Genomic DNA, 124,108 nt, shown 5'->3' with positions numbered 1-124,108 from the left:
CACTTTGCGATATCTCCTATAATTATAAGTAGATATGGATATGAGCAAGATTGAGGAGTTTATTATGAACAGCTGACAATACATACCGACGTAGTTTTTCAGTTGCTATCTAGACACAGTTTCATAAACTTGGTGATAATCTAAAATTTTCTGCTACTTTAAGGTTTATTTTCTTGCATAGTTATACGTTTTTCTTGATACGAGTTTTTTCTATATTGCGTAAAATTGATCAAATTTCATAACGGCACAGGTTTTAAAAAATAACAAGATTTCTTTTTTTACTTTAAGATTTTTTAGCGCATTCGTGACAAAATGCCATAAAATGAGTTGGGGTAACATGCCAGTGGCATTTTGCCCCGAAATCGAAAAAAATAATTTTATAATAAATTCATGGCTATATAAGTACGTGTTTTATTTACGATATACTCGTATATGTATATGTTTGTTTACGCGTGGTTGAATTTAATGCAACTTATGACTCACGTGTTTACATACAATCAAACGATACGCTACTATATGCATGAGTTTATTACAAAGGAGAAGAAAAGTAATAGTGAATGAAAATTATATGTGTTATATTGTAATAGTATTCAATTACGAGTTATTTTTTGTATTTATATAAAATTAAGTTCTTTTTTAGTAAGTGGCATATTACCCCTTCATGTGGGAAATATGCTACTTTCAACTCGTACTAATTTATTGTTATAAATAAATAAATAAATAAATATTTAGCCATATGTTATTGTACATACAATACATAAAAGCAATGTTTATTAAAGTTTCATTAAATTTATTTATGCACATTTTAGATCGATTTTTTCCTTAACTGTGGCGTATTCCCCCGACTCACCTTATACAAAATTTTGCGTGCAAGGAACGTAGCTCTAGTAAGAAGGCCTTAGACTAATGAACCGTTCAAATTATGATAGTCATAATAATAGACCAGGCACTAGCTAGAAATCAACAGTTTTTGCAAATAATCCCTTTATAATGATCAGCTCAAACAGTCGTGATGTGCAATTAGAACTAATTTCATTTTTGTAGCACAAAGTCAAATTGTCATTCCTCGTTATTGGGATCGGCGTGCCAGAACGGATCGTCAAGTTCAAAGTAAAACGTCGCACATAAGTAGATGTAAATCTCAATCTCACAGTCAGCTAGACGATCATTATTCACGATCGCTAACGTTAATCACCAGATGCAACGTTCACTCGTAATTGGTTAATCGGAAAAGAAGGAAACGATGCATAAGCTAAAATAAGCCTATCCGTGGTCGGCGAAGACGTGGCAAAGCGGCAAAGAAGCTGAAATTGCAGCGCAGCGAGTCCCTGGATGCCGGCATCAGCCGCTGTTTCTGTATCTCTCTCGCGCGCCAATTGCTCGAGGACGCGAACGACCGGTCTACCCATTTGCCTACATTGCCGCTAAAGGAATGCCGGCGAAAGCGGGCAGAGCCGATATCGTGCGCGGCTCAGCGTGATTGCTCCTGGTGCGATTTGCCGAGTTCAAGCCAAACGAGCTTGTCCATTAGGAAAGCTTTGTCCGGTAGCCGCGCCGCAAGTTCGCGCGGTACTATAGCGGCCGAGTGGCGTGGCTAATCGATCGAGCTTTCAAGATCCATTCGCACGTGGACGGAAAAACGACAATTGGGGAAAAGCAAGAAGGAAAGTGGACACGCACCGGACATTCGTTCGTCGATTGATAATTGCAGAGCGCGAACAAGTGCGTATCCGCAGGGAAATACGAGGGTAGGCGGGGGGCCCGGCTGCGCGACCACCGGGTGCGCGCCATGTTGCAGCCACCTGGTCTCTCTTCTGCGCTCGGATAATCGCTCGGTTTATCGCCTGGCCACCTTCCGGACGAGACTGGCCGTCGGCGCAGTGCGGGAGCGATGCACGGGAGCGCAACACGGGAGCGCGACACGGGAGCGCGACACGGGAGCGCGACACGGGAGCGCTCGTGCTCGTTGCCCCTGTCTTTTGTCCCTGTCTTTCGGCCGTCCGCTCGCGCCTTTGTGGCTTTAATTTTATTCCAAGCTTACTTCTTTCAAAGAAGCACTTCGGCGCTTCCGCTCGGATAGCCTCGGTCGAGGGACTGACGCATCGCTATGCCAGTGGGGAGTACGCATTGTTGGATCAGCTGATCGGCAGTACGGACTGCAGGCGGCAACGTGACGCTACGACGAGTGCGTCAAGAAGCATCTGTCACGCAGCCTGGAGTCGCGTGGGAGGCCGTGAAAACTCCATCTATTTATAGAGGAAAGCGAGCTCTCAAAGCGAGACGCTGCTCCATTTCGTGCGTGTGAACATCCTCGAGCGGCATTGGTCTGGCTTGCGTACGATTGCAATGAATTTGACTGGCGATCGAATCGACGGACGACAGCTTCGACTTCACCGACAAGGGATTGCAGAGCACGTCTTGCCAAAGACAAGCCGCACAGCTCGACCTTTCTCAAGCTCTCGCCTGAACGCAGACCGGCTCGGAAGTCCATCGCGTTCTTCGAGACGCCTGTTCCTCGTCGAGCTTCCCGTGATACGGGCGCGCTCGGGCGAGCAAGCGACTGTCGATCGCAACGAGCTCCTCTCGTTGAGTCATTTGGCCGTGAGTCATTCGCTTCGCGAGCGCCCGATAAGACATTGGCCTTCGTCGGAGCCGACGATCGTGCACGAAAATTCTCGTACACGCGGTAACGCGCGTGAAAACAGATGCACCGGTACGTCGGCTTGTCGAGGCGGCGCGCGACGCTCCGCCGACGATCCGGCTAGCCCCAGGCGCGTCGAGTTTCCCGAGCGACACAGCCGTCCGCGCTTGCTACGTGGCAACTTTTCGCGCTCGATACGTAGGACTGCGCCAACGTTAATGCCGACAGCAGTGGCATCCGATGTGCTTCCATCCGCTTCTCTCCGCAAGAATAAAAACACAAATAAAGTTGGAAACTCCATGCGCCCGTGGCGCTGCTTTTATTCCGCACGTTTTACCGTGCCCGTAAAACCCGTTGGCAATCGCTTCATATTGAAATAGACTTAGCCAGCGCGTGCGGGGATGTTCGATTTTTCCTACGAGCGAAGGAGCGAGCGCAACGTCTGCGTGAGATTCCAATTGACGCGCGAACGTTATCGAGGAGCGCACTCTTCTTCGATTGCCGCGGAATTGTTTGCCGAAGTCCGACCGAGATGGCACGCGACAAAGTCACGGCCGAGGATCGAATATTGGAACGATCGCCGTGCACCTACATAGATTTAATTAACGAGCGGCCGCAAACGCGCGCCGCGCGCTCGCGTGGGCCGCCTATAAATCCGCGCTTGCGTGATAAGTTTATGTTACACATATCGATAGCATTTAATTAACGACCGCCAATCATCCCCCTATCGGTGCACGCGAAAACACGCTAAATCGCCCGCTAATGTTTATTCGAGTGATTGATTGTCTCTCCCCGGCTGTCGTATGCATAAAAAAATCTTCTTTTTTTTGTCTCTTTTGCAAAAGAGCCTCGACGCGAATTACAATTCCAAATGAGCTCGCGCGCGAATCCTTTTTGCGCGCGGAGCATTAATGCTCGCGCTCATTGACTCGCTTACCGATACGTTATTTTGAGCTTATCGCGCGCCGCCGATTTATTGACATCCGTAAGACCAATCGAATTGAAAAGCGTATCTTGAAGCATATTGGGCTCGACACGATCGAGGAAAGGCGACAAGTAACTTTGTCATTGCCGAGTTTTCTTCCGGGAACATTCCGAAGGACATCGTGCGATTTCAAGATCGTTCAGTTGCTTTTAGCGTTGCTCCGGTAAGTAGCAGCTTCCCTTGGCGGGCTTTTCAACGACGGATAATTATTGATTTGTCGTAGAAAACTTCTCGTAGAAAGCGTCTCCGGGAACCCCATTTCGCAGCTACGCTCCCAACGCGTTGCAAAGCGAATCTCAGCGAGACTTCAATTTTCAAGCGGTCCGTCTCGCACAAAGCTCGACGGTCCGGCAACTAACGTTTACAAGCTTGTAAAGCGCGCTCGTTAGCGATCCGCCGCTTCGCGAGAAAAACATAATCGGCCGTCGTAAAGAAAGATCGCCGAGAGTCGCGAGAGAGAAGGCGAGCTGGTAAACGCGAAAATGCGAGTCGGCGAGAGAAGACAGGCGAGCTAAACGTCGGCCGCAACCTGCGTACGCGTGTCCGTGGCGGCCTTCGGCCAACGGCTCTCGCCGTTGACGCCGCGGCGCTCGACCGTCTTCGACGCGTTGGAAAACTGGTTTCCCCACTGCGCACGCGGCCGAGGAGAGAGCAGCCGGCGTCCGCGACGCGCCCGGACGAGCCCGCGTCGAGGAGCTCCCAGCGACGGGGCCCGGTAGGTGCATCGCTGTGCGGCGCCGCGCCGCTGCGCGCGAAAGGGCAACAGCCGCTGGCCTGCGCCGAGGTCATTTCTCCGCGGGGGTGGCGGCGCGCGCGTCCCTCGGCGCCGAGCTAGACGTGCTCGCAGACGTTAGCCGCGCACGACCGCCGCGCAGGACCAGCCTCCTCCTCCTCCCGCCCTCTTGCGCAGCTCGTTCGCTCCGCTGGACTTTTCCTGAGCGAGCTCTGCCCTTGCCGGCGACTCTGCACCGTCGGCTTCGCAACGAACGAACGAACGAACGAACGACCACAATCTTTGCCGTCTGCTTCATTTGGAGACAATGATTATTCTCTTCTCCGGCGCCTCGTGCCGCTGCTGATCAGAGGCTGGCTAACGAAGACGGACTAGCCCGGCAACGATAAGGCGAGTGCACCGTCCAAGGAAAGTGGCGATAAACGAGATCGACCGAGGCAATATTCTCAGCTGAGAATAGCGTTGGACGACGACTCATTCTCGAGATTCATATTTTATCATGCTCGATGTCGATGTCGCCGGCTTTTTTATCGAAACATTTATGTGCTTTACCTGACGCTAATAATGCCATGTACTTATTTCTTAATGATAAAATACAACGAAACTTACTCGTGAACATCCTAATATGAGACTTGCGATCATAATAGTCAGTAACGTGACTGACACGTGTTATCAACATTAAAAAAATGTCTCCGGCTAAATTGGCTTTAAATTTCAGCCAGCAAAAATAATGCCATATGACGAGCGTGTTGCACGGCTTTATCGTTGCACAGCAATCTGGCCGCATTAATGACTCTTTTCGCGCCTGCATTAATGCTAATAAAAGCTCATTGACACTCTTATTCGGAGATGGATTCGAATAATGGATAACTAATTGACCACAAATCACCTATTAATTGTCCGAACTGTATTTTCAAGGAATCCGATAAATTTGGGTAAAGCATCGTTTTAGTAGGAGCAATTTATTCTATAAATATTCTAATCGGCAAATCGGCAATAAATATAAGTAAAGCAGAGATTTAGTTCAAAGTAAAATCATCAATTTATTTTATTCTATAAATACTTTAATCGGCACTCGACAAATTTAGATACGAAATTTCCAAAGTTTCAAAACAGGAAATATTATATAGGCTGCAAGATATTTCTGGGTTCATTAGGATCGACGTTCAGCTGTAATTTGATTCGAAATGCGTGCAATTGAGCGTATAGAGAGAGCACTCGCGCGACAACAAATGAAAAAAATAGCAGCCGCCGAGAGAATTTTAGACTTGTATCGTGTAAAGCTTAAATATCCCAATTTGATAAGGCCGAGTTACCGGTTGGTCAACCTTTCATTATCGTCACGCTTGTGTTCGTAATGATGTTTGCCTGTTCCCTAATCGTCTCTCTCTCTCTCTCTCTCTCTCTCTCTCCATCTCTCCGTCGCACTGGCAAAAAGTGGCGCGGTTCTATAAATAAACGCTTCGATAAGGAGTCAGCGGTAGTGCGCATTGTGCCCAGTGCGCGGAGGCTCCGAGGCGACAATTTGCGAGTTAAACAACTGAAGCGGTCGAAACAATGGCTTTTTAGCGCTGCACCGACTGACCACTGCATCGGAGGGGAGGGGGGGCGACATTTGCTCGTCGTTCGCGCACTCACCTCCAGTCGGCGTTGCCGCCGACGCCGCTGAATTATACCCATTATGCGTGTGTGTAAAAGCTGCCATTTGCGCCGACGATCAGTGCATTCATGGAAACAGTGTAAGATCAAAGAGCCCCTATCACAGCTCGACACGTTGGATGACGGGACGAGGTTGCGCCGAACAAAACATCGACCGGAGTCCTCTTTATATTGTTGCCTTCCCAGGTTCGCGAAAGCCACGAGTGCCATATCCAACCCCCTTTTCCAGCAATATAAGTCAATACTAATTGACAACGATGAATAATGAACAGGAGAACGAATGTGCGCTGTCAGAAATGGCAAGTCCGAGGCTAAAGTTGTTCACGCGAAGGGACAATCGGCTTAGAAATGTAAAGCCGCATCAGAGGAAAGCCCAAGAGAAGGAGAAACAAGAAGAAGGAAACCAGCCGCAGCGACAGAGCCTTGGAAGAAAGCGAATCGATAACGGAACAAGCGCCAGCAGCTAAGGACAGTTCCGGCTTGTCGGCAGACTTTAGCCTGCGGGCTACGCCGTCGTCGTCGCGGCTCTTCTTCGTCCGTATTGTACCTTCAACCGTTACTGCCGATTCTCCTCGTAACCGCGTTTTTTTTTCTTCCTTCAGTGCTATACGAGTACACTGCCTCGCTGGTTCTCCTGTGCTCAAACCGCGCTGATTTTTCATAAACGTTCGATCGAACGGATGCTTGTTCGTACAGTCCGAATATGCTTTTAAAACACATTTAAAAAAATAATTTATCAATTTGTTGTCGGCTTCAAGAAAGGCAGTTGAATCATTTGACAGCTTTAACTCGGTGACGATCTATTGAGTAGCGATAATATAAGGTGTCAAAGCCAATGAAATTGAAATAACGAGCCACAAATTTTCCATTTCAAGAAGCAACCGCGACAGTTTGATTTTTTATGCATACGCAGACGTTATATTTGTGCATTTAAATAAAGAACAAAGCTGTCGAGCTTCGCTTTTATTTTGTACGCAATAACAAACTATTTTCAACTAAAAATCCGATTAAAATAAGTTACAAATGCCAGAGTGAGTCAGGATGGTCGTGACGTCACGAATAAGTATACGTAATGCATTACACAGCAAGTGAATCTTTCTAAAGCCTCTCAATATTTCGATGAGTCACTTTCGTAACGTAAAAAAGAACGAGTTCACGATAAATATTGTGCATCGATAAGCCGAATCAGAGCTTGAAAATCTTGGTCGGCGCTGCACGTATACATATTACGTTAGCTAAAAAAAGAAAAAAAGGCCACTGACTCATGAAAAGCGCTGCATCGAGCCAAAAGAGCGCTCGAGGCTTGTGGCATTTGCGCGAGCAGCCAACTTTGGAGCGTCACGAATTTTCGCGGGGACCTCCCCCCCCCCCCTTCTTCCTTCTTTGTCGCTCTCGCAGATTCAACAGATGGAAAGTAAATCGAAAGAGATCGAGCGAGAGAGGAAAAAAACGCGCGGCTGTGATATCTCGTGATTCATTTGCTGAGCGCCCTTAGCGACGTGTACAGCCAACGTAAAAGAGCGAGGAACAGGCTTTGTCCTCGCCGTCATCTTTCAAGGTCGGTTTTTCTCCTTCTCTTTCTATTCCTCGGCGGCGAGGAGACGCATACGCACAGCCATTCGCGCTAACGAGGCGTAGGTGGCGCCAGCTGACAAACGTTGCCCGGCTCGGGCTCGCAGTCTCACACGTGCTGTGCTGCTGCTGCTGCCAGCCGGAAGTTACGAATCGCGGCTCACGACGGAAACCCGCCTCCCTACCAGCAGATTCCTCTGTTATCGAGCTATCCCATTACTCTGCCTTATCGGCCGTTCCATTTGAAAACATTTAAACAACGACACTGGCAGTTCTTAGAGGTCCAAGCTTACGATTAACATTCAAATGTATTAGAAAACATAGGTAATCTAAGACAAAAAGCATGCGGTGTATCTAGACAGTTGCACATTATCAGCTGATAGACAGTTTTCAACAATAGTACGATGATCCAGAATGATTTTAACAGTACACAACATATCGATGTAATGTGTCGAAATCTAAGATGAATGTATAACGGAACTGCTGATTTCTATGGTGACAATGATGTGATGATGAATCAGACATGATTGATGTAACGCTAAGAGTATCATGTAATATAAAAACTGTGTTGGAAGCGCATAACACCTAAGTGATATGTATATAAAATTGGTTAAAGTAACATGCGGTTTGATATCTACCTAAAGGTAGTTTTATGCCACGAAAGGTCACCCAGATGATCAAGTACTTTTAACAATTTTCATTGATGTTATATGCCAAAATGTTATTATTTTTAAGACGGCGTTGTAAACAAAAACTTGATGAACGATATTTTTATAGTTGGACTCATATTGAACTCATGGGCAATACGTGAAACAAATTTGATTGGTTGATTGAAAAGAATGTTTCTTATTTTGCTAATCGCACAATATCGATAAAATATATATATAATTTTGATGACATTTTGAACTTTAGATGTATATATATTGCGCAAAAAATGTGAAAGATTTTCACGGAAAGCACTGTGGCCTGGAGAGACCAGTGCAACTTAAAGAAAAGAACTCGAAGCAAGGGGCAATATTTTCGTTTTGTAAATGTCAATTAAATAGAAAAATAAGAAAACGAAAGGGAAACAGTACAGTCCGTACACGAAAGAAAATAAGAACGAGAAAATCGCGTCATCGAGTTTTCGCAAAGCCACCATTGAGAGAAAAGAATTTAGTGATGCTGATTTTAGTAGAGTTCGTTGTGGCGGACGTCTATAAATGTGAGAGTCCGCATGGGCAATAGAATGTAATCCGGCGCTTACCTTTCTTGATGAGTAAGCTAGTGACCCTCCGTAGCGCCTCGCGTGTAGTGGAGGTGGAGGTGTGCTTACTTTGGCCGAAGTACTTGTTGGGCGTGATGTTGGTCGGTAAGGTGAGTGGTTTCCTCTGCTCGGCAGCACCGGGTAGCCTCGCTTCGTACGCGCTGTTCAGCCGTTCGAGATGCTCGATCGACGCCGGTCGTGGCTGATTGGACTTGTTACGCGTCGGATACCAGCCGCGATTCGGACCACCGGCCAGTCGTAACAGCTCCGTCCCGATTATTGCCTGCTCTAGTCCTGGATTATTTCTTCGGTATCTGCAATCGCGTGGATCGACAGTTAAAAACTTGTCGCTACAATCAAACAAACATCTTTAGAAACTCAAGCAATTTCAGATTTTCAAAATAATATCCTAATCATCCACTATAAAATTATTAAATTGTTACGTTTTTCGAAATAGTTGTTAAGTTCCTTGTACGAAAACTCGATTTCTAAAAGCAATTAACAACTGGAAAACTGGAATAAGAAACCTACCCAGTAGTGGCGGTCGCAGGCGCGTACCATCCAGGCTGTCTACGAGGCTGCGTAGGATTACCGCTGGCGTGCTGTGGTGTTCTTGGGATATCGCTACCTCGCGCGAATACCGGCGTCTCCGGCAGCGAGCAGCTGGTTTGCATTCCCGAGGCTTGAGCGGCAACTGTTCCACTTCCACTACCGCCGCCTCCACTGCCGCCCGAGGAGCAAGCCTCCGTTGACGGCGAGTGTCGTTTCGAGAAAGGCCGACGATGCGACGGTCCAGGCAAGTCCGTCGGCAATGTTCTTCGTTCTACTGGTACCTGCAATTTTCATTTTGACGCAATAAGCGATAAGAATTGATGATTATTTTCTTGTTCATAGAAAACGCTCGGCTACTTTTAGCTTTCGCCTCACCTCGCGTCTATTGGCCATGCCCGGAGCCATCTTGCGTCGTCGTGCATAGGCTGCGTCCATGGATCTCGTATTAAGGGAGCCAGTATGATGATCCCTCGACGAGTCGAGGCTGATACCTCGATGTGGTGGTACGCGTGGTCTATAATCGACCGAGCGATTTCCGTGGCCTTGCTTTGTCTTGACCGATATATTGCCTGTCGCGGTACCGTTGCAACCTGAACCGCCAACGTCAGAACTCTCTTCGTCAGCCTCTTCCACTGGTGATGGCGGTAATGGTGGGAATTCGAGTACCTCCACGCTCACCTGGAACGAACATGATGATGAATATCTCAATGGAAATTCAATTCAAGAAGTAATAACTATGAATTGAAAAATGTATACCTGGAAGTCTGGATTCTTAGAGTCCTCGAGAATAGCGTCGATCACATTCTCGATCTGTTTCGTATCGTTTTTATGATTCTCAAGATCTCCGGCCCTTCTTCTGCCAGATGAGTAAACATCGCCACCGTTTAACCTTCTCCGGTCGAACTCAACGTCGGTAACATTCTTACTGACCGCGTCAGTAACGTCGACTACATGTGGTGGCGGTGGCGGTGGTTGCTGGGGTTTTCTTCCAACTTGCCTGTTGTCGTATTGACCAGGCTCAAGGTGTCTGCGCTCACAACTATCACTGTCGAAGCTATTCCGCTTGGAACTGCCGTTGCGCCACCGTTTAGTGCTGTCGCTGTCAAAGGTAACGCTGCTGTTCTTTACGCTCTCGATCTCCTTGATGGCGTCGCTGACTTTTTCCAGTTGACGTCGGTTCTCATTGAGTGCCTTTTTTACAATCTCGCCCTCGATCAGCAGATTAACGGGAATCTTCGACTCGAAGCGGGGATGCGGTTGAGGATGGTACTGTTCATTGTTGACCGAACGTCTCGAGGGAATGTCGTCTTTAGCATCTACAGTTTTTGATACGTCTAGACTCTTAGAAGTGGTGATGGTGATGCCATTGCACTCTTTCGTTTTCTCGGCAAAGCTGGTGATCTTCACCGGCTCGCTATCGTCCGGACTATCCGGTAGTGGTCTATCCGCAAAACCGTTTTCAAGGCTGCTCGTTATCTTTTGCTCGGCAGCGGTTCCAGCAGCCTCCATGTGCTTGGAATTGCGCTTCTCATTTGGTTTACTGGACGAGTGCGTTATGGAAATGACGCTCACGAGATCTGGTTGAGAGGCAGCTTGGGCGTTAGCGAATTCCGACGGAAGTTCTTTCAAACCTTCCAGCTTCTTGTTTTCCTTGAGTAAGCTCTTGATGTTGTCGAAGGTGTTGGAAAATCTTCGCACCTCGGTCAATCTAGTCTCCTCCAGCTCATCGTCTAGACTTTTCGTGGGAGACTTTGGCAAGATTTTTCGTTCCTTTTTCCGACCTCGACGAATCACGTATGTTCCGCTCTTGCTCAAATCCTGAGGACGCAGGTTGTCCAAATCGTTTGTCGACGAATCCGAATAGGGCGAGATCAGATCGTCGTCAGTCGTGGAGACACGAGGATCTTGCCAGTCGTCAAAGTCGCGCAGTTTCGATGCCGAGCCAACACCTTATGACAGTGAAAAAACAATTAGTCAAACGTAGGAATTGGCGTTAGTCGAAAGAAGTGAAAATGGAGATACTCACTGGAAACGTCACTGCTCTTTCGCCTCCTCCTGCCAACAACCTTCGTACTACCGGGCACGTAGATGTCTTCCTCGAGGGATACCTCCCAGGCGATGCTGTGTCTCTTGCTGAGTGCCGGAGGCGGCGGAAGCAATTCCTCCAAGGAGTCGTCTGAAAAGTGTTCTTCCTCGGACTGCGTTCGGAAATCCGTCGAGTTTCTCGTGGAGAAATCGGAATTCCTCGTGGAGTATATCTCGGAATATCTCTCCTCGCGATCAGAAGTCTGCGCGGAGAACCTTTCGCTGGAGTCAGCATGGGGAAGATTGAAGGAGACAAAGTCGAGGTTGCGTATGGAGAACGGATCCACCGAGGGCACACTGCTCACGTGATCGTTGGAGCTGGCGCTGGCCATGGCTATCGAGAAATCCGAGTGGAAGCGCTCGTTCGACATGGAATTGGCCCGCGAGAAGTCGGAGCTGTCGCAGTTGGCCCGCATGGAGAAACGCTCGACGCTCACCGAGCTCGAGCGCGGCATCGACGATCTCTCGGATTCTGAGTTTCGCGAAAAGCGCCCCTCGCTCGAGTCCGAGTTGTTGCGACGTCTGCGGGCCGAGGCCGAGCGCTCGCTGCAACCTGCACTCATGGCCGTTCCACCGTTGTGGTTTCGACTTGACAACGATGCCGCGCGAGGTCCGTTGTGGTTCATCAGCAGTCGGTCCTCCACACTGTTAACAAGGAAGAAGGCAATCAGTCGCTACGTTCGACAGCGGATCGCGTCGTTGCAGTTGTAGCTTGCGCGTACCTGCTCGATTTGATGATTTCATTCTGCCTCGACGGCCTTCGCGAGCCCGGATGATGATAGTGATGATGATGGTGGCTGTTGTGAGCGACAGAGGCCGACCTCTTCTTGTCGGAGCTCGGCCGATTCGACCGCTGCTCGGCGTTGTCGTCGTCGTCGTCGTCGTCGTCCTCCTCCTCCTCCTCCTCTTCCTCCTCCTCCTCCTCTTCGTCTCCGTCGGCGTCCTCGTCGTCGACTTCGTCCTCTTCGTCGAGGCCGTCCTCGGACGACTGTCGCAGATCCTCAAGACCGTCCTCGGAGGAGTGTCGACGCTTGCTGCTGGCGTTGGAAGCGCTATCGACGGGCACGGCGCCACCGGGATTCGCGCGCGCTGGAACCCAGTTGAACGACACTTTGCCGTCGTAAGGCAGACTGGCGAACTTGCTCGGCGGACTCGGCGGCTCCGCCAGCCGGAACGGCTCCAGCTTGTTGCCGCCGTTCTCCCAGCCGTAGGGCCGTTGATGCCTCGTTTTAGGCTGCAATGCAAACAGACCGCTGATTATAGTCTGCGCCGAGACCATATCGCCGACGCGAAGGTTGATGCACTTTTGGAGTGCGAAATCCCAACGTATATATCGTTCGTGGTGGTCTTTGGCCTTTTGGCCAAGGCCAAGCGGGAACAGGGAAAAGCACTCAAGAAAGCGTCGTTTCGGCGAAGGGCATTTTTAGCAAGCAGCGCTCCAGTGGGTTCACGTGCCTCTGTATAGGTAAAGCGTAAGCTAATATCGGGTGGCAAGCCGCGAGCGAGCGTACACGGTCGGTATTAGTCTCGACGCGTCGTCGTCCGCCGTCAGAAACAGCAGCAGCGGCAGTAGTAGCCGAAGCTCTTGCGCCCTCTGTGTACATACGCTTAGCGCTCTCCCGGCACTTTGCGCGCGGCTATAGATTTTACCTCTCTACTATGCGCTACATATGTGTACGGCCAGACGCGCTCACGCGTCTGCAAATAACACACGAGGGCTACGCAATGCTGCTCTGACCCTGTTGTAGCGAGCAAGCGCCAGCGTGTAATATCCGATTCGAGTGACGAATCAGCGAGGTATTTGCCAAACTTTTTACTTATGCGATCACTTACCGTCTCGTAAACATAGTCTTTCTTTTCAACTAAAAATTCTTCTTTATCTAGGATTAGTGGTCTAGTAATTGTGGTCCGGTATTTCAAGACAGCCGATTCGAATGTCCGACCGAACCTCGTCTCATTCTACTGAATTGATGGACTCGCGGTGCTCGTCTACCTGTATTTATCGGATAAGGTGACGCGAGACGTGGCTATTTTACAGCAAGCGAGTGAAAGCGAAGTACCGAGGAGGGCACGGGAGTCGCGACCACGAGATTGCGGCTCACAGTTGAACAGGGTTCAGCGTCCGTCTCGAAACTCCGTTCGGAGAAACTATGTCGAAGCTGTAGGTGTGCGGTGAAAGCGAGTTAAAACTGACCAAAGTAGTCTGCGTGGTAACGGCAGCGTGTCCTTGACGTTTCAGGTCGTCCATGTTAATAGTCCAGGCCATGCCGCGTGCAGTTCGACGCTGGCCCGAATTCGGCTGTTCTCGTTGTTGCTGCTGCTGCTGCTGCTGCTGCTGATGGTGGTGGTGGTGGCCACTTCTCTTCGTCGAGTTTCCCGGAGAAACCCTGCAACAAAGGAAACAACGGGCTGAGCCAACGGTCCAAACACAACCACGGAGAAAAGCCAGCAGGGGAGCTCGATTCGAAAGCTCGCGGCTTTCGCTCTGCAAGCTACCTTAATAATTGCCGGGCTAATGAGTCACGCGGGGAGAGCCGGCGCTTAATCGCCTTTCGCTCCACCTTGTTTTCCTCGTTCAAAATCGACGCCAGCGCTTTTCCGCATTCAAGCTCGTCAACCTCCGTTTGCCGTGGTGCGGTAATTGTTGTCATTAGCCCCCCGGGGACGACGCTACGATCGCTATGCTCCGACATGCAGTCGCAAGCTGATTCTCGATCTTTCTGCGACTGCGACTTTTCAATCGGCCCGAATGAGAGATTTGATGAACATTTGAACAGTCGATCAACTGCCTGATCAAGGCTGATCGAGCTAGACGTATAATGTGCGCAGCGTCGACACGGATTATGCATTAGTTATGAGCACGACAATTTATGAATTTCCCAGCGGAGCGGGCGCGCGGCTGTGGACGCGCCCCGTCGCTTTCCGAACGACCGAGTGCGATTGGATTGGCAATTACGAGCGCGATGGGTAGCATGACGTAAGGTAAGACTCGCTATACGCGCAGATAGGGCCGCGATTCGTCGAAATACCGCTATGCGTGGGCAAAAGTTGATTTATCTCGACGGCGACGGGTTTCCCATTAGAAAATAAAACCCTGCGGCCATGGGAACTTGCACATCTCTCTCTCTCTCTCTCTCTCTCTCTCTCTCTCTCTCTCTCTCTCCTGGAACGCCGCTGGAATATTCAATATGTTCGCTGCACACTTTCATTCGATTACATGCCTGACAAACGCCCAAGGATTACGCCTCGATCTCTGCGTCTGCAGTTATTTTTACATGCCGTATCTATCCGTCGCGAAGGTGAAAAAGGAGAGCAGCGCAATTATCATTGAATCAAACTTGATTCATACGACGTAACGTTTACGAAAAAGTAATTATCAATTTAATGTGGTCGAGCAGCATTCTGCCTAGAACTAGATGCATGCCATGAGTGCACACATGCCAAAAGTATGCAAGGGCAGTTTGCAACGGCGACACAAGTCTAGTTTAGCGAGTTAACTTATCCGTGAAGGGCAGTGCATTCCCGTCCCTGCACAACGATCGTTTTGTGCTAAACCGTGCTTCGCAAGTGCTTACAATCACATTTTTCCGACGATTGAGCTTCCTGTCGAATCGATCGAACTGACCGTGTCAGCCCTAACAGCAGTCGACGATATGCTTGGAACCATACCGAATTTTTCGCCACTTATTCTCTCGTACTTTCACATTTTGTGCAAAGCAGAGATTCTAATAGAGGCCTTCCATATATGTACATACAACTTTGCCTTTCCTGTTTATTTGTTATATAGTCAGTCTTATCATCGGCTGGAATGAAAGTAAGCCACTCGGAAGCTTTTAGTGTGCAACGTGCAGGCTAAGTTGCGAGGCTGAATTAAGTGGATCTACTAATAAGCAAGTGGACACGTTTTTCCTTGAATTTACTATTTCGACGATATTAGGTCAGATAATCAGCCCACCACACTTACATAGATGTTTCCGGGCACGCAAATGCTAACCGGTGAGCCGCAGTGGTGAGGCTTTTTCGTTAGCGTTCTTATTCACCGCATTGTCTTATCATAGCCCTCCCATTAGCATTTAGATAGAAAGCTTATGGGAAAAACCGAAATAAAGCTCTCGTCGAAGGTCGAGGCGACTGGTTTGGCGTGCGCGTATGTATCGTAAGAAAAAATCTGAGCGTTGCCACAAGTCTCCCAAGGAGTCGGATGGCGAATAAATCTTAGGGCGTTATCGAGCCACCTCCGGACAATTGTTTTATCTGCGCTATCGCGCGATACTTTCCGCTCATAGAGGCGAAGAGCCTCGCCTCGCCTCAGTAGCAGCGGCAACGGCAGCGGCAGCGGCAGCGGCAGCGGAGTTTGATTGTTCGTAATCGAAGAATAGCCTCCTCTGGAATTGGCTACACCCCGGCGAGCGCAAATTACTTTCGACGAGAGGAATTCTCGGTGGATCTTCCTTTGAAGGGCGTCTCTTGTCGATATAAAAGCCCGCGTGCTGTCGCTCAAGCATTGCGCAATGATTGTGCGCGCTCGACGGGAAAATGGTTTTCAATGCAATTCATTAAAAGGCCTCGATACAGCTCGGTAGGCGAACGCGACCGTTAATTAAAAGCCTCGATATTGCTCCAGAGGGAAAATTTACTTTCTCGTTATAGGAGAAATTAGCGAATCCGCTGAAAAATCGCGAGACAGGCGGAAAGTGGAAGTTTTCGCGGCTGGTCTTTAATCATTTAATTAGATCAAACGAAACAGATTATCCGCCGACAAAAGCACTCCGAAGAGGCAGCAAGACTGTACAATTGGGCTACTCTCGGGCAAGTCCGAGTGAAGCGACGTGAAATTGAGCCCCGGCAAAGTTCTTTGAGGGATTGAAGACTGAAAGCCCCGGCTTGCCTCCGTTCCCTCTTTCGCGTCTCTCTAGCTCTCTACAGCGGCGGCGTGAAATTCGCCTAGCGTCCTCGGCAGAGCGATTTGCTGCAATTGCGCTTGTCGCCCTCGTTGCCCGTGGAATCTGGAATCTGGAATGTGGAATCTGGACGACCAACCGGCCGCGACCCTTTGCCTTTCCGCGCGTCAAGCTTGAAGAAGCGCCGGACTTACATGGGAAGTAAAGTGGAGATTATTCGTTCAGCCTCTTCTGGTGGCGGAGGGAATTCCTGTGCCGGAGCTGCCGCGGGATCCTGGGGCTCTGGGCAGTCCGGTACCGGGCGTAGTGCTACCAATGCCATCTTCGCTTTCCGGCCATTCATGCTCATGTATCCGTCGTCCTCGGATTGGTGTCCTGTAACGATCGGCAGCGGTCAACGGAGAGTGGAAGCGTCGAAAAGGCAGGTGAAGAGAGGCGCGGAGGACCCGGGCGGAGGGAGCGAGGGGCGTCGGAGAGGACGAAGGAAAAAGGGAAGGAAGAATGCTCTCGGTCCGCCTGTGTTTTGCTTGGCGGCCTGGCTAACGAGTGCGCAGCGCCCGCTATCTTTTATTCGTTCGCGCGCCCGGAAGAACGGAAGTTGTGCGCCTCCGTCGCCCCGGGCATTCGAGCGCGGCTCCGGGGACTCCGGCGAGGACGACGCGCGGGGCTTGCGCTACCTAAGGAGGGGCTCTCGTCGTCCGGCGTGAGGCCGATGCTCGGCTCGGTGCTGCTGCTGCAGTCGGTTGCCAGTCCGGCACTGCTGCTGACGCCACCTCCACCCCCGCTTCCGCCGCTGCCACCGCCGCCGCCGCCGCCACCGCCGCCACCGCCGCCACCGCCGCCTTCGCCGACGCAGCCGCCGACCTCGACCTCGTGCTCGTCGTATTCGGAGAGCACCTTGTCCAACAGCTCGATCGATCGCTGCACATCGTCACCTCTGCAAAACAACAAGCGCACCAACATTATCACGTTGGCTCTGCGTTTCGCTGATGTTTTTGTACGAAAGAGAGTTCCGTCAAAGACAAACTTTGGCCGACTCTGGCCTTAAGGGAATGCACTTCGTGCAACTTCGAGACCCTCCTCTTTCCCATTGGAAAGGAGCTCAATCAGATTTACTCGTGGCACGGAAAATTGCTTTTCCTCGAGGAAAATGCACTTGAGCCTACACGCTTCTTTTCTCTCCCTTCGACAACCTTTACTCCTCCTTTTAGCTATTTTATTTAATATCGATCTGTCCTCCACAGCTTTAATCGCATCGTTATTTGCTTCTTGCACTGCTCTCTCTCTCTCTCTCTCTCTCTCTCTCTCTCCCTCTCATTTGATCGTCCAAGTAAAACAAGACCATTCCTTAAATTTAGCTTCGATAAAAATCGCGCTCTCCTCTACTGCTTTCGTCCCATTCTATCCGATTATTATTGCCCTACAACAGAATATAACAGGATAAAATTGTCGGCGCCAATACAGCAACGAAGGCAAACGCGCACGCCGGCAGGTCTATCTCGTTATTGTTCTCTCGGCGAAGAAATGAGAAGTGTATCGCGAGCGGCGACAGTTGCACTCGCTCTACTGAGATGAATGCGTAATTGCGTGCGTTACAAGCCCCGAGGAGTCCATGACCGATTCCAATCGCAACGTCGCCCCTGCGACAAAGCTCGCTGCCACGATACACCACCTCGGGCTCGTTATTGTCGAGCGCAGCGAGATACTCGCGGGCGGCCTTTTGTTCAGACTGGCCGAGATCGGGCCTGACCCACATACCCCTACAACTAGCGTTTCTTGATTGATGAGACCGTACTTAACGAGATTGAACCCGACGTGATTGCCTTTGCACTCTTTCATAATGGTTTATTTAACGACTTATCGCGTGTGGCTACTCAGTACATTCATTGTCGTGCGAATATCCCTGGCCGGGCAAAGCTCACCACCGAAAGTTTTAATTGCGAGCTATTCTGCAATTTGTTGAGACAGCGCGCGGCGAAACTTGGCCAAAGTGCCAAACAATTCAAAGTGATGGCGAGCTGCGTATGCATTAAAGGTATTTACGAACTGCAGCAGCGCGGAAACTACCGAAGTCGTACTAGCGAAAGGGGCGGCGGCGGGCTCAGGCAAATTACGATTTTTACGAGGCCATCATTATGCTTTTACAGGCGACGGGCGCTACGGTACGAATAAATCCGCGACACGGAGCCGCGCGACGTCGCGAATGGCGAAATGGCGACGGACTGATAAGGCCAGAGGTCGTTTCGAACGACGCGAACGATCCTGAAAAGCGCGCGCAGCCGCAGCGGAGTGAAAATCGTGCACGTCTTAGCGAACGGCGTGGCGACACCTGCGCAGCGATTTGATTTGGCTCGAGTGCAAACAGTCCGGAATCGACGCGGGCGCTGCCGCCGAGGCAGCCGATCGACGCCGCTGTCACCACCTCCGAGAGGCGGTTTCGCGGTTGCCGCCAATCGCCGATCGGATTGCACGGCTGTCGTTCGTCGGATAGAGTTGCAGGCCGGCGTGCGATGGCATCGGTGGCAGAGCGAAATCGCCGGCACGCGCATCTCGTTTGATATCGGAAAGGCGATTAGGCGCTTCGACTAGTGCTCGGAGTGGGCAGCTAACGGGACAAGAGGGAACGAGAGTTCGTTAGCGGCTTTATCGGCCTCGGTTTTTGCTGTTCAGCGAAGCGGCGGCGCGACGTCGGACGTCAAAGTTGTCTTTAGCAGGGCCGGCAAGGAAGCGCGTGCCCGGAATCCGAGGGGCCGCGAGACCGTGGAGAGCGCTGAACGACGCGGCTTTTTCCGTTTGATTACGGATTAGTTCGGCCTTGGCGCTGACTCCTTGACGGTTTTCGGCCTGACCAGTCCGAATGGTGGTACGATCCGCTTTGAACGCCCGCCTCGAGAGCTCGCGCTCCTTATGCTTGGCAAGCAACGAACGAGGAGAGGTGCCGAGAGCCAAGCTTAGCGACGATCAGTCACGAGGATCGCTTCTCCTCTGCGTCCAAGCCAAAGATTAACGAGGACGAGTAGGTGCTCGGTGCTCGGTGCTCGGCGAGGTCTAATAGTCGCATCAATTACGCGCGGCAGACGAGCGATTCGTTAGGCACGGGTGTGCTCGTCGCGCGGCTGAGCGTTCAAGCTGGAATGGATGTGGGCCAGGCGTAAGCTGGATAAGCGGCGATGAGAGCGAGAGGGTGCCTCGCGACGCCGTACACACGCATCCCGGACGGATAATTCGATCGAGGTCGGCATTCGATCAGCGCCACAGCGCCACGGGGGCCTGGCTCGACGAGCTCGCTCGAAAGGACTAACTAGGGGCGCGCGAAGAGAGCGGCGCCAAGCGCCTCGAAACGACGAGGCCTCGCGGGAGCCAACGCCAAGGCCGAACGCACAATGGACGAAGGGAAGGCGGCGTCCGGGCGTCCGGGCGTCCGTCGCGCGCCGTCTGGCGCTGCAAGGCGGTGAAACTTTAAAAAGCTGCGGGGGCGAACACGAGCCGGTTTGTTTTCCCTAGCGCTGCCTCTGTTGCCACGCTCGGTGCGCGCGCAACGCTTACGAAGGAGTCCATCTTTTCATAATTGCTCGCGATAACCAGCGCGTGCTTTCCAAATCTATAACAGTATTTGTTCTGCAGTAGGGGGTCGAATGCGACGAGTTTCGCTGGGAACGTCGTTGATTGCAATCACGACGCGTAACGGCGATCGACTGATTAGCTCGCGGGTACTCGAAAGGGGCCGGCTCATCAAGAACAGAGCCGACGAGTCGGAAACGGGCATTCGTTAGCGTAGTCGCGTGCTCGTGAAAAAAGGCTCGGAATTGGTGCGCGCTACGCGCTCCCGCGTCCCGTAGGGAACGAGCAGCACAATTGTCGAAATTAAGGCTCGGATTTGCTCGACGACGGGAATTCAGCCGGCGCGCGCGCGACTAACCCGACAAAAACCGACAAAAACCGACTGTCGTTCCCCTTCGCCGGCTGACGCCTGCGAGCCGGCTGCTCGACGGTTTTTAATCGCGTTAGCAGTGTCGGTCATCTGACGCCGTGTAAACTTGGACGCCGATTGAAATTGGCCAGAGTTCGTCAGCCAGAATAAACTCCCCAATGGGCTGTCACGATTGGCAGACGTTGCTCGCTTCTCCGCCATCGTTAGTGCGACTTTCCGAACGGACGCCCGGAGGTCCGCGGAGTGTCGATTGCCTTGCTTGCGATCGATTGGCCAAACTCGGATGGCAGAGCCAACGATTTCCGAGCGCGGCGAGCGGACTGCAGCGTCGGCGTAAAGTTTCGGGGAGTGGGGCAATAATGGACCGATAGGAGCGAAGAAACGGGTGGAAGCGGCGACACGCAAAATAGTTGGCCGCGAGCAGGAGGGGGTGGAGCAGCTTTGCGCGTGTCAGTCCAGGGACGACAATGAATCGACGCGGCGCACGCGAGAACCCCAGCGCCGGAGGTCGACGGTTGCACCGTGCATATCGCGGCGCGAGCACACGAGCCGAGGGCAGCCAACAGGTAGTTAAGCGTCGCGCGAGAGAGATCAAAGCTTGCGGCGCCTGGCGGAGGAAAATAAGCAGGCAGGTTGGCCAATAATGGGTCAACTCGTTAGCGTAGTTGGACCGGCGCGCAGGGCAACGCGAGACTCTCCCCGCTCGGAAAGCATCTTTGACGTCCTCTCTCTTTCTCCCTCCCTTTATTTTCTCTCCTTTGCGCTTGCATCGGGGGATATCACGATCAAAGCCAGCCACACGCGACTGAAGCATCCTTTGGCTAAGAGGATTCGCTTTTTCTTCTTTGATCCGACGCGGTAGCTTCCGAGAATGAGCTCTCTTTCATCGCGTCGTCGACTTTGTAAGCAGGCCTGCCTCGGTAACAACCTGTGGAACAACGCGAAAAGCAATGAGCCACGGCGCAAGGGGATGGCCGAGAGCGCGCGGGCGGCGCCGGTGGTGCAAGCAGCGCGTATCGATTGGCGCCTGACCCTGTTTCGGGCAGCGAGCGCACGTACGCAGTTGGACGCAATAGCTGCACGGCCACGCGCCGTTATCGGCTTGCCGCTGGGCGCGCGCCGTGTCACCTCTCGCGTCACCCTCGTACCTAATATCCGACGAGGCGCACCGTCGGCGCAGCTCGCTCTCTGCTGCGCTGCGCGTGGCCCTTTTCGCGAAGCTGTTTTCGCCCCTGCCCACCTGATACGTGTTCGTTTGCGTCACCACTCGCGCCCCGTTTCCGCCCGATACGCGATATTTCGCGGATGAGCTCGCGTCAATCTCGCGGCAACTTCCTTTCGTCTGTTCCACCCTTCACCGCGGATGCGCTTGGCTCGCCGTTGCGCGTTAGTCGAGTAGTCAAAATGCCCAAAATGCCCAAAATGCCCAAAATGCCCAAAATGCCCAAAATGCCGGTTCGCTCGGGCGTCGCGACCGTCGACGACATTGATTCTCGACGACCCATTAATAACGTCGAACTATCGATAAAAGTGCTGCAAGCTAATAAAGCCCGACGGACTCAATATATCGGCGTTATTGCATTTTTCACTCGACACTCGATTGAACGTTGCCTCGTGGAATTTAAGGCGGGGTGACCCCGATTGCCGAGCTTTTAGCCGAAATCACGTCCAATTTCTGGAATTTCCATCGACGTAAACGCATTTGCGACTCTGGGATGAAAGGTTAATCGGGATTCATCGAGCCGCATATTTTAAATTTAACGAATTGTTCGTTGCCGAGTAACACCACGCGCCGAACGCATTCCCCAACTGTTCCCGACCGAAAATAGTCGAAATCGGATGGATTTACGTGCCGTCAGATTTTGTTTGAACAGGAAATTAAAGGACGATTAAATGGGGTGGCAATCGTGCGTGGCGATCGTGCGTGGCAACGGCATCGCGGCAACCGCGCAGCCGAGAGAGGCAACGGGCGCGCGCTGTCCCGCGAGGACCGGCCATTGTCCTGCGCACGCCGCAGGCGCGCCTCGCACGTCTACGGAAGTCGCGAGACACGCGCGGAGAGTCGTCGAACGCCACTCGCGTCACGCGCGATCTTCTCCTTTTTTTTTCCATTTCGCGCGCTCGTCGATTCCCCCGACGATCGAGGCACTGCGGATCGCGGTCGCACTCGCGAAATCGACTTTAGTCCGCCGGGACACGCGGGCCGCCTCGGACTCGGCGGCTTTTGGACGCTGGAAGCGCACCGGAGACTCGGGCGCGCGCGCGCTCGAGGAAAGTGCAAAAGCAACGAGGACTAGCGCGGAATGACAAATTAGACGTGCCGCATCGAAAGGTCCGACCGCGCGTACCCGTAGACGTGCTGCGCGCAGCGACACAAGCGCGGGCGGCCGCCAAAAACGAAGGCGAAGCCGGAAGGAAGGAAGCTCGCGTCGATACCGAATGATCGAACGAGCCTCCGCGGCGCTAGCGTAGCACCGAGCGGGCGCGCGCTGCATCGGGCAGTCGGGGCACGCGCCAGAGAGCTCTCGCCGATGCCAATCCGTTATGCAGGGCTCGCAGCGATAACGCTCGGGCTCTCGATTCAATCGCCCTGCCGCCTGCCTGTACTTGGCTCCTCGCTCGCCGACCGTTGCCACGGCCGCAATTCAGGACCGAGAAGCCCCGCTTGTACAATGGCTCGCTCCCGCGCTCTGCCCGGAGAGGAACCCTCGCGTGGTTCGCGTCTTCTGCCCGCGCGCATCGTCCACGCGTCCCTTTTCTTCCGGTTCGCTTCTCTCGTCACACCTCGATCGAGCGCAGCCCCTCGCGGTCTTTGGTCCTACGTACGCGAGCGACTCGCTTCTAGCGGGTATATCGACTGCATTCGTTCCCGCGGCGCCGTCCTGGTTGCCAACTCAAGCCCAAGTTAGCTCTCGAGCCGGTCCAGTAGCGCGGAGGGTGACGGCTGACGCTGGAGCGGAAAGCAAAATCAGCGATCAAATCACCGATTTCGCCCGTTTATTTGGCCAAGATTGCGCGGAGCTCGGCCATTTACAGGGTTCGATCCAGCGCGCCAGCCAGGGCCAGGGCACAATAGCGGCGCCGTGGCCGTCGCCGATCGGGATTACGGGGGACAATGCAATGGCGTCTCCGTCGACTTTCCGCTCGCACGCAATCTCCTCGCTTGCACATTTTTTGCGCGTCATCGAGTCACGTCGCCAGCTCCCATTTCGATCAGCTTTGGCGGCGAGTCCGTCAACGCAGGTCGATCGACGTCCGAGCTTCGATTGGTCCGGGCGACATTACGGCGAGCGACTATTCGCACAGTTGATTTTCGCGACGGGCTTCCGATCGCTGTGCCTAGGCTGCGTACGACACTGTCGATTATTCTCAATCAATTTTCCAGCTGGCGACACAGGAGTAACGTAGAAATGGTCGCTCGGATTGCCACTACAAAGGTCAATTTGGAATGGACTCACGCTTTGCTATTCGTTACGAAGTTCACCATACAGTTCGCGCTTCGTAGTCAGCACTCGAACGCTGATTGCTAATTGTTTGCCGGCTAGGAAATTCATTTGAAAATATTGCGCGCTGTTACTCGCAGTCTGCTTGCATACCGGATCTAGCTGAAACGTATGCAAACAACAATCGCGAACACTTTTGTTGGCACTGGTTATTTTAGTTTATCGCAGCGACGTCAAAGCTGTACAAAGTACGACAACATAACCCCTGCACTTCGCAGCGAACCGTTGATCTCTGACTCTGTTGGTCTGTGCCTCGGGCGCATACTCCTAGGTAAAGTGCCGACTATGCGCGACCGATCGTACGATCGTGCGTGGTTGACGTACAACGATAATTAAGAAAAGCTCGGAAGGGCATCGCATCGATCGAGCTGCGCTTTTTTATACGACCGACGGCCATTTAGACTTTCGAGTTGATTGAAACAAATGTCCATACGAATCGCGTGAAAGTGAGGAACGCTGCAGCTAGGGTTCGTCGCCACTCCGCGCGTCTAGTGGGCATGCGATTTGCAACCGAGACTCTTTAATCGCGTCTAACAGAGGTGAAATTGAAGAAGAAATCGAGCGAAACAAATGGCATAAAGAAAACTTGAGAGCAATGGGAGAGAGGAAAAAGGCTTGAGTAAATAACGGGTTCTTTCATTCCGCAAAGGCAATGCTGACGTGCAGGATAGTGGCGCGGCATCGATGCCTGCTTATTACGCGGGACAATGGCCCTGCAAACGCACTCGCGTGCGCGAGATACGTAAGGTGCCGAGGAACAATGCCAATTCCATTAGCCATTAGCGTGTGGACCGCGCGACAAAGAAACGTCGTTATAGCCCCGGCTACGCTAGCAATGACAATTCCAGCTTGACGGAGCTTATGCTGCTTGCTCTTCGCTCGTCGTACGCTCATCGCGCTCTCAGAGTGCACTTTTGCTCCACTCGTTTATTCACGAGTTTTGCATTATTTCGTTTTGCCTTGCTTTTCTGCGTTCCCGTGCAAAAAATAGCTTTGGCGCACTTCTCAAATATTCAGTCAAATAATGGCGGGCGCGTCGTTCAAACGGACGTGTCGGTTTTCAATAATTTTACTGGGACCGGAGAGCTCGGAGAGCTCGGAGACTCGGACGAGAGAATATTCGCTTCTACGAAATTAGTTGACGTGCAGTTTATGTTGATATTAAGCGGCGAGAATGTTTTTTTAATCACCGCAAAGCGTCGGGCGCAGCGAGAGCTTTTTCATTTTCATTCCCGAGGACACTGTTCACAAGGATGTCACAGTGTTTTTACAATCATCGTAACAGCGACCGAGTCGAAATGGCTTTTCCAGCTTTCTCGTGGAGAATCGTCTACGTCTCGATATGCAGATAATAGATATCAAAGTAGAACATTACAACACTGTGACATCGGTGTCAGCAAGCAGCGAGGCAAAGGTCGGCGGGATCGCAAAAAATGTAATCCGCCCGCGTTCGCCTGTGAAAAACTGGAGCGTCCGGCAGAAAGTCTCAGCGGTTGTTCAAGCGAAGTAAGTCATCGGCTCAGCTCCGCTCTGTCTCTCGCCTTCTCTTTGCATATTTTGCGCGTACGCCATCTAAACATGCGTACATGCGCGCCGGAGAGGAAAGAAAAGCACTTGGACAATTGTCGATTTTGGGCGTGGAGAGAGGCGCGCTCGGGCTTGCGCGATCGCCAAACTGATACGCCCGAAAAATTCGAGCGAGACGGCTATCCGAAAGCAACTTAAGGAGGTCGCTTGGCCGATTATCATTATTGAAAGGGAGTTAGAAAATACTATAAACAATGATTTTAAATGGTAACGATGCTCGATGCTAAAGTAACATCATATTAAATCATCGTTCGTTCCGCATTCGTCGCTCTCTTTGTTTCGTTCCCTTTTTCTTTGAAAGAAAAGGAGAACAACGCGGGAGAGGATTTTGGGGGGATGTTCGAGGGGAATGAAAGGCAAAAAAGCGACAATCCGCGGTTGGCCGTAAATTCGCGCGCTTCTAGCCAGACACGTTTTCTACTTGCGAGCCCTGAACTTCGGGTTACGAGACTTTCGACGGACTCCAAAGGGGACTCGCACACACATTCAAAGACATTTTCGCCGCAAAGTCGACTCTGCCAGCGAGCTATCTTGGCTGCCAATGGTCTTGGCCTGTTCTTTACGTCGATGGTGCACTGCTGAAAAATACGAAGCCCCCTCCTCGTCGGAGGAGTCCGAGATCAAAAGCTTCTATCGAATTCATTTGCGTCGCTGGACACAATTTCCCTTGGTTTTTAATGAAAAAGAGGAAAAAAGAAGAAAAGAAGAACGAGCGTGGCTGTCTGGTGAAAGGACTGGCGGAGATGAAAGTGGCTTTGTCACGTATCCCTTGATAAGTTGCTCGCGCGGACGCGATATTCTTTCTCGTATACCGTGAGATTTTAATTGCAGGCCAACGACACGCAGTGGAAATTACCATTTGAATGGGGGCTAGCAAAGAATACGCTGATTGTGAGATTAAAAATGTTGTAACGAGAGTGAGTCGAAAGGCCAAATTGTTCTTGTGTGAAGTCGGGCTAGATGCGGCAAAGTCGTAGAGATGGAGGAGGAAGTAAAATATGAGAGTGCGCCGCTGCGGAAAAATGGGACGGAAGAGCGAGGGCCGAGGCAAAGTAGGAGGAAATGAAACGGAGTATAACAAGTAAGTAATTTGAGTGTTGTTTACGAGTGGGAGCGTTGAACACGAACTGCCAGGCATTCGGCTTCTTTTCGTGAATTCCCAAGTAGTAGAGACGCTACTGCTGCCAGGCTTTCATCCAGTTTACAAAAGCCAAGCTTTCAGTAGGCTTTGCCGTACCGCCTCAATTCTACGAATGACACACTAAAAAGCTCCTCTCTGCTTCAGTTTCTCCACTCGACTTGACTCAAAGCTGAACTGCTATTTACCATGAAAAGCTCCGAAATCGCACTCCAATTATGCCGCTGACGAGTAGCGGCTCGTCAGTCAGTGGGTCGCTGACTGACCCATATGGTGAACCGATCGAATTGCCGCGAGGAACGCTTCGCCAGCATCGAACGAGCGATCGGGTTCTTCGGAATATTCGACAACCGCGTGACTGGCGCGTCACAGCTAAATCACGGAGCGCGACAGTGCATCTGAAAAGGAGGCCAGCAGAAGCAGAGACAGCGGCGGCGGCGGCGGCGGCGGCGGCGGCGGCGGCGGCGCTTATCGGCCACCTATATAACCTATATAACGCGGAGCGCCGCTTGCGCCAGCGGCACCAGTGTCGCCGACAAATCTCGCTGCACCGCTCGCAGCAGCTTTTGTCCTCCGTCGGGCGCGCGCGTCCCTTATCGCCGCGGCATTGTGCACCAGTGGCACGCAATCGCGGAGTCGCGCCCCGCCGCGCCGAGGGGCTTCCTTAATCGGCGATCGCTTCTGTTCTCTGTATTGCGCGCCGCATCTTTTCCGCTTCGACTGTCGCCTAACGAACGTCTTGCCTGCCTCGGATTACCATGCAGATTTCGACGATTGTTCACCGACGCGCCCTTGATCGATGCGCCTAGCCCGCTGTGCATTGGCGACGAGCGACGAGCGACGAGCTATACAGAGCTGCGTCGACGCGAACGGGACTTCCGCCTATCTCGAGACAAGAGCCGAGCAGCACGTTACGAATGCCGGGCGCGCGATTTCGATTAGATCGCTCGGGCTGCCGGGCCGGGAGCTACTCGCGCGGAAGGCACCGGCCGGAGGGCGGCGATCGGAAAGCGACGACGCGCGCGAATCGGTTTTCTGGAGCAGCGCAGCTCGGTGGCTAACGAATCGCTAAAGATCGCACAGCCAGCAGACCGAGTAGCGACCGTCAAGTGCGCGCCAAGAGCTGACCGGGTTATTTATGCTCGATCGCGCGGAATATTGGTCTTGTTGCGCTGACTAAAGGCCCTCCTCCGGGAGCGCAGGAGAGGAAGTGGCAATTGAGAAAGTGAGCAGGGACGGACGCCGGAGAGAAAAGAGAATTGCCGTTCCCGTGGACCGTTAGTGACGAGCGACGATTTCGAGCGACGATTTCGAGCGACGATTCCGAGCGAACTTCCGTCGCGTCCGAAGCCATTAGAATCGGATCGCCTTTCTCACTGCTCTCCCGGCCTTTTCTTTTTCACCTTTGACCGTTGCACATCGGATCCCTTGCTCGAGCTGCTTCGGCGCCAAACCTTTCAATCCATTCCCGAGTACAATTGCGCGCGCACGTCAGAAATAATCGCTCGCGGACGAGATAATCGGCGCGAACGCAGTTAGTTGGACGTGGACAAAGCTTGCGGTAAAATAGCGAAAAGGAAGGGCGAGTGCTTCGTCTCGCTCTTCTCTGCCGAGGCTTCCGAGGTGGCGCGAGAGTTTCGTTTGGCGAGACGCTATCCGGACACGTACCAATTTTTTTTGAGAGTCGGCTGCAGACGGGGCTAAAAAGGCGCGATGTCGGTCAAGAAACATCTCGAGTGGAAACAGCCGCTGCGCACAGCTGGCTAGAGAGAGGGAGACAGGCGAAGCGTTTACGACGTTGCAAAAGAGAAAGAATCAAAGCCTCCCTCGTCTCTCCGGCGAGCAGCTTGGCCTTCTCGACGACGACTCAACGGCGTCTGGCTCGAATCGAAGTGCACGCGCTAAGCTGGCTTAATGAACCGAGCCAAGATTGTTTCTTTTCGGTGCAATCGTTTCCGAGGGCAGACTCATCGAGTGTGTACACTGGCGAGCTGGTGATTCGCCGAGCTCGGCGTGCGGCCATGTGCTCTGTGTTTTCGCTGTGTTGTCGACCGGGACCGCTCGCTGACCGACGGAGCAGCCGCGCTGCGATAATGAAAACGAGAGAAAAGTGGAAAATTCTCGTGGCTTCGTTTCTAAGTTAGTGGATAATTTAGGTTTACGAGAGGGCGCTTTCGTGCAGCGGAATGAAATTGGACGGGCTCCAAATTGTCGAGAACGATGATTCTCCGGAACGACTTTCTTAAAAATTTCGTCAAGAGGCCGCTCCACTCGATTCTCAGGTGCTCAGGCGCTTTCCCGGCGTCGCCTTAGGCCTCGGCCATCGTAATTCCCATGACGCACTGCCAAAGGCCTCTCGTTTGCCCCTCGCTTGCCCCTCGCTTGCCCTTCTCTGCCAGCGTCCTCGTTTCATCTTAGGTGCTATAAAGTGCCGGCTGGACGAGCGAGATGAAGTGTGCGACATGCGCGACGGCAATTGCCTAGCCTCTAGTCTTGGCGTGGCGCTTAAAACGCGCTCAGAGGCGAACGCGTCAAAGCGAGAACGCATTACCCTCGCCATCCGCGGCCTAATTAGGTATCGCTGGGCGACGCGGCAGAGTTCCGGCCGGATCGAATGAGCGCCGCAGTTATGGCGCGAGCGATTTTTCGGTGCTCTCGTCCTCGCGAAGCAATATTTCTCCTCTGCCTCCGCTTATATTGCCGTCGAAGGATCCGTTTAAGCGCGTCTCGTTCGCCGACCAGACAGAGCTGGATTTCCAATCCGATGAAATAGACGTCCTACTTGCTTTTCACGGAGCGCTTACTCGATTCCCTCTTTCTCCGTCCGCGGCTGTATGAAACCGCGACTGAGACGACTTGTCTTCGGCAAAATAATACCGCGCCACAGCAACCAATACTACTTTCGTTAACAATGTTTCTCTTCTCGAGCGTTTCGATCACATTCCCCTCTCTCCGTGTGTGCGATTTGCCAAAAGAAAGAGACTCGACAGAGCGTACGGCACGCGCTAGTAAATTAAACTTGAGACCGTCGAAGAAAGGCAAAGCGCGAGCGCAGCAGCGATCAAAGCTTTTAATTAAAACTTTTCGGATCTGAAATGCATATTCAAAACTTATAATAGCCCGAGAAATTCATTTCTCCGAGAGGCAGAGCGAAAGAGTATTGATAGAGAGCGCCAACTCACTGCAGGATCGTTCGCTTAAATGGCCAGCGAGTGACTTGCAGCGAGTGTATATTGCCGAGCCTACGGAGAGAGAGAGATAAAGAAAAAGAGAGATGATAAAACAGGCGATGCAGCTGCAAGTTGCATCGACGTCGTCGTCGTGTCACTGTAGATGTGCCGAGTTCTCCGAGTAAACGGGAATGAGAATGCGGATCCTTTGCGCGCGACAATGCGAGTTTACGTGTGGCGCGTACGTAGCTTTCGCCGAAGCGATTGGTGGCGAAGTTGCCTCTCGAGGCTGCTCGAGCGCGCGTCGCGTGCGCGTCGGGCAGCGCGCGCTCCGTCAGCCGGGACACTCGTCGATCGATAATTGACGCTCTTCGCGAAACGTCGCATCGACGCGACGAGGCTGCGCACCGATCGATAAAAATAGTCGCAACGTTTGCCGCAACTGCCGTGGAGCAAAGGCCTGAGCCGACATACAAGGAACGACGACGATAATCATCCGGTTCGAAGTTTGCCTGAAACGCCGGCCAACGACATCGCCGCGTGCGGTACGCGGGCGAAAGCCGCTTCGAGGTGATCCCGCGGTAATTGGCGAACGGCGCTAGACTCCCGGATAATGTTGCCGCGTCGTCACCGTCGTGTCGCGTAGGAGGCGACGACGCGCAAGCTAAAACGGATTAGGCGGTGGAGCCGCGCCTCCCGTGGCAGCGAAAGTCGCGACCGCCGGAACTCTATTAAACTGCAGCCGAGCTAGCCGGCAGCAAGATTCGCGCTGCTGCGTAATTAAATCTCGCAGTTGGGATTATTCGTTGGGATAGCGATGGCGCGCCTGCCCTCGACCAAGTTCGCCGTCGGCTCGCCGCGCTCGGCTACTGCGCGCTGCTGCCCGTCGAGCTGCGCCGAGAGCGCGGCGAAAGGAGGCGCAGGGCACGCGCGCGCTGCCTGCCGCGACACTACTTCCAGCCTGCGTTGATAGTTGTTTAATTGAGTATTCAAGGCGTCTAGCTCGAGAGCAGCGCGCGCTGCTGCGGATTTATTAATCCAAGATTAGCAGCTCGAAACTTTGGCGATGCATTTAGCGCGGCTAATATTACGCCGAGAAACTTACTTGCCGAGCGCTCGAAGCTCAAGGCGGATTCGGTATGCAGATCAGCAGCTCGCGCGACTGCGATCGAGACTGTGCCGCGCGTTTGCGCGTCGCCGACTACTCGGCAGCAGGCTCCCACTCTCTTCTCGCTCATCGGCGATGATCGCGGGCTGCCCGCTTGGCTTGGCGTCGCGAGCAAAAGCAAAAGCAAAAGCTTCCGCGGAGGTCGCAACTGGTGTACGGAACTGAGGGGCGAAGCGACGGGGCGTTAAGCAGCGCTGCTTACTCGACTCATCGGTGATTTCTCAGATGCGAAATGTCTGGTTTACGGAAAGTCAGCCGCATCGCGGAGTTAACGGGGTTATTGAATTTCTGCATTGGACGGATGGGCTGCTCGGGGCAGTTGGTCGGACGGCGGCGCCGATATTCGATCGCGTTCGTGATTGTCGAGCCTCGTAAATCCATTGATAGAGCGCAAAAGCAGCAAAGAAGAGGAAAGGGAGGACAGTAGGCGGCACTGCGGCGGCACTGCAGGCGATTCGCGCGAGCGACACGCGAGCCAAGGAGACTCTGGGGCGAAGCCGAGAGCAGCGTAAAGGTCGACTGGTCGTGGCGGCTGGAGACGCGGTGGCGCTCGTCAAGGCCGCCTCAGCCAGCTGGCTGCTGCTCTCATTGTTCTCACTGCGCAGACCAAAACAACGATCGAGACTTAGCGAAGCTCCTCCGGCAAAGGGATTAACGAACTATCGAAGCCTAAGCACGCGCGCGATAAGTTGCAACGGCGCGGCTAGACGCCTGCCGACGGTATCGGCCGCGATCCGCAGTCTGCGAGGCTGCGCGCCTCGTCTCCTGAACCGTAAACACTCGCGGGCTGACGTAATCGGGTGCGCGCCCTATCCCCGGATATCAATACTGCGAGCTCGGGCAAATCGAATGTGACGCCAGAGCGAGAGATGCTCTCTGGAGAGGCCGCGGCGCGCTCTCGGCCTGTAACGACGCCGCAGCCCGCAAATCGCGAGGAAATTGAAGAGTCGCGCCGGCGCCGGGAATTCGCGCGTCGACGCTCGTCTGCCCGTCAGAGAAATGCAATTCCGCCGCTGCGCGATGCTCCCCACCGGGACGATCCACTTGCGCACGTCTCCCGTCGTTGCCTCAAAAATCCGCGAGAGCACTTCTATTCGAGACGATTTGCCAGCGACCAGCCGACAATCATTTCACGCCCCAACCTGCCCTTCGACGGCACTTCCTGTCTCCCGGCCCGACCACCACTCTCTTATTTGGCGAGGCTTCTGACTCACGCGCGACGGAAGCTGCAATCGAAAATGAGCGTCGTTAACACTTACCTGAAACAAACAAAAGACGGAAAGTTCGTACAGTCGAACGCGTAATACGCGTCTAAGAACGCGGACGAGCGAGTTGCGCCGTCGGTTGGCGCCTGGGCAAGGCGACTTTGAGTAATTGTCTCGCGAGGTTAATCTAGCGGTGTCGCTGACGTGACACAAGCGGCCGGTCTCTTCTTACCCGCAGGCGCCGTGTGGCGCGTCCAATTGTTTGCTCGGCGTGGTTTCACGGGCGATCGCGACTGCTCGCGCTCCGGCCTGCGTGTACGCGTTTGGACGTGCGTGCAGTTGCGCGGACTCGGCCGATGACTTCGCCGGGGGGAACGCGTTCGCAAATTGTTGTTATTACCCGTGACTCGTGACTCGCCAGATGCCGTGGGAAGAAGCACGGGTCAGTCGACGATCGATTGGCTAATATGTTGCGATCGCGCAGCCCGAACGAGATTCCGACGAGGAAAAAAAATCGAAAGCACGCGAGCGGGCGTAAGCTGTAGTCGCAGTGTCCTAGCTTCCGAGCTAGTCACTTGCACGAGCGTGTGGCGTGCGGAAAATCGCAGACTGGCGCGCTCGACGGTGCCAGTGGCGAGCGAGTTGAACGACACCGTCGGTTGCGCGGCGGCGCGAGTGCAGCGCGAATGGAACCCATCGCGCTCACGGAACATCTAACGCGACAACGAGCGATCGACGCGTGGACTAGCTAAGCCGTCGACGAAATTGACCTTGGACGCGACGAAAGCAGCGGGAATCGAGAGAGCCGCTCGACCAAACAGGCGTCGCCGGCCCAGTTGCTCTATCGGCTTATCCGTCTCCCTCGTAATTACGATTGCGACGCTCGGCCATCGCTAATGACAATGAAATCGCCGGCGCGCGCACAATGCCGAATGCTGATGCCAAGCTGCGGCACGGTAAACTAATTTGCCGTGCGTGACTGCATCGTTAAGCGAATTAGCGTGTATCCTGGCGCGCCAGGGCAAACGCGCCACTCGACCATGTACCCAGCGCTCCAACAATCGCGTTTCGGTGGCTTCTTCGCTCTCGCTCGCAAATTCGTGCTGCTTTGACTTTGAATTGTGCAGCACGGGGGACAATCCACGTGTCCGCGGATCGTCCCGCGCGGCGGTCGGCAACGGGGCGGCACGATGCGCCTGCCTATTGTCGGTCGACCCAGTCGATATACAGTCACATTTAATGCGGCGGTGTGGTGCGTATATCGGAGAGCAAACGCACTCTAACGGACACGACAGATCGCGCAGTCCAGAGGAGGTTCGGCCAATGTGTACTATTCGGTCGTTTGGATCGCGACCGCACTTACCGCGTGTGAACAGCGAGCCAGTGATTTTCGTCGCGCCTACGCGAACGTTCGCTCGTTCTTTCTGTCCCTACACATTTTTCCAAGTGGCGCGTCGCACCGCGGACGCGGAGGCGGGCCATTATTGTAGCGAGAGCGAGAGGCGAATTGGTGCCTCTCGCGCCTTCATTGGGAAAACGGGCGTGCGCGGCGCGCTATTCTTTTAGCTTTTAGTTTTCGCTTGAAAGAGAACCGAGGGGATTATTATCTCGCGGACACACAATAAGACAGGATCGAAATTTGTCGGCCGGCCGACGCGGTTTCGCTGCGCAAACAAAGCGATCGTGGGATGGCGTTCGAACGCCAACAAAAAGCCCGCGGGATCGAGCCTGCGAGTTGGCCTGGCAATTTCGCGTGACAAAAGCTCGGCTCTCTGCCCAGGCCCGATGAAAGAGGTCCAATGCAAATACGTATTTGCGCGAGGCACGCTGGCTTCCAGAAAGAGCGCGCGCGCAAGCGATTACGGGGCGCAACTTATTTGGTCCGTATCGCATCGCGCGTAAGCGCGCGATTCATCAGCATTAGAGCGCAGGAGGCGACGCCGTGCGCGAAAGGAAAGGGGAGAGAAAAGGATTGCACGGGCTCGTACTTTGTCGACGCGACTAAGTCACGCGCGATTCAGCGCACGTCGCGGTAACGGGCATTTTCCGCTCGTAAGCGCGCGACAACCGTAAATTTGCGTCGCCTACATTTCGGAGGCGGCCCGGCCCGCCCATCGATCATTAACGGCCGAAAGATAGCGGAAGCTCTTGGCGTCACGCGCGATATAACGTATACGAAGATGGCGCACTCGTCTTCCAAATGAACGTCAAAGTTGAGCCGCGCGCGAGTCACGCTTACGCCAGTTTCCTGCGTTTCCTGCGTTTCCTTTTTCCTTGTGTTCCCGCTGGCATTTGCCGGATAAGTCACTCGCTATATCGTCTCATAACTACTGCTCTCTGTCGAACTTGCCATCCTCGGCCGTCAGGCTTAACGACTCAACTTGCTTATCGCGAAGGATGGCGCATCGGAGAGTAAATTGACTCTGCCGGAGATAACGCCAGTTGCAGCCGGCACAATGAGATTTTGTTAGGGCGAATGAACGAAGAGCGGATGAATCTAGAGCGAGGGACGTCGATGCGCTAAACACGCTCGCATCGGTGATAAGTTGCACGGAGTGCGGAACGAAGGCGCGGCAAGGTGGGGGAGCCTTCCCAGAGCCGGCGAGGCGGGGGACGCGGCTACTCTGCATACTGTTGATGCACACGCGAGACGGCTGGCGCAGTTCGTCGACCCTAATCCAGCGCCGGCGTCGATTGGCTAAAAGCTCGAGCGAGCTGCGGCGAGAGTGCACTCCGCGAGCCACGGGCGAGCAGCATTACACCTTGATCGCGTGCTGCCTGGACGTTGGCCTTTAATCAGCTGGTCGGCTCGCGCTGCGCCTTCTCGGCCGTTTGATTTTCAGCTGCCTGCCGTTGGTCCGCCCGTTGATACGCGTAAATTTTGATCGCTCACTGACCGGTTCCCCCGGAGATGTCCGCGCGAATGCGAGGTGATCTTGCAACGAGATTGCTGATCTCTCTCCCTCTCTCGGCTGATTTCGAGCGCAATCAGGCCTTTATCGAATCATCCCGAGTCGACGGCTAAAAATGAACAATGATCGTAATGGAGCCGTCGCGATTCGCAAACGCACTGTGTCCGCTGCTTTCTCCGCTAGTCGCAAAGTTGGACTGGCCGTAGCACGCGCGCAACTGCAGCCGCGCTTATGGAAATGTTTGCCCGGCGTTAGTTAGCCGAATGCGGCAATCATCCGTGTCCCGAGCGACTGTCCTCGGCGATGTTAACGATCGAGCAACGAGCCTGATGTCGCCGCCACCGCCGCCGCCGCCGCCGCCGCCGCCGCTCAAAGCACGCTAACAAGCGAGTGGGCAGCTGGCTAGTTGCAGCATCGCCAGATTAATGAAGCGAGGCAGAACGCAAATGTAGCGGCAGCCCGAGAGTTTAAACTGGCGCGGGCAACTTTAATCCCGGAAGCTCGGCTGCTCTTTTGCGCGGTTTCTGTGGGCTCGCGGCTCAAGATGCAGCACCCAAAGAACAAGAACAGAGCAGAAGAGGATGAAAAAGAGCAACTACAAATTGACGTTTAACGGAGCGAAGCAGGTCGAGAGTTTTTATCTCTGGCAGATTTCCGCGGTCGCAGGCAGCACGACTTCACGCGGAGTTGCATCTCCAGCCATACGGACGTTTTACGCATTTCACGCGGCGTTGAGCGCATCCGCGCGCGCGTTCACTTTCGATACTTTTCACGGATGATATTTTCTGGAAGCAACTTGGCGAGACTCGTTCGTACCTGGTCCGTGTATATACGCGCGATCATTAGACAAGCGACGAGCGCTTTGGAAGACTCGGGCGCGAGAGAGAAGAGCGAGGCTGCGGTCGTGCGGTTGATGTGCCGATGCCAACTTTTTGAAAGCATCGTTACTTTTTTAATTCCATTGGGTACGCTCAATTTCGCGCTATCTGGCACATTTTTCAAGCGCGAAAGAATGGTTCGTAAATTGTGAAATTCCGTTAGAGATGTGAAAAGTAGACAAAAAGAGTCGCTACGGATACGAATAATAAAGTAATTATTGACGAGGTGATTAATGGGAATCCATAGCACTCCATCCATCCAGAGCACCGATCGATCCAATTAGTTAATAAATGATCCCAAGAGCTTACGGGAGAAAGAAGAATTGAAATGAACGCACTTGATTGGGGCCAATAGCCGCGAGCGACTGTTCGACAATGGCGCATCACGAGAGGCATCGATGGCTACTCGAACGTCCAGCTGCGTGGCGTCATCGCCACACTCGAATCTCGATTAAGGCAACGGCTCTCGCCGTGAGGGAGACGAAAGGAGACCGGAATAAGAATGCGTGGGCATGGTATACACGTACGTCTCTGGGTAAGAGTTGCGCGGCCGTAGGTGTGTTGGGTCACGGCTACGTGTCGGGCGGCGCGCGTCCGCTTTCTCAATAGAGAGCGCGCGAGAAGGAAAGGCCGATGAAATTGAGCGAGCGCGCGCGGCCGCTTGCTGTTTTACGACCGAGGGACGCCTCGCGTTATTGTTTCGAATCGCGGCGCGCGTCCGCGTTGCGAAATCCCGACGGTGGTATAGTGCTTGACGGTTTATTCTTTCGCAGCGATGCTGCCCCTCCGTCTTTCGCGGGAGAGGACAGCGTGAAAAGCGATCGCTCGAGTTCGAGTTCGCTTTCACTGACGACGTCCAATTCGAATCTGGGAGCGTTATTACGGCTGCATTCAATTACTGTTTATTTCCGATGGAGCCTCGGCGCAGCTCGCGTCGGTAAGTTGCGACAGTGCGCTCGGCTATTTACTCAATGGACTCAACTAATGTGTAGCCTGGTCGCGCTCTCAATGGACTTCGTACCGAAATGCCTCCTGAAATAATGGCTGTCACGTCGGGATGTCACGTCGTTCAGACTGACGCAGTGCTCTTTGCCAATACTACGACTGTCAAAGAAATGATTCACAAACGAGAGCCAATTTGTTCGACGAGCCGAACACGTTGTCAAGATAACGAGCTCGCAATTGAGTATCTCGAACAAGCGCGAGCTAAATCAATGAGTTGTCGAGTGTATATGCAGATAGGATTGTCAAAAGCGCAGCCGTATTGTTGAACTTGACGCAAGCGTTGAGTCGCGATGCGTATAATTATTTGAAGATATAGAGGGAGAAAGAGAGCGAGCAGAAAGGTGCCCTTTGTGCTCGATCGAAAGTTCATTGGAAGTGCCGCTCTCGAACTATAATTAAGTCTCAAGCTCGAGCGTGGGCGTTGCAAGGCGCGCACCCTCTCGCGCAAAATACAAGTTCGCGATGAAAACTCTGCCGTCGCGATTTCCAGTGGGCGTAATAGCCTCTTGATTTGACGCGCAGTTGTTTCTTGATTTTTTTGCGCTCGGCTAGATGGCAATTAGTGTCTCGCTTTCGGAACATCTTGATAGCATCTTCGCCTTCTTTTACCTGTGCGTAAGCAAGTGGGAACTTTTGCTGCGGGCGAGATCACGCGATCTAAAAAAATGATACAACGTCGCAGTAGAAACGAACAGCCAGTTACTTTCGGTCGCGTGATACGTTCAATTAGAGAGCAGATGAAATCTGTGTCAGCCGCTTATAATACGGCCACAGCCGTGGGACGTGGCTGTTTTCATAAATTAACCTCGTGACAGTAACTTGTTCGCGATGCTGCGAAATTTTACTTGGCGCTTGCGATTACGTATCGTAGGACGCGCAAGCGTCCCGAGGACTGAATCCGCTTTGCGACGTTCGCAGAGTAAAATTACCACGAGACGCGCGTAAGCGCTCACCTAATGCGAGAGTAATAACACTGAGTCTCGTAGGCGACGAACGAAAGACGCACGTTGCCGCGACCCTTCGGGCGTTATTCGCGTCACCAATTAATTAACCGCAGCGACCAGACTAAAAATGCGTGAAAAATGTTTTGTCGTCCCCATTAATCAGCCGTTGCGCGACAGCGTGGCGCGATATTTCATCCTCTGGAGAGAGAGAGAGAGAGAGGAGAAAATCGGCGCGACGTCTACATTATGCAGCGCCACGGCGACGCACTATTGAATGTTAAAGGCGCGCGAGATTTACGGCCCTGCGCTTGTGCCTCTCTCCTGCTAATAGTAGTAAGTATGGGCGACGCGCGCCCGGCGCTTGTAACGACGAATAGATTAAGGCTGCCGAAGCTTTTTACGATAACGGCAGTTCGCTCAGCGAGAAGTTTGTGCGAGCGAGCGAGCGAGCTCTCGCGCAGGCAGCTCGCGCTTACGGGTAACTCGCTGTTTGTTTCTACGGTGCACGCTGTTTGCGGAGCTTTCCGCCTTTTCGCTGCTTCCCGATCGATACACCGAGCTGCACGGACCGTTGTCGGCCGGAACAAGCGACACTCGTTCCAGCTTCATAACTGGGCTCGTCAACCGACGAAAAGCATCGAGCACGGCAAGAATTTATTTTCTACCACTATTTCTGTACTTTGTCAGCCGCGCCGTGGCGAGCTCGTTACTATGCTGCCGGATGAGAAAAATATAGGTTAATGACTCGCGTGTTCCATTTCAGCTGAGCAAGAAACAGTTTTTTTTTTCGATGGGCACTGCAGATTATCAAGTTCTGTCTCTCTCTCTCTCTTTCTTGAGGGAGAGAACTGAAAAAAAGTGCAGCAGCAGCGGCGCAGTTTTAATTACGAGCGCGTAGATATAATTCAGCGGGAGAAAATAAAAACACATAAGGTTGTTAATTGCGTTGGTTGCGTCGGGATGGGTCATGGCTCGGACGAGGCAGATGCGAGCGAGCAATTATGCGAGATGAGAAATACCAAAAATTAGGGCCAGCGTTGGAACATGAAAAAACAGTGCTTCGGGAGTGCGCGGACGAGTAAAAGCGAGCCATGACAATGTGCGACCTCGCGATCGGGCAGCTGCCATGCGCCCAATGAATCGCGTCTCTTTCGCGAGCTCCGAATTCCTCGTTATAAAACTACTAGGGGCACTGCTCCTCCCCGTGAAACGTACCGAGAGAAAGATAGAGGAAAGCAAAAGGGAGGAAGAGAGAGAGAGCAAAGCGTTTAATTTCGAAAGTTGACAGTAGAAAGTTTTGCCAAGTCCGCGAGAGTTGCTCCTATGGCTGCGGGTCGACCTGGACGCCCACGTCCTTCGGTTCTCGAGAGATTCTCAAAGGTCCTGACAAATACTTGAAAGCGCTTCGCTCGTCACGGCTCATCGCCATTTAAAGTAAATATGGAAATGTCAGATTCCCTTTCTCGTAAGCGTATTTCGCGCGTCAGTAAGAAATTGTTTGCAAGCTTGTCGCGAAAGCTCGACGCAACGTGACCGAACGCACAGGTAACACGAGAGAAAGAGGGCCGAGCTGGCGGTTAGAGCGCTAATAAAAATGGATGTAAGACGCCTAGATAATATTGAAGGCTCGGCAAAACCTGCAATAAATCCGACGTAACGAAGTCGTTACCACGAAAGAATTTAAACGATGTGGTTCGCGCGCAGGCGGCTGCTGCTTTAGATCGTAGCCGCGTGGCACAATGGCCGAACAACTCGCAGGGGCGCGGGCTTGCCAACCAAAATATCGAGCTCTGCAGCGAGTGTTGAGCGGAAAAACAACGTGCCGCCGGAGCTGAATTATGCACAAGCTAAACTTTCGCTGCGCGCTCGTGATTTTGCAGCTCTCGCGCGGCCGCCGGACGATCCAATTTTAGCCGATGTCAATTTTTACGACACGCCACTGCGCGCGAGGTGACTAACCAGCCGACCGTGTGCCGCGCGCCACACATGTTAATATGTGTGTGTGTGTGTGTGTGTGTGTGTGTGTGTGTGTGTGTGTGTGCACGAGCTTGTTCTGAAAATGAGTTTCCACGTCCAGATGCGCCAAGCCCGTGCCGCTTATCGCGTGACTTCTTTATTGCCACTCGAGTGGAAAGTAAAGCGAACAACGACCTGCAACGAAAATCCTTGAGTTTGGCGCGGCACATTAAAAATCAAACTCGTTAATCAAAACTGATGTATGTGACGCTCGGCAAGAGTTTAAAGCACTTTGCGACGGGAGCGCCGGCTTTTGAAAATTTGATAAGCATAGTTGGCGGCTGCACTTGACCAAACTCGCCTGAAAACTTTTGAATGTCCGCGGCGTAACGACGCAAGCTCCGTGGCGCTACGTTGTAACTCTAAACCGCGATCAATTTTTCAGAGCGTGACGCCGAGGCCATCAGCGCTACTCTCCGACAAGTGTTTCGGTATCGCTCAACAACTTGAAATTGCCACGGGTGGGGCAACATAAGGCGATAGCTCCCTAGCGAGACCAAGTCAAAATTGGCCATTTTGACGAATAATAGGAAACGCAGCGAGAATTACTTATGACACCGCGGCCGCTTAATTAAAAAGGAAATGAGACTTTTCAGCTTGCGCATCTGCCTTTTCGTGGAAACTGCACGAGAAGCGCGCGAAGAGAGACGCGACTCGATTATTTGCATTAGTTGCGACGAGGAGCTTAGCTACCTTAATACGGATTTAAAGCGTGTGCTTGCGACGCTGCTAGCGCTGGAATTTGAAGTTGCAAGGGCGTCGAGTGAAGCAGCCAATGCATCTTGGCCAAATGCATTCCTATTAAAATGCAAAGCCTCTCTCTCTCTCTCTTGTTATTTTCGCAACGTTGGCGACCGTCCATTTGTCATGAATATAAGCTTCAAATTTAGCCCTGCGAAAATCCAGATTTTTCGCAGCCTTTAAATATTTATCGAGCGATCTGCTCTAATATCTTGCCACACGGACTTGACAAAATAAAGACTATGACTTTACGATGGTCAGTCGCGGATGCCATTCAAAATATACGTCTCTCATAAAGAGACTATGAAATTCTTATGGTGCAAACGGTGCAGTAGATCGTAAATGTAGCTATTTGAACATCATACGCGCGTCTACTGGACTACGAAGGAACGACGTTCAATCTTCCGTGACGGAGAAAGCAAACGGCCGCGCTCTCAAACACGACGCGGTAACAATCCAAAGTGTCGTTCGACATTCTTAACGAAAGGCGTGCGGTCGCTGGCCCTGGCGAAATGAGGCCTGTAGTCCGAACCCGGCGATGCTCGTTTGGCAGCGACAAAGCGCGTCGGTCGCGCTTTCGCGATGCCTTGCAATTGCCGAAGAGCAATCGGGCTGCTCTCGTCCGCCCTGGCGAAGCCTCGCGCGCGGAGTCCCGTGATCCCGACTTCGATCGAGGAATCGAACGCCAGCCGTTTTTGCTCGGAATGGACGATAACGAGCGTCGCGCGCAACCCGCCGAGGCCAATTGTCGGCTGCCAGGCTGCTGCCGCGAGAGCTTTCGCGCTCTCGCCTAATGGGCCCCCGCTTGCTTCACCTGGGCAAATTAGACACGCGCGATGCCGCGCCGAAGCCCCGGCATTTCAGAAGCTAGTAATTTTAAATTCAATTTCGCGCGCGCTCAAAGTTCCGGCCTCGCGAGAGCAAGTTTTGAAGTCGGCACTTATTACAGCTCCCTTTGTGCCGGTGTAAATTGTTGATCTGCATCCGTGTGCTCTTAGGTGCTCGGCGTTCGATGCTGGCTAAGGCTCGGCATCGAAAAAAAAGCAAGCCCTTGGCTTCGATTTTCGCCATTTTTTCGTTGGACGCCTCGCTCTTCTCATGCAAATCGGAGATGAGAATTCAAACGTTTTTCTCTCTCTCGTCGGCAATTCCTTTTCCCGCTGTGCTGCCTTTAGCTGACAGAGCGATAGAGAGAGAGGTGGTGGGGAGGGGGGGGGGGGGGAGACACCGAGTTGCCGCCCTCCAATAACTAAGCAATGTCGCTCGGGAAACCGTCTGCAATTGGATTTTCGCGTATAATTTCCTCGTCGTTTCGTTTCCTTCTCTGCCTGCCTCTGTCGCTCTTGCTCGCACACCCGTACATCCAGGTACGACTGCGGAACGCTGCTACACATCTTTATCATAGACAGCGCGGACGTATATGTACCGGGAATGCGCGTCGAGTAACGTCGGAATCTCCATTTTACTAGCACTAGGGACAATCAGACGTGCCTTGCGCGTTCTCGCGTTATTTTTCATTTCTTGTCATATTGACTAACATATTTAACGCAAATCACTTTTTACAGAGGTGGATTTTCCAGTTTTTTTACAAAACAAATATCACAGCGGAAAAATATGCATTAGTAAAACAGTTTTGCGTATTCCTGATTTATCATATCGAAAACGGCTACAAATAATCTTTGGATCTTTTCAACTGAACGGGTCAAATTACTATCGAACGTTTATTCTATTTTATGAATAAAGACTACAAAATTACAACATTGGTATCAATCTTATATATTCCAATATCATATTATCGATTTGTAATAGAAAATAATGAGATCAATTCGAAAGGATAATCTCGATCTTGCTTTCATCAATCGATTTACGAGATGTTAGATTCATAAAATGAGCGTTGAAACAATAACATTGCAATCTATTTTTCTTTACTTTCTTTATCTTTAAAATGACTCGTATTAATTATGATAAATGAAATTTTTACTACTCACATCTCATCTCGAAACCATACATACTGGCTTATTTGCCGCCACGTAGTCAATAGATCACGTGATCACGTTTCAGCCAATCAGATGACGAATAAAATGTTTCAAAATGGCATCCATTACTTATTTATAAGGGGATTATAAGGGGACTAGAGTTGTTTAGCTCTTGTTTGGTATTTTCCTTTACTTATCACGTTGTTTGAATCACATAGTAATAAATTTACTCAACAACAGTGGTTGTCTGTGGCCCCAGTGCCAGTACAACATTTCGATATACATTTCAATATCCTATATTCTTTTTTCTCTTGTTGTAAACACTCGTGAACATTCTCCAAATTTAATATTCTAGTTCATAATTAGTTTCCGTTTCCCGCATACCTCTCACTTTACAATGTGAAAGAATAAAAATTTAATCTCCCCCCCCCCCCCCCCCATTTTATTTTATTCGCTTTGCCTTTTATCCAATTATATTTGAAAACGAAACTTTTCGTTTCACAAATACTAATCAATTATCGATTCGTACTAATTATTCCAGCGTAATTTGACAAGATAATCTCTTATTATCTTAAAACGTTTTTTTAACGGTATATTTCAATTTTTGCAGATTATCATCTATATTAAGTATTCGCAAATTGAATTTACCGCTAAATTTTTACTGCTGAAATATAAATTTCACACTCCCAGGAGCAATAAAAAAATATTTGAAAATAGACGAAAATTCAAGATTTAGTGCTCTCTTTCAGCATCAATCAAGCACAACGCAGGATGTCGGCGACTCGTAATTGCTTTAGGATAGAATTACAAAGCTTAGGAGAGGAGCGCAAATAGCAAGTTGCAAACGTGCAGTGGCGCTCTTTACAAGCTTATCATCGGCCGTCGAACTGCCGTAATTATTCGGAGCTGAAGCAAAGGCGCGCGCGCGCGCGCGCGGAGCGCCAATGCTCTCGGGCCAACTTTTCGGTAATACTTCTCTCGTCGCAAGCAAAATCAGCCGACTCGGCAATCGACTCGCGTCGGCGCGAGCGCGCAGTCGGGAAGTAGGCTACCGCTCAATTCCCATAAAGCCGCCTGCAGACGCGCGTGATGGATAGATCGTCTTTGCCGACGCGCGCAAGTTTGCGATCCCTCGCAAGCGCGAGAGTGCTTTCGCAGCCGACGGCGAGACCAATGCCGAGAGGAGAGCGAGGTTAGCCCTAGTTTTCAATTAGCGCTTCGACTCCGAAACCTTCGCCGCCAAGGCGCAAACAGGCGATGCGACGACCGTTTTTCTTTTATTCAAAGCGCTGCGCGGCGAGTGGGATTAATGTCCTCGCTTAAATCATACTCGAGAGTTATTAGCTGCGAACTGGCGTGTGAGGGCTGAGCACGTGTCTCGCCGAGCTGAATTATTACGGCGGCAGCGGATCTAGTTGTCGAGTAAATAATGCGCGCCGCGCCGCTGCGGTTTCGACGCGTACATTTTATTTTATCTCTCTCCCTCTCTCTCTCTCTCTCTATCTCGATATTTACATTTTGAAACGTGATTTACGTTGTAATGCGTGTCCGCGCGATGACGATATGAAATGTGCTACACGCGCATATTGAGTTTCATTAATTACGTGGGATTCGCATCGCCAGTCGCGACGAACGAAATGCGTCACTGTTTTCGAGAAGACGAAAAACAATCCATCTGCTGGAACTCTTGCTTTTTCCCCAATCTGCGCGCGTACTACGCCGCAATTCACCTGCGACTTTTGCTTTGCGGACATGAGCATGCAAAATACAAAGCACAAATCAGTCTGCATATTTCAGCGCGCAGCCGGCAGCTTTGACCGAAAGGAGGCTCGGTAATTACTTAGCCAAGTGACTTTCAGAGTGTGAAATCGTTAGAGAGAGATGGGCTCGAGCACACAGGCTTTTGCACTCTTTGCCTTGCCCTCTTCAACGTTTCCCCTACACTCGAACAATGATCTTCACTCCGTCGCAGGCTTAGATTGTTTTCGCAAAGACTAGCCGAAGCAAGGCTAAAGAAGCGCGTAGGACGGCGCGCGTTGAGCGTCGTCGCTGCCTCGTGGGAGTGCCCGTGCTGGACGCAAACCGAGCTGCTCTCTTATCGCGCGGGCTACGCGTGATATCTCCTAACTGTGCGCGCGTCGTCTATCATCGCGCCTGCATTTTCCGCTTGACGATAATCGATCGGACGTTAAGTGATATACGAATCCGCGACCTAAAGCGCCGATACGTTCGCGTGGCGGCGCGTCGTTCCGACGTGTTTATCGTCGCGCGCGCGCGGAGGGCCAAAGCGCGCCACGACTAAGTCCGCTTTCGCGCGCGTGAACGCGCCCGCGACTTCGCTATTGTACGCGCGTGATTCTGTGGATCGACGTATATCCTGCGAGCCGTAACGCCACTTAAAAGCGCGAGCGCCAATTGATCGCGATGCTTTACGAACAGTCCGATTTTCTCGAGCGAACGACTCGAACGAAACAGATCCGTCCACATATCCATCTCAGTAGCAAGCTGTTTCCGAATAGCAAATTCGATCGGCGTGCCGAAAAGTTACACTGCTCGAAAAATCTAACCCGCAGCCGAAATAAAACCGACACACAAGCGCGCATAGAAAGCATCCGTTTGCGAGAAAACCCGAGGCGATTCCCAAAGGATTTTCCGATGCGCCAGAGAGGCAGCGAGAGTGCAGTCGCGCCGGAAGTTATTCGTCGAAGCTCATCGAGAAAATCGATACTGCCCGACAAATCGGTTCTCTCTCTCACTCTCTCTCTCTTTTCGAGGATGTGTGTGTGTGTGTGTCGTATAGCGATGGCAAATCGGCTGGAAAGAAAATACTCGAGAGCTTGCGCCCTGCGACGCAAGTAGGTAATTGGCGGCCGGGTTAATAAGCGATCATTAATCCGCGGTGCGGTGTGCGTGTGCGTGTACGCGCAGCATTGATTAGCCGAGGGAGGCAATCAGTGCCGTGCGCACGAGCACGACGACGAGCACCGCCTCGCACTGCACCAGCCCCCTTCGTCCCGTTGGCGCTTTTCTCGCCCCCTTAGGTTGCCGGCCCCGCTCGCGTGCTCGCCTCGGCGAGGAGGCAATTTTTATTTCGCGAGGCTTGCCTTTTGTTCCCCTCGCGCTACCCCCCTCGAGAACTTGAATAGAAATCGGCAGCACTCCACAGCTGGAAGTGGATTCGGAGGTGGTCGCGAGGCGGTTAACGGAACAGACGCTCGTTTTGGCGACCGACGGTGGCAAGAACATGGAGCATTCGAAAAAGCCGCTGCCGTCGCGGAACGTCGCGGAACGTCGCGGAACGTCGCGGAACGTCGCGGAACGTCGCGGAACGTCGCTCGGGCACGGGAAGCGAACGGATCTGCAAACAGAGAAACGCGAGCGGACGCGCGCGAACCAGATTCCAGAATTCAGATATTCGATGGGAAAGCTGGGCGTGTCCTTAATTTTGGCGAGCTCCCCGTGCAGCCCGGAGCAGCGCGGGCCCGATGCACCGTGGCTTACGTCCCGACGTTACAGTCCGCCGCCGACGCCGCGCCGCCGCTGCGTACGCTTTTAGTGCGCGCGCGGCACGCGCTCCCTTTCTACGTTGCGGAGCATACATCCCTCGGATTCGCCGTAGCCACGCTCGATTGGCTCTCTTTTCTCCTCGCGCCAGCTTCGAGCTCGTTCCGAGTCCTTGCTCTCCGACTCTTCGCGCGAGTCGCTTTCGCACTGATCGCTCTGTTTACGAACTTGTTCTCGTGCGCTCTTCCCTTTTATGGAGCTTGCGATGCTTTCAGTGTATTTTACAGCGGGCTTGGTCTTACCGATGGCATTACTTTTCTAAAAAAGCGGCACATTTACGTATCGTTCAAAGCGGAATCGTTGAACGTCCGCGCGATCACTCGACCCGACAAAGTTTCGCGAGCTCGCGAGACGCGATAGTCGTAAAAGTTGTTCGCTTTGGCAGCCCCGAGTGTTTATTAAAGCGGTCGACGGCGACTAGCGGAGCCGAGACGCGCGTTCGGGCTACGGGTACACAGGCATCATTCTGCCGAGGGACGTTGACGAGCGTACGGGGAGATCGTCGGAAAATACGCAGGTGCGCGCGCGTACGGGAGGCGAACAAAGTGGCCGCGCCGCGAGGCGCCCGCGGCAGTGACTTCCAACCCTTTTAGCGAGTGCAAAACGATGCGCACTCTGATCTTCCGCGCGGCTTGGAGCTTCGACGAGTCGAGCCTCTGGGCTTCGTCGACTTGTCATCAGTCGAGCGAGGTGGCTGCGCGGCCGAAGGAACGTAAAACACGGATGAGCGTAATGGAATGCTGAATTTGAGTCACGCAGTGCATTTGCACGTTCGTTACCGTGTTTACGCGTTACGTAGTATGTGCTCAACTGGTTCCAAGCGAGTTTAATCATCGATTGGTAGGAAATAAATTGGTTTCCGCTCGGAGCGCGCGGTGCGTCGAAGGCTGCGCGCTCAATAAAACAAACAGATGCAAATGAGCGGGTTTTGCGCGTAATGGCGCAGCGAAAATTGGCCCTTAGGCAAGGATCGAGGAGAGCACTCGTACCGGTGCGCGAGCGAGGCCTCGTCCTGGAATAAGAATGCAGGACCGAACGCGCTTGACTGTTCATTAACGACTAACGCTGCCGGACGAGAGCGTCGCCGGTGCTCATCCGCCGCGTCACTGTTACGCGCTGCGACTCGCCGGGTGAAACTTGCACGCCTGCTCGGGCGATCGCGCGAACGGATTCACAAGAATGGCAAGGCGGTATTGAAACGTTGAATGCGCCGGCGAGAAAGCTACGTATAACTTGGTATACAAGGCAAGCATCGAGATTAGGTAGTCGAAAATTCTTGAAAAGTCGCGCGAATCTTTCTCCGAGCCGAGCCGAGTGGAAACGGACAGAGAAAAGGGAGCGAGGCCAAGGTGAGCCAAGGAACCTCGATAAGTCTTATCGGCCTGGGCGCGCAAGTCGACAGACTGCTCAAGCGGCAGAAAAAGTTTTCCCGCCGCTACTGCCACTCTTCGGCGCGGCGCATTTACATTCAGCCGTGGCGTACGTCTCGTCGTCGTGGTGGCTGCTTTGTATTCGCGCGCGCGCGAAATTTCTTCCGCTGCATAGATTGCGTCGCGAGGGCGTGCAAAGTGTCTTGTTGGGACGCGAGCGTGGAGCTGCGAGAATGATTCGTGGCTGAATGAGAGAACTGATCTACTTACTCTGGAGCGGGATTCCTCCAGCGCTGAGTGCCAGCGCGCGCCATCAGGCATCAACGGCCCGACCTGCACACACAGACAAAGAGAAATTCCATTACTCCCTTATTGCTCCAGTCAAATCGATTTCAAGCTACGTAGACCATTGCCCGTAACCTAGATTGCTTTCCGCGATCTTTCATTATTTCACGACAATTACATGCTATTCGCTAACTGAACAAAAGTCCCGAGGACCATCTCCACTCGTATCTCGCCAAATGATACCCGTTCCAAGATCCATTGCTGCGACTTGCATCTCGTTCGACTTTCCTTATTCGATAACCTGCACGCAGGGATGCATTTTCAATGATTAAATTAAATTAAATTGGGCGAGCTTCGCGTTTCGGGGTACAGGTAATCGACGGGGCCAAACCGAACGAACGGCCCAATTTGAAAAGACTGCGCACGGATGCTTAGGTCGAGAATGATCTCGACGACCTTTATCGGAAGCTCGGCGGCAACGAACAAAGAAAGAACGCCGCCAACGAACGCAGCTTTCCATTTGGATGCGCAGGATTGGCATAGCAGCGCGAAAAGACAATTAGGCGAGCGGTTAGGCGCACGGCACGCCAGCGCGAAACTGCCAGTACGTCGCATTGGCTGGACGTGTGTGTGCATCGCAAGAGGGAGAGAACGGTCGGTGGTGTTTGGCGAGCCGACGACGAGCACAATGCCGCCTTTGACGAGAGCGGGGCGGGGAGAGGAAGGAGCACGGCCAACGACTTCATCGACGAGAATAAGACAGGAGAGATGCGCGCAGCCGGACGTTGGAATTACGTAATTCTTGCTCGTCTCCTGCCCTCTTGCCACACTCGTTACACTTGGTCTACGAATTCACCTGCCTCTCCTGCACTTTTGCAAGCCGACTTTCGCTCATAGTTTCCATAAACAAGTCCGCACTTGCTCTACCGAACCATTTGTTTCTCGGCCTGGGCATAGCTTGCGAGGTAAAAGTTCAAACTGCTGCTGGCGCGAGTTTAATGGCACGAAACAATTATTTGCAGCGCTGCGAAACAAGCCAGCCGCGGTCCCAAGTGGCCATCGATTTGAATGTAGACGGCTGCGCGAGCCAATTCCTCCTTCGGGCTGATTGATTTACGACGAAAGTCAAAAGTGCGGGGCATTTAATTGGATCCATTTGGCACAAAGTCTCTCGAGGTTATATACGCCGGCAGATTTACAGCCGCTCATCGAAGCCTTCCCCCAGTCGCTTATTGTTGCGGTTGGTTCTTGCGCGGCATCGCTGCTCGCGAGCCTCGTCGAAAGCCATCGACAAAATCGCAATCAGCCCCGCTGGCGGCAGCGTTTCGCGATCTCCGATAGAATTTTCGCGAGCGAATGAAGCCGCCGGGCGGAGGACGGGACGAGATAACGAAGCGCACGGCGACCGGCGCAGTCTCCGCTGATTAAAGCCCGCGCTCCAAGGGTAAAACAAATCCTTAATTAACTTTACGCTTTTTGTCGCGGCGTGGTGCCCATTATCCTCGGCGCGTCCGTCTTTGTCGCCGAGTGCACGGCTGATGCACTTGCTTGTCTCTCTCGCTCGCTCTCTGCTTTGGGCCAAAGCGAAATTCACCTTTCGGCCCGCGCTCGCTATACCTTTCTTTTCCCCGTGTATGCGTCTGTGTACCCGCGAGCGTGTGTACCTTGTCCTGACGCAACGCGCCAGCCTTTCGCGCACTCGAAACAAACTCGTCATTGTCGCGCATCTGCGTCCCCGCTTTTCGACGCTTCTCTACTTTTTCCTCTGCGAAGCCTTGCCATCTCTTCTTTTTCTGCCTTCCCCGAGCGCGAGTGCGCCGAGAGAACGGGCATTTTTTCTTTTCGAAAACTGCGCCTCTTTTTTCCCAACTTCGCGTCAAAGACAGGCTTCCCTTTAGCGTCAGCTCGGACGTACCGAGCAAACCCACGCAACTGGAAAACAACTATATAACGTTCTGGAGAAATTGTCTTGTAAAAAGAGCACTTATTTTCTTTGCCGCGAGTCGAGAAACATTTCGAACACGTTCTATTCTCGAAAAAACTGGCTACACGATGGAATTAATTTCGTGAACGTGCAGCGGCGCTATTCGCGCGATAAACTCTGCGTTGCTCGTTCTCTCTCTCTCTCTCTCTCTCTCTCTCTCTCATTGTTGTTAGCGCGCGCGTTAACACCTATGCCGTGCACGCGAGACGAAAAAAAACCTACGAATACCGACACGTGCACAGGCCTATTTCGGTCAGCTTGATTCACGGCCGAGAGAGAGAGAGAGAGAGAGGCGCGCCGATATTGCAGGAGAGGCCCACTCGACTCGGCACTGTCAGTTGGCGCCGATCAAAAAAGAGACAAGCAGCACATAGCGACGCTCTCGCTCTTAACGAGCGTGCGTGCTTTGCTGCCAACGTTATTCGTCCTGTGCTCGTGAGTCGGCCGCGAGCCCCGCTGATATATCGGCTGCCGATGAAGATGGACACGTGCCAAGCGACGGAACACGCCGCTGCTTTCTCCGTTCACATTGGCGAGCTCTAATTGTTCCCGCACGAGCCCAGATGCGAAAGGTGGATTTCGCCCGCGACATCTCATCCGTGCAACGGAGTCTCGCGAGCAAGATCGCACCGTCGGGAAAAACGTTTGCAGAGCACGAACTAGCAAACAATTGGAATGGAAACCGAGAGAGATAGAGAGAGAGAGAGAGAGAGGAATCCGCGCATGCAGGATGGCGTAAGCTCATCAAAAGGATAGGCGAGCCGCGGCCAAAAAAAACAGGGACCTCGGGCTGGCATTACAGAGGCGCCGCAGCCTCGAAATCAGATCCGCGGTGCGGGCTGGCTAGCCGGGAAAGCGCTCGCGGACGTAGGTGGCCGAGGTACGAGAGGCGAACAATTGCGCCTCGCGACAATACCCACGGATCAACTGGTTACAAGGATGTTTTGCGGACGCGACACGCCGCCAGACGTTGCCTGCCTGCGTGCATTTCACCGCAATCGAGCCGTCGCGAGACTCGACGTCGACGCGCAAATAGTCGTTTGTCATCGAGATACGTGCTGTCGGGATGCACGACTATTTGCTCGAGAGGACTCTCTTTTCTCTCGTCACTTTGCGATTGTTCGCTTTGCGAGACTTCCATTCGTCGGATCTCCTCGCACGCCTCGAGCCAGGTGCGAGCGGTCTTTCGGGAGATGCGCGATTTGCATTTAGATTAAATTATAGTCGCACTTGTTTACGCACCGAAGAGTGCCCCACTGTACGTACTTGCTCCCACTTGCGCGTGAACGTTCTGGACGAGGCCACGAGAGCAAAAAGTATTTGAAATGCCACTCCGAAGGTGGAATCATCTGGATTCACGTGGAATCGTGGCTATCGATGCGCGAGTGCCGTTCTACGGAGCCTCGAAGCCAACGGCGCAAGGAACACCGAATCCCCATTGGCGCGCCAAGCTATTCAGCTTAGCAACGGCCGAAAGAAGAAAAAGTCTCGCGCGCAGGAGCGGGAGCGTCGCGTACAATGCAACGCGATAATTAGTGTCTGCGCTGAAAGTCTTGGGCTAACGACCCTGCGGCTCCTTATCCTCCTCCTCCACTCACTTTTTCGCTGCACTCGGAGCGAGGGCGAGCGACTTCTTTTGGGCCTGCGGCTGCCGACTTCTCTTTTGCGACCCGCCGCTCTTAAACTCTTGCTCTCCCGTACCGCCTCGCCTTTGTCGTGTATCGCGTGTGCTCATTGTTCAAAAGCTCAAAACTTTGTCGACCGAGTAATCGGCGCGCTTCATTGCTCTCCGGTGAGCCGATTCTTGAATACATTGTTGAGCTCGCTGCCTGCCTCCACATCTACGCTTCTACGTCCTCGTTATATCAATGAATGATTTGTAACGAGGTGTTTGCCAGCGAGCTTTTACTCGACAAGATCTGGACATCGAATTCGGAAGCCCCATCGAGCGTCTATACATCCGCGTTCCTCGTTGAAACATCGCGCAAACGCATTCATTGCAAATGACTAGCCAATCGAAACTTCCTTTGTCTGTTGTGGCTTCTTATGTCAAAGATCATTGCAGATTTGTTTACGGCTTTTAAAATCCATCAGAACAGTCATTCAATTTTTCAAGTTATTCGCGTTAATTAAATTTTCTATCACATGCCTTTGCTGACATCCGTTTATTCTACTTTTAAAGTAGAGTACGTTTATTGTAGAATGCAAATGTGAGTACGTATGACCGTGTGTTAGACACCCCCAGGGCTCTATGTGCAAATAATGCCCGAGTCTGCACAACTGTGCTTATGCTAACGTGTCAGTAGTTGTATCATTACCACTCAAGCAGCACGAGTTGCGCGTCTCGATGCATCGATCGTCTTCGAGTACAGTTTGTAATAAGTTCACATTGTTAAATACAAAAGCCGTTCATTCATTCATTCATTCTTTTAATTTCACCCGCTGGTGACTCAATCTTCGCATCATTTACCGAGATTTTCATAACAAAATGACACCTTTTACTCGTTACAAAAAAGTTTTCTTTTTAGAAAATTGTTTTGTATAGTACAATACATATACTCCATGTCACATTGACATACCACTGATCGCTCTCATAAGAATAAACCTCTCGAGGCAATTCAACCTGTTTTTTACGTGTGCTAATTCACGCGATGATTAAAGAGTAGACGCGGATGTAATTGCATACATGCAAGAGGTGTAACTATGGTACGGTACGGCGTTACGAAATTCAAAGGCGCTTTTCACGCTAGACAAGTGTATACAGTCTTCTTTCTCTCTTTTTAATATTCCTCACGCAATCAGGAAGTGGAGTTTGATCAGCGTAATTTTGCGTTGGCTTGGTGGAGAGCCCTCAAATTAAAAGTAACAGAAGGCGCGTTTCGAGAGTAGCGATACACAAGAGGAGAAGAGGGAGACAAAAAAAAAGCGAGGGAATAGTCGGCGCGGAGATATATCGGCGAAAGAGGAGAAAGAAAGGAAATCGCAAGCAAAGACTGGCACCAAGAGGTAGTTTCAGCAGAATTGCAGTAGCAGTAGCAGCAGCAGTAGCAGCAGCAGCAGCAGCAGCAGCAGCAGCAGCAGCAGCAGCAGCAGCAGCAGCAGCGGAGTACGACGACGAGAGAGGGTTCGTATCCCTATCAGTCAGTCAGTCTGTCGCGCGCGCTCTTTCGTTTCCTCACCCTCGTGACGTCTGTGAATGCAGCAGCAGCTGCCTCTCGTTATCCGGCTGGATTCACTTTCTGCAATCTTTCGATTCCCAATGCCAAATCCCGCCCCTCGCTCGCTCTACCTCCTGTGTCTCTTTTACGCCTATTCTTCCGCACGCACCTCCAAAGCATCTATTCATCTGGCGTATGCTTATCTCTCAGCTCGACTTCGACGCGCATTTAAATCTATCAAGCCGTTGTTGGCGTTGTCTTCCCCCTGCCATTCGTATAGATCAATACGCGCAGCGCTATCATATCTCCGCGATCAATTGCGTGCTTTTTACCTTGCCGCTGATTATCTCACTGCCCCCGCGGGAGGGATTTTCCTTAAATTTTCAAACGCCACTACTTTTTCATTCCTTCGTTTGTTCATCGGAATCCTTTTCTACTCTCCGAATTGTTCAAAGTCTTCAGCCTTCTTCATCGTCTTTTTGTTTTTGTACGTTAAGCATCGTAACATACTTTCGACAGTTTTGTTTCTAGTGCCGCTGCGCCCTCGTCTCTCTCGCTCTCCTCTTCAAGCTTCTTTCAACAGACGTGATTGCAGTCTGCATATTTCATGCGATATTATCCCAAGTGTGTGTTTGTTCGTTTCACCCCCGCGCGCGTCGACGTCGCCGTCGCGCAGCCCTTGAGCGATGGAATGAGTTAGATGCGAACGTGAGAAAGCAGACAAAGTACCGACATACGTATACCGGGCTAATTATCAGCAGGATTTACGCGCAAATTGTCCAGATTTTGAATTTTTAGCGTTCTACGCGTGCCACAAATGCCGTAGCCTAGAATTAACTTTTTTTTTTATAAATTCAACTTCTCGTCGATTGGCTTTTGCCAAAAAAAAAAAATAAAATTCGCTTTTACAAACGGATGCGCCTATGCATATGTATATTCTAGCTCAAAACAATCATGCCGTATGCGATACGTACGCAATAAAATTCAAATATATGCAGTAGAGAGCACGCAACTAGCGAAACATACTATTTGATAACTTTATGTCAAACGTAATAAAGCACTCAGAGAGAGAGAGAGAGAGAGAGAGAATGCGATGCGGGCGGCGCGTTGGGGCGCGGCATCTACTGTACACTGATTAACATGCAAACCGAGCATCGCTACGTCATCGCAATTCACGCTAACGTCCTCCTAGATAATGCTGAATAGAATACAAGCTGCATATGTAAAGCAGGCAATAAAGTCTGGTCTTTCTCGTCTATTCCGCGTTTCAATCCACACTGCTTTGCACTCTCTATCCGTTGGCAATCTTACATAATTTTCCCAATTTTCATTCCGCATTTATTTCGCCTCTCCGCGCACACGTCTGTCGATATCGAGTTACATTAATTTCGCGGTTCAATTAAACTACGCCGCCATGAATAAATAATCGAATTGTGCTCGCGAGATTAATGTAATACGAGTTGCGCTGTAAATCGAAAAGAAACTCGGGAACTGGGGGCGCAGTAACGGAATTAGTTTACACGGTACACGATGGAAGTTTTTTTTTCACTTCACTCTGACTGCACCCCCGAGGATAACGAGAAGGAAAAAAATGCGCGAAACATCCTACTGGCAACTTTAGATAGCCAAACAGCAGATTTATGCGATACGAGTATGCGATGCGCCTTTGCAACGCCGTGACGCCTAACGTACACAAAATTGATCAATCAGTCATGAGAAAATAGTTTTCGAAGCTTCGATATATCTGCGGGTTGAAATCTCAGGTGATTAGGCGATTGAGATCGGCAAAACGGTGTCAGTACGAGGGCAGGCAAGTCAGGAACAAGATTGAAAGTCGAGCTGCCTGTAAAAAAAGTCCCCGGCAGTTTAGTAGAGTGAGACGAGTCAGGTTCCAAGATGGTACACGTGTGATTGGACGGAGAGAAGAAAGAAGCTATAAGAAGAGAGATAAGAAGGTCGAGCGATGTTCGCGCGCGTCTCGTACGGTAAAACTCATTGGATATGCTCGACGTGTCCGAGAGCTCGAGCTCTCTCTTGAACGCGAACGTGCAGGCTACGTATATACATATATATCCGACGGAGCTGCTCGGCGCCGGAACTGATTTTTTTTAAGTCAATTCTCGCATGGCAAAATATCATCGGCCAAATGGATGCTGCTTGACAAGCACAAACGGCGACTGTCAGGGAATCCAATACTCGCTGATGCGCGTACATATTTTCGAATTTATTGTTCCCGCAGCAATGTAGGGCATAAATTTAAAAGGAACAACACTCGAACGCGCAATCCCATGTAATGTAGCGCGAAAAAGTAGCAAAAGGGAGAGTAAAAAAAGCATAAAAGAAGAACAGACGAGGGAAGGAACGCGTGCACTCAGTTTATTGGGCATATAAACTCGACGGCGCAGTGCCGGCATCCTTTTATTCCGCACTGCCATGATCGAGCAAAGGAGAGGGGATCTCACTGTAATTTCCAAGTGAGCGAGTTGACTCTGTACAGGTGTATTTACTCGGCTGTATGTGCGTTCGTTTCCAGACGAGCGAGCGTAGCGCGAAATCAAGGCGCGAGAATTACGCTGCCTCGGATAGGAGCCAAATTAACGGGGTCGCCGCCGCTGCCGCCGCCGCCGCCGCCGCCGCCGCCGCCGCCGCCGCCGCCGCCGCGCGAGCTTGCCCGCTGCAGCGAGTAATGAGCATAGCCTCGGATGAGCCTCTCCGCTGTTTATGCACTCTCGTACTCGTGTCGACGACTGCAGCAGTACTCAGCTCAGGCGGCGAACGCTTCTTCTTCCTCGTTAATTATCGCCCATTTGCTCTCGCAGCCGTGTCGTTAAATTTGCATGATGGTCATCGCGCGAATCGGACCGCCCGCCTGTAACGACCTCTGCCTCTGCCCCGCTCCGTCTCCCGCGTGCCGCTCTCATATTTCTCGTGATTATCAAACTTTCATCGCTGCTCGCCCGACTATTCCCGTCTGCTTCTACTGGAATCCCGGCGACGACACTTGATAAGCGCCATTGGAAACGGCGCTCGAGCGGACAGCGGCTAGTCCGACTCGCGCGCGTCGTTGTCGTCTCTCCCGATCTCTCATTGGTTGTTCGGATCTTGCGGCAGAACTAACGGTACGGCGGGAGCGAGCGCTCGCTCGACCGTTTATATCATTATCGCACTTGCTCGCCTGCCCTCTGCGCCCGTGATGCAATGAGAGAGGCGCAGCGGCGCGCAACACGCATATAATCTGCCTCAGCCCCGCCGCGATCGATCACATTTTCTTGGACAGCGACAAATTGGCCGCTTTTAAGCTCTCATAGTCGGCTTCGGCCACAATTATTAATTGCCCAGTTTTATCGCAAACTTTCTCTCTGATAGGCGCAATTTATTGTTCGGAGGGGAAATTCAGAGTTATAGTACTCATTTCAATTGCACTTATTATCGTTTTTTATCGTGCTGTATAAATCATGACCAACAAATTAGCAAATGACGAAGCTTTTTTTCCCATCTGGCGTCCGAAGTGAGGAGAAAGATCCGCAATGACTTTCCATTCAGAGTCTTTTAATATCATAGTCGTACGAAACCTTTCGAGATATTCCAGATTAAGATGATGAAAGCGCAACGTAAGAAAAAAGATTTCGTTGCATTTAAAGAAGGTAGGAAAGAGTTCATACTCCTCGCAGACTAAGAAAGCACTTGAGTGGATTAAGATTTATGGCGTGAAGAGAAATTAATCTTATCTCGGTTTTCGCAGACAGACAGTCTATTATATTCTGGAAATAGAATTTTATATATAGACGTTCTCATTCCTTCTTTTTCTAATTTAATTTATATCTACGATCTTCATCTTGAGAACTTTCATTTTTTTATGATTGCACGACTCCTTTCAACAGGTTTCTTCGCCTTCCGTTTCTTCTAATTGAACGACAAATGCCGGTGCATTTCCGCTGGCAATTTTTCATGATGAATTAAGAATCAAAACAGATAAACAAGCAAAAAAGACAAAAAGACCAAGACTGCCAACATCGTCGCGCGAGCATCGGAGGGGAAGGATTTAATTGCGATTCTCGAGACAGCGCTGACGCAGCTCTCAGTGGCGGAGCTGTCTTTGGCTCTCTTGAGCGATAGAGAGCCTGATTGCGCTGGAGAGCGAGATACATACGGCAATAGGACGTAATCAATTTTGAGATCGGCCATCGACATTGACATCGAGGGCTCTCTCGTGTGTGGCGAGTCGAGTGACGGACGGATAGAGCTGATGCCAGAGTACATAGCGCTCCGGCAAGGTCAGGTCACATATGCAAACGCGCGCCTGCGCGCAGAAGCTTGCGAGCTTTCGTTCGGATGGAGCCCGTGGCCACCGGGGGACTTGGCAGGCGAGTGACGTCAAGCCGTGCGGCGCGGATCGATCGCAGCGCGGCGGCGGCGGCGGTGGCGGCGACGACGTCGACGACGACGACGACGACGACGACGACGACAACTGCAAGGATCGTGTGCAGCCGACGGCGCCGCGCGACCCTGAAAGTGAAACGGTTTGTGGGCGCGGCTGCTCCCGCGCTCGACAACCACTGCTCGTCTGCGCAGCCTCTTTCGTAAGCCTATGCCGCTGTTGCTCTTTCCCTCGCGCGGATCCTCCGCGTCTACGTTCGTCGGAGGAGCGGGTTGTAGGTCCAACTGATCGCGGCGTCACTAGCGAGCTGCGCCCGGCTAATATTGCGCGCGCTTTAGCTGGAGCTTCGGACGGGAACTTGAGCTTCCGCGCGAAGACATTGCTGCGAGCAACGAAGGCATCGGTATCGCAGCGCAAACAAAAGCCGGGCCACCGGTTGATTAGCGCGTGAAAATTGCACGCTTTCAAGCATAATGAAGGCGAGTCTCGGAGAGAGAAAAAGCGGCGGTTGGAACGGCGCAGACTGAAAAGTCGAGAGGGCGCGCGGCGGCGGAGGAGGCAAAATGGGAGAAAGGCCAAAGTAACAAGCGCGAAGCCACAGAGAGGAAGAGCCGCGTAGCTCGGCTCTGATGAGAGGCCGCCAAGACGTTGCTCTCGCAGCGAGCCAATAATAATCGCGCGCGCTTTCTCTCCCCCTCGTTCTTGCCATTAAAATAATCCGATAGTCTGCGACTCGCCGAAGGCAGATTGCGCCGGGCCGCGTCAAAAGAGATATCGCGGCGGCGACGCCGACGTCGCCGACGACGCCGACGACGCCGACGACGACGGCAGCGGCAAAAATTGCGATAGCGCAAATTACCGAGCCGCCAGAGTCGCCTGATTGAACCGAAATTAAGCGCGCGACTCCGCCGAGAGAGAAATAGCCACGAGGCTAAATGAAAGAGCCGCGCGCCCGCGCTTCTTATTTACGGCTCTCCCTGGAGTTTCCGTTTCTTTCCTTCCTTCGGTCACCCCTGCCGCACTTTTATTTTTACCCGACTCCCTCCTTTACGACCCTTTCCTCAATGGGCGTCTTATTATTTATGTTTACGCCGAATCGGCTATTCGAAGATAAAAACGCGATTCAGGCATGAATGCCAAATGCTCCTCAATATACACCCGTGAAAACCAGTCTTGTTCATTGTGCCATTATATATTTCTTATGGCTTTCGGATAACTTCGCGAAAGTGTATTATATGTTGTAGGGGCGACTTACGGAGATACCAGTACCGAAAAGCTTTAGTTGGAGCTGGCAATTACCTGCAACAAAACAAAGAAAATCACTCGTTAATGACATTTTTCATAAAGTCAATGGAATTTTTATTGGAATTTGCACGCGTTCGTGCGTCACCATGAGGCACCGTGCAAAAGTAATAAAAGCAACCTGACCCGCTGCCTATTTCTTGCTTGATACAACAGCAGCAGCAGCTGCTAAACACTAGAAAGCAGCCGAGGTATGCGAATAATAATTACGAGCTGAAAACACGAGAAAATGAGCATGCAACGGACCAGAAACTCTGACCGCCAAGCGACTCGCCGAATTGTCTCGTCGGCAAAAGCTGAACCGCGAATTAATTGGGTACATGCTAATGTTTACCGTGTACTATATGTAGCAAAGTATAAGACGTAGCCGCAAGGGGTGTCGACGCGACACTCTATTCTTTGTACGTTATCTGCCCGCAAAGAGCGTGTCAGCGTGCAATGTATCGTTCCCCCAGCCTTCGTTTTTTGCTGACGTCAAGCGCCTATCATCTCCGAACGCACTTTCGAGCAGACGGGAGTTCGAGGATTTGCGTAAACAGAATTTGTTACGAGTTGGCAACGCGATATTGATGAAATGATTTCGAGTGCCGATTTATACTATTCAAACAAACTGACTGTGAGTGTGCGTTGAAGAGATTTACTGTCGCACAGCCAATTTGTTTGAAAGATTATTGCTTACGCAAGCATTATCAAAACACGAGCCTACGCGACCAGTACATGCGAACTCGATACTAATGTGTTAGACAAGCCATTAAAATTCACAAGCGGCCCTTATCAAGAGCGAGAGAGAGAGAGAGAGGTAAGAAGATGCGACCGCTAGCAAGGATCAAAACAGGGGGAAGACGAAAGCTGTCTAAAACAAAAAAGAGCGCGAAGAAAAGAAAGAAATAAGAAAAGTAAGAGCCACGCATACGTAAGAGGGGGCCGGCCACCCTTCTGACGCAGTCCGTCACAGCTGACGCGGGGATAAAAGTTTCAGGCGACTCGCGTGCGACAACGTCGCAAGGCTAGTTCCTCGCCGGCTCTGGCCGCGAATAAATTGCTGCCCGAGAGTCCGAAACCCGAGCAGGCCGCGCTGAATTGACCGGCAGAGCGGGGCGTTTATTATCATGCCAAAGGCCATAGCGCTCCGTGACCGCAGATAAGGACCACTTTCCCGCGTCGGACCCTCCTTTCCTGCGTTCTTCTTACCCTTCCGTTTTCGACGCCGCCGTCGCCGCTGCTGTTGTACGTCGCATGGCCGTGTTGCGGTGGAGTCTTTTTTCTCGAAGACCTATCGCCTTACCGAGCAGAGAGCTGCCGACGCTCGCTTCTTAATTTACCTTAGCGCCGGGCATTCTTCTCGGAGGTCGACCATTCTTCGACGCTCGCTCGTCGATAGGTGAGCCAGCGCAGAACGACAATTAATCGAGCATCTCTCGCGCGCGAAAGAAGGCCGACGGAGCTAGGCAAAGGACCTCTCGCGGTTGGATTATCGCGAGCGATACAGCGGGCGCTCTTCTTGGGCTTTATTCGTCGCGAAGATGTAGCGGCACCGGAGAATATGCTCGTCACGGACAAAACGGCTTAGCCGGCACTTTGGCCCAAGCAGTCGTCGTCTGTCGGTATAAGGGAGGAGAAGGGCGGGCGCAGCTTAGCTCGCTTTCGAGTATACGGGGCTTGCGGAACTCGTCCACTTTACGCGCGGGTTGCCGGCGCCGGCATCTCGCTCGGGTTCGGACCAACTTTTCTCTTTGGCGCGAGAATGCGCAGCAGAGGAAAAGCTTCTTATTTGCTTCTGCGATTTATCGAAATTTAATGCGCCCCTTGCCAAATCAATTCCATCTCTCGCTCCCCATTCTCTATATCTCCCTGCTGCTGCTGCTGCTGCTGCTTGTCGCGCTGGGCAGCGCCCAAATCCCATAAACTTTCATAACGACGTCTGGCTGTCCGCGACGCGCTTCTGCAGTTTCTCCTTTTGCGCTCCTCGGGATTTTCTCGCTTTTCTCTGCCTCGACGCGTGCACGCGCCGATCTGACCGGAAAGCTGCGTTGTTGCGAGGCGAGACCAAGACAATGGGAGTAATTCGAGAGCCGTCGTAAAACGTTTCGTTTATTCCGCCTTGACGGCGAACCCGCGCCACTCCGCGTATTCAGACACGCGAAGAAAAAGTGCGACGAGTCCACTTGATTTGGGCATGAGGCGCGGTGAGAGAGAATCCGTCGAGATGCCAGCGAGTAGCAGTGCGGTATAGGAAGGGAAAAGGAAGAGGCGCGGGCCGAACGAAACAAACGGCCCGGCGAGATAGCGCCGCAATACCATCGCCCGTTAAAGATAGAACTTTGCCAAATGCCGCTAGGCTACGACTCTCGAGGAGATAATGCGCGTCGCGGCTGAAACTTATATACGAGTGCGCGCTCGCGCGTGGCCACGCCTCCATTTCCACCTTGTGAATTATACGAGCTTGTCTTTTTCCGCGGGACTGTCTAATGTACGCCCGCAAGCCGGAGCATCGATAGAGCATCGGGCGTCTTTCCCAAGCGTGCGCTGGAGGGCGCGCAGCTTTGAACGAAACAGGTCGGCCGAGCTAATTAGCTGCGCGTCGGCCGGTCGAAGCGACGCGGGCGTCTTCTCGGGAAAAAGCGACGAGAGGACGTGACCCCGCGCAGGACCTCGTTCTCGCCGGCTCTCGATGTCGCTTTATTCTGCCCCCGCTGGTTTCTCGACTCTCTGCTGAATTCCCAACGACGGGTCTCTTTCTTGGCTGCCTTCGTTCCCCGGTAAGAACCAGTCCCCGACTGTGAAAGAGAAGAAACGTTCACCGCGCGGTGCGCGCTCGCCAAATTGAATGCGGCTGCGTCATCGATATTTGTCGGCTGGAAGTCGTACTTCCGCGGAATACCGGCCGCGGGGAGACGGGGAGAGAGAAAAACTGGCGAATCCGTCTTCGAGGATTAGAGTGGTCTCTTGTTCCCGGCGAGGCTTGCTATATCGCTGCGCTCGGCACTCGGCGCACACCCGTGGCCAAGCCGCGGCGGCTTTGCGCCAAGAAAAAGCCGGGAGAGGCGCGCCGAGCACGGCCGTAAGATTGATCATGGCTTTTTTGGACGACAACCAGATATATCGCGCGCGAGTTTGTTCGTTTTGTTGTTGTTTTGTTTTTTTCGTCCGGCGTTCGGCAATTACTTTCGACGCTCGGCCGGCTGCATGACACGCGAGCGCTCGCGAAACCGGAAAAATGACATGCCATTATCCGCGAACAAAGGCGCGGCAGAGGCAGAGAAGTCAGTTGGTCGCGCGAAAGCCCAGGTCCGAACGCAGCTCGACGACGCGCTTGGCACCACAGCGGCGGCGAGGCGGAGCGCGCGTGCACGCGTACGTGGCGAAAGTGCCGGCCGAGATTAAACTGGGTGACAAGGCGCGCGATTTCGATATCAGCGTGGAGCGACCGGGCGCCAACAAAAAGTAGCCTAGCGGAGTATCCATAGCGACGCGGCTGTAAGTGCACGTTTGCCCTCCTGCACGGCGCGCCGCTCTCTTCTCTTTCTCGGGCCTATCTCGATCTTGCAGGCGGCACGCTCGTTCAATTTATGTGGCTCGCGCCGTTAGCATGCGAATAATACAACGCCAAGTCTCCGGCTGCTGCTATATCCTTGGCCCTTCTCTGTTTCGCCCTTTTCAGTCGAGCTCCATTTCGAGCAGACGCGTTGAATTGCCGGCGAGGGTGGAGCGGAAAAAGAACGCGAGAGAGGCGAGCTTTTTACGACTTCTCTCCGCGGCTTCCATCAAATTTCAGCGATTCCCAAAGTTTGCCCGCGTTGGCGGGTCCATTCGCGCGGACCTTTGGAAGCGAAGCGATCTGGCTGCACCGCCGCCATCGCTCGCAGCTCGCAGCCTTGACATCGATTCAACTCTGCCGGCTGCATCCTTTTATCCGTGTGCAGCCAGCGACGCGTATGCTCTTTTTACTCGCGCGCCCTCTCCGCGACTGTGGCTTCCAGCGCGACGCGCGCACACGCACCGAGAGGATCGAAACGCGAGACGTTGCTTTCGCTGTCGCCGCCTCCGGAACGTTCGCGAGAAGTAGCCGCTCGGCCGACGGGCCGAAAGCGCCCGGAGCTTCAGCTCCGCGGCTCCCTTGTTTATCCAGATTTTAGCGCTATCGAGCACCATATTCAAGCTCCGACGACTCGCTCGCAAAATCAAACGTACCCCTCACGGAATATTCATCACTCGAGCCGCATTTACATACACGCGGTCGCATAAAACAATCGATCTTGGATGGACCGCGTGGACTTGCCTAATGGCAGTATATATACGGGGCTTGCACGACTAATTGAATCTAAGCCGTAATGGCGTCTAATTGCAAGACCCTGTCGGCTGCTGCGGCGTCCGTGTACATGTCAAATTATAGCCGAGCCGAATGCTGTCGTAGCGCGCAAGCGCAAACATCGTATACTCACGCGACTATATTGTATCTCATAAAAATCTCAATGGCGCCATCTGCGTCGCATTTACCACGAGAGAGGGATTAACGTCGACATTATGCCGCAAAGCTGTGCGCTCGACACATCATGTCCGACTCGATGATTCGCGCGCGAAAAAAAGCACGCGAATCGTCGGCGGATCGATAAAGAGCTTCAAAATTACTCTCTCTCTCTCTCTCTCTCTCTCTCGCTATCTCGCTCGGCAATGAGGGAGGCTAACGAGGAGTAGATCTCTCCTCCAAATTTTTTTTTTTCCGACAAAGTTCGTCGAGCCGAAAAGAGCCCTCGGATTCGATCGTAATTAAACGATTCGCGGCCAAATGGACTTACCGCGGCGGCGACCGGCTGGGTGCGCGCATAATCATTATCGATTCGTCATGCGCGCGGCGAATTAACCGGCCCCAAAAAGGCCGACGACGCGACGTTTCCACACGCGGCGCGCGTACGATATAACGATTGGCTAGTAATGTCAAATTGGAGCGCGTTGCCGAAAAGAAAAAATGGCACATCCGTGTATTGAGTGAAATTTAATGTGCTTTCAAGGGCGTAATGGAAATCGAAAGCGAATAATTAGAATCGTAATTGGCGCGCGCACAAACGGTATGTATGTATATATACATACATACATATATATATATGTATATATACGGAAAATGAGAGGTGCGATATCATTAGCCCTGTGCGAATAACGAACGGGAAGCTTTCCCTCCCTCTCGTGCGAAATCCAAAATTTCACGTTCAACTTAGTGGCGCGCTGACTGAAAAATATGCGCTTCAAAGGCTATGCTTCATAACCCCTCCCCTCCCCCCTTCTGGTCTACACTGAATGAATTATCTTTCTAATTAGACGCGATTGAAAATTAATCCAACGAGCTGGGCTGCGTGCGGGGGCTTTAACGCCAAATTGCGGAATGGAGCCTCCCATCGCCCTGCGAATATCGGCGTGTTTCGTCGCTCGGAACATGCCGTTATTCGCGGTCATTATGATTTTTTGTTCTACCCGCGAGACAGATTTATCGATTCATTGAGCGTAACTGTTTCTTTACTGTAGGCACATATTGCACGCAAATTCCAATGCATCCAATCGATTAAGCAAATCAACAGTGTTCTAATAGAGAAAAATCGATGTTTGATGCTAACAGATGCATCAATCAAAGGAAATACTTCGGATAGCAACGTGTTACGTAGCGCCAGAGGAAAACTGCAAACTGTATTCTATGTATTCTACGAAACTACCGTTCTGCGAAACTTTTCCGAACGCAGAAAGTTATAGGGCGAAGGCAAATAGACGTTGCATCGCGCGTCGCAGCCTCTAGCCAATTGGATAAAACGAAAACTCCAACTTTTCGAACGTGTTGGTAGAGCACTGGCAGTCAATACCAATCCATAAGTTGCAGCTCGTTTGCTGCTGGCTAAAGCGCAAGCTGCCGGTGAATACGCGCGCAGATGAGCGTCATTCTGCGCAACGGCGAGCATCGAGGCGATAGACGATGGAGTGAGCAGTATGGGGAAAATTAGATGCGCGCGCCTCGGCAATGCCCAAGGTCTCTAATGAAATTCGTAAGAAACCCCTATGAAATAATAAAGCGTCGAGGAGAAATTAGTTTCGTTTCGCTCGAGATATATATATATATATATATATATATATATATATATATATCCTCGGCGATTAGATATACCGCGCGGGGGGCAGTTACGCCGATTAGTCGCGGCGAGAGGGTGCCAATCACATCGTTGACGGGAGACTTCGACAACGACGATCAACTTTGTTCAAAGTGAATTTGGATTTGCCTCGGGTGCCTCGCCTTCTTGCAAGTTAATGACAGTACGCGCACAATTAACAAAAGCCGCGCCGTCACGTCATTTACGAACCAATGTCCTTTGTGCCGCGCAACGTCTGACGTTCGTGTTGTTTATACAGGCGGAGATTCGTTCAGCTTCTGTCTTCCTCTGTATTTCTTTCTACAGCCAGATTGTTAGAGCATTTTACGGCGAGGATTTGCAGACGGTGCTCGAGTAGCCGAAGAAAACTTGGATGATGAAGTTGGAGCGCGGAGGAATGCCAGAGCTCCTCGAAAAAGTGCAACACGCTCGAGAAAAACGTGAATGGGCTTTGACATGAAGAATTCCCCCCGCAGCTAATTGAGCGAGCGAAGCCGGCTTGGGCGTCGAATAATTGCCAGTATATAATCCCCCCCCCCCCCCCCTTTCCTGCAGGAGTCTTCCCCCGCGCCGCCACACGCAAAAGTACAATTGGCCTTGGCGCCTACGGAGCATTCGCACAATGGAAGGGCACTATCGATCGGCCGGCACGGTGACGGTGGTGCGCGAGCGAGGCCACCAAATTACGAAGAGCCCATCGTCGTATTCGTCGTACTCTCCCTCTCGATCGCAACGTGCTATTTTCATGATGATTTATCGCGCTGCGGGGAACGCAGCGAACGACCGAAGCGCCTTTCCCCGATTCTCTGCCTTTAATGGGCCGAGCTACAACGCCGATGCCGATGTTGCTGCTGTGACGCCGGCAGGGGGGACAATTTTACAGCCGAACGTAAATAACGTTTCATTTCGCGAGACACTGCCGGAATCTGGCCGTCTCTCCCCTTTGCGGGGGCCCGATACGCGCTTGGGTCTCCGGCAAGCCGGGATCAGCCGAAGGGTAGAGTCGCCTCATTGGCAACTGCGAGCGAGGATCGTTCCCCGGCTGTCGCCGCGACGACGGGGAGAGCGTTTTCTCCTTGACGTCACTTTGAAAGCGAAAGCCAGAGAAGCGCGGCTGCGAGCGCAGGTGCGAACGCAGATACACGCCGTTAATCTCGACTTAGGCCTGGCGCGCGCGCGAAGCGAGGCGCAAAGCCACTTACAGCTGACCGCGGCGCCGACCGCGACACGCCAGGTTCTTTCTTATTAATTAACTGTAGCGGCGGCGGCGACGACGACGCCTGTGCGCGACCGATGCAGTTGCCTGCAGCCGCACGCGAACGGGCTTAATTACGCCAATAGCAGCGAGCTTGCCATTGATTTATCGATGTACATTAGTGCCAATTATACCGCGGGCGCAGCGACCGACGGCAAAACAATGGTTTGCACGGGAGCGCACGCTGCCTCCGTCGATGCGACTAATAGGCGTCGGCGGATTTCCGCTAGGCGCCTTTTTGCGCTCGGTGCCCCGCCGAGAGGCCAACGAACGTCGCTGATTTGCGCGCTCGTGTGGCGCCTTCGCGCGGCGACGTCCTTCGGTGGCGGCCGAAAAGGCGAACGATCGACTCGTCGCGCAGCGCTACCTGGCCGCCCATCGAACGCCGAGCGACGCGAGATACTCGGTCGGGAGAGGCAGCGATCGTTCGACTTAGAGAGTGCTCCCGGGGCGAAAAATAACGCCCGGCATAATGGGACGGCGAGACGAGAGAGCTCGTTTCCTCTCGCAACGCTCCGCTGGCGAGCTGATGGATATAGCTGACGCGCCGCCGCGGCGAACGGTCAGCGACGCTTATGCAACGCCGGAGAAAGCACTGACGCGACGACGCCCCGCGACTCGTTTCTTCTTTTGCTATGGTTCTCGCTTCGCCTGCCCGCGCGCGCGATCGCCCCCTTCATTTTTTCTCGGCTGACTCGCGTATGTCACGGTGAGACTTCGTTTTCGTTCGCCGAGAGCCTCTGATTAATGAACGCTATCTGAATTACGTCGAAAGGCTTTCAGCGCGGTCAGTCAACCCAATACGGCTATGCTGCATACGTTCCGGACAGTTGGAAAACGAATGCATAACGCGGCTAATTGAGATGCTCGATAGAGTTTCGGGTACGTGTGCCCGAAAAGAAGTGGGCGTTTGCAAACGAAACGAAAAGTGCGCAGACGCACGAACGAGCGGCGTTTACTCCAGCGTGCGCTCGCTGCGCGGAAGAACGGAGAGGCCGAGTCGTACGCGCGCGCAATATCCGGTAGAGATTTGTCGTTCGATGCAACGCGGCCCGCGGTCCAACAGCGCGGCTGCCAAAATACGCCGACTGTACATTGGAGCCGAGGGCTCGCCCGAGAATCTCCGACGCGCGTACTTCGCGGCGCTCCCCGTCCCCACTTTTCATCTCGCTCGTCTGCTTCCGAGTCGCCGTCTCTCAAAGTCGTGTCCCGTTTTTTTCCGGGGAAACGTGCTGTCGCCGCCGGAACAATGCCGTTTGCCAAGTGCAGCCCCTCAAATTTGTAGCTGCCCTTGTATGACTGCATAGCGGCATTTCCGATCCTAGCGCGGCTCTTGCAATTTCGACCGGCAAATCGTGTTACATTCGCCGGAAAACGAAATGCGCGAGCGTATTCCAGAGCAGGTTGAACGAGCAAAGTTATATAAACCGAATGGGGTGAGAGACTGGAGGTGCATCGGCAGCGTACGAGATTTATGCGCGAGCGGAGCGAGTGCGCGGTTCTTCCGTAAGCGCACTGTCTTGATCTCACTCCCGTCTCCACCGAACGGCAACTGCGGAGGCATCGGACTTTCGCGCGCCGCTGAAACGCAGGCGCATTTCTCAAGCAAATCACTATTACTTTGGCGAGGCTCACAAGAGCGAATGCGATTCGCGCGAGCGACACAATTAAAAAGTAACCAAGCACGACGTGATCGCCGATCCGGCTAGATCGTGTCGCCCCCGTGCACTTGTCGTACAAGTGCTCGGTAAATCGTTCGCGATACCTGTGTGATGCTCGACGTTGCCAGCCACGTACACGAGCCACAAGTGATGAAATTTTCCACGCGCGAATAGCCGCCGCAGCGTTGTGATTTTTTTTATTGTCAGTCGTGTCCGTACGCTGGGATAATTGGCTGATTTGTTGTGCAGCCAGCGATTATTTTCAGGTCAATTACTGGCTCCCACCGGATCAACGGATTGTATATAAATATCCAATTCCGGAGTATAACACAAGTCTCCGTAGATTATTAATCCGCTTCAAAGCAGTGGGTGCAGCGTCCGCGATGATCGCGTGACGCGAGCGTACGTCAAGCTGCAATTGATCGTCCAGCTGAATAGCAAACGGCGAGAAGGTTCGATTGCGTTCGATTGCTGTCGAGTGACGAGCATAATTTAATGAATAATTTTATGGATTCGATGGTTGTTACACGGGCATTCCAATAAAAGTTGCATTGAAATGAAATGTTAATTGTCTCGGTGCTTCTCTGACAATGGATCAATGTTAAATGGCATCGTTATGGCATATTATACTCGTTATCGCAGAAAATTGAATACTGTATCGGTATAGCATTTCGTAACCGTAGCTAAATTGCACGATATCAGGGAGCAAGAAAGCTCGAGGAACACTGAAAGCTGACGTCGGAGGGTTACGGCTCGTTAACGGAGTTTGGAAAATGCGCGCGACCGAACGGATGAGAGTAGTTGTACGCCAGCACACGAAAGCGACATAATGGAGGACGCGCTGTTCCCATATCTTGCGGCGAGCTCGTGTTTCCAGCCGACGGTGGTCCTGCATTGAAAGAGAATACCAATTCCGCGACAGGCGCGCGCTTGCTGCACTATCGCCTTGCGCGTATAATTTTTCCCCGATCGAGTTCGACTCCCGTGCCCAATTGGCGTCTTTCACAGATCCTTTCACGCGTCTCCCCCCCCCCCCCCACACGCGGCTAATTGGATAGCTTTCGTTTGCACTTTCGAGGCAAAACAATCGATGCAAATGCGAAAAAAGCAAAGAACAATCCAGGCGAAAGAATGGAGAAACGCGCGAAGGAGAAAGCAACCGCGAAAAGGAGTTGGCGCATACGGTCGTGGCTGCGGGCAAAAGGGCCTATACAGGGATATCCCTACGGGCTGGCGAACCAGTTCTCGGCCGGAGCTGCTTTAAGCGTGCCGCTTCGCGACTGAGAATTGGGACGCTCGCTACGGATAATTAGCCAGTAAATTCGGGAGCTTTTCTCGCAGCAGCATGCTTACGTCGTAAACTCTCGAGCTCCAGACGCAACGAGCTCCTCGCGCTCCCTTTTTACGAGTACGCTATAAAAACTGCCGCGCGCCCCAAGTGGACTAAAGCCTACGGAATTTTCTCTCTTAATTATTACACGTTCCGACAAGAATTGATGATTCGCCGAGGTTATAAACAATCCGCGGCGAAAGTTAAGCGATCGCACCGTCGCTACTTTTATGAATATCGCCCCGGGAATTCGCTCTAATACACTGAGCTTTCCAGGCGAAAGCTTTTCATAATCGTGACAATGAAATTTCAAGTATAAAAGAGGGCACTGACTTGGCCGATTCAGCGGCAAGAGAGTCGACGACGACAGCGTGTTCGATCAGAGACGCCAGACAACAGAACGCCTCGTCACACTCGCGGCGCCGCAACAGAGGCGGCTGGTCGTTCGTCATCGCGTCTCGAAGAGACTGCTGCCAATTTAGTTGAGGCTGCGTCGAAAGGGACAGGGGGCTTCGTAACGCAGCTTTGTTCTTCGCTCTCGTCGCGGATGTGCTTTTCGAAATTACACGCGTACGTATTATTATACAGTTACGTCGGAAGCACCGCGATCGCTCTGCCCTGATATCTGAATCAGCAGCAGTAGCAGCAGTAGCAGCAGCAGCAGCGGCAGCAGCAGCAGCCAGGTATTACGTATACATCGCCGCTGCATCCGCATGCATGAAATAATTGAACGTACGGCGGCGATGCAACTTTCACTATGGTTTCGCAAAGCAAACGAATCTATTAGCAAATTGGCCGACAACGATCGGCGCATTGCTACTTTCTAAACGCTCTCGGTGTGCACAGCTTCCGTGCACCGCGAAATGACGCGTGCGATATGATCTCAGCAGAAGGATAGCGGGATCCGCTTCGGCAATTTGCGTGAGCTCGTGTACAAGCGCCTCGGCTATCGCATGCGAGAGGGAGCGCGCACTCCAAGTCACGAGCTATAAAGCGCGGCAGCGATAAAGAAGCTGCTGCGCACTGTACGCACGCGAATCGTGACTGGCTCCGCAGCGCGGCTCATTGATCAGGCTTGCGCGCCACTCGATTTCGCAATCCGCCGTCGGTGCGTGCGACGGCTCGATCGTTCTGCCGCGCTCCGAATCGTTCTCGACGTTGTAATCTCGACTACGACTCTATTCCCGGGAGAACGAGCCGACAAGTATAGCCGTCAACTGCTCGGACAAGCGCCTAAGCGAGGTAGCGCTTTAATTGCGATTTCATTACGCGCTATCTCTCGCTCTTCGCGTCTGCTGGGCACTAGGAAAAATAAGCAGGCAAAGGGAAAGTCGCCGAGCGCCGACGAAGGAGCGGACAACGAGTCACAGTCTGACACTCAACCTGCTAGGCTACGCGTGTTTCTGTACTACGACTTTTCTACGTCCGCCTGCACTGCCTCTACGAATTTTTTACACAAATCAAAAAAAGTCCACTGCTCCGTGCTGCCGCTGCACTGACCCGCTTCGCTTGTGGTTTCGCATGGGCTCTAACAGATTCTCTCTCTCTCTCTCTCACTCTCTTTCTACTTTATTTAACGGTGTGCTCATGATTTACGAGCGGCGATACGTCGTCGACGTTTCCGCAGCTCGTTAGCCAGCCAGACCGTACCGCGCACGAGTATGTGGCCGATACGCAAATGGCCAATGTCGTTGTAAGCTTGGCGGGTCTGTATAACGAGTTTCTCGCGACATGCACGTTTGTTAGACAAAAAAAACAGACTAACTTTGAGAACTACGTTCCGTTTGATTTCATACGCTTGTTAAATTGACGCAATCCCAATATGCGCTGGATTGTCGCTGTGAATGAGATGTTTGCACGTCGTCATAGCGATCGCGATGTAGACATTCCTTCGGGCAATTCATTGATGCAAACTCATGTTAATTATAGATGTTCGTTTAACAACTCTCCGCGATGAAAAAACATTAATTGATAACTTGATTTATGAACGTTTATTAAAAATGCTCTACGTTCTGTGAACGTTGTATTCAAACGAAAATTGGTTAATAATAATGTATCATCTTTGAGTTGCTGGTAGTAGCGCCACGATACTCTTGACGCAAAGACCTGCTTAATCGAGAGAAAACGGAAGCACAGGAGCGGACGGTTAAGAATGCAAGAAATATGGAGAAACTAATGATAACTGAATAGCAGACGGCGGCGAGCGAGCTACTGCTGTAGATTTTGCGCCTGGTCGTTCGGTCATAACTCGCGCGCGGCATGGTTTTTGCGCGCGGTATCCGTTTCAGCGATGAGCGACTTCTTGCGCGCGCCCGAGCCCCTCCAACGTTAATTCGACCTAATTACCTGCAATTAGCGTTCTTTGTTGTTGGCGGCTGAACGAGACCGACAAACTTGGATCGTTTGACTGCGCGTAGGTGCTATTGGCGTGTGATGCACACGCTCTCGTTTCACGTTCGATTTCCATAAGCTTCACAGCCGTTATTTGTGGTAATTTGGACAACTTTCTACCGGAGCCTCAATTGAATTATCAGGTGCATTTTGATTTTCTTGTCCAAGTGGCCGATCAAAATAGTTGATTCGTTGTACGGGCTCTTTTCTCAAAATTAAGAAGAGCAAGCGGCTCCGGTCTGCCCAATGACGTGCAGCGAATAAGCATTTCAATGTAAAATACTGCCTGCGCAAAGCTGATGAAAAATGAAGACTGCTTAGTGGGAAGAGAAAAGTAAAGGGCTTACAAAAAGTGTAGTTAGAAAAAGTTGAAAGTTCCCCTTGGCAAAGGATGGCGGAATCCCCCCTATTCTCACGCTGGCCTCTAAAATCCCCAAAGTCAATTTGAGTCGCTAGCTGCAGGGCAGGGTAAAATAAGTCTTAATTTCGCGTGCTCGCGCGAAACCCATACTCACTGTACGGAAGCGAGTTTTAATCAAAATAGTGAAGTTAGGCGAGGAGCGCGGAGTTCCCCCATCTCGATCGCAGGAGGGGTCGTAATGGCCTCGAGGAATCGGCAGCACCGACGGAGGGAGCGAGAGAGAACCAGTTAGTCGGATCAGCTGAAGCTACACACCGGGGAACTACCGTGTAGCGCGAGCGGTCTGACAAGGAGAGAGCAGTGGGGACGAAAAAAAAAGGGGAGGCCCCGTTCCTCCCCCTTTTCTTGCCTTTGCTTTGGGCTAAATGCTGTCCAAGCGGTAACTCAGCGAGACACTCGCGACTAATCCGACGACTGTGCGCGTGCCGTCGCGGCTCTTTACACGCCACGTTATGGCTGCGTTCTCGCCGCCGTCGCCGTGTCTGTTACTGAACTTTACGCGTTGCGAACGGCCCGAGATATCGCTGCGCCTGGCGCTGCAGCTTCCGCGACAGTTTGTCGTCGTGCGAATTTCTTTATTCGAGATCGACCACCGCAGATCAAATCGAATTGCGTTGATTTCACTAAAGCTGGCGTTATTTTTGCACGGAGCACGCGATGCACACGCTAATTGACTCTTCTCCCTCCCCCGCGTTTTCTACGGATCTTTTCCCAGGTACAGCTGGCGTTTATTGTTCTGGCGAATTGCGCATCTTCAACGGTAAGAGTTTTACAGCGGCGCTTTCACACGCCCGACACACTGGGTTAATGGACCGAGAGCACAAGTGATTTCTTTATTGCTGCAATATAATCTCGCCCGTCCTTATCCGGCGAGCGAGTGACGTAGGAAAAATAAAAATAACGCAAGCACTGAACGTTGAGCAGCGAACAATTCAGTGCAGAAATTGCTTGGTCGTATTTCACGTATCAGAAATACGGCTGGCTACATTAACGATGACATTAACGGTGGCATGCATTCGTTATTGGAGTAGTTCACAGAATTAGTATGTACTACTATGATATACAAAGAGCATCGATCATTAGGCTCGATTTGCAGTGGCTAAGCGCCACTACAGCGGACGGCGATTACTCGGCAGCGTTCGCTCAGTTTGACAGCGCCAGCCGTGGAGCCAACGGCAGGGTACGAACGCTTTGGAGTTTTCGCCGAAACGAACGGTGTCCGGCCGGGTCGCGGAGCCGCCAGCCGTGCGCGAACGCTCACGGGGTGTCGAGGTGGAAAAGAAAGTGCGACGCTACCTTAGCTGCACCGCGCGACTGCCGGGCGAAGATCCATGAGCACCGTCAGGTCCGCTCCGCTCTGCAACAGAAAGCAATAGTTTGTTGGGAATGACGCGAAGTGACTCGGGAACGGCGCGCTTGGCGACGCGCATCGGAGCACGGCCGAACCGAGCGCGCAGCCGAGAGAAGCGGCCGAAAACGAACCTCCGGAAATAAAGCCGAGCTCGCGCGCGAGAGCGCCGGCCTCTTGGCCCCGATCTCCATAAATCCACGTTCGCGCTAAAGCGAGTCTCGCTCTTGCCCTTTCTCTTCGGCTAGCAACCGAGCTAAAACGCCGATATTGCGCGCTGGCCCGCGCATATTGCCAAGCGAAATTGGCCGTGTTGGCCCCGGGCTCAATTATATTCGAGCCATACGCTCTGGGTATTCGGCGGAATGCCGAGATTTCAACGAATTTCCGGCATTTTTATCCTGTACTTCTCCGATGAGTCCCTGCCTCTCTTTTACTTTCATTAAGCCTCGCCGCGCTTTTCCTTACCGTGTCCCTGCATGCGTCCCTCGCATTACGTTCCGCGTTCTTCCCTCTCGCGGTGCGCCTCAAGCTTTCGGCATCTACGCTCAGTTGCCACAAAAAAGTGTACTAAAAGTGTCATCGGATTATGCAATAAATCGCCCGTATCTGAACTGTCAGTCGGTCGTGGATTACCAGGCGCTTAACCAAACCACACTCTCGCGACGTGGATTTTTCTCATCGCTCTATATATAATAGCGGAACGCTGTCGTGGCGACTTTGCGCAACTAAAACCTTTGCATAATCAAATAGCAGTGTACGCCAGTTGTAGTCGGCGATGACAACGGAAGCGCAGAGTGCCTTGCACTCGAACGAGCCCGATGTGGGCCACGCGTCTCCTCGCGCGTCTCTAAAAATACATGCCAAGGCCAAAGAGCTATACATGCGCGCCACGCGCATTTCCGCTACGCTCGCGCGATCCATCGATTTCAGCGATTTTCAGACGTCGCGCGCTTGTCAATCCTGTCCACTCGAGCTTTCGTTTATTCCCCCTCCCCCCTGCTGCTCGCAAAAGCGGCTCGCACTCTCATCGCGCCGTTAAATTTAGAAAAAGCTCAAATAACTTTTTCCGCGTCTATATCGGCTTACGGCCCTTCTGTAGGCTGTAAAGTTGTTTTTCCGTTACACGTAATTTTTATCGCTCGGAAATGTATCATCGTGGAACTTTACGACTGCGTCATTTTTTAATGAAAAATAAATAAATATATAGAATGATTTTTCTTTTAGGCACGAGAGATGGATGAAATAATTTGCCAGCTTTCTCCTAATGTAGACTACGGAATGAAGACGAATTATACACGCGCTCGGCGAACAATGCAGAGCGAAATAAATCAACAGAAACAGCGACTATTCTCGGGTTGAATCCTAAGCACGCAAAGGGAAAGAGAGGCGTAGCGCGCGAAAAATAGCGTTGGCGGTAAACGAAAGAAATGCAAGAAAGCAGATTTCCCCGTAGCTTGAGAGTTTTCCTCTCTCGTAGCGCCAAGCTCCGAGAGAATACACTTGGTACGTGCGCTAATTTATTTAATGAGACGCTGAGTGGTTGGCCTTTACGGCGTCTCTCTCTCTCTCTCTCTCTCTCTCTCTCTCTCTCTCTCTCTCTCTCTCTCTCTCTCTCTCTCTCTCTCTCTCTCTCTCTCTACCGCCACGAGAAACAAAATATGCAAATTTGGCAGACACGCTACACACAATTTGCCCGACATTTTGGCGTCTTTTTCCTTTCTTTTCTTTTCTTTTTCTCTCTTGCAGCGACGCGCAGTAATGAAGCCCCCAAAGCTAATCTCGATGCATATTGCATACGCGCTGCACGTAGCAACAGCTTTGAATGCGAATTAAGAGGCAAACAGCGGCATTCGTTTCAAGCTGGCGTGCACAAGGGGGATCTGCTTATTTATTTATGCGAGCTTTTGCGGATGAATTGGTACGGTATGTGCAATCTAGAATGGAAAATAGCTGGCAAGGAATGCCACGCGCGCGTTACGTAAAGCTTTTTTATGCAAATTCCGTGTACGACCAAACATTCTGCACTTGATGATGCTGTTCAGTCATTCTCGCGTTTAGTCTGGTGTGCACGTGTCGCTTTTCGAGGCGAGAGCTTTATCGCCTGTGAAATCAATCGGCTTGTTTTATTTTCTCTTCGTTGATATTCGCGCAACGGTCATCTAGTTTTCTGTTGCGATACACGACAATTCAAACGTAACGTTTTTGCACTGGAGAATGATTTATAAAAAAAGAACGATTACAAGGAACAATGAGATCTCGCTTTCTACTATCCGACCGTGACGACAATGTCTCCGTTGCGAAATACGTAAATGCTTTCGGCTTGGTCGTCGGTGTTAGGGACAAAGGGACATAGAGAAAAAGAATATAAACACCAGGAGAAGAACAGATAGGAGTGGAGTCGACGGCGCAGTTCTACTCGTCATCGTCGGGAGCAAAGAAGTGGCGCGCATTCAGATTTATCTGCAAGATTAAGGAGCACCTCTGCCCTCTCACTTTTGCCCCCTTTCTCATATCCTGCCTCGCTGCCGTCGTTTCTGTAACCTCGGCGAGAAAAGCTCGGCGACGAGTTCATGAGCGGTTGCGGCGACTGGCATTTTTCTATATACAAAAACACGCCGCAGTTACAGCAGTTATATCGAGAAATGGCGGCGCCGCTGTTGAAGATTCTAGGAGCATTTTAAGGAAATTCGACAAGGAGAAAGGAACACGTATTACGCCAGTGTCTCTGCTCTCTTTCCTTTGTCTCGACGTTGTGGCCCGAGAGTTATCGCTTCTAGATCCCGCCTGTATCGTCGTTGCACGCGTGAGCAGCAGTAGAAAATGGGTCGTGCGTTATTTTTTTTTATTTTCTCTTTGTTTATGTTTGTTTTTTTTTCTTTGCAAAATTAAATTTTTACTACTCGCGCGAGACCCCCAAGCGGACTACGCTGCCGTCAGGGAACAGTCAGCATTTTTTGTGTGCTACCGTCGAGATTTATATGCTCTCCAAGGTCTTTATACGTTACTGCTGTTCTTTTGATTAAATCGTCGCTGAAAGACGACGGAGACTGAATATAAGAACGGGCGTGCGCTGATGAACTCGCCCTTGTTCTTCCTTTTCTGTTTCTTGGTATAATTTTATTACTCGCTGACCGAGACAAATTCAAAGTTTACGTGAACATAAAGTAATGCAAATTCTTAATGAACAATTTCACTGGCGTCAATCGTCAAATCAATAACATGAAAATAAGTCACTAATGATCCGAGTGACTCATTAAGCTGCGTCAACGAAATGCGAGAGTCTTTGATAAAAACGTAAACAAACACAGAGAGAGAGAGAGAGAGAGAGAAAGAGAGAGAGAGAGAGAGAGAGAGAGAGAGAGAGACAGAGATAGCACGGGAGCAAAAGTCGAATGCGGCGATAAGGAAAGATGTCAAGTACAGGAAGTCACACGCGTACACACACAGAGTTGTTATTTGATATTGACAAGCGCAAACGCAACTGGCATGAAAGATTAACTTAGCTAACTTCTTACGTACATACATGCTGGTAAGTATGCGCTACATGTATAACATCGACTGAGCCGAACGTAGCTTACGTCAGGCAAATTAAAAGTATTATAGCTCGTGCCTGCCTCGATTGTAGATCGAGAGCTACTGCGATAATTCGAGTACAGTTGCGCCCACTCTTGTTTCACTAATCCGGGAGCTAGATATGATTCCGTGCGTATTAAGATGTATAAAGAATGAAAAGATTAATTCTTAAGTCTTTTGACCCGCTGAATCCGAATATTTCCAGCGTTTTTATGAAAAAAATTATACGTTTTGTTTGAAATGCAATTGTTTAATAAAAATTACAAAAGAAAACATTTTTTTGACCTGGACACATTTTCTTTTAGTTATTTGGCTCATTTTTACATAAATGATCGTTAGTTTTTCACGTGTTCATCACTTTTCATATGTTGAATATTTTTGTTAAACCGGAAAAAGCACTTTTTTTTATTTCAAACTTGCTCTACAAAATAATACACTTCAAAATTATTCCAGATTCCGGCGTCATAATCTATTCGCAATTGATAATTAGCATGTTTTCGAGGCACGGAACGAGCTTTCAAACGAGCGCGCACAACGGAACCGCAGACTTTCGCTCGCGCGCTCGTCGTTAAATTGTACTTTGAAAAAAGAAAAGATATAAAAAAATCCATTAACATTAATCATCTACTTATAATTATAATAAATAGCGAAATTATTATAATAGCGAAATAACGCTACACAAGTCTAATTATATTAAAAATGCAGGAAAACCATAAAATTCATCGCGAGAAAATTTACGTACAATTGAGCTTAAATTTTTACGTGTAGAATTAAATGGAAATTTGTCATATTCATCACATGTATAACGTATAAAAAATATTCAATCTTTCAAAAGTCAATCTTTCTTTGTTTCGAAACTCACGATATTACCTACCGTTCGCCGCTCGTCGCTCGTCGCATTCATTTTTACAAGATTGTTTAGTTGTAATTCATCGATAGAAGACAAAAGTACATGTAGTTTCTTTTTTGGAATTAATATATCATGCTAATCTTCGTATTCATAGAAAAGAAGATACAACTATATTATATTTTTATCCAAACAATGAACTTGTAGGTATGAAACGTAAGAAGCTCGGATATCGTGTAATTTTATCAATGCTGCTATCGGTGGTAGTTGATTTAAATCACAGTTTATTGGGTAGTGATAGTATAATAACAATATCATCGAAGCTGATCAAAGACTTTCGTTCAAATTTATGCAGGAAAATTCCGTTCTTACTCATATGAATATCATGGCACTCGTGTTTTTGATAAACAAATAGCATAATCATTTACTTCATGTTTTCAACTAGCTCATTCAGTAATTGGAGATTCCATTTTATTTGCCAAATTATAGTTTTAGAAGTACTATTCACCGCATCCGGCTGCTATACCACAGTGCTTGCTAACAACTCATCTTCGAAACGCCACTGACACCCCAGTCGGCACAAAAAATATAAATGTGCAATGCTTGTTAGCGGCATAGTGCAAAAAAAGCCCTACCAAACATATCGGGATTTCAACATTACGAGGTTTCAAAACGAACGTAATTTGTAATATAGTCCTCGAATTTCCCTTGTTTATTTTCATACTGGATTCCAAATCGCTACTGTAGCACAGAATATCAAATACTAAAATGTTAAGTCTTATGTTATTTTTTGTAAGAAAAGTATCAGTGATTTCACGAACATTCGAAATTCTTCAAGTTTGTAGTACATTGCCATGACAGTGACTCTAGTTACAAATATATTTTGATGAGAATGAACGACAAGCGTGCGAGCGAAAATCTGCGGTTGCGCTACGCGCGATTATTTAAAAACTCGCAGCGTACCTCGAGAACATGACAATTACCAATGGTGATAAAAGTGTGGCGTCGGAATTGGCGTTAATTTTGAAGTATATTATTTTGTAGAGTACAGTTGGAACAATAAACGTATTTTTCCACTTTAAAAAATATTCAATAGATCAAAAATGATGAACGCGTATAAATTAGTGGAAAACGCCAATTTTTCGACCTTCAGACATTTACGGCTTACTTAAAGATTATTAAGGGTCTTTCCATATAAAAATGAGCAAAATTAGAAGAAAAAGAAATTTGATCAGGTCGAAATACTGAAAAAAATTAAAACTGACCCCCACTGACTTCAAATTCAACTTCCAATTAAACAAAACCTGCGCCGAATGAACTGAATGCATTTTTTTCGTGGGATTGCTCACATACCGATCGTACGTATACACTCCAGAGATTTGGATTTCTCTTTGTCAAATATAATTGTCAAGTTTGATTATTCGTCAGAGCTGAAAAGCGGGCAGCAGCCGATATATATATATATATATATATAGCACGAATAGAAGTATTTTCAATGTTTGTTCGTCAGAGCAAAAGCTCCATGGAAATTTAAGCTGTAACCCAGTTTCCAAATCGGACTGCTGGTGGCCGAAACTGACTAGGGAGAGAAAGCTATAGCGCTCGGATAAACGAAAACGATAAAGCTCATCTCCATATCGGCCACAAAGGCTCGCACGGGGAAAAAAATCAACTAAATAGGAGACCGGTTTTCCAATAGGTGCAGCGAGAGAAAATTCAGAAACAGTTTAGCGACAAAGAGGGAGAGAGAGAGAGAGAGATAGCCAATCAATCCTTGGCACAGTTGTCGTCCGCTTTAGAAACGCTGGTCGGGGATTTTTGAATTGGTAATCGGTTAATTAGCATTTCTCATTCGCTCATCGCAGGCAGCGGCGACGTAGTTGGGCCTCTGCTCCTACAAAACACAGCTCCAACGCACACAGCTTTGTGTGCAGCAAGACGTGCACGTCGTCGTCGGCGGTGGCGGCCACGACGCGGCTATCGATCGCAGAAATATTTGCATCGAAAGTCCCTTGCGGCTGCAGAGAGTCGCGTCGCTGCAGCGCTCGCCCAAGTGTCGGAAGTCTTCGAACCCTTCTCCCCTTGCCCTCCCCCCCCCCCCCCTCCCCGCGCTATCAGACTACGACGACAGTTCGCGGCACTCTCGCGTAGACTCTCGGCCAGACAATCGCGAGCGTGCGCGTGGAGCGCCCGTATCTTATCTAAAGCCGAAGGGAGCCTCGGATTTTTAAGTGTGCAAATGCACTTTGGCGCTGGTAAGCCAATTTGCTCGGGAGCTTTACGATACGACTCGTCGCGCCGAGGCTTTACGTAAGCGAGACGCAGTAGATTTTTCGCAGGAAATTGGCCTTGCGATGCAGCTCGCGCCAAATAGAAAGGCTGCGCGGAGGTGTTTTCGCGGCAGCGGCCGACGCTGACGCCGCCGCCGCACCGAAATTGCCCGGCCGCACCTCCTCGCGCTCGCGCGCGTTACCACGTCGCCGCTTTAAATTGCTTTCCGCGGGGGCAGCGCTCTCTCGCAAATTGGCTGTCGTTTTCGTTTGCTTTTAACTTGTCTTTGCGCGAACGTTCATTTGGAAATTGAAGCTCGTTGTGGCCCGTTACTCGGCAGCGACGTTTCGCCCGAAACCTAGGAATCATCGCATCGTCCTGCTACCTCATGAGTTCGAGAAGCAACACCGTTCTTTTACAACTGTGGCAACTACTTGTTGCGCAACTAACTAACTTAACAAATCACTTGAATTATCGACGAGTTTCGCGTATCGTTGCACTCGTCGTCGGAACATATTTCGTTTTACTTCGGCCGCGAAGTTAAAGCAACGGGGTACATTGAAACAGATGGACGCAATTCTTCCGAAAAACGTCGAAAGTTTAATTAGTCCAATTAAAAGCGTCTTAGACAGGCTGAGGCAGGCCGAGATAGGTAAGAGAGGGCTTCGCTTTAATTAGGAAACATCCTTTTGGCGCGTTAATCGAGCCGAGAAATGAACGGCTCCGAGACTCGTTCCTGACATCTACTCCATTGCCTGCATCTCGTAAATTAGGCGCTTCTCCGTAGGCGAGTCCAACGTGCGAATTTTTCTCTTGACCCTGAACATTTCTGTTTCGTGAAATACTTTCGCGATTACTTGCTCAACGGAATTTCGAATACAAGCTACGAGCTTGTCCGTTGCTACCGAACGAACAGCAAGGATCGCGAATAAAAATCGACGTTCAAGGTGAGCTTTAACCGACTGGAAAAACGAGCGCAAATAGCATAGAGGCGCGACCACACCTCGGCGTGCGATATCAACTCGGCCATATCTCCGAATTCCACAGCTGGAACGCGTGGGCGATGAGAACTTTTCAATTTGTCGCGTTCGTGTCGCTGCGTCCTCGTACGCGCGCCGCATATAGAAAAAGAAGAGTCGAGAGACAGAGAGAAAAAAGAGCACGATAATCGACCTACGCACCTGCGTCTAAACAGTTCTCGCCTTATATACACTCTCTCTCTGTTTCTCTCTCTTTCTATTTTCGCTGCGATGGCGTCGACACGACGACGAAAGGACAATTATCGCTGGGGGCCCCTTTGTGCAGCGAAAAGCCGCAACTGCGCTCAGCGTCACGCACAGGGGGATTCATTGTTGCTGCTGCTTTCCTTCTTTCTCTTTCTCGTTTACTCTTTTACCCTCCCTCTGCCTTCGATCCCTTTCTTTTTATCCGCTTTCCTCTTCCGCTCCCCGTCATTTTTAATTTTTCTTTCCGCTTTTCTTGTTTTTCGCTTTCGGCCGAAAGGAAATTGCACGCTTGAAATTTCGCACGTTTCCCTCGCTTCTTCGCGATCCCTCATTTATTAATTCCCTGCCTTTTTCTCGAAAACTTGTAATATGCACCGAGTAGAAACTGAAATTGCGAATCGGAAGGGCAAGTCGCGAAAATCAACGAGCGCGTAGTTGAAAAAGAATTGGCGACACAAGGCGCAGGAATGAGGACAGTCGTACAAGTATGTGCGATTACCCTGATGGTCATGTAATACACACAGATTGTCCGCCAACTTGTATGTCGTTTTATCGGCTTTCAGATCCATTAGTCAGCGTGCAAGCGTGTGTTTTGTATGTTCGATGCAAGAGAATCGTCGTATACACAATGCGTATTATTTTGGACCGCATTTACGCGTCGTCACTTTTTTTTCATTTTTTTCGAAAGCTTAAAAGCAAACGCAGTGAAAAGCTCGTCGTAACGACAATTCATTTAGCGTAGCGCGCTGCATTCAACTTGCTCTCTCGGATAAACAATACAGACTTTTTCTAACAAGTTCATTTTTCTAACAAACTGTTCTCTTGTTGATTTTGCAAAGAGAGAGAAAGAGAGAGAAAGGGGGAGAGGGAGTGAGAAGCCTTGTCCCGAAAATTTATCTGCGAACGCAGAGCGTAACAACGGAATATGAACGTTTATCCGGTTGAAACGGAGGAAAATGCCGAGCAAGTGAAAATTTGTCGGCATATTGCAAGCGAGGAAAACAGAGGAGAGCAAAAGAGGAGAAAAAAGCGTTGGGCGCACTATACAGTGTACAAACGCGCGTACACGCACAAATTCCAGGAGAAAAACTGGCGACGACGGCGAAAACACTTGCCAGCAACGCCAATTCATCTGCACCCACTGCAGCTGCACCTTTAATCCCCTGTGCACCCACACACACACACACCGCGTAAAACGTAGCCGAGAAGGGCTTTAAATTTACATTTTAGCTCAGGAGCTTTACTGCGGCACTTTTCTCGCTCGACGCTGCCGAGCTTGCACAGCCAAGTCGCGTTCGCCGGTCTGTTTACAGTGGCACTTTATTCAGCCGAGGCCGCGTCGCGTCCGATCGCGCTCGCCTACGTGCCATTTTGAGACGAGACTGTCGTGCACCGCTGCCAATTAGCGGCCATACGCGAAAATTCCGAAGCCCCGCTCGCGCCAGCTATAGGAATAGCAATTGGCGTCGCGGGTATCAGAGAAGTCGGCAGGCAAACGCAGCTTGCCTGCCACTGCACGTCGTAGGCCGCGACTCTTCTGTCTCAGCGATCTCTGATTTAAAGCTCAGACTGGCTTTCATCTGGCACTCCGCCTCTTTATTAACGCCGGCAAAAGAGCCGCCGCGCACTTTATGGCGCTGAAGCCTTCGCCCTGTGGGAGCAGAGTCGCAGGTGCCCGACTGCGGCCATATCGCTAGACGCGTTGCGAGTGTATGCGCGCGCGCGACTGTTCCTCGCGAGGATTGACGTTGCTGGCTATATTCCAGTTACGAGCTTTACGCGACTATTTCCAGTGCTCGACGATAATCGGCGAGCGAGCCGACGGTCAAATTCAAGGACGATGTACGCGTGGGCTCGGCCAAAAGTGTTTTCGTTCTGCGATTCTATGGCGAGAGCTCATCGTCCATGTGCTTCCGCCGCCGCGGCGTTGTCATGCTAGCGCGCTACGTTGTTCAACTTTTTGCGGCCGTCGCGTCGACCTACTCACCGAACTTTCGGCCAATCGGTGCCCAACGCTTCTCGCGACAGCCAAATCAAATACGCGGCACGCAGGCTGCATTACTATTGACGATCGAATGTTGCAATTGAAATTACGCGTGTTCTTCCGGTGAAACAACGTTTCCACAAGAATTCAAACGATCATAGTACAAGCAGTCGCAACGTTACTCGGTACAATGCCGGAACGCGACGGGAAACGTTTGCGTCAACGAAAGCAGGTGCAATTGCACAAAGAGTAAGGTAAATCATAGCGAGAAGTGTCGAGTGTACAAGGGGAGCATCGAATAAGAGGGATACATTCAGACAGCCAACGCAATAGAGGCGGCGGCAGTCGGCACTGGAACAAGGCGCGAACGGCGGAGCACGATGAGAAATTCGAGGGAAGCGCGCGGGAGATCGATCGTCGACGTGGGTGGCGCCCGATTCGCGCAGTATCGGCGAGGCCCGCGGCCGGCCGGCCGGCCCACGAATCGGCGCGAAAGAACTTGCTCGTTTGTAGGCACGGGCTGCGCAGAGATGCGCGCTGCTTCGCGGACTTTGCGGAGAGCCGCGAGGCGAGTTCGTTCACCTCGCTCTCGCTCCCCGCGGCAGCCCAGCGCCGACGCGATACGTATTTGTGAAAGAGCGCCACCGAGGATAGACCGTATGCTCCCGAGAAAACTGGGATAGATAAACGCGCGCTTTGGCTTCCCGATTGCCGAGATCGCGACCGACGAGCCTCCGCTTTCGCTTTTTTTATTGTTCGCAACGACCGTTATTTTCATTCGTACCGCCGCTGCTCGTGGTTTCAGCCGGGCGTAAATCTGATTTTCCGTTTGCGTTGCTCCTCGCTTCTCCGCTGCATGTGCCGGAAGTGCGACGAGTGCGGATGCGAATTCGGACTAGGAAAGTCGACAGTTGGGGGCTGATAGCGAACTTGCGCATTTCGCGAACTGCGCAACACGAGCGCATCCCGTAAGCGCGGTGGAGTGGAAGGCCGCGTCGGTCAAGCGATCGTAATTTTGGGAAAAGTCAGATTGACGAGGCTGCTTCGACGCTGGCTCGCGGCAAATAAAGTCACCGTGGCAGAACGACGGACGCGCGGGCGACGCTCAGACGACGACGAGCCTGTCCACCGAGAAAAAGCGCCTCCGTGACGAGCCTCGTATCCCACACCTCGTCGATGGAGCTAGCTGCCCTCGTGTTTTGCGGCCGAGCGAGGTTTTTTTCTTAAAAACGTTGCCGACCGCGAGCGCGATTTTGCTGCAGCCTCGCGCATTCAGCTTGACAAAGAAAGCGAAAACGCTCTCTCTGTCTCTCCTCTCGCTGAATGAAAGGACGCTATATCCCAACCTTAAGCGCGCTGCCTGAAAGCTTTCAACTTCTTTCCTGCTTCGTGGAACAATGGATGGATGTGTATCCCTGCAGCTCCGTGCGCGCCTGCGCTTGGCGAACACCTCCGCCGCGCGTGTGCGTGCGCGCGAACCGCGTAACGGGCCATCGCTATATACGCGATTCGCATTGCTTGCCTCGCAACTCGTTCTTGCTCTAAGCGCGACACTTCGGTCGTTCCGATAAGTGACCAGGGCCCAATTATGTCGGACGATGCGTCTTCTCTATTGCGGCTTGCCGAGCGAATCCGCAACCGCTAATACTATTTCAACGTTTCCCTCTATTTTTATTTTTATTGTCCCCGTAGACAATTTTATGGGTTTTGTACCGTTCTCTTCTAATTGCCCAGTCGCCTGTAGGCTCATAGTGGCCTTTTTCATTTAGAGCTGGTACCGACCAAGTTTTACCATATATTACCACCTACTCTTAATACGTTTGCGATTCCACAGATTCTAACGATCATTTGTTGCGAACAAAGTAAGCGTTTCAAACGCTGTAACTTTTTACGCAAAAATGATACGAGAATGCAAATCGGCAATCTTTATTCCGCTATTAATAACAAACGTAGTGTTTTTTCAACCACCTCGATAAAATAATCGGATTCGTAGACGTTGTTGATTTACCTAAAATTCCGACATAACCTCGATGCGCTCGGACAAATCCAACTACAACCTTTCCTCTAATAAGCCTACAAGTAACGGTCGCTTATTCGATAAGAAATCTATTGCAATTTGAAAATCGTAAAAATATCGGTTAGAACCGAAGATATCGTAATTTCACGAACAAAAACTTTTAATGACGATGAATATAACTGTTTACACAGCTGCTATTTCTTTCCAATAATGTTGCGCGGTTCGTTACGCAATGGGACAATTATTTGTTCAATTAGGAATCCATTCATTTAATAATGATAAAATGAGTATAAACCGAGATATGGCTAAATTACTAATTACCGCGGGAACCAAGTTTCCAATATTAGCGACAGTATAGGTTTAAGCCTGTATATCCTTTTTTCTACTAAAACTTAATATGTACTTAAAATATAGATTTCCGCAAAGTCAACAAGTATTGATTAGAAGCGAAGATACAGTAAATTAACCGAAAACTTTAGGGTAAGTGATACCACACCATAGCGCATAGGCAACACAGCTGCTTTCGGTTCCAGCACTAATTTTGCCGTATATTCACTTCCAATCACTTGCGTCACTTTGGCTAACATCTAATGGGTTTCTAATTAAACAAAGAATCGAATATTTACTCAATAAACCCATCGTATTATTAGGAAGAAAATGACAGCAGTTTTAACAATGAAATTCTTCGCCATCACGCTTTGCTTTTCTGTGAAATTGCGATATCCTTGATCGAAATTGATAACTTTGCGATTTCTTAAATCCAATAGATTTCTTGTAAAATAGCAAATCATTTGGTTGACAAATGGTTTCTGTAGCTTTATTAAGGAAACAGTTGTAGTTTGGCTTGTCCGAGCGCTTCGAGATTAGATCCATATCGCTTGCTAATTGAACATCCCGGATCTAATTATTCAACGTGAGCTTTCGAAAGAAGCTTTCGTTTTTTATTCGTAAAGAAATCAACATTACAGATTAGAATTCCTATAAGTTTTCGTTAAAAAGTCGTAGCGTTTCAAACATGGAATTCAGTTGCAACTAAACAGTCGACTGTCGCGTCAAACGAACAGACAGCCACTGTAGGCTCCACGCTGACTATAAATTTTGAGCAACGGGGCTTTATTTTCGAGGCGCAACCTGGCGTCACGTGAATGTTAAAGCGAGAAACGGGGCTGGGGCGTAGCGTGCAGCGGATAAAAGATAATTCTATGATTATTTTGGATGAGACGCTCGCAGGCTTGCTCCACGAATATAAATTCTGGCGAAAGAATGACATGGCCGCGATGCGACCCATAATCTACGCGCTCGTATACAATGATAAAAAGAAGTTGAACTGTAGCGAGAATCGTTTAGTGTCTAAGAGACGTAAACGAGGAACTAGGTTGAGTGTATAAAACCAGGCGATTAACGCGCAGATCGCACGGGATAGCCATACCACGCGTAGGCGAGCCAATGTATGTATATCGCGAACAGAGAGGGAGTTTGCGAGAGAGATTAATTGCTGTTATTTACTGTAACTACGGATTTATATCGTCTCTCGACCAATAATTAATCACTTGCATCGTCTATATACATTCGATATAAAATTAGGAAGAAGTACGGCGCACGAAGCACTGCTGCGCCAATTCCCGATAACGTCCCTTCTTTTTCGTACTTGCAACTATGCAGCGAGAGTGCAAACAGTTGCTTAAAGATCGTCGGGCAATCTCGATGAAACCAAAGTTCAGCAGCCGCTTTCGAGCGCCGAGAAACAGCCTCCTCCTCCTCCTCCTCCTTCTTAATCTTCTCTCTTTTTGACCCCCACCACACACACACACACACACATCGATGTGGCGTCGCTAGTCGAGGCAGTTTGCTCTACTCAAACAAGCCCTACATTCAGACTACTTGCCAAGATCTTTTTCAATCTGAAAACAACTTGCCCTCTATCTCTTGTAATTTTCAGTTTGACGATTTTTTTATCGCTTCGACGCGCGTTCAGACGGGCTCGCCTTGTTCTTGCAAAATAGCGCGAATTCGTGTATTTTTTTGGGGTGTAGCTCAGAGCGATCGACGCGAGCTAAACAAAGCAACCGCGTCATGCGGGCTTTCTCGAGAACGACGCGTCTCCTAGTCGGCGCTGATTGAGCAACGAATGACAGGATCGGCCAAACTTAATCGGACGCGGCTTTCAACGTACCAGTCAAGTTGGCAAGTCGGCTTACAAATATTTCGGGTCGAGCGACGACAAAGATACAAGTGGCACGCACACGAGCATTAAGACAGAGTTGTCGACGGGGCTGGCGGTACATTTGGGATCGCGTCGCTGCACGCGAGGCGGTATTTCCAAATCGTTCGCGCGCGCAAGAGAGAGAGAGAGAGAGAGAGAGAGAGAGAGAGAGAGAGAGAGAGCCGCGAGGCACGGCAGTCGAGTAAACGCGGCAGCGCTAGTGGCCGACAGCCGACCTCGCCGCAGCTGCCAAATAAGGATCTTTTCGCGTGGCTGGCCACATCTTCGTCGCCGAGCGTGGGCGAAAGTGAAAACTCGTGTTGTCTCGCGCGGTAAACACTCGCGCGCCGACGCCATCGACCGCGAGACTGAAAAAGAGTACGCGCGATTTTCGCTTGTTGATTTTACCACCGTTGCTTTATACGAGCTCTTTGTCGAGTCGTCGAATAATCGATTGTTCGGGCGTGAAACGGTAAAGCGTTTCGTATCGTGGCTGGTTTGTCAAATGCCGAATCATGAACGCACTCAGACTTGGAAAGCAAATTAAAGTGAATTTTGAAATAGACGAAGAGCAGTGTCGTTTAGTTGCAGGCATTGTGCTCGCTCGTAAAAATAAAACGATGCAGTTGAAGAACGTCGGGGCTACGATAATCAACGGTGCACTGGCAATTAGACGCGTATTAGAGGCATCAAGGTAACGGAATGAAATTGACACCGGATAAAAGAAAAACACTTCCGCTCGAGCAACTAAGGACTCGCAAACGAAATCGCCTATTAAACAGCAACAGTTATCGTCGCCAAAGTGACGTTAAGTTTTGCAGGCGCGCCGATTAGCCTAAAATTTCAGATTTCTAGTGGAAATTCTCTGAGTGACTGATAAGGGGGGTACGAATAAACGAGGAGCTTGGTAAAAGGGCGCAAAGGCAGCAATTAGAGTGTCATAGCAGCGTCCAGGACGAACAAAGGCGAGGTGGGCAACGAACAACGAGCCATAATTCAGACTGTCACACGGCTCGCAGTACAGCACGGGCAAGTTTCGGGCGAATGAAGATAGCGCCACTACCATAATACGCAGGCGTTCGCCGCTGCAGAGGGATCGCTGGGGCCGCTGCCTCGACGCAGCATTAAAGGCCATCGATTTCTAGGATATAGGCACTGGTGGTGTGCGTGCATTGTGCAGTCGTTGCGCCCGTCTGCTGTCCCCCCGTCCCGTCCCGTCCCGTCCCGTCCCGTCCCGTCTTCCTCGTTCGTCGTCCGCGAGGGCAATCGATTGGCCGCGCGGCCTCGCGGAAAACGCGCTTTCCCCGGCGGTATACGCCGCGCGCACAGCCGCTGGCAAAGGGGAGCGAGGGCAAGGCAGAGAAAGGAGCCAGCCTGCGCGGCCTACCGAAAGGCACGTGACAATCGTCGCTCCCCCTTTCTCCTGGCGGCCCGTTCGACCTGCCTCGTCCTTGGCTGCGTTGCGCGCTGCACGCCTCGCAAATCGCGTTGAGCAAGATTCTCACCTTGGGCTCGGCAGGCGGCGAGGGTCGAGGGCAGACGAGGAGCGCGCGCGCGCGCGCGCGATATCTGTCACTCGCGGCCTTGATAGCGAGCTGGCTGCTGCTGTAATCTGATGCGCCGGCAGCCCACGCACATGTCAAAACAGATCAGCCGTACCGCTTCTGGTAGTACGTCGTCGGCATTTCACTGCCGCTGTGCAGCCGTACGTATGTGTGCGTGCGTATACAGGTAGGATTTAAAAGGACCATTCGAGGGCAGCGTCCTCTCACGTCAGCTCGCACAATTAATTTCTTTTTTGTATACAGGCACCAAAATCAAACCGCACGAACCAAAACAACAACACAGCAATGACAAACGAACGCAGGAGGAAAGAAAGAAAAAGACGGAGCACTGGTTGTTCGGCTGCTCGCTGCGCTGGACGTTAGATCCTGCAGGCAGACGGCGCGAGGACGACGTCGAACCCTCGGCAGAGGGTCAATAAAACGCGCGACACATGCAGGCGGCCGCGACGCGCTGCTGCCAGCACGCACGCTGAGTTTCGCGCACTCCCCGACGACGCGATGTCACTGGTTGCTACCGCACAGTCCGCTTCCTCGGTGCCGCTGCTGCCAGTACGTTTCTACGTTTTGCACTGTAGGAGCCTGTGGCACACAACTGCTGCTACCGTGCACGTACGGCTCAAGAGCCGTGCGCGAAGTTGGCTTTACGCGATGGAAACGGACGAGTCAAAGAGTGCAGAGCGAGACGCAATGCGCGATGCACGCGTGAGGAGCGTCGGTCGGCGACTGCTGCTGGCCGGGAGCCGCCGCCGGGGCGCGCGCGAGTGGGGGGCAGCAGCGCAGCACCGAGGCAACGTTGGCGGCGGCGACGCGCCTCAGTGACGCTCAGTCAGCGGATCCGGCGGTGCCTCGCGCACACTCCTCCGCACGGCACTCTCTGGCAGTTAGCTGCACGTAGGGGGAGGACCGAGGGGCGCGTGCTGTCTGCGGACTTCGATTTTTTTCTCTCTTTCTTTGTCTCGATCTGTGTGCGTGTGTGCGCTCTGGCTGCTGCTGTTGCTGCTGCTGCTGCTGCTGCTGCTGCTGCTGCTGCTGCTGCTATTGCCGCCGCTGCTGCCGGCGAGTTTTCCTTCTCTCGAGCCGCCAAGCCGAGAGTATACACAGAGCCAGACAAGCTTTTGCCTACTTTGAGTACTTGCGCGTATGTGCGGATGCTGCACAATCGATGCGTATGTGTACAGCGCAGGTATACGCGCGAGAGTTGGTGTAAGGTGGAGGAGGTGGCCTTGACGCGGGTCCCCTTTGTTTACAGGCCGCCCCGGATAAATAGTGTTCGAGAAGCCGCTAACTCGCCTATATGGTTACGTCTGTTGGCTTTGTCATTCTATATTTGGATAATACTTTCCTGGTTAGCTGCTTATTTCCTTTTTTGCACTTGCCCCCAACTAACTGACTGTCAACATTTTGAGAGAAAACCTTGACGTACAACATGATTTTTCTTTTGACCTAAAGTACACGAGCGTGTTCTCGAAGGAAAAGCATTATTCACATGCTACATTAATTTATTCTTCGAACAGTACTCTGAATTTTTCGATCACAAAGAAAATAATACTTTTAGATATTTCACGAGTATTATTGGTATTCTTCAATTGTGCACATACTCGTATGAAGAACTAAAGGCGAACATATAAAGAAATAAAGAAAAAATGTGCAATTATAAAATGTGAGTTTGCTTATAACAGCAGTACAATACTGCTGAATATAACTAATCGAGATAAAACCTGATTTGCAAATAAGAATTTATTATAAAAATGTTAATCAATTCTAATATATGCAGTATTAAGTTTATTGTCCGTAGTATGTAAATTTCGTTTATGTATCGAGCCCATGTACAGGTAACTTGTTTACCCCTTTAGGCAGTTACAAATGTATATGGAACAATTCATAAACTTTAGTATTTTTTAGATCAATAAATTCAAATTGTTATGACATACTCGGAACAGTTTACGCTTACATTTACTAAAAAGTATATCTTAGCATTTTAGCGAAAAATCCAAAATACGTTAGGTGAATCTTGCTGAAAATAAAACTTTCCGTACTGCAAACTTTCGCCGGACGTATGAAATAAGTTGAACGATCGCGAGACGCCAGTCAACATTGCAGTGTAGCGTTGTTTCGAAAAATAAACCGATACTTCTTGATTTACAAAGGAATCATGTCGAAAAGAAAGTCAGATGGCGAGAGGGAGAGAGAGAAACACCGAGAATCGAAGCTAAAAGGCTCTCCGAAAGATCTCGTTTATTAAAAGTTGACCCTCGCTAGCTACAGCAGCGTCCGATATTCTCTCTAAAAGAATAATGCGACGAGCGCGCCCGCGCAAGAGAGAGAGAGACAGAAAGCTGTAAAATCTTGAGTTTTATTAGGAATCAATGATTTATAAAAGGCGCGCGTCGATCGCCAAAGGCTGTCGGAAATATAAATAGAGCTGCACGCGGGTGAAGACGATAAGAAACGTTACGAGCGCTAAAATAGGACGGAACAAGCGACGCGTCGCGGGCGACTTGCTATCGCGACAAGTCGTCGCGGTCCAAGCGAGCGAGACATTTTCGTATAACGCGGAATATGCATGCCCGCGTAGACGCGCACGTGGAGAATCGTAAAGGGACCTGAAAATATCCCGTTGGCCTACATTCCGTTTTTTTTTTCGGTGCTTACGTCTTACGCTCGAAATAACAAAGGAAGGCGCGCGCGCCAGCTTCCTCTCTGCTTTATTTTATTTGCCTAAAGTACACACTTGTCCCCATCAGCTGCGTGTTTCTTACTGCAGCGGAGTCGCGTTCCATTGTTCGACTAATCAATTGTCGATTGGATGGGCTGTTATAACTGACCCAAATAAATGTTCGATAAAGGCCGCGGATAAGTTTATTCTCGGACTATGCATCTTTCAGCCAGTGCCGAGCACCTCCTGCCGCAAACGTAATTAAATAATATTACGTGCAGTTGTACGCTAGCGTAAAACGTCAACTGTGTCAGCGTACACTTGGAATGCGAACAATCAATAGGATGCTTATTATATATGTGCTCCGCTTTCAAATACACGTTCCGTGAACTCGCTCGTCTCGTGTGAAAAGGTGGCAGGCTGAAAACGCGTCGATCGCCTCGTGCGGGAAGTGCAACATCTGCTTAGCTGTCTGCAGGCTTGCCCAAGAGATGCGCCTCCCACAACGCAGTGTGGTATAGAATCGAGAGCACACATGTCAGCGCGCGGTGTCGGATTGTCTCCAGATTGGCAAGTTCCTGTTTCTTCTTTCTGCGTCTGCTGCGTCTGCTGCGCCTGCACGAGGACGCGCTCGATGCATCTTGGCGCTGGCCGCCTCCATTGCCATGGGAAAACCTCGAGTGCACTGCTACTTTGCCGTGCGCGCTTCTCTGCCCAATAGGGCGAGAGCAAAAAGCGCCGACACGGGCCTTCGAATCGCGGCTGCGTATTCTTTTCACGCGCAGTGATCTTGGATGCTGGTAATCAGGATCGCAAGACGCCAGACCGAGGCCGTAAGTGGAAATGGCGATTTCGGTTACCAGCCCGGGCAGGAGGACACGTTGATCTATAATGGCCTCTTCGTCCGCGTGTTCCCTTTATCTCCACAGCAATATCGGAAAGATCTCGGCACTTTTGCGCCGCGCGAGCTGTCTATAGCCGACACTGACGCGGCCGGACAGCGCGCGAGGGGCCTCTCGGCTCGCGCGCCGCCAGCGGCGCTCAAAAAGAGCGTACCGACGCAAAAAGAGCGCGGAGGTCGAGCCTGCGCGCGGGCTGGCAAGCGACGAAAACGCCAGGCAAAAGTAGGCGTGACGAACGCGCCTGCAAGCGAATGTGAAAACGACGCGGAACCGCGCGGCCGAACGTCAAACGGAAAAGCTCGCCCGCGAGCGCGGCGCGTACGTCGTCTGGACCACCGGCATTGCATATCCGTCGTCGCGAGCGCGCATCGCGAAGCTGCGCGATCGCCGCCGCGAGGTTTAGCAATGCGGCCGGCGCGCCACGTTTTTACGATTCACAAAGAGAGCCAAAAAAAAAAAAATTGCGTCCCTCGACAATTTGGCGGCTGTGCGCATACGGGGCTACGCGATCGCTTTTCGGACCATTCTCGCGCGTTGTCGGTCGCTCCGCCTTCCCGTATTATACGCGCTTTTACGCGATTTCAGATTGACGCCGCGCATTTTTATATCCGTATCGATTGGCGCCGAGGGGGTGCATTACGTGAGTTTGCGTTTGATTGCAAACGGAATACACTCGGCAGTCGCATTTTTCGTGATCCCGCGCACATAGCAGTAAGTAAAAGTGACACGGACTATGCCATCGACGAATCGGCAGCGTATACTTTAAGCTGCCTCGGAGCAAACGCAATTTTCCAAATTGAATGGTCGGCTATTATGCAATGAAGTCCCACGTAATGAAGTCAGTCGAAAGGAATCTCGATAGGGAAAGCACAGAAGAGGCCGACAGCGGTTTGCACGCGCGTGCAATCTAATCATTACAGCGTGAAATTGGACGGTGTTCAAGGCTGCAAACAGGCCTACATGATTATAGGCATGTATAGCGGCGCGGACGTGCGGGAGAGCGCTGGCCGAGAGCGGGGAGCCCTAGGCGACGCGGCGACACGTATCATCGGTCGCGTCAAGCCGACACGCGAGCCAAAGTGGACTCTTTATCTGTTGTCGCGTCTAAACATCCGCGCCGTACATCCCGGTGCCCGAGCTGTAGCCTCCGTCGGGGCGCTGCGCGCGTCGAGGGCAGGAGCGCGGCGAAGGCAAGGGGCCGGGGCTCGACTGCCGAAAAACAATGTCCGGCCATAAATACAACACCAGTCGCAGGCCTCGAGGCAAGGGCTTTTCCGCGAGGCAACGAATTCGCTCTTGGCCGCAGATAACGAAGGTCCCGCCGTCCGAGTACCTAATCGCATTATACGCGTGTGACACTGCTGGAGGCTGCCGCTGCTATCGCTCAGCCGCTATTTACTCGCAGGCCATTACACATAACGCGTTCTCTCGCAGCTTTTACGTATATACGTAACGCGGCGGCGACGGCAGTCTGGGGTGAATCGATACGGATTTGGAATCTGGAAGAGCGGGGGGCCAAGGTGACGTGGCCGCTGCTGCTCTGCACTGTTATGCGCGTGAACCGATGATCGCGCCGGGTTACTAACGCTAAGATTGATTTATATATGTCGTTGCCCGTTGTTAGGCGGAGGGAGCGGCACTGGCACGGACCAAGAGGATTTGCGCGGGGGGCGACCGGCTGCGAAATGTCGCTACCTTCGTTTCGATCGAGTTAGGCGCGCTCTCGATACGCGCAACGAGCGGCTGCGTGCGATGCACTCGCCTACTCGCGCGCAGTCGCTTGCGGTGGCATTCGGTCGTGTTCGGTTGCCATGTCGCCGCGTCGAAGCGCGAACGTCGCCAGCCCCGAGCTTTCGTTATTGATGGCTTTTTGAAATGTATCAAATTCCAATGAGACTCATCGAAAAGGCATTACCAATCGCCGACCAGTTTGAAAATCCATCGCTGGACATAAGCAGAGTTTCGAGTGCCGCATGACGAGGCGCCCACGCTGAGATTGAGAGACAAAGAAAGTTAGCGCGACGGGGGGGGGGGGGGGGGGGGAGCATCGGCGGCATCGATCTCGCAGGCGCCACGTGTACAATCATTAGTGGAGCAAGAAAAATGGAGCCCGGCGAAGAATGCAGGCGATGGGGTGCGGTGACGCTCGTGGCGAGGGTGCGAGGTGCAAAAGTCAGACGCAAGAAGAACGCCAGTGCGCATTGTGCGCGCGTACGTAAGGGGCACTTGGCCTCGGCGGCCAGATGTGGCGCGGCGGCGCAGGGGCCGCCTCCAGGGGTGAGAAGCGGCCGGTGCCAGCGGAAAGGCCGACTTTTGGATTAAACTTCCATAAAAGAGTGCGAAAGAGCGCCGCGTTATTGTTCGCGTATTAGCCGGCAATGTTTTATTACGCTGGCAGCTCGGCAGCTCGGCAGCTCCCTCCCTCCCTGGTTTTTTTGTCGGAGCGGGTTGTATCCTCGCCCGCAGCGAGGGTATACGCACTCGCTGATTTATGCCCCCGTCCCAAACCCACCAAATAAAATTCTACCTTCGGGCTCGCTCGATTGACGCACGCCGCGGAATCGATCGTTCGCTCGGCAAATGCCAAGCAATTAATGCGCCACTCTCTTTCTTTGCCCACTTTTGGTATGGAGCGATTAAGCCAAAGTTCCAATCATTATTGCACACGAGAGGGCAAGTTCCGGCTACGTGTGCTCGGCAATTCGTTAACGTAAGGCTCGTGCGCTAATCGTAACGATCGCAAGCAAGTCGCATTCGATCGGCCACGTCAATTGACGATCGTTGCGTTGACACGGAGTATAGCAGCATAACGAGTGAGTAGCTTCGTCTTGCTTCTGCCGCCGACTGTGCGACGTACAATCAATTGCAATTCGCTATTTGTTACATCTGAATTAGGCCAAGATTTACGTCGGCGTCAAAGACATCTAGCCTCCAGTCGCACTTCCGAGGGTTTCCGCCCAAACGCTTCTCGTGTAAAACTCGTCGCTGCGCGACACCGAGCTATTTATAGAAAACATTAATAGCATTGCCGTCCTTGTCGAACCGCTCAACTACTGTTCAGGGGAAGCGTCGGAATGAAAAGTTGTAATCAGGAGCAGCGCTGGAATTGAAAAAAGAGCCATCGAGCCGAGTACGTCGGCGGAATATTCTGCCCCGGTGTAGTAAAAGAGCATTGAACGCGCATCTGTAATAGACGGAGCGCGCGCGCGAGAGAGAAAAAGACGAGGTTCGCGCGTGCTAGGCGGGGGCCAATCGATTCCGCACGCGTCAATTCCGAATGGCAAGTCGATGTATCCGACCGGGCTGGTGCCGAGCAAACGGAGCAGCAACCGGCTATTACGAGCGAGCGTGGAGGGACAAATTGGAGGCGGAGAGTCGTTGCGAAGCTTGAGAAAACGTTTGAGAAAGAAGTGGACCGTACGCGCTGGTTTATGCAGAGACTAATCAAAACAGAAGCCACTCGAATGCAGCGCGACCTATCAATACATGCATTCGCAAAGTTCTTCTGCGACGAGTGGCGAGTGCGCGATGCAGCATACCGCAGCGAGGCTTTACGCCAGCGCTGTGCTCTTCTTTAATTGACGAGCGAACCGCAGTTATCTCGGAGTGCACGCGGGTTCGCCTCGCCGGCTGACTAACTGCTCACGGGGAGGAATGCTCGTCGGAACTTCTCCGACAGTTCAAGAGCGTCGATGAATCTTCGTTCGCGCGCGCTGATTGCTTACGTATGTCGCGCTCTACACAGCCATATCATCCAGGCCCTTCGATCGCAGCTCGATCGACCGATCGAGACAGAGTGCGCGCGAGGCTCGAAAATGGCCGGCGCTCCCTTGTCGTGTTGAATTTTCATCGGCAGGGCAGTGGCGCGGCGCGATAGTATTAGCGGCATTGCCGGCGAGCGACCACTTAACCGATGCAAATTTCAATTTCACTTGACCCGCGCAGCCAGTCGGTCTCTCTCTCTCTCTCTCTCTCTCTCTCTCTCTCTCTCTCTCTCTCTCTCTCTCTCTCTCTCTCTCTCCGCCACAACGATTTTTCCGATTTTCCGAGCGCCGCGGCCCTTTCAAAGAGCGCAATGCGCTTGTTCGACTGAAATTTTCCCACTAACCGAGGAGAGGCTTTCAGGCCTCGTAGCGGAGGCCCCAATCGGCAAACTTTTTTCAACTCCTTTGCATTTTCCATTTGGCACCGCGCGCAAGCGAACGTTAAAATATCGACAATTGGCTCGATCGATTTGCCCCCCTTTTTTCAGCAGCTTTTTTTCGGCCGAGTGCGTAATCATCAATTTACTTGGATTTTCCATTCCGCGCTGCTCGCGAGCAGTCCCAGCTTCATCGTGAACGCCGACTTGATTAGCCAGATAATTATCCCGATTACCGGTGAACGAGCGCCAAATCAATTGGGCTGCAAATGAGCTGTTTATCGAATGAATGTCGAAGATAGCGTTTGTAAGGCTGAACTTGGCGATCTCTCAGGCGGAATCGGAGATGCTGGCAGTGGCAGCGGCTAGTCGGAAAAGCCCGCGGGGGCGAAGTCAGTGAGTAGCCAAATTGCGGCTGCACGCGAATCCTCGGGTTCGCGTGCGCGCGACTGCGCTAATCGGACGTGCTTTCCGCAGAGACCACGGCCAGCCGTCTCCTACGTGGTGCGCCGGTCGCTTCGAGCCTCTTACACCTACGTAGCCGCCGTAAACGCCGGAAATGGAAACATCATGGTCGCGCGCTGCCCCGCGCCAAGTCCCGCGAGACGACGCCGCCGACTCAACTTTTGAGTGGCACATTGACGGGCAGCCTCTGAAATCTCGCGTGCCGAGGGATATCCATCTGGTAGCCGAGCGCCAAACCGTCGACGCGGGACAGCGAGTGCTAGGCCGCCGTGGCGCTTCATCGGCAACAGTCTTCGCAAGGGCCGTCAGATCCGAGGGCTCAATGTCGACGTAACGCACCGATGCAACGGCAGAGCACGGCTATCGCACTCGGTGGTCTCTTCTTTCTGCCTGGCAATTTCCTACGCCGGTCCCAATGGAAAAACTTGTATTAGCAGAGTGGACGTAGATCAACGTTAACTGGATCAGTGCTGGCTGGAAGCTTGCGCGCTCTCTCGTTTGCTCGAATACGAGATTGGGATAATGCATGGGGCTGCGAAGTTAAACGAGTTTACTCGGAGAGAAAGCAATAGCGCCGCTTCATATTTGTCCGCGACAAATATGTGACTGTCGCCAAAAAACTTTTCTTGCGCTAGTTCTACTCGCAACGAAACAGCTCTGGTCCTTTATTAGAGGAGCGTTTCTTGCCTCTTGCCTCTTGCCACTTGCCGGGCTGCGTACTAAGTCAACAGCGTAATTTTGCTAACATTGCAGCCAGAGCCCGCCAATTCTTCCGGCAAATAACTTTTCCCACTCGGCATACGTAGCCTCTTCGTTTCTTCGCTATGAGCATCTACGATCTTTGGATGTCATTCGGATTCGTCGACGTCGCGTGTCGCCGTTAATTCACGGAGTTGGCAAAGTCTTCAGTGAAAACTTGCGCTTAGAAAATATCCGTCAAGTCAGAGTTTAGCGGTGTTGGCTAGGTGGCCGCGGACGATCTTTGCCGTTTCAAGGCGCGCCGAAGCTTTTCGCCGCGTAAGCATCGTAGACCAGTCGACACTTTGAGCACGCGAGCGCGACTCGGCCGTACACGTCGGAGCGCGGAAGGAAGGAAGAGACCAATCGAGAGCGGATATCGCGCGTCATCCCGGTGGCGAACGCGCGTTGATGCGGCGATGACGCGCCAGACTACGGCGTTCAATGCCTTGCTACGTAGACGAGCAGAATAGAAAGCATCTGACCGCGGGGGCAGCTTCCGCGAGCGTAAAGTTGGCGCGTTGTTTGTTTCTGTTTGGCTTGTGGCAGCAGCACTAGCAGCAGCACTAGCAGCAGCAACAGCAGCAGCTCAGATCGATATAAGCCCCTCGACTGCCGAAGTTATGCTTTCCAAGACTCGGCAAATACAAACTTTGCTTATTCGTTTTGCCATACTCGGCGCTCTCTGCTTCTCTTCCGCCGCCGCCGCCGCCGCCGCTGTTCTGGCAGCGACAGCCGATACCGGTATTCAGAGGTCTGAAAAATGTATGGTCCGAGCGCCAGTCCGACCGCTGCTCGACTGCCAACGCATTACGCTACTGCACGTGGTATTGATACTTGCTCCTGGCAGTTGTTTTCTTGCTTTGTTTAGCAAGTGTCTATTCTTCCCTCCACGCACGTGGATTGCAATTCTTGTCGTGAGAAAAAAAACTGATCTAAATGAGTAAGGGATGATGATTGAAGCGATTGAAAAGAAAAAGGAAAAAGATTCGCTACACCGGCGAGAGATTGGATTACTAAGTCGTCCGAAGAACACCGTAACCCAAGAGATTGTAAAGGGGAGGGCGAACGAGAAGCGATCAGGGGCGAAATGGAAGCCAATTTCGTGCAATTTAATCATAATAAAGCTGTGTATGGCCAAATCAGTTATGCACAGCAGGTGTGCTGCTGTTATCCGGTGTAACACAACACCTGGCCAGAAAACTATGGCAGCGGACAAGGAGCCACTTGTTGAGAAAATCGAGCATATTGCAGCAATAAATAAGTAAAGTGGCTTGTAAGCTTACTCGTAATGTATTTACACGAGGCTGCCAAGTCGTTCAGGGATGCACAATAGTTCTCGCGAGCTCGCTGCACACTCTGTATTGCCGTAGTTGGCATAACAATGATAAATTCGATCCATACCTAACGAGATCAAAGAGCCAAGAGAAAGGCGATCGCTGAGCGTGGAGTGTTGTCGACCGCACGAAATGGTCTGTCGGTGCAGGTAAGGTTTCGGGATATCGATTTCAACAATCGATAGCTTATACCGCAACAATCACTTTGCTCCCCCTACGCAGTTCATCCGAAAGCACACCGGTACGTCGGGGCTTCATTGGGCTCGCTGACATAGATTCGCATAGCCAAACAAGCTGCTCGCGACCCCCTGAGGCGCGCAGCGTTACGCAACACCTTCATTTGATATATAACACGTGAAACGTAGTTGTGTTACGCAGTGTGAGTTTGATTTGCACAAGAGAAATATTTATCTGCATTCATAGACACTTCGAACATAGCACTATGGATGAAATTTTTCTTCCGGTAAGAATAAACGGCAAGTGAGACTTGTATGTATGATGGATAAGAAATCGCCTGGAACATACGTTGAAGCAGCCAGGAGTTAGACAGTGAGTAGGCGAAAGCTATCGTCAAAAGCATCCCCTGCATAACAATAAGCTGAAGTCTGAAAAATCACGCCAGCCAATATAAAAAAGTCCGCACGATCGATAGACGTACAAAGAAACGACGGCAATTTGGACGCCGTAGCATTTTCGTTCTTTTTCTTTTATTATCGAGGATCGCGTTGTCTGGCACAATGCAACTCGGTATACAGCCCTCGAATAGACAGCAACAACTAAGAGCGGTGAGCTGGCGAGCCGCGAACCTCTTTGCAGTTTAGAAAGCGCACGACACTCGAGAGAGAGCGAGAGAGAGAGAGAGGCGCGCTACTTTAGCTCGTGGCTCATCGATGAATTATGCAGCCAGACTATCTTCCGCCACTTTTATCTCGGCAATTTCTCGCCGTCGACGCCGACCCTCGAGCATCGGCTTTCTTCGATGGCCATCGAGCAAGCTGGTTGCTGCTGCTCACTGCCATAGTCCCGGTCTTTAGCAGCTGCTCGAGAAGCGTGTAATAATCGAGGCTTACCGCGTGTGTGCCATGTTACTTGCCGCCGTTAATTAGCTCTCTCACTGTAGTCCACTCGTGTTCTCCTCGACTATCGAATGTTGACTGTCTGCTACTTTCTTTTTCCCATTCGTAATCAACTGTTATTGTCTGCGAGAATCTGCGTCTGGAAAAGCTTCGTTTGCCTGATAAGGCACGACCTGCGTATCGGCATCGACGAATGGAACACCTCCATGACGCCGGTGCGCATAATGGAAACGAACGATCCATCACTCGTCGTTGAAAGAACGCGGTCGGCGATATTTTATTCTTCCAACAACTGAATAATCCAGATTGGGATCGAACTTGCAACATCCAAGGAGCAGGGCATTATTGCCGTAGCGCACTTACTATCTCCATTATTCGCGGCGGAAAAGCAGGTTACTCGATACTCGGCGCGCGTCGGCAAAAAAACTCGTCGAAAAGATCGGAAGATGCGCGTTTGCTCTCCGCTGCAGCAGATCCTCCAGTCCGATAGTTTTGCTGGCTGTGCTATGGGGTTCCGCCGTATTCAGATGATGCAGCGAGGACGCAGCCGAGTGCAGAAGTAGGCTGCGGTCGTTGTCAGGCGAGAAGCGTTAAACTCATCGCCGAGATGACGGTGGCTCGTCGTATCTGGAGCTGTCGCTGGAAAGCGTACAAGGCCAAGTACTGCTGCTTGACGGGCGTGAAACTTCGGCTTAACAGTTCTTGTTCGCGCCCGCGCAAAGTCGCGATCCATTTGGCTCGCTTTCCGGCCGCGCTTTTGTATTGCCCGCCCAGTACACGCGCTGCTCTATTTTTTTACCTCCTTCGTTGTTCCTCTTCTTTTTCCTCGTCATTCACGGATCGCTTGAACAGCTCAAGTCTTCAAGATGCAATCTATACGCCCGCGAGTTTTATTGCAACGCCAGACCAGTTTTTCCTTCGCTGCCGCCTCTTTCTCTCTCTCTCTCTCTCTCTCTCTCTCTCTCTCTCTCTCTCTCTCTCTGCTTCTCTCTCGCATCGCTTCGTCGAGAGCTATTGTTGCGTCGATGAGTATTTGCAAGCTTGTAAAATCAATTGCTGCTGTAAAAAAGTTCCGCACTTTATTGAAACTTATATTGGTCGATTTCACTTCACGGTCGAGCCTCATTTCCCGTTTATCGGCTTCTCAACACATTTATTGATCGTAAACAACTCAAAAGCCGAATCCTCCTTTTTTCTTTTCATCGTTTCATCGACAAAACTATTTTCAATTATATTTTGTAAATCGACGATTTATCGATTTATCCATTTTTTTAACGATCTAGCTTTTGGGATATATTTACTATACTCGTATTTTCATTGTTGCTGCACGTCCATCAATCAGCCAAGGACTATTTATTGATTTCCGTCGGTGATATCGAAACTATTAATACGATGACTCTGGAAATGGCTAATGACGTGGAAGCAGACATAAATGTGATTGCGGCTACACATGTTCTGCGGAAAATCCTCGCATTTGTGTGAGGTAGTCTATCGGAAGAGATTATTAATTGGCAAGCCGATCATCGATTTCCAACGACGCAAGAGTGCTGTTATTTTCCGCGTGCATGGTCGACAGTCAGACTGGCAGATGCGTCAGTGCGACAAGTTCAACACGCGTGCTAGACAATGCGGTCTACAGGCGCGCGCAGTCCAAGGCTGTAAATCCGCGCTGTGCGGCCGCGGCTAGGCGCGCGTCTCGTTGACCCGACAAGCCGCGTGCGTAGCGTACGCGATTCGAACGACGGCGGCGGCTCGCAAGCTCCGATAGACATCGGCGGCGACCGCGGAGGCGTAAACCGCGCCCTCGATGCACCCTCTTCCCAGAAAACTGTCGCGCTTGCAAAATTTCCGTCGTGCGCGCGCGCGCTCGCCCCAATAAAATCGGCCCTCGTAAAGAGCTTGCTGTTCCACGGCTTTACGAGCTGGCGACGCCTCAGCCCTCGCGCTCAGCCCGCACTCGTCTGTGTTTACCCGAGTCTCGCAGCCAGCTCCTCCAGGAACATCATCTCGATACTTGGCTCGTGTTTCCGCCAATAATTGATGCTGTTCTTGCAATAAACAGCCTCGTTACGGCGAGCTCGTTCAGTTCAACTGCGCCTCTTGACGGTCGCTGCTGACGCGATAGCTACGAAAAAGTATCCCGTGACGCGGTGCCCGGCAAACTGATCGAGGAAGCTGCGCACGATTTCTAATCGATCTACGTTGGAAAACGTAACTGCTTTTCCTTTAAAGGCGCATTTGCTAGATTGATTACAGTGACGAAAGCGCGTAAGCAGACTATTCAACTTACCGAACGTTAGAAAGCCCGATAATCTCCATTAAAATCTTTTGATCGAGACTCTATTACGACGACAGCAAGCTAAGCAAAGATATACATTGAACGACGTAGGGAGGTGCGAATGCGTTGCGCCGGCAAGCGAGCAGCCCCGCGATGCAGCGAGTGCGCGCGGGGCGGCGGCGACGGCGCACGCTTCCGTGTAATCGCATTAAAGCGACTTTCACCTCGAGCCGCTCTGCCGTGCCGTGCCGCGGGCCGTTGACTCCGCGTCTGATTTTATTGCCTCGTGAACTACGCCGCGGCGCACACGAGCACGTCTGTACGCGAAGACGCCGGCGTATCTGCGGCCGAGTATACGGGACGCAGGGAACTTTGTGCCGCGGAGTGCAAAGTGTGCGGACACTTGACCTTGGCCACCGACCTGCCGCCTCTCCTAGATGCCGTTGCTTTCGCAACTGTGTGCAGTTCGCTATCGGGCTGCCGATCTATTCAGCTTTGATCGACGTGCGCTCGAGCAGTTGCAGATTACAGTTGCTTTGCTCCTTGCGCTAGAAATCATTCATCTGGGATTTTACGTCGAAACGTAACTCCAAGTTTTTCAAGACTCCGCAAAGACGTCCAGCGTCCGTCCAGCGAAGCTGCTCTTGCTCAAGGATGTCCTACTCCCCCGATGACCTTTCACCCAAAGTTCTCTGCTCGAGTCCAGCTTTCCACCGTTGAACATCTTTCAGGCAAGAAAATCACTGGTACTGCAGGCGATTTAACAATGAATATACGTCACCTGTCGTTGAAAATTACGCGAACTTCGTTTCTAAGTGATACGTACGTACTTGAGCACATTTCCCGTTGTTTTGCGCGCAAGAGTAATGCCGGCTCTCATGTTCGTTGACGTAGAGATGAGGCCCGGGCAAGAAAGAGGCATAAAATGAACTCAATATTAATTGCTCCCACGTGCTTGGATTGCAGGTACCCTAGAGAGAGAGAGCTGCCTCAAGATCTACGTTTATAGCTGCGAATGTAGGCAAACACCAGTGTGCATTTACTTGCAAGTTGCGCGCCTCAGAGGGATTCGTGTTTCAGGCCGGTAGCTCATGAACGAGCAGGAAAGAGAAAGAGGAAAGCTCATATCGCCCGGATCTAGGACGTGCCGTCTCTCCGAGATTTCATCGGAGAGACAGTTCGCGCGTGGCGGTCGGAGCTTTCGCTAGCAAGCTCCCCTTTGAGTTGTTATTCAACGGCAGGAAATGAAGTCCCCCGCCAGAGATATCTCGCCGTTCGATTTCGATCTCTCTCTCTCTCTCTCTCTCTCTCTCTCTCTCTCTCTCTCTCTCCCCCTCTATACGCTACGATGCATATACCATTCAAACTTACCAATGCATCATCCAACTGTTTTAAGCACTCTGTCACTGCGCGACATTCAAAGTGTATTCTGTAATGCAGATATCGCCGCAAATTCAAATTTTTGTGCCAAAGCCAACACGGCATCCCGATATTTTTTATCCTCGTATAGCATAACTTTTATATGTTCGCTACATTTCATTTCAAATGCGGTTGTACAATGCAACCAATTCTTTTTTTCTTCTTCTCTCTTGAAGATACTTTTTTTGTATATTTTTAAGACATTTCGATTGAAATTTTATGAAATCATCGTTAAAGAAAACTCGTAATATTAAAATTACGCAATTTGTTAATGAGGTATGCTGCTTACATATTCATCGAGATTTTTAGTTAAATAAATATTTACCGTGACACCGGTGTACTGTTATAAAAATAAACGAGTGATCATTACTGGAAAGACCATTTTAGCTTTTAATGAGCTGTGTGCAAAAGTAAGCTACGTAAACGCATTGCATAAGTAGCAGTATAGCAAATAAGCAATTTTTTACGATTACAATGGACGGCAAGTGTGTATGTGTAATTTCTTTTATTATTTTCATTGATGAAGTTCCGTAGAATAGTTGGTGTGTATGTTTATCGCTCGAACGAAATGCAAACAGAGGAAAATAGAACTGCAGCGAAACAAGCTAGGCGTGCGAGTGCGCTTGAGTTAAGGTGGCCTGTTGCAAGCTACTTCATGTTTCATGCCATTGTCTGCGCATGTTTGCTCATTTTCCGTATCATCGCTGACTGAATTCTGAAAAAGCATACATTCAAAACTACACCTCTAGATACTTACTTTAATTTTTAATTTCAAAGTGTAGCTTCCGGGTATGGAAGATGGTATATTCTTGATATATTAGATACTCTAAAATATTTTACGGTACTCCTACAAAAGTCATAATCAAGCAGGTTCTATGTCTCATAGCCTGAAAGACACGCAAGTGTTGTTGGTATTGGTCCTATTAAAAAAGATTGGAGTGAATTTTCGGATTATTCAATTGTCATCCGTACGACGTTTTGAACTCATGATCATATGAATAGAACGCGTCGACAGTAAGTCTATAACGATCGGACGGAATAAAAATGTCATCCGTTATTTAAAAAGTTTGGACATGAATGTGGGGCAGATCGAATGCCGATCGTGGTCAATTACAAATATAATATCTTTCTGGCACGTTCGCTGCAGACGTCCCAATGTTTATTCGAATTGCACAGAACAGAAGTGCGACTAAACAATTTCGATATGGCATTCAATATGAGGTCCCATTAGCGATTCTCCAAGCTGCGTACGAGCCTCTTACACGCGGCTTGATCCATTCTCTTTTAACTTGAGCATCGGCTTGCAGATGAGAGCGCGTAGGTGGCTTCGAAGGCGTTTGCATGTCTCTGCTGGAATAAATTGCGTCGTCACGAAAGCAATCACCAGCATTTACTCGACGGCTTCGCTTAACTCGATCGACAAAAGCGCTTCGCGTCGGGGTCTTTGCTTCGCGGCTCGCCCGTATAGTTGGCGCAGTTTCTTTAGGCCATCAAACGCCACTACGTTTTCCCGCGAATGACCATTCATCACGAAGCCGCGCTATTGTTGGCGTATACCCACGTGACATCTCCAATTCTCGGGCGACTTTCCTCTATCTTTTGCCACTTCAACTCTTCAAGTCCAGACAATTTTTCGCGCTTATAGCCGTTTGCGTTGTCCATACCGGGGAATTTTTCAAGTTGGGCCTGCGACAAAAGCTGCTCTCGCGGCCATTGTTTGCCGGTGATGACGACGATCACGCTGTTACGCAGCACTCGGTCCAGCCGTTTCTTTCTCCCAACGCGCGCTGCTCGATGAAAAATGCCATGGCACATGGCGTGCAGACGAATCGCTCTCTACTTCACTCTTTGATACTCTATAGTGTTTAATCTTTGCGCGCATCCATTGTGCGCGAATCGATCGCGCATCTACTCCTATTGCGGCTGGCTTCGAATACTCGGCGGGTATGTCGTTTGGAAAATTTGCCATGCGTAGCGTTACTTTCGGACGATTTCAGGGCGCGTTCGACGAGCCGAAAGACGATGAAAGAGAAAAGAAAAACTAATAAATGAACGTTGACATTTGACCAAAATCGTATTTGCGTGAATGACCGACAAACAGTTATTCGGGCTCGTTCGAAGCGGCGAGATGATGAAAAAAACAGAAGAGGAGAACGCTGATTTAACTTTCAAATGAGCGCTGCCAATATTGGCTTTATGGAACAAACAATCCGAGCTTGATGAAATCGTGGTCGGCGTGCGCAAGGAAAAATGAACTGCGGGTGAGGGGGGGGGGGGGCGCAAGCGATCGAGCGATCGATGCATTTTGTTATTCGTCGGAAATGTTGCGGCGAAAGCTGGAATTGGGTCGGCAGCGGGTCAAACGTCAACCGCGGCCAGGCAACGAACTTTTCTTTGCCGCGGTAGTCAAGCGGATGGCGCTCCGCGTTTCCTCGGACTGCGCTTGGTGGGTCGAGGCTTCGGTAGCGCCGCCGCAGTCCTCCGCCGCCACACACATTCGGCCGGATTTTATAGCTAGGATCGACAGGCTTTTCGCGGCTTGCCCGATGTTTTATGGCCGATGTGGATTTTAGAAAGCCGGCGCGTCATCGCGCGAGTGCGCCCATTCCGACCGGAGCGATAGCGCGTCTTTTTTGCTCTTCTGCCGCGCTCCACGTCTACTTGCGGATGTACGGACGAAATTTCCAATATACCGTCAAATGCTTTTATTCGATATTTTATTTTTCGCAGTCGAATGTTTTATTGCGCTTCACGTCGGAAAGTACTCGAGCCGGAAGGCTCTTCGCTACGAAACAAATGGTCAATGAATTATGTGCTACAAGTGCTATTGTCCGAGGTAAACGAATACCCGAACTGCCGCGTGGTGACTATCATATTTGTTTGCATTTTTATAATCATTTTGCTGATTCAGAAAGCAAAGCAATTGTCTAGCGAGGATAATCAAAGGCAGATGTGGAATGAAAATAAGGCCAACTCACGCGAGAACATCGTCGCTGCCTGCTGAACAGCTGACATCTGCACCGTCGGTAGATAAAGTTTCGTACAATGAGACCAGCGAAAATACTCGACCAAACTTGCTTCGTCACGAAATTCCATGACACACATTTTTTCTCTGTTAAATCATCTGCTTTCTTGCTGAATTGTCTTGTTTGATTGCCGCCGCTCGCAGTTAAAAGAGAAACAGAAGAGGAAATCGGTGGCGGAACGTCTCGGAAAATCGGGTACGGAGGGACGTTTTCTTGGAAAATAGCCTCCGTCGCGAGAGGAACAAAGACTCGCTAAGCAGCCTCGAGAGATGTTAGGAAGTAAGGGGGAGCGCGCGGAGAGAATTAAAACGTTCGGCTCGGATGCGGTCGCTGGCGGGCGGGCGCGCAACTGGAATTCCGGAGAGTCGCACGCGCGACCAAGGGAAGAAAAGAGCGCGCTGGCGCGCGACGTGACTGCGAGAGCAATCGGAGCTCGCGCGCCTTGGCAATCGGAGCGACTGGCAAAATAGACGTACATCCAAATCAGAGCCACGTTCGGGTGGCTGCGCGTCTGGACTGCTCGTCGCTGCCGATCTCCGTCGCAGTGCCAGCTGCCTCGTCGGTCCTGATTCGCGCGACCGGTCGCGGAGCTGCGAAAGAAAAAGGTTCATTTGGCTGCATCGAGTTTTAATGAAATCTATTTGCCGCGCCAGGCAGACTGCAAAGCAATTTAACAAGTCGGCAAAGTTCATCAAAATCAAGCGGTCGGGCAAAATTAATCGGGAGGCCGCGCGGCGCCAAAGCAAACTTTTCCATTTAACGAACGAGCCCGGCCAGGAAAAAAGTTGGGGGAGGGGGGTGCCCACGCGCGGCTCGGCTCGGCGCGCGGTGCAAAGAAAAGGCGAAAAAGTTGGGCGGCGCGTTAGCAGGCAGATTAATACGCGGAGGAAGCAATAAGTCGGCGCGCGAAGCCAGCTGCCGGCATGCGTCGAGCTCGGGCACGCGCGAGTCCTTGATGAAGTGTCGAAGGAGCGCAGCCAGAGCGAGGACGCGCCTGAATAATGCCAGTCGTCGCGGACAATGGCTGTTACGAACAATGAGAGCGAGAGAGCCGCGCGACGTTAAAACTTGACAGCCCTCTCCAGCTCGCGTGTGCTTGCTCGTCCGTGCAGTTCGATGTAAATTTATCGCTGGATGCGCGCAAATTGATCCACGCCAGTTCAACGTTGCTTCGATAATTGAATATCTATCGCCGGCTAGTTTCTCTATTAGCGCGGCCGACGCGCCCAGGACAACGCCAAGTTTCGTCCGTCGCACGAAAATAATAGATGTGTATGCGGCAATCGCGGCAGGCGCAGCGCGAAAATCCTGGGATTACGGTGGCTGCGCCGCACTTTTCAGCGTCGTTATAATGGGCGCAGGCTAAAAAGGATCTCCTCTCTCTCTCTCTCCTGGCGCTGTCGAGCGGCGCGCGAGAGGCAGAGAGAGGCTAGACAATAACTCTTTTGTCTATGGCCGAAGGCGCGTGCGGCGCAGGAAAATTACTACGCCTGCTCGCGCGCGAGCGAGAGAGCGAGAGAGAGAGAGAAAGAGAGCGAGAGCCGAGTTTGTTGTGTCGCCAGCGAAACGCCAGCTTCCATCTTTCTCCCACCTGCCTGCGAATAAACTCGCGGACGAGACTACCATTGCACGCGAAGCCCGCCAAAAGATCCGCCTATCTTCATCTCCGCTAGGCACTAGTCCTCCATCCCTCTCTCTTCGTCTCCTCTCCTTCCTTTTTTATTTCAAGTCTACGGTTTTTCTCCTTGAACTTCGTCTGACTTCAGAAACTGCGAGCTTTTCAAAGGCTCTAGGCCCCGACTTTTCCACGAGACTTGCCAAATTTTTTTCGCTGACTCAGAAAATTACGTATTTGAAACTTTGGGATGCTCGTTTCATTATCATCTCGTGCAGGGTGCCGACGCAAACTATTGCCGCTCGATTCAGTGACAGCAAATTCATAATCCTCACTCCGAGATAGTCAAAGAAGTTTGAAAGGCCTTCAATAGTCGGGCATATTAATTTCCATTGTTGAAAATGCTAAACAAAAGGGCGGGCTAACTTCATCTCCGCTCGAGCGACCGCCAACCAATCGTTTCAAAGACAGAACAATCCCTTTCTGAACTTTGTCAATGTCTCCTGGCAGAGTTGGTTGGCTTCGAAGCGCGCGCGCGCGCACGCGAAGAAGAAGCAGGCACGAGCGTGGCTAAAGTTGCAGTACAGCAAGTGTCGCGGTCTAGCGCACGCAGATCGCCCCGTACGTGTGAAAATATCCGGGGCGCGCACGTGCAGCACGGCAGAAGCGCCTCTACCTGCGGCTCGCTGCAAGCAAAGCAGGCGAGCGTTGTCTTCGGTCTCCATAGCGACGACCCACATTGCCTCTCGCAACTCGGCGAATCGCTCCGAAGGTCAGCTCGCGCGTCTCGCCCCCGGCATGTATTTTTCCCCATTCCCCGCGTTCGGCGGCAGCAGCCCTCGATTGATAGGCGCGATGGAAAAGCGGACAGGACGACTGCGAGCTCGAAATTTCCCGGCTAAGAGTCGACTCTCGCCTGCTCGCAATCAACGCGCCAAACTTTCGTCGAGCTTGCCAGTTGCAGGTTTACTATCTTCTTCGAGCTTTCCTACGTGCAGCTTCTCGACTCGTCTTTTCGTCGAGTTTTAGTACGACTTTTTTCCGTGGCTGCAACTCTGTCGAGAGGCATGCAATAGCCTCGCTTATTATTTCAGTCGTAAAATCGCAAACAGCAGCGGGCCGATCGCCGATCGCCGATCGCATAGCGAGCTCCTAAGCGCTGGTAATCGCGGAAGAAAGCGGTCCGTTTGTACGGACCGACTCGGTTGATAATGTGACATGCTGCAAAGAAATTCGTCAACGGTGGCAAGCCGCGTTATCCGCAAACCTATCGAAGTGGAAGAGAAGCCAACGAAGATGGCGAAGGAACTTGTTTACAAACAGCCGCCGCAGCAAAACAGACGTTTCCTCGAGGACACTCGGGCGTATCGAAGCGGCGTATAGACCGTGACTGGGCTAGGACAAAAGTATCTCGTGGAAAGTTGCGGGAGTACGGCCAGCGAGAATCGCGCGCCTCGAGCTAACGCGCAAAGTTGAGCGGAACGCCTCGGCTCGTATCGGGCCGAGAGATGGCTTGACGGCTCGGATCGATTGATCCGGCACCGCGCGCACTGCAACTCTCGAAGACGACGAGCGCAGTCGAGAGTCTCGGGTCGATGCTCGCGGTAAACAGAGAGCGTCCGGCAGGCGTCAGCCGACGACTATTCGCCAGCCGAGTTGAATTTTTGAAGCAAGGAGAAAGTGGCACACGCCAGCGTTGCCGCTCGACCCACTCCAAGCTTACCCGAGAGATGACCCATGGAGTGGGTACTTGCTACCTGCCTGCCTTGCCTGCTCTCCGCCTGCTTTTCAGCCCACCAAGTGCCCTGCCTATACTCGAGGACGCTTTTTTTTGTTTTTTACAAAGCATGCCGCGTGAAATTTCGAAAATGCATTTGTCAACTTGGCGAGTACGACGCACTTTTCGCGACGCGAGTTGAAAAGAAGAGGCACAGCGCGCAATTTGTCATAATTAATTGCGCACTCGACCCCACCTCCGAGTACACAGATGGTCGTTTAGCATAAAAATTTTTATTTCTCGCAAAGTGAAATCATCATCGCGAGAATCGCGTCATTTCACTGACTATCTCAGCTGTAACCACAAAATTATCACAATTTCAAAGTTGGAACGAATTCCTAGCGCACATTTGCAATAAAGTGCTCGGCTCTCGGAAGGTTGTGCGCGCATCGCGGTCCCTTTCAGCAGCACCTGATTAGCTTTAAGGCAAAAGATGTATAAGCGGGTCAGTGCTCGGGCGAGATAGTCACTGGGATGCTCGGCATCGTAAAACTCCGCGCGAGAACCCGAAGCCGTGGTGTCGTCGTTACGAGACAGCCGTAAAACTTTTTAATCTCACCGCCTACCTTTTAATCCTCGTCATAATTTGAGAACTTATCACGAGTTTAATTTATTATGGGCAGGGAAGAGAGCTCGCTCTAACGTCAACGTCATTAACGTCGGCAAAAAATATTTTCATTTCAGTCGTCTAATGAGCGGTGCGAATAGCGCGCTGTCGATGGGGAGCACATTTTTTTTCTCCCCGTCCTAACAACTCATTCGCGTGCTACTGCGAAGTGGGCGTCAGCCGGAGGAATGAGGGCACGCAACGAAAATCGGCCGCGCGCAGTCAGCCGATTTTTATCCGGCACGCCTAATCAATAACATTTCTGCCGCAACGCTATCTGGATGATTAATGACAAGCGCGCCAAACGCACGAGTAAATCAACAGCGTGCCATCGGCAGCAGTGTTGAGATATCGCACGTCGGCTTTTTCCTCGGCCTTGGCTCAAATCTTAGCTGGCGGTGCGCGCCTGCTGAACACTTGGCGTGACGTGTTCGCGACCGTCGGCAAATTAAATAATTCATCGTCGCGATGTGCTGCCAACGGAACGCCCATCTCTTCGCTCGAGCCTTTCGTTGGTATCAACCTGTCCGTGCGACTACCGCTCTCGCTCCCGCGCCGGTGTTAGCAAGCCTTGACACTGCACTGTGCTTCCAGAGCCATTATGATGGAATTAGAGCTCCAGCTAGCGCCTAGCTGACATTTATATTTTGTCGTTGTACGCTAGCGTATCTTGCCACAGCAGATTCTCGTCCAGCTGATTACCTGCCTCTTAGCGTGCTATGTTACTTTTACGTTGATAAGTTGTTCTTTTAACCATCCGTCGATTGCAGACGCAATCCTAAGCTCCTCCGCAGCCTCTAATATAATATAATATATAATATAATATATGCCTCTAATATATCATCGATACGCAAAAGTGTGTGCTTTACAAATTGGCGGAACGATCGGTTGCGACGTGGTCTCATCGTTGACAGAAGCATGCCACACGAGTTACGACCCCGAGATGTCGCTTAGCTGGAGCGCGTAATGCTAGAACGAATTTGCAAACGGTACACGTCAAGTTCTTCGGCAGGCGAAAACCTTGGCAGTGAAAACCTTAGGAATCGTGTCTGCACGGCGCCGCCTTACTAGACGACCAACTGGCAGACGCTATTTAACGATGCGCTCGAGGTAATTAGTCCTCTTCCTTTTCGAGCCCCCGATCCTCCCCTAGCATCCCTCTTCGGAAAGCTATAGCCCCGTGCACATCTATATATCTATCACCCCCCCCCCCCGGCCCCCTTACGCAGCCGTTAAACTCGAAATGAACTATCGTAGTTAGGCTCGCGAGAAACGGATGAGAAGTGATAAGCGAACTTGCTTTCCTTTAATGCAATTAACCGGGAAGCTTATTGAATTCGCTATATAGTGGACTGCGCCAACCGAACAAAGAGGTATTAACTGTTCTGCTCTCTGTGGATCGATATTTCAACGAGGTAATTGTCTGAAAATTCGACTTTCAAGTTGACGCCAAATCACTCCAACTTGCTTCCACGAAGTTGGTTGCTTATTTAAAGATCATCGAAAGCTCGAAGTTTGTAGCCAATTAACTCATGTCTCATGATATTAGTAAAGCTACAAACTTAACAAAGTTTATAGTTGTCGTCTTAATAAACATTGTTATTATCTGTTGTTATTAATTTTATCTGAGACAGTATGTAAAGCCTCAAGGACGAAAAGTTGATTTTTTTTATTGCCTGACATCATTCACCAGCAAGAAACTAACAGCCGGCGTGACATTGCTTGAACTTACTTTGTGCGTGCAAAGTCGATATGTTTGAGTAAACGATATCCGTATCGCTCGGCGTCGGCATTTTTTTCAAGGTTCGTCGAAAGTCAATACGTCAGCGAAATTTCGATGCTTTGATCCGATAAGTTGGAATGTAGGTTATGCGCGCGTACAAGCAACCTGTCGACAGTGTATTTAGAAAAGCATTGACATTGATGAACTCTTGAAGAATGATCGATAATAGGTGGACACTTGGCGAGTAGAAAAATCGACGTTCGGTCAGCCGTGCGTTTTATAGTCATTTCTAAAAGCATTTATTAGAGGCAATACAAAAGCTTGCTTCCCCTTTCTTGGTGAACGCCAGGCGAACGCTTGAACGTACAATAAGAAAAATTGGGCTGTTGAGCTTGGATAGGCCATCGCAATGGTACATAATGTCTGGTCTCGGAATTCCGCTTACAAGGGTTGCGCACGCGACGGGTTTGAGAAGTACAGGAAGCGCGGCTTCCGAGAGCTTTGGATTGCGCAATGACCCTTTCTTCGTTAGGTAGAGGGAGGCCAGGCACGGTGGTAGAGTAACTGCACGAGGAGAGCAACGTAGAGAGAGCGAGAGAAAGAGGGAGAGGCACAAAGGAAGCGTTCGTTCAACAGAATCCCTTTGCCTTGGAATCTGACGGAGACCAAGGCGACCACCATGCCGCGCCATGTTGCTTGCTCAAGACAGAGAGAGAAAGAGAGAGAGAGAGAGAGACAGACAGACAGACAGACAGACAGAGAGTCATAGCTTTGGATAATGTATCGCTCTTGTGTTAAAGTATTACGGCCGATCGACAGCATATTAAACTACGTAACCTCAAGAAATTGATCGTTTCCGAAACTACTGTACTAAAACTAATCAACACACTTTTCAGTTCCAGGATCAATTTTATGTTCATGATTTGCTTTACTTTTGGAATTGAGTTGACGGTAAATACTAATGTAGTTAAAATGTTTAAATTCGACTAAATCATAATCTCTTTTATTAATGAAATAAATAAACAATGAGTACCCTTATTACTGGTAGCTTAAGATGTCAATGTACCTATTATCGATAATTTCAGCTTAATACAGCTTAGTAAGGCTACAACAAATAAACGTAATATCAAATAATTCAATGTGTCCTGTAGCACACTTTAGAAAGGTTACGTAACTGAATAAAAAAGAGAAGTTTCATAGCTGGTAATTGATTTTACGAATGTACCGGTACTCGATCCCTTTAATAATATTAGACTAATAGATTAGATGTTTTCAATAGGTATATCAGATAAGTATTACATTTATTATTCTACTTCTATATTACCAAAACATATGTAATTGAATAATTAAGTTTTAAAAACTTGTCGGATTGTAGGTAATTGCCGGTAATAAGAACACTCATTCAATTCAGTTCAGTAGGAAAATTACAAAAGAACGATCAGACTTCACGGTTGAAACGCACATCACGGTAATTAGGAGTAATATAAATGTTTTATTTCAGTTCATAAGCCCAGTAATGAACTTGCTTACATAAAAGAACCTCATTAATTCTTTTCGCACATATACGTCTTCCTTCATTTATCGTTTTATAGTTTACCTTTGCTTTTCTCTTTCTTGTCCATTCTATCGCATAGTTTGTACAAGTATCTGGACCACTTGCACTAGAAAAAAAGTTCTTGTTTAAAGTATATGGCAAATTTAAGAATAATATATATATAACGATGATTTATAATTATAGGTGAGGGAGGGATAACATTTTTGTATCGATCTCTTATTAACATAAGTAACTTATTCATGATCACGTGATTTTATAAATTCCTTGATTAAAAAAATTATATTCTTCAATTCGGTGCAAATTTTTTTACAAAATCTCTTTTCTTTGAAAACAACTTTGAATCTTCTCCAATCTTATTGATTGTTGTATCCACCGCCTGAACAAATGATGGTGCTGTTATATAGTAGAATATGAGTCAGCTTACCGCACCTTATTCAGTACTATTTAGGTTGTAAGATATAGAGTAAAGACTAATCGACCAATATGTAAATAGCGACGTTGTAGGCACAATTAGAATTAATCGTAGCGCATTGAAAGCCGAAAGATTTATAGTAGAAATATATTAAACTCAATGTCTCAGGAACAAATGTATAACTAAATGTGACAAGAGTTTTAAGTCTGATTATTTTGAAAAATTTTAAATGCACTCATCATTACGGAATAAATATTCTCTTCGTATGCTTCCGTTGCTGCTCCAACAGTCAAAGGTGTTCAAAATAACAGTTTAAAATAAATATACTTCATTTTTTCCATAGCTTTATATTCTTTGTTATAAAATTTAACAAAAATTAAAACAAACTAATTGACCCTAGACACTGACAAATGTTTACTAATTTCCTTTTTTCACAAAAGCTATTTATCAACTGAAATTCTTTGAAACTGAACATGCAAAGCAGTAAATACACAATGTTATTAATTGGACATTCGTAACTATTTTCAAACAGCACATCAGCTGAAACTTGTAAACAACTTTGAAGGTCGCGTGGTCATCGCATTTGCTCTTTTACATTTAATTTTTAAATAATGCGCTCATGGAGACAATGTAATTAAAGATGAAAATCAATAGATGCATAATACATTAGCACAACAATAACGTAAGTATGAGATCGTGACAAAACTTTTCAAACTATTTTGTAATGGTTACGTAATTAGAAACTTGATTTCATTTGAAATTGGAAAATGAAGTTTCTAATTGCCGTTTAAAGTACTATTCAAAAACATCAAAAAAGTACATAGAATGAAATTGTATTTTTTTAGTCTGTTTAACGTCGCTCTATTTATACTCCATCAGTGCTAATCAGTAACGGAGGCTTGCAATGTGTTTGAGAAGAAAGCACGTAAAACTGTTTTCAGCGGTGCTTGAATCAATCAGCAGGGTTTGGGAATCGAACCCGGGCCTACCGGGTGCGAATTCGTCGTCCTACCGACCGAGTCGTTGCAGGCCCCTAAAAAATTGTATTTATATTGGATTTGTGTGCTTAAACAGTGCACGGTACTCCGTTACGATTACGGTAAGCTGACTCGGTTGGCCGTGCATCTCCTCTGGAGACGCGGGGGAAAATAACGGGTTGTATTCATAGGAACAACAGCAGTTTACTGGGAAATCTAAGTGGCGCGAAGAGCGAGCAGGGACGGGGTGTAGGGCGACAGCTGGTCGCAATCTCACGTAGCCGCGCGAATCGGAAAGGACGACCGGTCGCGCAGACGGCACGGATAGGTGCGTCGAGAGCAGAGGGACGCGAGCGCCAAAGGGGAACGAGAGACGGCAGCTGACACAAGGAGGTTGCGCGAGTGGTTGCGCGCGCGCGCGCTCGCCTGGCGATATCGACCGAGTTGCTGGCATGGCAGCGCGCACGCCGCGCCGAGCTTTTCCTCCGACGAGACGGCCACAGCCTCGCGCAGCCTCCGGCCTGCCCAGAGCCCCGTCTGCGCACATGCACCCTGACTTTTCGACCTTGTCGGTCGCGTTACGTGCCGCTCGGCCCCGACAGTTTATCGCTTAATTTCGTGCCGCGCTGACGACTTTCTGGAACAGACTGGTCGTTTCGATCGGATAGACCATGCGATGCACGCACTCACCGGTGCAGTCCTTACTCGCCGTAGAAAATCCATTTGTCTCGCCAATCTAGATTTACACTTTACACCTGTTAGCTTGCCAGGTAGCGGTGCGCCTTGAAAATTTTACGAGCCCATTCTCCAAGAGTTCCAACGAGCGTGGCCTCGTCGACTAATCGACGCGTCGAAGCAGTGTCGTCAAAAATTCAATCGCCGAAAGCTAAACCTTTTAAAATCAACGCTTCCCGGCACACGCGCACGCAAACGTACACAACGATACCCTCCGAAAAAGAAAAGATAAAGACGGTGAGCGAGGCGAACCCTTCGTCACTTTTCATAATCGCGAGCCTCGACGCGTTAATAAAACGTGCGTGAGGCCGGGCGGCATTCCCCGAGTCGGGGCGACGGCGGCGGCAGCGGCAGCTGAGAGGATTCAACGAGGGGGCTGTACGTACTTGGTCGCTCGCCAGGATTCTCCAGATTACATTGGACTAATTAATGAACGCTCGCGATTTCACGCGAATCTGCCCTCGCGCGCAATTGCCTTTTTTCCGCCGTGTCGCTCTCTTTACGACTCGCTTTTAGAACCTATGAGTTTAGCCCTTAACCTGCCCGAGGGCGAGAGATTGATAATTTTGCGCGGCGCTCGTGCCCTTAGCCCCGGTTATATCAAAGTTTTATCCAATGGCACCTCGTGAAATCCAAATAGTTAACGAATTTCCGCGCCTATCCGATGTAAGCGGGCGCGTGCGAGACATTGAAAAGCGAGCTGGAAGTGAAAGTTTGATTGAAATTGCACGTCACCTGAGATCCAAAGGGTCGTTCATTTGTTAACGGAACTCGCAAACTGAAGTCGTACAATCGGCAGTACAATTCCGACGATATGATCAATGCGAGGGGGGAGGACAAGGCGACGATTTAACGTCCATTGTTCTAGTGTGCACGAGGACAGGGCCACGTAGAAGGTAACTCAGCGCGTGTACGGAACAGCGAAAATGCCCCCGCGTACAATTGGCACATAAAGCTCGTCTGTCGCTAAGGAGCTAATTAACGAGCGTAAGCGCGAGAGTGCGAGAAGGGGAGAGTCGTTAAAGTAGCAAATATGATCGATCGGTCGGGCTGCAATTCGGAGGCCCACGAATCCGCGACGCGGTTGTCTGCTTCGCGCCTACGCGTCGCTCGCCGCTGAAACGTTGCTTACGACAAAGAGATGAAAGCCGAATCGCGCAGGGCTGGCGACGCGTAATCCTCTGGCAACTGCTCGGATGCTCCGAAGATCGTCCGCTCGCAGCGACTCGCTCGTACATCCCAGTGGATCTTGTGACTGCGCGCTGAACACGCCCTCGACTCTCGCTTTGTCCGCTCGCTGCTTGCCCCCTCTATCCCTTAATCTTCCTCCTCGGCTTTTCCCCCCTTCGCCCCGCTCTCGCGCCCTTATCTCGCTTCGCGTGGCTTATGTTTATTACTGGCTGCGCCCGCCACAGATGTAATGCCAGCGAGATCGAAAAGGTGGCGTCGCTTTGATAAACAAGCAGGCGCCAGGCCTTGCCTGTGGGCCGAGAGCGCCGAAAACAGTCGCCATCTTCTTGCGCGGCTGCGATTCCGAGCTCGCCAAGCGGAAGCTTATCTAAACTCGAGTGGCTATTTTTCTCGGCGTCCTCGCTCTCCACCCAGCCCTCGCAGATGCTCGCCTATCTCTATTAACTACATCCATCGCACTCTCATTTTCGCGCTCCCTCTCGCTTTCTCTCTCAATGTCGCGCGGCTCTTCCTCTCGCTCGCTCGTAGACGGCGGCGGCGCCGACTCCCCTCCCCGAGTCCTCTCGAAACTTCGCAGCTAGCCGCGCGACGACCACCACGACTGCCTCTCTTCGTCGCCAACTCGCTGCTTTACTTCGTATCATTTCCAACGACTCATTCATCTTCTACGCTGCATTCGCGAAAACTTGGCTTTTTCATGAAGCTCGCGCCTTCCATACCTGATCGTCACCAAGAACAATGGCTCCATAATGCGTGCGCGAGCCAACTGCCGACTCTTCCCAATGTTCTACCAACGAGAATCCTTTCAAGCGATTCTTACTGAGACTAAATACCACCTGTCCCATTCAACATGCACGCGAAACAGTCGCCCTTGCAAGCCATTCGCAAAGATACCGCCCACCAGTCTTCCAATCAACTTACGTCTTGAGACATTTATCAGTTACTATATCCAACACATATCGATTTTCCACCGGCAGCCTTAAATACTGATTTGTCAACACGTCTGTAAGAAAGTTAAAAGAGAGAGAGAGAGAGAGAGAGAGGAAAGGTAAAGAAAATAGCGGGATCCCATGAGAGGAAGCGCCTCGTAGAACCAGGCAGAAGTCGCCTTAGACTTCGACAGCCGGTTCCCCTTTCTTTTGGCTCGCTCGCGTGCTTTACCCTGCGAGATTAATGGGATGCTCGTCACGAGCGACGTCTCTATATCTGTCAGCGCACCTTCGTCTTCTTTTCCTTCTTTTTCTTCTTCTTCTTTCGTCTCTTTCATCTCGTTTTTTCCTTCTTTCGCCTCTTTCTACTCTCGGGTTTCTCACCCTGGATATGTTCATTTAGTTTTGTTTTCGCGCGGCCTGGATGCCCCAGAGATTCTTCGAGGATCACCGAAAATGGGCCGTTATAACCGGTTTTCTGTCAACTTCCACGCGCCTGAGATTTCCTAGAAAAAGTCTTTGAATAAGGAGCAAAGGTGACTGCGTTGATATGCGTTAATCAAGCACTGGTTATTACGATTTATTCGAGTTCTCGCACTAATTGATTCACTCGAACAAATAAAAAATATTCTTCCAAATAGTTTTTAGGCGTGCGTACATTTTTATAAGGATAAATCGATTTCTCTCTTTTACTTGTTTAAGCTGTTGCTTCGCGTGATTCGATCTCCATCTATTAATCACTTTCTTAAACTACATCCGTTCGACCGTTTAGCATGCAATTTCATCGAATTTTCATAACGCAGGCTCAAATTTGATTAATTCTATGAAATATGGTTTATCCTAATATCATTTTTCCTGTCACAGCACCTGCTTGTGACACTTTTGTTTGCCTATAGTGGTACCCATACGAAAAACAAGGTAAACATGATTTTTATAATTTTTCTGTTTATTCAATACCTTAATTTGACTTAATATTATAATTCTACCGTTTGAAATATGTCGAAAATCATATCTTAGTTTATTTTAACCTCTCAAAGTTTGTAAAACATAAATCTTAATATTCCATTTATATGCAGAGCTGCAGTTTACGTAGGTACAGTTTCTACAGGTCTTAAAATTAATTCGTAAAATTCGAATTTGAAAGCATATTGACGTTATCATTTTTGATTATTTATAAAATTCTGAGAAAACTTTGATAAATCACGTTGTGGTTTTGCTTGATTTTTAACAAGTTCAAGTCTGCGTTGAGAGAAAAGAACGAGCAGATAGAATGTAAATTAATGGGATACTTTACTTTGACAAAAATAGTTTCGTCGACGAGTTATCGCGTTAATGGTGTTGATCGGGCTGGTTCTCTTAGGACGGTTTTGCGCAAATTGATGTATTCGTTTCTATAGCCGTTGCTGAGCGCTGCCTCCCTGTGCTTTATTTAAAACAACGTGGCTATTGACTTTGGTTCGTACCCTTGTCAGAGGATGTACACACGGATTTTTAGCGTTTAAACATTTGTCGGATCATCAATTTGACTCGTTCCAATGTTGTGCATCTTTTGATAATACAAGTCTGATTCATTTTTTACAAGTAAAATCGTACCAAAGTAACGAATGACCGTAGAGCATAATACCGTTGAATCCATACTACCTATAGAATATATTAATGGGAAAAAGGCTCAGCTTCAAGTCGATGGAAGCCTTAATGGCGTAATTTCTTTCTTGCGCGGCGAGCACCAGTACGACGCATAACATTTGGAAAGTTGGTGACTGCCATTACAGGTGTGGGACCGACTAAACCCACGTTTGACTACTTAATTTTCAAGGAGACATTTGAATATTGTGCGACGACGGTTGAAGCGAAGTAGAGATTTGCTCGAGTATCAAGAAACTTTTTACTGTACTTTGGGATATCTTCTTTATTTAAAAATGATAGACGTGAGTGAAATATGATTTAAAATTCCTCGAGCAATCTCCTTTATTCTACTATTTTAGTTAGAAGAAACGTTTTTAATGCTGCAATTAAATAACAGTTTCATTTTCACCATTGATTTTAATAATTTGTTGTACAGTGCAGTCATTACAGTAAAAATAAACAATAGATTGGAGGCAGATAACGCGGATGCGAGAGAATTAAACCTTTATTTTCCTGAGATGATATAAAGCACAAAAGTTTTATAAGTGCAGCTGAAAACACAGCACTTAAGTCTAACAATGCACATAAACTGCACATATCTGTACATCCGATGGTCGAACTATTAAAAAAATAAGCAGGACATAGCAAAAGAACATATTTCGAAGCGCTTATCAGATATAGTTGGTCAAACCGATAATATGTCTCTTAACGCAGTAGCATGCAGACGAGAAAGCTCCAAGGCAGGTGCAACTCTGGTGTGAGTAGAAGTCCTTCGTAGTCGAGTCGAGTGATTCACATGCGAAAGGCATTGCAAGAGCACGAGTAGGTCGCCTCAACCGGGTCTGACGGCACGGCCGGCATAGAGACAGTAAACTATACACGAGTCACTGGAAAGTTCTCGCAAGGCAGGGCGGAGAGTCCGACTTCGATCGGACTTCCTCGTACGGTTGCGCGCTTAGTTGTCGAGTACTTGCTGTCAACTCCGTGCGTGCGTGCACTCGAGAGTGCAGTTCGACACCGCGCAGTCTCGAGTGGACCGCGAAAGATCCGCAATTTAGCCGAGAGCTGCTGCTTCTACACAGCTCCGGCATCGAGACGTTCGGGATCGAGCTGCGTGCAGCGCTCCGATTCGAGCACGCAACGTACGGAACAAAAAGTCGAGTTGATGAGCTCGCTTCGGCGTCCCTACACCTTTATTGACCGACCATGAGTTTGCACTTGAGCTCAGAGGCTTGAAAAATTGAGCCTCGCGACCTTCCGTATAATAACTAAAAATAGCTGATGCGGACTGTGTGCTACAAAAAGCTTTTACCACGGTATCCGAACAAATTTTCTTGATTGTACAAACACAAGCCGTATATATCTAGCAAAGTTTTCAATTCAAAATGTCACGTATAATTAAGCTACTCTCAAAATAGAATATATGGTCAATCACTCTGATTTTGCTTCGCAGAATGACGTACATATCGATAGGATAAATACGTGACAATGTTTGTTGATAAATTTTTTCATTTGTCTATCATCTTTTTTAATATAGACGGACACATTAGAATCTAATGTAAGTAACTAGTGGCTCATTGCAATGACAGATACTGGGGATAATTCAAACGAATACAGCAATATCCAAATATGATTAATTGGCAGAAGAGCAATTGTTTGCTAGAATGATCAATGGAAGCTCACCTTATGTTTATCATTGATCTTATCAAGAATTTAAAAAATGCTTATAACGTTGTTGTGTTGATAATGTTTACATTCGTTTTTAGCATTTGCGGAGAAAATTAACAGACTGTCTTGAAAATGTTGCTAGCATGTAACTAAACAAAATCAGATGTTCTAAAACTGTTTTATATCAATACACTAATTGAAGCTATTGTTACATAGGATAGTATTGTCAGGTGCGATAAAGAAAATAACATACAAAGTGAAAGAATGTAAATAATGATGAAGTGCTAAAATATTCCGGGCCGGGATTCATCGAAGAATTCTCGAACGACCGCGCACGAGACAGTTTACCGTATTGGCCGCGAGCATTGTATCAATCACCCTTATTCTTCTCGCCCTTTTAGGCTAGTCGAAGGAAAGAAAGAAGAAATTCGATCTCTCGCGGGAGCCTTAAAGCTGAATTTCGAAGCTCGACTCAATTCCAATAAAAAATCTATAGAAAATATATATATCCAAGAGAAAAGGAAATAGGAGTTCGAGCGCGGCGACGAACGGAGAATGACGAATGTACAAGACTTTTATTCATAGGATCCTCCGGGCTCACTCTCTTATCACGCGATATTTTCTCTGGTCGCAAGAACGACAGAGAGAGAGAGAGAGAGAGAGAGAGAGAGAGAGAGAGAGAGAGAGAGAGAGAGAGAGAGACGTCCCTTCCACCATAAGATATGCTTTCTTCTTTTTTACACCGCTACTATTTCTGAATAAAGGAGGAGTCAGCATCGAAGTTAAAAAATGACGTAGGGATAGGGAGGTCTTTTACGTAATGAATTTTATTTACGATGTAAGCCATCACGGGATTTTGTATGATACATATGATGAATATTACAGAGCTTGTAGAATGCATGCCATGCCAGCATACCGTTGTGCTCCTACTGTTTTACGATATTCGATATTATTCGATAAATCAGAAAAGTTGAGTCATTTTGACGGAGCACACAACTTTTTACTCCGTTTAATTAATGCGCAATCTATAGCGTGAGCAAATCGATTTAACCCTAAAAAAATAGAACTATTATTGCATCAGAGAACAAAGACGGAAAACACAGGGTAAATGGGTCAACGTAATCCTTCAGAATTGAGCGTGCGTCAAATTTGTGCAGTGGGCGTCGTCGAGCGAAAAGAAAATAAAACTCAGAGGACGAGGAGCGCCGAAAAAATACGGGAGAGAAAGAGGAGAAAACGGGAGGAAAATGGGTTTATGAAGGAAGCCCAAGAGCAAAGTATGAAATCGGATTAGTCTGGTGCGGAGCGAAGATAAAGTAATGGCGATGTAGGTCAGCTGTATATAGAGTGAGCCGGGAAGGACGAAGAGGAGACTGTCATTGTGCAAGTATATAAGAAAGAGTGCAGGGGGGCCGGTGCATGTATATGTATAAATGTAGAGTACGCGGTTGCGGAAACGAGGAGAGAATATGGGATTCGCGTGCCTTAACCGTGGATTAGCGAAGCTATTATCGGCGGATGATTGTTATCGGCTCGGCTCGTTTGCATAGAACGCCATTCGCCAGATTGGATTGTCTGCAGACTACATACAGCCGATGAGATATTGCATTGTCAGCCGCGGCATAGCTGCAAAATAAAATGTGCCGTGCTCGCGCTCTATATATTGGTACACGCCATACGTACGTATACAACAGTCGTCCACTGTATAAGTGTCGCCGAGTTACGCTTGTCATTAGCTTGGCTTTTCTGGCTTTATTCACTTGATTATGTTACCTTTAATCCCCAGCCAAACGCGATCATCGTTTGTCACAGCTGTGAACCTCCGGGTGTGAATCTCTTCATCTGAAAACTTTCACGATCAATGTATCGAACGACAAAAGAAATATAAAAAGGGAGATTGAATGTTGATTACGATTGGAACTTACGTAGTATAAACACAAGTCAATGTTTTTGTATATATATATTTGGAGATTTATCTGATCCGAAGCAATCAAGCGTCCTTGCTGCAATTGCATTATGTTTAACGCAGTTAACCAGCCCAGCGCACGACATCGCCGACAGCGCGCTACAACTCCTATACCTATAGACACACATAGCAGCTTCGCTCTCTCTCACTCTTCACGTGCCGCACCATCCTCATCGTTATTCCGCTGAAAATTGGCTTTACTTTATTATTTCTTTTTTTTGCAGCCCCAACCTGCTCTTCCATCACTTTTTTGCTCCCATCTCTCGTCGGCTTAACGTATTTTTACCTGTGGCGTGTAATATCGTTGATTGTTTTATCGCGTTTTAATTGGAAAAGATTCGATCGATCTTGGCTCGTAATTAAATGTTCGGGGTTGTATTCTTTTGCTTCGAGCGTACAAGGCAGTAGTGACGGATCACCTAAATAAACAATAGTAATATTGCGCCTGTCGCTCATTCGTCCGTCCGTCGTTGCTTG

At 50.5% G+C, this 124,108-nt stretch overlaps 1 protein-coding gene across 3 annotated transcripts; it reads right to left on the bottom strand.

The window, feature by feature from the left end:
* Positions 1–8,688: 8,688 nt before the first annotated feature.
* On the bottom strand, positions 8,689–89,522 carry LOC131673701 (uncharacterized). 3 transcript variants are annotated; one of them, XM_058951913.1, is made up of 12 exons: positions 88,753–89,522; positions 73,072–73,132; positions 47,753–47,815; positions 17,052–17,311; positions 16,569–16,749; positions 13,668–13,860; positions 12,196–12,707; positions 11,415–12,118; positions 10,145–11,337; positions 9,764–10,066; positions 9,368–9,669; positions 8,690–9,186 (listed from the first exon to the last, which is right to left on the bottom strand). In XM_058951913.1, exons 3-12 carry the CDS (start codon positions 47,794–47,796, stop codon positions 8,787–8,789), a joined length of 4,092 nt encoding a protein of 1,363 aa, XP_058807896.1. In that variant the 5' UTR covers positions 47,797–47,815; positions 73,072–73,132; positions 88,753–89,522; the 3' UTR covers positions 8,690–8,786. The 3 variants fall into 3 exon arrangements, with proteins under 3 accessions (XP_058807906.1, XP_058807896.1, XP_058807915.1); XM_058951932.1 differs by having other exon boundaries at positions 8,691–9,150; XM_058951923.1 differs by lacking the exon at positions 73,072–73,132 and having other exon boundaries at positions 8,689–9,186.
* Between the last annotated feature and the right edge of the window lie 34,586 nt (positions 89,523–124,108).

Source organism: Phymastichus coffea, unplaced genomic scaffold, assembly GCF_024137745.1.
Source record: "Phymastichus coffea isolate CEN01 unplaced genomic scaffold, Cenicafe_Pcof_1.1 PCOF00014, whole genome shotgun sequence".
NCBI classification, from domain to species: Eukaryota; Metazoa; Arthropoda; class Insecta; order Hymenoptera; family Eulophidae; genus Phymastichus; species Phymastichus coffea.
Note: the sequence above shows the minus strand (reverse complement) of the source record. Positions and strands in the feature narration are given on the sequence as shown.

Excerpts from the sequence above, each read along its gene's own strand:
- LOC131673701 (XM_058951923.1), bottom strand. The coding sequence starts at position 47,796 with ATGGCGCGCGCTGGCACTCAGCGCTGGAGGAATCCCGCTCCAGA. Across the intron at positions 16,750-17,051 it reads CGACGAGAGCCCCTCCTTAG|GACACCAATCCGAGGACGAC; the intron begins GTAGCGCAAGCC and ends CGATCGTTACAG. Across the intron at positions 10,067-10,144 it reads CTAAGAATCCAGACTTCCAG|GTGAGCGTGGAGGTACTCGA; the intron begins GTATACATTTTT and ends TGTTCGTTCCAG.